General features: G+C 39.3%; 11 protein-coding genes across 26 annotated transcripts; 5 read left to right on the top strand and 6 right to left on the bottom strand.

Moving 5' to 3' along the window:
* Positions 1 to 11,457: 11,457 nt before the first annotated feature.
* Positions 11,458 to 22,317, bottom strand: os9 (OS9 endoplasmic reticulum lectin). 3 transcript variants are annotated; one of them, XM_085158754.1, is made up of 15 exons: positions 22,077 to 22,317; positions 21,536 to 21,718; positions 19,682 to 19,745; positions 19,509 to 19,585; positions 19,318 to 19,416; positions 18,013 to 18,214; positions 17,675 to 17,809; positions 17,411 to 17,526; positions 16,431 to 16,491; positions 16,236 to 16,315; positions 15,940 to 16,143; positions 15,612 to 15,813; positions 15,042 to 15,209; positions 14,567 to 14,676; positions 11,458 to 12,946 (listed from the first exon to the last, which is right to left on the bottom strand). In XM_085158754.1, exons 1-15 carry the CDS (start codon positions 22,227 to 22,229, stop codon positions 12,809 to 12,811), a joined length of 1,992 nt encoding a protein of 663 aa, XP_085014880.1. In that variant the 5' UTR covers positions 22,230 to 22,317; the 3' UTR covers positions 11,458 to 12,808. The 3 variants fall into 3 exon arrangements, with proteins under 3 accessions (XP_085014880.1, XP_085014883.1, XP_085014881.1); XM_085158757.1 differs by having other exon boundaries at positions 16,236 to 16,318; positions 22,077 to 22,281; XM_085158755.1 differs by lacking the exon at positions 15,042 to 15,209 and having other exon boundaries at positions 16,236 to 16,318; positions 22,077 to 22,308.
* A 774-nt stretch (positions 22,318 to 23,091) lies between these two features.
* b4galnt1b (beta-1,4-N-acetyl-galactosaminyl transferase 1b) lies at positions 23,092 to 33,453 on the top strand. 3 transcript variants are annotated; one of them, XM_085158768.1, is made up of 13 exons: positions 23,092 to 23,321; positions 25,602 to 25,703; positions 26,692 to 26,914; positions 26,992 to 27,168; positions 28,348 to 28,454; positions 28,699 to 28,736; positions 28,823 to 29,003; positions 31,019 to 31,111; positions 31,216 to 31,403; positions 31,483 to 31,623; positions 31,717 to 31,954; positions 32,958 to 33,046; positions 33,202 to 33,453. In XM_085158768.1, exons 3-13 carry the CDS (start codon positions 26,700 to 26,702, stop codon positions 33,259 to 33,261), a joined length of 1,527 nt encoding a protein of 508 aa, XP_085014894.1. In that variant the 5' UTR covers positions 23,092 to 23,321; positions 25,602 to 25,703; positions 26,692 to 26,699; the 3' UTR covers positions 33,262 to 33,453. The 3 variants fall into 3 exon arrangements, with proteins under 3 accessions (XP_085014894.1, XP_085014892.1, XP_085014893.1); XM_085158766.1 differs by having other exon boundaries at positions 23,094 to 23,321; positions 32,958 to 33,453; XM_085158767.1 differs by lacking the exon at positions 23,092 to 23,321 and adding an exon at positions 24,472 to 24,527 and having other exon boundaries at positions 32,958 to 33,453.
* A 3,629-nt stretch (positions 33,454 to 37,082) lies between these two features.
* On the bottom strand, positions 37,083 to 64,592 carry arhgef25b (Rho guanine nucleotide exchange factor (GEF) 25b). 4 transcript variants are annotated; one of them, XM_085158753.1, is made up of 17 exons: positions 64,409 to 64,592; positions 63,298 to 63,403; positions 50,877 to 51,199; positions 50,667 to 50,771; positions 46,470 to 46,591; positions 46,029 to 46,095; positions 45,773 to 45,876; positions 45,495 to 45,564; positions 44,749 to 44,838; positions 44,562 to 44,654; positions 43,820 to 43,870; positions 43,646 to 43,723; positions 43,352 to 43,543; positions 41,269 to 41,449; positions 40,973 to 41,178; positions 40,735 to 40,875; positions 37,083 to 39,108 (listed from the first exon to the last, which is right to left on the bottom strand). In XM_085158753.1, exons 1-17 carry the CDS (start codon positions 64,463 to 64,465, stop codon positions 39,007 to 39,009), a joined length of 2,088 nt encoding a protein of 695 aa, XP_085014879.1. In that variant the 5' UTR covers positions 64,466 to 64,592; the 3' UTR covers positions 37,083 to 39,006. The 4 variants fall into 4 exon arrangements, with proteins under 4 accessions (XP_085014879.1, XP_085014878.1, XP_085014877.1 ...); XM_085158752.1 differs by lacking the exons at positions 63,298 to 63,403; positions 64,409 to 64,592 and adding an exon at positions 60,143 to 60,562; XM_085158751.1 differs by lacking the exons at positions 63,298 to 63,403; positions 64,409 to 64,592 and adding an exon at positions 60,143 to 60,564 and having other exon boundaries at positions 43,352 to 43,723; positions 50,877 to 51,196.
* Positions 64,593 to 66,094: 1,502 nt separating this feature from the next.
* Positions 66,095 to 73,146, top strand: ankrd33ab (ankyrin repeat domain 33Ab). Its single transcript, XM_085158772.1, has 5 exons — positions 66,095 to 66,589; positions 67,314 to 67,620; positions 67,720 to 67,849; positions 68,696 to 68,836; positions 72,320 to 73,146. The coding sequence occupies exons 2-5, from the start codon at positions 67,360 to 67,362 to the stop codon at positions 73,144 to 73,146; spliced, it is 1,359 nt and encodes a 452-aa protein (XP_085014898.1). The 5' UTR covers positions 66,095 to 66,589; positions 67,314 to 67,359.
* A 1,835-nt stretch (positions 73,147 to 74,981) lies between these two features.
* Positions 74,982 to 84,841, top strand: LOC146518611 (activin receptor type-1B-like). 2 transcript variants are annotated; one of them, XM_085158769.1, is made up of 9 exons: positions 74,982 to 75,120; positions 77,496 to 77,741; positions 78,255 to 78,506; positions 78,617 to 78,847; positions 79,027 to 79,194; positions 80,885 to 81,041; positions 81,166 to 81,290; positions 81,418 to 81,548; positions 82,590 to 84,841. In XM_085158769.1, the coding sequence occupies exons 1-9, from the start codon at positions 75,054 to 75,056 to the stop codon at positions 82,713 to 82,715; spliced, it is 1,503 nt and encodes a 500-aa protein (XP_085014895.1). In that variant the 5' UTR covers positions 74,982 to 75,053; the 3' UTR covers positions 82,716 to 84,841. The 2 variants fall into 2 exon arrangements, with proteins under 2 accessions (XP_085014895.1, XP_085014896.1); XM_085158770.1 differs by lacking the exon at positions 74,982 to 75,120 and adding an exon at positions 75,248 to 75,343.
* A 273-nt stretch (positions 84,842 to 85,114) lies between these two features.
* Positions 85,115 to 92,227, bottom strand: prkag1 (protein kinase, AMP-activated, gamma 1 non-catalytic subunit). The gene is made up of 13 exons (XM_085158773.1): positions 92,085 to 92,227; positions 90,985 to 91,036; positions 90,802 to 90,902; positions 90,639 to 90,720; positions 90,495 to 90,553; positions 90,284 to 90,329; positions 90,142 to 90,196; positions 88,821 to 88,947; positions 88,463 to 88,628; positions 88,327 to 88,364; positions 88,023 to 88,169; positions 86,912 to 87,011; positions 85,115 to 86,801 (listed from the first exon to the last, which is right to left on the bottom strand). Exons 1-12 carry the CDS (start codon positions 92,091 to 92,093, stop codon positions 86,913 to 86,915), a joined length of 981 nt encoding a protein of 326 aa, XP_085014899.1. The 5' UTR covers positions 92,094 to 92,227; the 3' UTR covers positions 85,115 to 86,801; position 86,912.
* A 2,709-nt stretch (positions 92,228 to 94,936) lies between these two features.
* On the bottom strand, positions 94,937 to 99,954 carry rhebl1 (Ras homolog, mTORC1 binding like 1). The gene is made up of 8 exons (XM_085158776.1): positions 99,516 to 99,954; positions 98,044 to 98,115; positions 97,855 to 97,922; positions 97,662 to 97,744; positions 97,185 to 97,241; positions 97,025 to 97,072; positions 96,782 to 96,863; positions 94,937 to 96,678 (listed from the first exon to the last, which is right to left on the bottom strand). The coding sequence occupies exons 1-8, from the start codon at positions 99,565 to 99,567 to the stop codon at positions 96,586 to 96,588; spliced, it is 555 nt and encodes a 184-aa protein (XP_085014902.1). The 5' UTR covers positions 99,568 to 99,954; the 3' UTR covers positions 94,937 to 96,585.
* Positions 99,955 to 103,568: 3,614 nt separating this feature from the next.
* On the top strand, positions 103,569 to 109,397 carry LOC146518608 (zinc finger protein Eos-like). Of its 8 annotated transcripts, none has more exons than XM_085158763.1 (8): positions 103,569 to 103,703; positions 104,740 to 104,797; positions 104,896 to 105,000; positions 105,632 to 105,886; positions 106,135 to 106,302; positions 106,415 to 106,564; positions 106,775 to 106,906; positions 107,261 to 109,397. In XM_085158763.1, exons 2-8 carry the CDS (start codon positions 104,758 to 104,760, stop codon positions 108,145 to 108,147), a joined length of 1,737 nt encoding a protein of 578 aa, XP_085014889.1. In that variant the 5' UTR covers positions 103,569 to 103,703; positions 104,740 to 104,757; the 3' UTR covers positions 108,148 to 109,397. The 8 variants fall into 8 exon arrangements, with proteins under 8 accessions (XP_085014889.1, XP_085014885.1, XP_085014891.1 ...); XM_085158759.1 differs by having other exon boundaries at positions 104,893 to 105,000; XM_085158765.1 differs by lacking the exon at positions 103,569 to 103,703 and adding an exon at positions 103,735 to 104,106.
* A 2,482-nt stretch (positions 109,398 to 111,879) lies between these two features.
* Positions 111,880 to 113,495, bottom strand: LOC146518607 (small ribosomal subunit protein eS26). Its single transcript, XM_085158778.1, has 4 exons — positions 113,374 to 113,495; positions 112,379 to 112,556; positions 112,166 to 112,296; positions 111,880 to 111,972 (listed from the first exon to the last, which is right to left on the bottom strand). Exons 1-4 carry the CDS (start codon positions 113,476 to 113,478, stop codon positions 111,937 to 111,939), a joined length of 450 nt encoding a protein of 149 aa, XP_085014904.1. The 5' UTR covers positions 113,479 to 113,495; the 3' UTR covers positions 111,880 to 111,936.
* A 1,721-nt stretch (positions 113,496 to 115,216) lies between these two features.
* fkbp11 (FKBP prolyl isomerase 11) lies at positions 115,217 to 120,895 on the bottom strand. Its single transcript, XM_085158774.1, has 6 exons — positions 120,237 to 120,895; positions 120,085 to 120,147; positions 117,691 to 117,778; positions 117,535 to 117,568; positions 117,342 to 117,412; positions 115,217 to 115,469 (listed from the first exon to the last, which is right to left on the bottom strand). Exons 1-6 carry the CDS (start codon positions 120,363 to 120,365, stop codon positions 115,261 to 115,263), a joined length of 594 nt encoding a protein of 197 aa, XP_085014900.1. The 5' UTR covers positions 120,366 to 120,895; the 3' UTR covers positions 115,217 to 115,260.
* Positions 120,896 to 126,042: 5,147 nt separating this feature from the next.
* LOC146518605 (ADP-ribosylation factor 3) lies at positions 126,043 to 130,390 on the top strand. Its single transcript, XM_085158777.1, has 5 exons — positions 126,043 to 126,169; positions 127,723 to 127,967; positions 128,052 to 128,162; positions 128,259 to 128,383; positions 129,104 to 130,390. The coding sequence occupies exons 2-5, from the start codon at positions 127,820 to 127,822 to the stop codon at positions 129,263 to 129,265; spliced, it is 546 nt and encodes a 181-aa protein (XP_085014903.1). The 5' UTR covers positions 126,043 to 126,169; positions 127,723 to 127,819; the 3' UTR covers positions 129,266 to 130,390.
* The last annotated feature ends 2,139 nt before the right edge of the window (positions 130,391 to 132,529 follow it).

Raw genomic sequence — 132,529 nt, 5'->3', positions numbered from 1 at the left:
CAATTAAACACTTCCACTGGTCCTATAGGGATTCATTTAAGAAACACGGGGCACAGACAGAGGTTGTGGCACAGTCTGAAGCACTAATAAAATGACCGCTCACCCTAATTCAGAGATCACACTCTAATACTACTGCACACAATCCCACAAGAAACCCAACTGATCCCAGTGAGCAGACAGGCTGCCACCACGAAGCCCTAAAGATAGCAGGACCCAGAGATAAAAATCACTAACGAAATAGGCTAAAAATACCAAGAAAAGAAGAAGTTGCATGTTAAAAATACAAACAATTAAAAACACTGGTGGATAATAATCAATACTTGACAAAAAGGAGATAATTTTGCTTAGCTTTTCTAAAGCATACCTAGTACAGGAAGTGCAACAGGGTTTTGAATTGACCAAACCTCAACATATCCCTTATATAGAGGACTGTGTTGAATCAACTTCATTCATTAAGCAAGGAAAAGGCCTACCACTGTAATTCTCTGTCTATTGTGCACAGTGTCTGTCCTATATTTGTCAGCTGTTTTATTACAGCGATATGGCAGCCTCGCTTCTGTCAGTCTGCCCCAGGGCAGCTGTGGCTACAACTGTAGCTTACCTCCACCAGTGTGTGAATGTGAGAGTGACTGAATAGTGGCATTGTAAAGCGCTTTGGGTGCCTTGAAAAGTGCTATATAAATCCAATCCATTATTATTATTATTATTATTATTATTATTATTATTATTATTATTATTATTATTATTATTATTACAGGAATAATCAGGAAGATTACAAAAAATCAAAGATGCCAGATGATACATATTTTTTTGTTTTTTTAAGATTGTATGTTTCACTGCCAGCCCCTTTTCAGATTCCACTCTATAATCTTGGTTAACATAGAGAGGTTTCTTATTTCCAGCTAAAGTTACAGTGCAAACATATTCTTTAGAGCAGGAGTCTCAAACTTGCACATATTGATGTGAAGAAATGTAATACAATTCGGCCCTTGACGTTGCTTTTTTTTTTTTAGGGAGGATTTGTTTGTTGTTGAGAGCAACAAACAAATGAGCAAAGAGTACAAACATGTCAAATGACTGGCTGTGTTAGTTAAGTGAGAGTTATTTGTAAAGAAAACAGTTTTCACTAGCAGTCAAAAACTAATGTGTACACTTATATCTGCATTTTTATTTTGTTAAATACAAACAAAATTATAGCAGAAGTGCTGCCATATGTCTGGCCAGAAAGAGAGTATCAGTTAGTTTATTTGGTAGTTCAATGAAAGGCTTCAGTTAGTTAAGAGTGAGGAAAGAAAATTGCGTTCACGTTTGCGATTTTGTCTTGTTATACAATATTTGAAATTTAGAAAAAAAAAACACTACATTTTCGGAAATATTTGTGGGTGTTTTCTTGTTTGTTTCTTTTGCACTACTTGAACACTAAAGTGGCCCTCCAGTGAGATGACAGTGCCACCAGTGGCCCACAGCTCATTTGAGCTTGAGACCCCTGCTTTAGAGCATATTTGTCTCCCATCTATAACGTACATTCTCTGCACTATCATTAAGTAATTTTTACATGTTTGTCAGACATTAAAACCACAAGAAGTTTGGATTTCTCACCCAAAAAGTGGTTTTATTTATATCTAAACACACTATATATACACACATCTAGAAATAGTCTAGTGTATGTGAATCTCTTATGTCTGTTGCACACTTTTACTCGTGTCATTGTTGTTATCTTTAATTTTGCATATTTGATTTTGGTGTTGTCTGTGAAGGTTCTCAGTCATCCAGGTTATAGTAATCTAAGGAACTTGGAAAGAAAAGCATCTGGACTTTAAGTTTCTTGAAGATGTTTCACCTCTCATTTGAGAAACTTCTTCAGTTCTAAGAGGAACTGGTCGAGTCCCAGATTTTTAAGCCTTTTTGGGAGTGTCCCTAAGAGGGTCATTGACCCACTATTGATCGTCTCTCCAATTACATGAACCAAGGTGTGAAAACAGGTATAGGTCACTATCAGTCAAGGTTTCAGGTGTATACATTGTGAGACCTTGCCCCATCCTATCATGTGACTTACTGAGATAAAATGACCCAAAATGTGAGTGGGCGTTAAGACTTCTGAGAAGGGATCTCAAAACTGGATTATAGATAGCAGACAGTTGGTGTCATAGGCACAATGTGTTCACCCGTGAGAGTGTCACCTTGACTTCTGTGATTAGGCAGAGGATCAATACTGGGTCCTTGACCTTCCAAATAAGATTTTTGAAACAGTCCAGACGCTTTTCTTTATAAGTTTAGACATAACACCTGATTCGTCAATCCAGGTTTCTATCAATTTTTCATGCTGTACCACAGCGAGCAAAATAGAACTTTATGGCACTAGGATTTTTTTAAAACTTTATTCAACAAAAGATAAGACAAGATAAGACAAACGTTTGCTCTTTTTCATGTGGGACTAATAAAGTACGAGCTAAGAGCTGTAGCTACCTCAGTAGCACAAAGACATAAAATATATACTGTACAAAATCTTTTCAGAACTTGAACATTAAAGGAATGCAGATGTGCCAGCGTGAGCAAAAAAGAAAAAAGCGACTACTGAGGAAGTTTTTTTTTCCCCTTTTCCTCCTCATTTTGCATCAAGTACCTTTTTGAATATTTAATTGAGAGCAGAACAACAATATCTTAACTGCTTTATGATTAGAGGGAAATTTGATAGTGTCAGTAAAGTTATGGAATTCCATCATGAAAATGGGGGAAATGAGTTTTCTTGTGAATATGAAATTTGGTCCCAAAAAAAAAATGAAAAAAAAAATAGAATAGTAAAATAATGTATTTACCTTTTTTTGTTTATGACTGAGGCTTACCAGCAAGTGAGGATTGGTAACAGGAGGAGGAGACAAGTTCAACAAATAATATAAATAGATCACGTCAGACACTTGTGAACATGCATTCAAGTGTGAAGAGAACCCGGCACCAACCATACACAGCACGGAGGAACAGTTACCCAGAAGGCCATCCACCACCTTCAGCTCTCAGCCTGGACACACATCTTCCTGATTATTCCTGTAATAATAATAATAATAATAATAATAATAATGGATTGGATTTATACAGCGCTTTTCAAGGCACCCAAAGCGCTTTACAATGCCACTATTCATTCACTCTCGCATTCACAAACTGGTGGAGGCAAGCTACGGTTGTAGCCACAGCTGCCCTGGGGCAGACTGACAGAAGCGAGGCCAACACCAGTTGCATATGGTTACATCCAGTTACATATGCGCGCACGCACGCACGCACAGATCAAAACACCCAATTAGGGAATCAAACGTAGTTGCAGCGCAACCAGTGAGGCAATGTGCAAGGGCCGCAAACCCAAACAATACCAAAGAACAAACGAAGTAAAACTTAAAACTTGAAAGTTTATTACATTGATACATATATACCAACAAGACAGTGTACATCACTGTGACAACAGCGTTTGTTTTCATTCAAAGGCTTTATGGTTTTTCCTATAATACCTGGTGAGCCGGTCTCTAGTCAAAATGCCCGGGCTGATTTTTTGTCCCAGTCCAGCCCTGTTCCCAACCCAGCAGTAACAGGTGACACAACATGCCAGTTTAGGCGAACAACGCGATGCATAAATCTTCTATTGTACTGTGTTTGCCTAGGAGTGGTAAATTTCCCACCACAACGGCAAAAGGAGATGCCACAACAAAAGGCCTCTAAGTGGACAGCCAAGTTTGATTAAGCTGATAAAACATCTACAACTTTTGTGCAAACACACGCACTACGTAAATGAATGCACCCGTTCAAAGCAGCAGACCAAACAGAAAGCGACAACAGACGCTAGGAAATTCAGCGTCCTCATATACACAGCGCCCCTCCTGGCAATAGGTCAGCATGTTGAAAACAGGCATTGAGACCAGGCTTAAACCATCCTACTGCAACAGACAAGAAATAAATGTAAGTCTTGAATTTTAGAGAGGATATGAAAAGGAATGACATTACAAATACTTGTAAGGAACCTGAAAAATTGCAGAATATAGTTGACCTATAAAGTGTTGTTTGTTTGTTTTATTGTTTTATTCTCCCAGACAAAACTGAAGAGTAAATGATTAATTTCCTTGTAAATTTTATTTCCGACCTCCAAAGCCAAGGCAGCATAAATTAACCTGGAGATGCCCTCAGCCTTTCTGCCTTAGTCATTAAGACTCTGCCTCTCAGAGGTAGATCCCTTAATAGCCACTGATTGAAACGTTTTGGGAGGCTTTTTCTTTTTCAATTACAGGATGAAAGTTCTAACAGCAGCAATAAAGTTAGTAACAAATTCAAATTTATCTAGAGCTTGAAAAATAGTTGCACTCTATGCTATCAAATGGTTTGTAAAAATCTAAAAATAAAAGGAAGGGTAATCGAAGATATCCAAAATTAGCCTTATGTTATTTGTTATATGTTTGTTTTTCACAAAACCTGATTGTGTCTCATCAATAACTAAGTTTAAAATGGATCTTAATCTTTTTTTCTTTCTTTCTTTCTAGCAAGAATTGATGTTAGAATTTTAGAATCATTATTTATAAAACAAATAGGATGCCAATTGTCAATGATCAAAGATCCTTCTTTTTTGGTATTAGAGAAGTTAGACCCTGAGTTAAAGTTGTTATGAGAACTCAGTTTTGTAAACTTTCTATATAAACTTGCATTAGAAAGGGAACTAACTCATCAGAGAAGGATTTATAAAATTCAACCAAGAGGCCATCTGTTCCAGGAGATCTATTGATCTTCTGTGTGTTCTTATTTTATTTTTATTGTTCTAGTGTGCGTGTGTGTGTGTGTGGGGGGGGGGGGGGGGGGGGGGGTAAGGAGGGAGAGGGGCTAACTCTAAATCACAGGCCCTTCTCAACAGTTTTTGACCAATCAGATAGACGCACATTATCCTTATAAATATGTGTACTGCTAAGGTAGGGCATCCCTCTCCTGGGAGTTGACTACAGCAACTGCTGCTAACTGTAGTTTTCTAACTGAAGGGAGATCCATTCATCCATTATTCTTTGAGCAGCTTGAGGCAATATACTGTAGCTACATGTGCCTGAAACCTGGTTTATGTCAGATCATATTGTTGTTTACGAGAGTTTGATGCCGCCCAAACACTAGCGTTTAGGATTGTGCTTAAAAGCCTTTTCACATAAAATACAAGGGTAGCATCTCTTTACTTTTTATTTTTGGTTGTTTTGTGTTTTGACAAGTTCTTTCTTTGAAGACATGTTTTCAACCAAGATGTTGCATAAGTCTAAAAGGTTTACTTAAGTGAATTAGTTACAGTTAACTATTAATATTTATGTACCCATTAGTTTGTTGCCATTTGCCAGATTAGATAGACAGTTTTTTCTGTTTAATTAATATATCCAGCTGTGCAATGTTCAAACTACACATAAAACATGTGTCTGAAACTAGTGTAGAAAGAAGAATTTATTACATGTGTTCCTAGGTGTACCTAATAAACTGGCAACTGATTGTATTAATATTTGATATAACAGATATTATACGTTACTAAATGCATTTTAGGAAAATATTTTGATTGCATACTCCTCAATAGTGAGGTGACTGTTATGTTTTAAAAGGAAATTCCAGCTATCTAAATTTCTACAATGCAGCCAAAGATTTCACACAAGACCACAGTGAAGGCTGATGAACCTGTTCAGCTGTTATATGTGATCGGGCTAATTGTGTGACGCTTGTGGGTCTTTTTCTTTCTTTCTTTTGTTAAAGAGGACTTTGTTTAGTCAGCAAAGACTTTCTGGGAAGTCAGTCGGATGAAGAACAAGTTAGTCAAACTTGTTTTTTCTTGTCTGGAATGAAAAACGATCTTAATCAACCCACCCACAGCACATTGTTACCTTTCTGTGTAACGTGCTGCACACAGTTTTCTGCATCTTCCCACAGTGAAGTCATTAGCTTGTGCCTTGTAAATTGAGACTGTATGAGCCAGCCATTAGCTGCACACTTGACTTAGCACTGTGACATGAGCGTGAAGAGAGTGTTGATTCAGATGGCTGTTTTATTTTACCAAATCCATCTGTTGTAATGTGTTTGAGCTTCATTCAAGTCAGTGAATGTCTTTTTTGTTTTTTTAAGTTTCAAGAAGGTGGTGTTATTTTGAAATTCTTTGCCAGTCAGGCCTCATTTGAAGTTGGCACACTTTGCACATGTAAAAAATAAAATAAAATAAATAACAGCTATTTTGCTAGTTTCTAACCAGACATTAAACCTGTGGTAGATGTAGTAATCACCAAAGGTGAGACTAAATGCTGAAAGAAGAAGAAGGAATTTGGCACATATCTGCAGAGTGACTAAAGGTTTTCATGGAACGGTGGCCATTTTTTTTCTTTTTCTTTTTATGACCACATTTTCTTCAAGGTTAAAAATGTATGAGGTTGATATTTTCAAATATAACTTTGTGTTTACACTTGGTTTCTGTAGTATGTGCACGAACACATGCATGTTCACCAGAGCATGTTTTAAAAAAATGGGTTTTTCTTTTCTTAAAGGGAATGGTGTACAGTGCTATATTTATATTTGGAACGTATTTATGTTGGAATTGAAATCTTAATTGAGTCAATACACTTCAGTGTGGATATGAGTTCATTTTAATGTGTGAGCACACATGCTATAATCAGTGTGCAGGATTGTTTTTAGTGAAATGGTAATTTAATCACTATAAATAAAAGCATATTTTATTTTATATCTTGGTTTTGTTTACATGTATTTGCACAGAGCATTTTTCTCATCACAGCAGAGGAACATTCATGCAGGGTTACTATGACTGTGAATAATATTTGATGGGTGGGGGACAGTACAGTACAGTACAGTACAGTAGCCCTGAGGGTTTACAGCTTGATGATACGAGTATGTGTCATGTCTTCATTAAACAAACGTTCCATCCTGAAAAAAAGAAAACTTCTGTTAAGACATCTGTAAAACAAAAATTACGTTTCCTTTTTTTTTCTCCTCTCAAATGTGTAGGGTTTTTTTTTACATCAGCCTGCACGATCAGTAAATCTGCCTCCTCTCTTCTGTATATACCTCAGGGCATGCTGACTAGTCATACCCATTGCAAACAAAAGTAAAGTACCCTTATACTATCGGTAGAATGCAGCTAGACTATATGTTATATATTCAGCATGAACGTTATATATGTTTTTATGCCTTTACCCCCTCTAAAAAAAAACCTTGGGATGTCTCAGTTTGGCAGTAGCTGTTCTTAGTCACGAGTGGGGTTATGGCTCCACTGAGAGGGATTGGTTTACTGTTACTGTTTTAACACCTACAGTGCCTTGAAAAAGTTTCCATACCCCTTAAACTTTTACACATTATACACATACAGTGCTGTTCAAAACATTTTTTGAGCATGCAATTTATTGAAAATAATGCTTAACCTGAAACACATACATACATATACAGCTGATGAAATGTTTAGGACCACACCTCCAAAAAAAACCCCATAAACGCCCCCAAAACAAAAATCAAAATTCCAAACAAGAACAAGTAATGAGTAGCTCCACCATTATTGTTGATCACTTCAAAAATTCTTTGCAGCATGCTTGATGCAAGCGTTTCCACGAGGTGAGTGGGAACATTTCTTCAAGTGGTGAAGACAGCTGTACGAAGGGCATCTACTGTCTGGAATTGTTGTCCATTTTTGTAAACTTCCCTTGCCATCCATCCCAAAAGGTTCTCAATTTGATTTAGATAAAGAGAACACGCAGGATGGTCTAAAAGAGTTATTCTCCTAGAAAAAGTCCCATGTTCCATAAATCAAACACAGACAAAGTCCACCTTTCCAAATATTTATGAAGAAATGGCTGAGTGCTGCTGTTACTGCTGGTTAGAACAGCTGCCTCACAGCAAAAAGGTTCTGGGTTCAAATACACTATCTGGCCTTTGTGTGTGGGTTCTCTTTGGCTACTCTGGCTTCCTCCCACAGTCCAATGACATGCAATTACCGGGTTAGGTTAGCTGGTGATTCTAAATTCCCTATAGGTGTGAATATGAGTGCGAATAGTTCTCTGGCTCTGTGTTAGCCCTGCAACTTACTGCCCAGCATCTAGCTCTATGAGCTCAAACCTCTGCGTAACCCTCATTTAGATAAGAAGAAGAAAATGGGTGGATAAGTGAATTACCGACTCAATAACTGGAAAGATATAAACCTACAAAAACTGTGTGCTCGGAGCTTTATGGCATGGAGTGACATTTCTGAGCAGCTCATGCAGCTGTAATGTGTAGGTCTCCCATATTTTTGTGCATATAGTGTGTTTAGATATGACAGTCATTTGCCATCACGCCATTGCTGTTCACCTCAATAAGCAATTCAAAAAGCAAGTTAAAATGGATTAACATAGCCATGGAGTATTGTATTATTATACAACCCCACATTATTAATTTATTATAGTGCTGAAGTAGGTTCAGTAACCAATAAAAACCACTTGCCTCTTCTACAGGTGCAGATTCTAATGGTTGAGTTGGAGCACTGGGAGAACATGTACTCACAGATTGCACTTTATTTTTTTTAATAATGAACAGTGAACATTTTTCATGTGACCATTGTCATCCACAGGAGCTTATCCTTCCTAGCCTGGGACCTCTAGCACTTTGTACACTACTGAACTCCAAACATCTTCAATTTTATGATGGCTTCTAATCCCAACTGCTTTAAGGTAAACCAAATGACCTTCTTGCATGCTCAAAAGCATGACGTAGCCGAGTCTGATGTTCCAAATTCCAGTCATGGGTGCTACCAGCCACAGGCTCCTGAATCCTACCTAACAGAAAGTCAACAGGTAACTGGGGATCTTGCCCAAACATTAAAGGAAATGGTGACTTACCAGTCGACTGATGCACTGTGGTGTTATATGCAAAGATCACTTGTGGCTAATAACAAGCACAGTTCCTTTTCCTTGAGGTAGGGACAGTGCGTAGCAAATTGTGTAAAGTGTAATTAAATTGCAGTGTGACTCTTCTCAATACCATACATTTGGCAAAGTTGCCGAACCAAATTACTCTCAGAGTTTCTACCTTGATCGGAATGGATACGCCTGCAACACACCAAATCTGCAGAAACACTCCTTCACCAATACCTCTGTCACTGTTGATGCCCATTGATCATGGGTTGGGATGGCTTGGGTATATTTTGAAGACACATCTATTAACTAACTTTTCAGTCATGGCCTACTTCAAAGCCTAAAACTCCAACTTCATAGAGCAGTTATTATGCATGTTACTCTCTGTAGGCCTAATGTGATGGCTAGCAAATGCTGACAAAAGGTCAGCTCTTCCCGGCCTATTTTTGAGAGAGCACTTTGCCTGTTCTCAGATGATGATTCAATTTATTTATGTTTGTACATTTGGTTTCTGAATATTTGATTTGTAGATTCTCCCTTGTGTTAGACCACTGGAAGGAGGCCCTTTTTCAAACTGCTGTTTCTGTGGTATGGTTAACCACAAAGGATGGAGGACAGGTAAGGGACAAAGGAGAGGGAAGTGAAGAAAGTGACAGTAAAGGTATGTGACTCGTGCTGTAGGTGACGTCAGATGCCGGAGATTTGGAGAAGAGAAAGCAAATGGTAGCTTAGAATGGTGCAGTGAGCTCAAGGGGGCGGTATCAGGGGCAGGTGAGCCACAGGCGGTAGTGATTGTTTAATAACAGTCTTTCTTTCTGTTTGTCTATATAGTGACGGCAGAGTCGAGCGGGAGGGAGAGCTGGACCGGAACGGACTGTTTCCCGTGAATGCAGAACTGTCAATAAAACACAATACTCGTGAGCACAATCACCATGTGTGTCACATACTTTACAGTCCTTTTATACCAAATATACCAATCAACTGTCATATAATTAAACATATCTGCTTAATCATCTCCCACACCCTGGAGGACAGCAGGGAGAATTTAGATGGTCTCTAAGATTACATCAACCGGTGCTTTGAGGGTGTAGTTATGAAGAAGGCCCAGAGCGCGTCTTCCCCAGCGAGAACATCGCTTTCAATCGAGTCCATCGTATTGGGGCTAAGAGGACCTGGGCTGGGAGACCACGTCCTATTGTGGCCAAGTGATTGGGGCCTATTGACCTAAAGACCTATTGTGCCAGTATCCCAATGACTCTTTGGCTACGTTCACACTGCACGCGAAAGCGCATCAATTTTTTTTGACCCTATGGGACCCATATCCAATCATGGTATGACAGTGAGAACAGCACAAATCTGATATTTTCAAATCCAATCTGGGTCACTTTCGTATGTGGTATTGAATCCAATACATATCTGATGTTTTAGAAAGCGACTGCTGTTTGAATGGTCATGTCATATGAAATCCGTCTTTTACATCACTGACACAAGACAGATGGCAATTATCAGCGCCCGAGAAGACATCGTGAACGCTTTCTGGACATCCAGTGTAGATGTTAGTGAAACTGTTGGGAAGACAACGCTGGAGAAACGTGAACATTTTATTTGTACTGTATAATCTGCAGATTCTGACAGAAATCTGCAACGATCCTTTGAAGCACTGCTCCTCTCTAAAACAGCAATAATGATAATTATTAAGCCATATGTAAATAACAAAATAGCTTTACAACTTAAAGCAAAATTGGGAAATGTAAAGTTCGAAACAAGTCTTTATATTAAGCCATCAGTCAAACAATATTTTTTGGTCTGGATCTAAAGAGAGCACGTTGTGTGTAACGTGTTGCTTTGAGGGTTCGCACTAGAGCACGTTTGCTGTCACATTTTATTTGTAGTGTGAACAAGCAGACAAAAAAATTTGATTTGATCAAAAAATTGGAATTGAGCATTAAGACCTGCAGTGTGAACGTAGCCTTTCTTGTGTTTTTGAGAATATCGATTCTGTACTTGCAGTTGGGTAGCAAGTCTTTTAGCTGGGCAAGCTCTTCCTCCATAAGAAGAAGAAATTAAAGCACCACCTTATAATTCAGATGTCCATCCTGGATCTGCTGTTGTCTTGTTGTTACACCAAAATACACATACCAAACCAGCTGAATTGTCCCCGGAAGGGCAAAAGGAAAAGTACAAATGCAACTATCCTGTCAATAACACCAGAATGTGGCAGCGTGACTGAGGAAAAATGATGGAATAAGTACCAAATTCCAGGACTCAGGGAATAGGCAACAGCTGCTCCTTTTAACCAACCACTGATTAGATATCTAGTGGAGGGTCACACCAGCCCTCTACATGTCCTCTTTCACGACCTTCATCCTCATAATAGATGTTCTTTTTATCACCCAGTTGAAAAGGTCTCTTATGTTCTTTGATTTTGAGCATTTCAGAAAATTTTCCAGCCTTCTTGATGCATCTGTAGACACTTTAGAAACTTGATAGCATTAAATTCATTCTTGTCATTTTTTTAATTTCAACATTTGATTAGTTGTTTTGTACTATTTTACATCCAAAAACAACTTGTCCTTCCACAGTCTTCTCAGTCTCAATATTTTACTAGTCGCCAGGGTTGGCCCACTGATCACTTTAACAGTTATAGTATCGGACGGAAATTTGTTGATACAGTTGGCCTAGCATACAAGTAACCATACTAGTAAGGATTGTAACACTGAATGTATGAGATAATAAAAATACAAATGTCTCACATCTAACATTTGGCAGTTTTAATACACAATACAAACAACTGAAAAGAGGCAGCAGAATTGAATTTACAAGATATCCGAGATAACAGATGCAGACTTTTTAATACGAAAACACTATTGTGTCTGAAAAAAAAGAGTGTGTATGTGACTTACATCTCATATGAGATTATTTTTCATAACAGAATGCAGAGTCAGGATTTTTAAAACTCATTTACGCAGGTAACTCCGTCGCCACTTAATCTGTGCTATTTTACAATAAATCAAAAACATAATGACACAATAATTATGTACATGTTGACTTTCAAGTACCCACAAGCATTCACAAAATTTACAAATTCAGCCCTTTAAGTGCATGTTTGCATTAACGTGGTGCACTGAATCTGATTGACACTGTAGATTTATTTGATTTCCTTTGCCAAGTTGAGATATATTAAATCCAGTTCCTGTCAAAAACAAAAAGTATTCAAAATTTTTCTGTTCTCTTCTGAATTCACAGGACATTTGTGAAAAAACAAAACAAAACTATATATCAACTGCCAGTGTGTACAGACACTGAATCTGTTTACTTGTTTGTTTTCACCAAATGGATCAAATCAGAAAGCTTCGAGGATCAGTGGAAACTGGAATTTGAGGGTTTTTTCTTTTGTTTTCACCTTCTTTTTTTTTACTTTTCAGTAAAAAAAACCAAAACAAAACAAACAAACAAACAAACAACCAAAACAACCTGTGCAGACACTCATACAATCTGCTGAAGTAAACAGAATTCCCTTGTTGACTCACACTACGGATGTCTCTGTCAATGGCAACACAGAAGACAAACACAAGTAATAATTTAATTGAGGATAAACAGTGTGCTGCAGACGACGTCGGAACTAATTGTGAATATTTAGTAAAACTGAAAACAAAAACTGAATCCCGTCAAAAAGGGGAAAATGCATAACTTCAACTGCACAAGTACAGCTGATACATTGTGCAACATATAAACGTTGCCCCATTAAAGACACTTGCATTATTGCCTATTCAAGCCACATGAACACATTTTCTGAATGTGTAAACAGCACAGGTTTTAAGAGCAATGACCAAATCAAGTGGGCTTTCTCAAAATTATGACCAAACCTTAAGAGTCCTCCTCCCTGCTGCTCTCCATAGGAGTGCAACATCACATCAACGTCACTCTGAATGAGCTCATATATCCACGTCATCTGAATCAGAGGAGCTGGATGACTTTGACTCCTCCTGGGAATCTCCCCAAACAAATCTATAGTTGTTCTCCAACTCCTGCTGCCTTTTCTCCTCTTTATAAACCTCTTCAGTGCCTCCAGTCTGGTGGTGGTGGTGGTGGTGGTCGAGGGGGGGAGGGGGGGGGAGAGTAAAAACAGGAATGGGTTAAAAACTAAAACCACAAATCTAATCCACTGTGCTGCTAGAAGATTCATCAAATCTTGTGCTAACACTCAGCTGCCAATCAAAATTCAGCAAAGTGATGCCTACAGAGCAGGATGAAGTCCTCTCCTGTCTAATTTACCATGAAGATAATAAGAATAAGACCAAAAAAATGAAATTGCACATTTGAGAGTGTAGGATCTTCTGTTACATAAAGATGACACAGAAATCTGTACCATAAAGTTCAAACATGTAACCACAGTGCTCATGGAAGCTTATAAGAGCACCTTTCCTGAGCCCTCAGTCACACAGATCTAGAGACCAGTTGGCAACTATCTGGCAATAACCGGTCGCAAAGGAAACTGTACCTACCAACTTCCCTTACCAGCTGGCAGGTAGTTGCAGGCTGTCACTGGGTGAAATCGTCTGCAAAGAGGGTGCACCTTGTGTTTGCCTCAGTTAACATTCCAGGTAAAAGTTGTAAAAGTTACTGCTGCGAACAATAGCCGCAACTTTTGTTTTGATGGCAAACGCTCTACTTTTCCAGTTTGCATTGCACATTTCGCTTCTGCTTAGCGGAGTAGTTGGTGAATGTTTGTTAAAAAGTTGGTGTCTTCTATGCAAACAGCAGGTAACTGCAGCAACCTGTTGATTCCCAAAACAATTTTAAGGATATTTTTTCAGTGCAGCACTTTATCCCTCTTTGCAATCAATTTCATGCTCATAACTGCCAGCATCTTCCAACAACAGCATTCACCAGCTGATTATGAAATAGACGTGTTTCCCTAGCGACACAGGGTGTCACTGACCACTCTCTAGGTATGCATCAATGGCTTTTAACAGTGACAACCAGCAGTTGCCAACAGGTATACAGGCCTGTGTCACTGAAACCTAACCTAGTATGAGAATCAGTTTCTGTGGAAAGATGAAAATAAAGTAAAATAAAGTTGGTATGTTAGGAAGAAAAATAAACTAATTGAGTAACTAGCCAGCAGCTCTTAATAGTGATGGAAATAGTTGCTTTTGGGTAGTGTGGTGGGAAATTGCACACACTATACTGCAAAGACGGAGGGGGGACTGGAAGTCACTTAACATAAACAAATCTGTATTTAGAGTAAAGCCAGTAAAAGAAGCAGAAGTGAAAGCTGGCTCCACTTCAACATACACCAGGAAAAAGAGACGATGTGGCAATCATGAGGGTCTGCTGTGAAAGTGGCATTGACCTTTTCACCTGGTGACAAGGACATTTTGTTCCTCCTTGTCTTTAATACTGCGTCCACACATTCTGTTGAATTGTGCTTACTGACATCTCAACTGATGCCCCCAGCCTGAATAAACTTTAAATGTGTCATAACTATAATCCAACGAGCTTTTGGTTTCTGTAATTAATTTCTGTGAAAGCAGACAAACACACAAGAACACAATAGCACACTCTGTTCTTTCTTGCAGACAGGAAAACACTCAGCAAACTGTACAGCGCTTTCGTCAGATACAGTCCAAGCCTGCAAGCAACAGCTAGAAGCATTCAAAGGAACCCAATAGAAGTACTACTTCAGTTACCAGGAGATTAATGAGTAGCTCCCTGAAGGACTTTGTATCTTCCTCAGTCAGCCACTGATCACCTGCCTCTTCTGCATTTTTTCGTGTCAAGATCTTCACTTCGATTTTTCCTAACAACAAAGAAAAACAGATGGAAGACGAAAAGGGTTCAGCAGTTACGCCTAACACATCCAAATGGCGTAAGAACGAGTCAACAATGACAACGGGATGAATGACATGAATGACACAAACATATGAGTGGAAAAACACAGCACACACCTGGCTGAGATATGTTCTTTGATTAAGGTGAGCTTTAAACTTGCTTTTATTTTTTTTCCTTACATGAAAACATATTTTTCAAAATCTTCTCTTTTTAACTCATTAGACAGGTTTTTATTTTACATAGGATAAGAAGAGAAATACAGTGCTGTACACTGAAGATAACAGATGGAAGAGAGAAAAGGCCGTGAGTGTTTCGGGCACTCTCCCTTCATACCTTCGGCCTTCAGTCCTGCCTTCTCTAGCTGTTCTTTAACCACGTCCTTTATGTGCTGCCACTGCGGGTCTCCTTCGCCCACCTCCTGAACTTTCACCTCCCCATCAGGGTTGATACCCGTCTTATACTTAGTTATTTTGATCTTAACATGGTCGTCAGCTGCTTGGTCTAGGGTGACGAGACAAAAGAGGGACAAACAAGACAGTTCACCTCAAAACCCACCAGTAGGGCCACGAGATGAAGGAGGCAAGAGCCTCCCATAGCATTGTGTTATGAACATAGATTAAAATACTGTGTCTGATTTCAGAAATTTTAATTTAGATTTAGATTAATGCAATCAAAAGTCACCCACAGTGACATTAATGGCTGGAGAAGAAAGACTGCAACTGACCGAAAGTGATCTGATAACATAAATTCTCTGAATTCTTCAAATTCCATGTGTGGATCTTTTCTGAGATGGAAGATGTCGTAACACACATCTACTGCACAGACTGATGAATTATGAAGATGATTATACACAGAGGGTGTGGACATGCACATGACTACAAAAGGGTCAAACCCCCTGGTTACCTGGGTGCTTCGGAGCCAGGCTGGGGCTCCCCCTGGCTGGGTCGCTGGCTCTTTGGGCTCCGGACATTTTCTGCTCTGGATCCTGAACGTCTTTCTCCTCCAAATGATCGAGTAGCTTATCCAGCGTCGTCTCCAGTGTCTGTGTTGCCTGAGTGCGGTCAAACTCCCCTTTCAGACCCTCTGTCTCGAGTTCCTGTTGAGCCTACAACACAGATAGAGCCAAGCAACGCCTTAAGTTAGTATTTAGTTTGGTCTTTTCCTTGTTACGTATCTGTCTAATCCTATTTTAGGTATTTTAGGTATCAACTTTATATATATAGTCTTAAACCTCGTTTATGATGTTGTCAAACTCCTTCTGCATTTCCTCCTTTATCTCTTCAATTTTATCCGAAGGCACAGAGAGGTCAGCCATCTCATCCTCAAACTCCTGTAGCACGGGGTCCTCTTCATCTTTCTCCTCCTCGTCAAGTTTCTCCGTTACTCTGTTGTGTCGTGCTGTCTCTTCTCTACTTTTGGCTTGATCTTGTGCTTTCTAAAAATAAAAACAAAACAAAAGGATTGGAAAACCTATGCACTGCCAAGAGAAAAAAGGCATAAAAATCACTAACAACAGCAAATACTGACCTTCCTGTTACTCTCCTTAAGGTGCTGGACAAATTTCATCAGGTCTGCTGGGTCAGTGATGATTTTAAAGTTGAATTTTTCTACTAAAAAAGAAGAATATCAGAGAAGAAAAAGCTCCAGCTTGTATTTGCTTTGTTTTCTTTCTTTTTTTTTTAAATAAGCTGTGCACTAAAACAGCACTATCTTTCTCAGTACCTTCATCACCATCATCTATGATTTCATTGTCTGCATGTGAGGTATGGCCACCATCTGCTGCCTGTCAGAAAGGAAAAATCAGGTTAGAGGGAGGAAATGGTGACAGAAAGCATCCAACTGCCCCCTCTAGTGGTTTAAAAAAAAGCCAGATCGCACTGTCAAAAAATTCAGTATTATACGATATACACAGTACAACATTTAATAATAATCAAACGTGTAAGTAGAATGATAATCAGAAGGTGTCAAAAATGTACAGAAATAACATGTCATTGGACATTGCAGAGCCAATTACAAATGTATTTTTATGGCTACATTTCAATTTGAGTTACTCATTGTTGTGTGTTTCTACCAAGAAGACAGACTGTTGCATCCAGAATTGAATTCAAAATCCTGCTCCTCACATACAAGATCTTAAATAATCAGGCCCCTCTTCTGTGGAACCAGCTCACCAGTTTGGATTCGGGAGACAGACACTATCTCTACTTTCAAGATTAGGCTTAAAACTTTCCTCTTTGCTAAAGCATATAGTTAGGGCTGGACCAGGTGACCCTGAATCCTCCCTTAGTTATGCTGCAATAGACATAGGCTGCCGGGGGATTCCCATGATGCATTGAATTTTTCCTTTCCAGTCACCTTTCTCACTCACTATGTGTTAATAGACCTCTCTGCATTGAATCATATCTGTTATTAATCTCTGTCTCTCTTCCACAGCATGTCTTTATCCTGTTTTCCTTCTCCCACCCCAACCGGTCGCAGCAGATGGCCGCCCTCCCTCAGCCTAGTTCTGCAGGAGATTTCTTCCTGTTAAAAGGGAGTTTTTCCTTCCCACTGTGGCCAATGTGCTTGCTCATAGGAGGTCATATGTTTGTTGGGCTTTTCTCTGTATCTACTGTACAATATAAAGCGCCTTGAGGCGACTTTTGTTGTGATTTGGCGCTATATAAATAAAATTGAATTGAATTGAATTGCACCTGCTATACCTGATTCTCCTGTTGGAAAGTAGATGTTCTTGAACTTGCTGGCTTTGTCACTCCCTCCCAGAAGTCAGAGTCTTCTGCCTCATCTGACTCTCCATCTTTAGATACATCAGCAGGACCTGTTTCAAAACCAGAAATAGACACTCGTGTCAGAATCGGAATTAATACACACACGCCCATTATGGATGGATCGGCACTTTATTATTAGGTGCACTGACAAGTTACTACTGCGGGGTCGTTTGCCTCATAAGCATCAAAAAAACTCACCTTTTCTGCGACTGCTAGGCGATGTCTCCTCTGCTGTTACCTTTACTGCACCATCTCCTCCTTCATTACCAGCTAACATCTCATCAAGACTCCTCAATTCCTCCGAGATCTGCTCCACTTTACGCTTTGTGTCCGCTGGGAACGGAAACAGGATGATTGGCAGAGGAATCAACCACAAGACAAAGGAGAGAGCAAGCTTGAAGTTTGAAAGCCAAGTTAGCTTCTTAGCTGGTATTTTTATTAAAAAGACCACAATCTGTTTTAAAATGAGAAAAATAAAATTCAAGAGGCCTCCAAGATGCATTGCTTTGCCCTTCAATGTTTTTTTATTCACTCACAGACTTGTGCTTTGACGTAATCCATGTACTGTTGGGCACTTAGTGCTGGCTGGCACACAATGCCCTGAGGCTTGGCAGTGGATGGTGGCCGCAGGAATGGGTGCTGGCAGGTGCGACTGGTGTGAATCGTCAGCACATATCGACATGACTGAGGTTCATCTACTCGCGCAATGTAGTCACCTGAGCCTTCTTCACATACAAACTGGAAACAAAACAGAGCAAAAGTATGCAAACTACTTTGAGCTGAATTAAATGCCCAACTGTTTGGGCGCTGCTGAGCTGCAACATATTTGGTTCTTTTTTGTTTTTCTTTAGTGAGTTCCTAAGAGGATTCCAGAGTTATTGAGTTTCACTACAACATCTGTGTAATCAGAGAATCATCATCTTCTGATAAACTTAATCTCCTGTAGAAGGGCTAAAGAGTCGACTAAAGCCGTATCTCTAAACAAACAGCTGTATATGAATATCTGGGGACCGGAAAGCTTTCTGGATTTTATTTCTTTTCCTCTTTTAGTTCTTGTTCTAATAATCAGTCTCATCTGAGTGTGCAGTTAAGTCCCCATGTGAGCAAAGCACTTTCCTAAATGAATCTCAAAACCATTAGTTTTCAGATGGAAATGTATCTTTTAATTAGTTTGGGGGTTTAGGGTTGTTTAGCACTAAAAAACTGGCTGCTCCATGAGATTAAGACAGCTGACTAGGTGATGGGTTCCTTCATTCAATAAGGTCAAACAGGTTTACTTTTTGGACCCTGTAAAGTATCAGGATGAGCAAAATATTTCACATGCCAAACTTTGTGAAGTATTTTTAGCTCTTTTAAGTACGCAAAAAACATGCTGTCATAATCTGAACTAATGTCTAAGTCACAGTTTTAATTTTTCCAGAAAAACTAGCCAGCGTCTCCCACCTGACCTCCCTCAAAACTATTCAGAATTATTTCGACACAGAAGGAATCGCAAAGATGACTCTGGCATTAAAGTGGAGGTAAAAATGGAGACAGTTAAGATGCTATAACTTGTTTTGACTAGACTACACTACAACAAAGAACAATAATAATTTCTTTAAAAATTAAAACTCAGCTGAGTCTTTTAAGCAAAGCAAACATAAAACATATTCATGTTCAAAATGTCTGCTGCTTGGGATATATTTAAAAGTGAAAGGCTTGTAAATCTGCACAGGCATGCCCACACTTTTGCATATGAGTGTTTGGATTAGCAAGGAGAAAGTCAAAAATCAAAAAGAAAAAAAAAAGTGAAACACGCAAATCATCTCAAGCAGGATGTGTTCCAAATGTAAATATCTCACCCGGACTTCAGTCTCTCTGGGATTTCCATTTAGGTCACACTTAGAGCCATTTACATAGGTCTGGCTGTGGTACCGCTTTAGCCTGTGCTGTTTGGAGGCCTGAGAGTAAAAAACACAATGGATGCACCCACGATTGTTTGGTTCATATTGTACAGTCATGCAAATCAGCCACAACATAGAGGCAACTTTACCTTTGCTGTTTCATTGCTCCAATCAAATTCTGACCCATAATAACCCAAGAAGAGAATGTCCCCTTTGATCTCTGTGTCTAAGGACAAAAGAACAAAATTTGTCAAAAACAATAACTGAAAGCCTCTTGTAGGTTTAAAAAAAAAAAAAAAAAAAAACAGAAGTGGCCTCTCACCTTCAAGGTGGTATTGTCTGATATGCTGGCCATGGCAGAACTCGTAGGTCCACCAGTCCTTCGTCTGCAGGACAGGTATTTCTGTTAGACTTTGACACAGTGCCTAAGCCTGAAACGGTCCCACGCACATATTTGTATTAGGGCTGCCACAAACGATTATTTTGATAGTCGACTAGTCACCGATTATTTTTGCGATTAGTCGACTAATCAGATCATGCATCCATTGGACGTACAGCGTACATCTTATTGCACCAGCAGCATCTGCTCTTATATAACTATCATTAGCTTACAGCTTTAAGTGTTTAAGGTATGTGCTAACTAAAAATAAAGACAAGATGATAGTTTATTAAATTTTAATGAAATCTGCAGGTTGTTTCGGTGAAGTTTAATAAACTCCTTGCTATCTAAAATATAACAGGACACCGGAGCATATTCTCGAGCATCTCACACTTCTGATAATCAGCTGTCTGCTTGACATTTATTCAGCTGTGTAAAAACTATAACTTTAATCTCAGCCAAACCGATTTACTCAGGAACAAATAAAATACTAAAAAAAAAAGCCAAACAATAACATTTTTAAGTTATCTAAGTGACTTATATATGTTTAACCTGAGTAGCGAAAGACGGCGGTGGGTTTGAAAACGATTTGCCGGGAGTCCGGTGTTCTCACGGCTCTAGTGAGCCTTGCCCCCGGCTGGCTATCGAGCTAGCTGGGGGCAAGACTTACACTCTTAAATACTACTACTACTTATTCCTGCATCTTTTGTGATCTTACAAAGCTTCAAACAACGCGATGACTATTAAATCAATAGTCAACGATTTTGATAGTCGACATAATCGTGACAGCCCTATAAAAATTAGGCCTATTTTTCAGGAAGTCTTGTGGTTTAATCAGATGTAACTTTGAAAATCTAAGTCAGACTCCCATGTTGTTTTTAGAGAATATGCTCTTTTCTTCTGGCAGCCCTTCCAAACAAGTCATACTTGTTCAGTCTTTTTCTAACTGTACTGTTGTGAACTTTAACATTCTAACTGCGGCCTGTGGAGTTTGAGCTAGTCTCTTGGGTATTTTTCCAGTTTCTCTGAGGACTGCACAGGCTGACCTTGGGTTTTACTGGGACATCAACTCCTGGGAACATTGGCGGCTGTCTCAAATGTTGGGAAAAATTCTTACTGTAGAATGATGGAGTGCATTTTGAAGGCAATAGCTTTATAACTCATCAAGACTGATGGGCAGAAACAACTGATTCTTTGAGATCTTTGGTATTGTTTTTCCTAGTTGGTACTGTGCTAACACACCTGAATCCTCCAGAGCACATGATCAATTAATCAAGCACATTTGATTAACAGCACCAGGCTGTGACTTAACCTCTTTATGCCTATGGAAGCGGAAAGTGTGACAAACTTTCTTTGTCTCATGACTATACAAAAAACACATTGTAAGGAGATACATGGATAAGATGCACTGTGAGCAAGAAGATAGTGATAAAGTACTTGTGGGCTTTTGGGTAAACCTTAAATTAACACATAAGCTGAACAATTGAAAACACAGGTACATTAACAGATGTGTGTCTCTTAGATATACTGCTTTTGTACCCAGTCACTGATGCAGACAAGCAACCTTTAATCCAATGAATACTGAATCAAGAGCCTCCCAGTGTTGTTTTTGGCAAGCTTCTGGGGCATCCATGTGTGTCTTTAAAATAGTTTACTTAAACTGGCAAATATACACACGCTTTCGGTGTGTTTTGCTCTTGTGTTCTTATTGTTGTATTATTATTGTAGTCACACCACTGTGTAAACAGCTTAAGCATTTCACTGTTGGATTACACGGATAAGTAGTTAAGGACCAACCTTGAGTAGACATGGGGCATTGTGCATGGGCTTGAGCAGGTCTGGGATATCTGGCCCAGTGTAACCCTCCGAGTCAGGCTCAGTGGCGGGATCCTGATGAAAACGCACAGCCTGGGCTGGAAGTCGACACTCATAGAGCTGTTTGTACTTACTGGACACCATCATAACCTCCTCTGTCTTAGTCTACAAACGTAAGACAGACATGGAAAAGGGGGTGAATTTAATGTTGACACACATGTTCACACATTACCAACGCATCACGTGAATGCAAACAGATAAAAACATGGTTTGCGGCTTTACTTTTAACTAGTTATAGACCTGTGGCAATGAACATAACAGCTGTCACAGCATGCTGTGACGTACGTCACCTGAGAATTACTCGTCTTCATGTAACTCTGTAAGATTTATTTTAATATGTTTTGTGCTTTTATGAGATCAGGTCTCACGCTTTGTGAATTATTTGACACTATTAATAGTAAATAAATAACGCTAGCTCATATTTAAGCTAACAAGCTATATCCGTTAGCATTTCCTGACTCACCTGCCCCAGGATGACAGGATCGGGAAGAATCTGAATCCCATATTTCATGTCATTAAGCTCCTCCAAATTCAAGAAGCCCGGGACACAGAGGGGACATATCAACAAGAAAACGTACAGTCTCTTTAACAACCAAACCAAGGAAGCAGCCATCATTGACTCTCGCCTCTTACCCCTGTCTGACAGCAACAACACACAGAATGCCTGACATGGTAGTAGCGGATTGGTCGAGGTGAAAAGCCCTGCTTTGTCATTGGCCAATTTCCAAGTCAATCAAAGTTTTTCCCTAGTTCTGAGGTGCGTTTGGTTTTCATACCAGCGGAGAGTCAATGAACGGCGTGTTTGTGCTATATTTAGCACGTTAATGAATAACAGCGATAAAGGCCCACATCTCCGCTGTCACCGCCTGTCTTGCGATGAAATAGGCTCACATACGGTGTACATTTTAGGACATCGTCATGTACACCGTACTCACACTTAAGCACGAAGACAAGACGGGCTGTCGCATGGTAAAATTAAAATCACGAGTTTGGTGGGGGGGGTGTCTTCGTTTGTTTCATTTTGTTTTGGTGCAAAGCAGTCCCAAGTAACTGATTTTAAAGGTTTACAATAACAATTAGGTAAAATAATGACAAAACAATAAAATGATTCATATGATACCCAAAAAGTACACACCGAGCTGAGCGAAAAGTGCAGTCAAACTACTGGGTTTAAATATCCGGTGACGAAAAAATCAAGACAGTTCCTTGAAGAAAAAAAACATTCCTTAACAGAATACCAGAAAGGAGGGGAAGTACAGACGGTGAGATACTATAGAAGCTGAAATTAGCAGTACACATATTTATCGACTGTGTGCACAGACGCTCACACACACACCAATCTAAACATGTATGTAGACATAAATCTTATTGTTTGATCATAATTCTACTTTTTTTTTTCTTTTTTTTTTTGAGAAATCGTGCAGTTAGTTCAGTGTTATCATCTCCTCTATGTGTGTGTGCATGCTCAGCTGACTGACCGCTGATGAGCGGTGATATCGGTGCGCTCACTGCTGCGCTGCAGCCGCTGTCGCTGCAGGGGGAGCATCCGTCCAACAGCCTGCAGTGCTGCGATGCGCGGCAGCTCCTCTCTGCGCCTCTTCCCCCCGCATAATCGTTTTCAAGACCTCCGAGGAACAGATCCGTGAGAGAGGGGCGAGCTCTGTGCAGCAGGGAGGTGAAAGAGTCTGTAGTGTGCGTCTTAACTGAGGTGAGCTGTGGGGTTATTTGATTTTTTCTACAGTGGGGCGCTGCTTTAAAGGCCCGTGTCCCCGTCTTCGGCAGGGGATTTTTCTGGGGTTGTTATTTTTCAGCTCTGACTGAACGTTTGACAGCTTCTTTGATAGACAAAGAGGGGATAGGCATGAGATTTTTTTTTTAATTTTTGACATTAACATGGTGGTAAAATAACTAAATACACAGTATGTCTTTATTCTGGAGATGTTTTTCAGCATATTAGAAGTGCTGTTTAAAGATAATTTCGGATGCATGGGTTTTCTTGCGCTCTCACTCAGAATAAGGTGGGCTAATAGGCCTGTGTGTAGCCGGGTAGTTATATTCGCTACCTCGGATTTCTGTACACACATTCGCATTTTTTTTCCATATTTTCCTCATGTTTCACAATACGAAGGAAGGTGTGCTAATTTTGTGCTAATTATCCCAAATAGTCCGAAACATGCGAGCAAATCTTTGGTAGGGACCCATGGACTATATGCATGTCCATAGCATGTTCACCGCGGCACTCCCTACCATAGGCTCGTTTTTAGGTTAATTACAACAGCGTGCAGCACACAGCTATGTTCTGATTGGCTTAGATTATCTGTTATGTCTTAGGGCTGTTCCACTATCGCTGCTAATTATCATTCAGACGGGGAGATCAAATCTGGGAGGCCTGCAGTAATGCAAAACATTGTTTTGCATTACTGCAGGCATATCTTCACAGATATGCATCATGTCATGTTGTCTTACCTTACAATCTCTGTTGAAATACAGTACTGTGCAAAAAGTCGAGACCAACCCCTCATTTTTTATATTTTGATTCCAGGAAGCCAGATTTGTAATTATTTAAAAAGTAGACACCCTGAAGGTCTTAAACGTTTTTCTTTTAAAGTCGTTGGCTGCTTATTAGTTTCAGTCTGGTCCTTGTACCTGAGCAGTCTCACAGGAATGTTTTTGTTATTGCTGTTTTGTAAGCCACTGATCTATAAATAATTCAAACATAATCAGGGGATGACCTGTGTGGTGTCCACATTTAGTAAATAACTTGGCAAAGAACCAATTCTAAATTGTATTTTTTTTAACATAAAATTTGCTCCTATTTCATTTTCTTTTGGAAGGGTGGTGGTACAAGAAGGAAAACTGCAAGAAAACTCTGAGGTATAGCAGATTACCGATTACACAAGAACTAGACTGAAAGGTACGACAGTGAGTGGCCAAAGCCATCTGTAAGCCATCTTCTGATTTAGAGGAACATTGCTAGTTCTGATCCCATTAATCTTTCCCCTGTATTGATTTAGTTTTTCCCCTCCAGCCCTTTGTAAAATGTGGAGATACAGAAATTCTTTTATTGCTGCCATATAACCTACATCATTATAATTGCATTAATAACATTCTTTACAGCATTATTCCATTTAATAATTTTTCTCACAGTATTGATATTGCATTAAAGTTGTTTATTGAAGATGTTCATTTAAGGATCCTTTCATTATGTTAACTTTTATTACAGGTAGAGCCAGGAGTATTTCATACACATTGCATAATATTTGTGCTCATTTAGAGTTGTTGCATTAGTCTACAAGAAGGTCTTAAGCTTTGTGAAGCGCGAGTCTTCACAATCTATTGTGAAAAGGACTAAAGCATAGAAGGATAATTGCATGCATGCTTACAATACACATATAATCTAGGAATGTGTCAGGCCTGAGGCCTTAACTCATTTAGCTTCCAACTGCATTTTAGTCTACTTGGTAACAGATGACCGGAGTCGACAACCAACCCTCAGAGACCTTGAAGGCTTGAAGTTATTACCTTGTTTGGAAAGTTGTTATAGAAATGAGAAGTTCTATGTCTCTTTATAGCCATCTAAAATGTACCATTTACTGTAACTGACGTCTTTAACCTATTTTTACGCCATGGGGGGGCGGATACCTCACTGCTTTAAAAGTGTTCTCAACATGTATTTTTGTCAGAAGACATATGCTGATGTTTTCTCCTGGGTGTTAATAAACTCACCGTTTGATTGCACTTTTCTGGGGCCTCCGTGGTTTGTGACACTGCTCTACATTGATTGATTTCGCGACAAAAACTAATTTCCCCCGGCAGCTGTGGTACCAAGCAGTCACTTAATGAAACACTACATGGTCACTTACCTCATGATTATATAAGTTTATATACACTCCAGGTTTCTTAAGAGTACATTCTGTTATATTATTATTAGTTGTTATCCACTTTTTCAGTCTGTACTCCTTGAGTTGTGTTTTTTTGTTCTTTCCAGATGGAGAAGGCGCTTGCTCATTTCCACAAATGTTTACATGGTTTCTGGAGATGCAGGTGTCAACAGAGGTTTTCCTTTCAATGACTGGATAGAGGCAGTGAGGTAGATATTCCTATAAATACTTTTTAAACTGCTAGAAATGAAAGTCTGTCTGCTAAATGGTTACAGAATGTTTAATTTAATGTCTTGTCTCCTCCATTTGTGGCAGTGAATTTTGTGTCGGTATAATTAGATCATTGTAAGCAAGCCTACACACACACATACACACACACACACACACACACACACACACACACACACACACACACACACAGATACAAGAGACATAGAGTCTTGATTCCATCACTTCAAAGGTTTTCTACATTATTTCTAACACTAGACTTTTCCTACTCTGAACATAAACAAAGTCGTCATCATTAGATGTAAGCATTTATGTCTTTAACAAGAAGACTGGATTCCTACTATGTAGCTGTGTATAATATTTAAGTTCCCACAATATGAGCAATTCATTTACAAGAATACCATCTCACCCACACCCAAGTGCATGCAGAATCAGAAATGGAGTTTTTGTTTTTCACAGCTGGAGGAGAAAGAAGTAATTGTGTGCTGGCAAGTTTCTGAAAGGGGACACATCTGCATTCAGTTATATACAAGAAGAAGAATCGAGGAGAAAAAATATGGGAGGGGAATGAGGGATCGGAAGGCATTCATGATTTCATTATGCTGATCCTTTCGGCAGATATATAGATCTCTTTTAATGGCTCCACTGTGAGTGCAACCACAAAAATGCGAATAATTTTCCATCGATCTGTAGCTGTGGTGACGACTTAGAAATTCTTCTGAGACTATAATTAAACAACTGCAATTAAACAACTTCCTGTAGGCTGTTTTTGGGGTTGAGCTGAAGTGGAAGGGGTGGTGCAGAGGGATGACATAACCTTTTAACTTTAGCAAAACCTCACAAAGTTGTCACACAAAACAGAGACTGTTGATTTTGTTCCCATCACTTAAATCGCATTCCTGTTCGGAAATATCGTCAGAGTATAATTATAGAAACCAGAGTGTCATCCAGCATTCTAATCTCTGACAGGTTCCAGGATGCGGTCCATGAGGAAGACGGTGTTGCTAGTCATCTTGGTGTCTGTGGTGCTAGTACTGGCTCTCCTCCATTCGTGGCCCACTCGGGGTTATACCACAGTGGATGTTTGGCAGCGACCAGCGTTTATAGTAGAGAGGCATCTGGAAGAGAGGGTCCCTGAGTCAGACCATCGATTGAGCAATATTCCCTTCCATGTAAGGGATAATGTGGCGAGGTAAGTAATGCTATTTTGAACCAAAGCGGACAGACCTGAGCTTAAATCTGATCACACGTGTCTTATAATCTGTCCAGTTTGCTGGCACGTAATGGATGCATATGTGAGGGCGAAAGTGGGGGGGTAAACCTACCGTTCGCACAACTCTTGTTCCCGCGGGTGTCAGCTCACCCGCTGCATACTGCCTTCGAGGCTTCAGAGCTGGAGGAGATGAAGAGGAGACGGGCAAAAGAGTACAGCAGCTTTCAGACGAGGTAAGGAGTACTTAAGAGATGTTTCACATATTTTATCTGTGTGGCTAAAATATTATTATGTGGCCTGATGTGTTGTTTTATTTAAATTAAATAATGATGTAACAAAATGTGTTACTTGAAATAATCCATCTGTCTCAGTGCACGCTACAGGAAATTGTTTTTTAGACTTATCTATCTCTTACATGGAAAATCATCCACGATCTCACATCACTCTTGTCAAATCTGCTGACCTGCTTCGCTTTGTGGTTTGTTACTACGCAGTTTGAATGTACATGCATTAGAACATATATAAACACAGACCTTTCTTTTTGCTTGCTTCCGGTACACAACTGGCAGCCTTAAAACCTGCCCGCATCTCTGTGGATCGTGCAGGAGTTGTGCATTAGTAAGGCTACATAGACGGGTATTTTTGAAAACACAGCTTTTTCTATTTGTTCGGGCCTTTCGTCCACATGTAAAAGCGTTTTGGATCACTGAAAATAGAGGTTTTTTAAAAACTCAAGATTTGCGTTTACGTCTGTACAAAGAAAACAGAGATTTAGACACGCGGCGTCAAAGGTGAGCGCCTTTTTTGACGTCAAGCTGTGCGTCACGTTATTGTTTACATGAGATGAATTTGTACAATGGCAAGTATAGATAAAATACTGTTGCTTTTAATCTTACTATCTGCAGTTTTTACATGCTTACATACACACACACAGTTACTGTCCCTCCGTTTAGAAACACAGAGGCATCAGAGTGAACATCGACGCGGCTTCTACATTCAACACAGGCGCTGTCACAACCCAAATCCTGACGCCATTATTATGAATCACTCAGACTAATGTAAAATTTTCAGTTTCTTTATTGAATAAACTCTGGATGAGAGAGCCAGTGAGACAAAATCCACTGAATACTGACTTTAGCTATTAACATTTGAAATGATGAAGGCAATTAAAAAGTAACACAAAATTAGCCGCCTTTCCAGAAAAATGTAAACTTTTCAGAAGTACTGAAATTAATTCCTAATACAACAAAACTTGTTTTTATCAAAAGCTTTGCTCTCCAGTAAGAAACGTGAGGTCATTTTAATAATGTTATCCGCGTATAATAGTAATTGTGACTGTTGTTTGCGAAGAGCTTCCTGCCTTCTGCTTGCTGTGCTTGTTCATGTAAAAAAACAAAAACATTTCATTTCAGGTCAAAGACCCCTGCAGATCTACTCATTATTGCTGAGGCTAACAGCCCCTTGCAGTATCCGACACAGGGGGTGGAAGTACGACCCCTGAAAACAATCATCATCCCAGGTACGACTTCAGCGAGTGAGCAACTCAGATATTTATGAAAGTCTCATGTTTTTATCATTTGAAAGTAGTTAAAACTGGCCCCTAAACATTAAAAATTAACTTGAACTAGAGGTGGTTTATATACTGGATATTCTTTGTACCTACATATATTGTAAGGTCACCCCTCTGAAAGGCCTTATTTATCCAGCTGGTGCATACAGGAAATGGACTGAAAATCAATCAGTGTTTGTTTCTCTTTTTCCAGGCTTGGCCTTACATGACCTTCCCAGAGATAATTACTCAGTGAGTGCTCAGATGTGTCTGTCTTTAAATATTTTAGAGGCCTGCAGTCCTCTGAGCTTGACCGCTATTCTTTCCATCATTTGCAGATAAACATCACTGCCATGCTGGGAACTCTAAATGTGGCCGCGGAGGTAGACGAGGTGAAAATCAAAGGTGATGGCGAGATGCACATGACTCTTTCCAGCCGCCTGCTGCCGAACATGAACCGACAGCTGCAGTTCGTCACCTACACGAACACGCTGTTTCATCCCAGCACGGCAGACACAGGTGAGCCCTCGGAAACAATCCACGATCTTATCGGCTCTGGACTTTGTTCTTCTGTATTTTTCAACAAATTCCACAAAGGAGAAAGTAAAGATACAGAAAAAGAATTATCTCACACCCTAATTTGAGTCTGTGTTTAAATTTGATTGTTTTGTTTGTTTGTTTGTTTGCCATCATCACACCATCAGATATGGCTAACCTTCCCGAGTGTCTCCAGCCTTTATACTAAGCTACCTGTTTGCTCTCTGATGCTTCTGTCAGCAGCTTTGTCAGACTCTGTGTACCTTGCTTTTTTTTTTCCTTTTCAGTGGCCTCACACCTGCTCTTGTATGGTATTCCTGGCAAAGAAAATTATTTTCAGAGCTGTTTCTCTTGAGCTAAAATTGGGCAACTAATCAGGATTCAGTCTGATATCACAGCCTCTTTGTTCAGCACAAAATTAACAATAGTAAGCATGCACAAAACCTGAATGGCTGAAGGCATGTTTGCACTTGTCTTTCGACTTTCTGCCTGTATAGTATAACCCAGTTTCAAAACAGCTGGGGCACTTTTTAAAATGTAAATAAAAACTGAGTGCAATCGATTTTATTCACAGCAGAAGTTAGAAAATACATTGCGTCTTTATAATGAGATTATGGACCTTTTACAAAAAGGCTGATGAAGCTCTAAACAGCATTTTGTCTTCATGACAGAATCATGTCTGTCTTTAATGCACGCGCATCTGAGTGATGTAGGACATTAAATCAAATTTGCCTAACCACAAGTAGGAAAAGCTTTCAAAATCTTTCCGCTGAGGATGACAATGTATCTGAACACTTGAACATGACCATAGCTGGACTGGTGCATCAAACCCCATGTTCCTGTCTCACAAGAAAAAGTAAAACCCACAATGAAAAACTTTTAACAGCTTTTTGCCATTTCAACCAACAGAAACAAGACATTGCCTTGTCTTGTCCCTTGCAAAAAGAGATTCATCAAGGTTCTCTGAATCTTTCGATGATATTTTTTTACTGCAGATGACGAGATATTTAAAGTCTTCACAGTTTTACAGTGAGGAACACAATTCTTTCACAATCGGTAGACACTGTTTTATGCAGATTAGTGAACCTCTCCCCTTCTTTAGTTCTGAGAAAACTTTTTAAGATGCTTTTTTTTCCTTAAATGGTCCTCTAGCTATTTCTTTTAGTAACACTTACTTTTCCAGCATTTCCTGTCTCAATTGGGGACATGTTGCTTCCATCAAATTTAAACTGAACTAATATTTTCCTTAAAAGGGCCGTTTAAACACTGGATATGCTTTAATACAGTGATCCCCCAACCTCCAGTGTCAAACAATATTTTCACGAACTGGCCTTTAAGGTGTCGCGGATAAATACAACAAAGTAAAATGATATGACCAAGACAAAAACCGTGGTAATTTGTAAATATAATAATAAATGCAAATTCACTTTGTAATTGTGTAACTTTATTAGCATTTTCCTCCTGAAAATGTGCCAACAACATTGCGAGTGACATCCTCCTCTCTGCCCCTTAATGCTCGCTGGTCGCTATGGTAACGTTTAAATATTTCTTTCAAAATAAGACAAACAACTACAAAACTACAAAGACCCAGGGAAATTGAGTTAACAATAAAAATGCTGAAAACCATAAATTTCACACCTGAGCTTCAACTCTCGCGTCCCAGTACCGAACGACTCAGCCTGGGGGTTAATATCTGTTAATAACATCTGTGTTTACTTGTCATCCCAACCCTGTAGAGTTTTTATGAAGGGTAAATTAGCCGTAGGAACTAAAAGTGTTGGGTTTTGGTTTTTTTGTATTGTGTTTTTTTACTAGAATTGTCTATAAAATGCTGTAGAGTTTAGCATTTTAACTTGAGGGTTTTGTAAAAATTGGTTTTGTACAAAGACATGACATTGTTATGTCTACATGCTTTACGAGAACCAGATGAGAGTGAGGCATTCATAGTTTTATCTTAATGATACTCATGTTTTCTTTGGTGTCGGGGGGTCTTTTAGTGCAGCTTGAGACAGAGGGACATCAAGCTGTCTTCAGCATCAAGATCCGACATGGAACAACACCTAAACTGTACAACACTGGATCCAAAGGAGGTACAGCACCGGCATGTTAACGGTGTTTATAACTAAAGTCAGACGTCCTTTCTGAGTCAAACAGCACTTTCTAAAGTCCGTTTTCCTCCATCAACTCTCTGCAGAGTACAACATCAGCGCCCTCGTGACAATAGCCACAAAAACGTTCCTGCGTTACGATAAGCTTAGAGATCTTATCGACAGCATCAGAAGATACTACCCTACTGTTACCATAGTTATAGCTGATGACAGTGAAAATCCCCAAACCATCTCTGGGCCTTACATCGAACATTACATCATGCCCTTTGGAAAGGTAAGGACACACTGAAGTCTTCTCCCTGCTGTCACTGGTGATGCGATCTCAATCTAAACCTCAGCGTTGCGTCTCTTAGGGTTGGTTTGCCGGCCGAAACCTGGCCGTGTCCCAGGTGACCACGAAGTACGTACTGTGGGTGGATGATGACTTCATCTTCACAGCCAACACCAAGCTGGAGAAGCTTGTGGATGTTTTAGAAAGGACCACTCTGGATCTAGTGAGTAGCAGAAGAATTTTTTTTTCTTTTTCTCAGTTAATATTAAAGTTTTGGGGCTCTTGCAGAGACAATGTATCTATGTGTGTGAACTAGGTGGGCGGTGCAGTGCGGGAGGCCACGGGGTACACCGCCACCTACCGTCAAACCATCTCCATTGAGCCAGGAGAGGAAGATGGTGACTGTTTACACATGAGGAGAGGATTTCATCACGTCATTGAAGGCTTCCCCAACTGCGTTGTGACTGATGGGGTCATCAACTTCTTTTTAGCTCGCACAGACAAAGTCCAGCAGGTCGGCTTTGACCCACGCCTCACCAGGGTCGCTCATCTGGGTGAGTACAGGGCTTCCTTTCATATCAAAGGAGCAAATTTAGCATCATGCCATTTTTTATTTATTCAGTGTTTTGACTGCCAGATGCAAAAAGATGCCAAAATTGAAAAAAAAAATGTTAGTATTATTATTGTTATTATTATTGTTATTATTATTATTTACGCATTTGTACACAAGTCTTGAGCCACCAGTCTTTTTTTTTAATTGTCTTGGGAAATAGTTCTCCGGGCATTCAGAGGCTCTTTGAAAGTTTTTCTTTCTTTGAGTGTCCAGAAGCCGGGCCTCAACATTGTTGAAGCAGTGTGGGCTCAGAAAACAGAACAAAAGACAGCCAACACTCAGCTTTGAATGTCCTTTGAGAAGCCTGAAGAACTATTCCTGAAGGCTGCTTAAAGAAATTATAGAAAAGCTAAAGCTAAAGTGTTTAAGGAGAAAGGTGGTAAAACCAAATATTTACTTTCAAGCTTGTTAGAATTGTACAAACACTGTTTTTGATCACCTATTTCCCATTTGTTCTAGAAAAATATATAGAAATGAGGTGTAACTCAAGACTTTTGCACTTTATTGTATATTCATATTCATTGTTTTTCTATCCTCCTGCAGCACTGAGTCAATTTGTGTGCCATATAAAATTAATTTAATGTTTCCTTAATCATTTAAGAATAAAAGAGAGATGAATATCTCAGATTAAGGTATTGATAGCAACAATATCTTTGCAATTTAAGAAAAAAGATTCATATCTTATTTTACTTACTGAGACGATAACGTGTGCAAGATCATTTTTGCTAGCAAATTATGCTGTGACATTTTCTTATCAGCACACACCACCATGGAAGAGTCGCAGCTTGGCTTTAATTTACCTACATTAAACTGAATGAAATCTGATTTAAATGGAACATTTAGCTCACGCCACCTTCTCCTCATTTTCATACCTGCAATATTTCATCAATTAAAAGTGTTCCTGACCCACTGAGTGATGTTTACCCCCTCCCTTTTTTTTCTAGAGTTTTTCATCGATGGCCTCGGCTCTCTCCATGTGGGCTCTTGCGATGACGTCATTGTCAATCACGCGACCAAAATCAAACTACCCTGGGTAAGCCAGTCAGAGAGCGACAAGACCTACGCCAAGTTCCGTTACCCATCAGCCTCCTCTGATGCCACGCACACCAAAAACGGCCTCCTGTACTTCAAGAATCGGTTTCAGTGCTTAACTCATAATTAGCTTTCCCTCTCCTCTTTTTCTCGAAGGTTCCTCCGCTCTCCCCGAGTTGCCAAAGAAGTTCTCCTCCCCCACGCCCTGTCAGATAAGATTTTGGTTTGCCTTCTCTTGAGAACCTTGAAATAATTTTTCCAGCTTCAGCCTGTAGAGCAGTTTTAGCATGTTTTATCTGTCAGTGCACAGTTCTGCAGTGAGCTAAAAAGTCCTGTAGCATCTAGAAGCCCAACAGAAAAATTTAGGCTTCCTTTTTGGTGCAAAGACAGGAGAAAATGAGCTGCAGTGCCCAGTAACATTTCGAGTCATAAAGGGATCTTGCTCATACCCTGCACAGAGACCAGGCTTTGGGAGAACCGAACAGGTAGCAGCCAGTGTAACTTCATTGTCATGCTGTTCTGGGTAGATGTGCATGCATTCTCCTTCGATTTGCACTAGCCGAATATAGAATTGAGCTTGGAACAAGGTCTTTCTGTCAGTGACAACAAACCCTATCAGTTAAGTGACAGAGTTGCAGACTCGGAGCTCCAGTGTGACCTTCTTGCCAATGCCACATGAAGAACGTGTTCCAAGTCTTTTCATTTGTCGGGTTCTGGTACTGACTGGCCGTGCCAAAGGTCTGGATGCTGCTAGCTCTGGGGTGCTTTAATCTGTGTGTGCATTATGGTTTTACTGCCCATTACCCATAATCCTTTTGTGTCACCCATGGAGAGATAAGTCAGATCTGAGGAGGAGAACCTTTTGGTCCCAGTTCATCAGGTGTTACCTGGTTGCGGGAGCAGCTGTAATGTCATCTTCTGCTGTTTGTCTGTTTCCCCAACAAGCATCTGAGGAAAACGAGGCATTTGAGTGCTCACCACCGGATCTCTACATGTGGCCCAAAAGAAACATTGGTTGAACTAAAGTACTTGTTAAAGTACTTGTAAAATACTCACATCATTATGAAAAGAGGGTGGAGAAGGGGGGGATGAAGCAAGAATACAGAGTTTTTATACTGAAACTCCTCTTTGGAGCACTCCTGCATGTCAGAGACTCAAGTGGTGATGCTGTTCTTTTATACCATGGTCTTTAGAGGGCGCCCTTGTATCACTGTATTTGTTTCCTAAGCAAGTTTTTTAACTCTGTTTTGTTAGCAATAAGGTGCCAGAGATTTATCAACTGTTTTTTTTAATCCCCAAGAGAAATATCGACTTATTTGTAACTATTTTATTTATTAATTTATTAACAATTTGTTTGCCTTTTATTAGATAGAACAGTGAAGACAGACAAGTAAGCAGGGGGGTGTCGGGTCAGAAAGCAGCACATCGGAATCGAACCTGATCTGCTCTGAGCTACACCGGCATCTGTTTGTGACTTTTAATTCATTTCTATTTTTCACCAAAATGTGACGTTTGTTCTGTTGATGGAAGAAACTAACAGCAGTGTTCCTGCTGCTTGGTTTGTATGTAGTTGTGTACTGAAGAATTTGTCTCATATTTTAATTTGTAAGTGTTGACAGATGTAGTATTTTTTTTAACAGTGATGTTTATTGTGTAGACACAGAAATCATTTGTTGCCTGCTTCACCCACCCACCCCCACACCCAAAACAAAAACATATGAGTTGTTTGAGCATTATGAGAGTTTTTAAATTCATTTCAAATGTTATAAAAAATGTGTGTGGGGAAAAAAAAAAGAAATCTTGTGTTCAATGTTGTGATGTTGGTTCAAAGGATGAAGACGCTGACTTACAAAAGATTACAGTCGAGTAACCTTCAAGAACTTAATTTATAAGCACATCTTTTATGCTACTCAAGCGAATGAACATGATAGATGAGAGGCAAAAACTGTCAAATAATAGCAAGCACGGTTTATATTTGAGACCAAAAGCCTGCGTTTAAAACCAGGTTTTGAATTTAATGACTGAAGTTGTCTGAGAGTGTCGGAGCCTGGAAGCTGAAGGCTCTATCCCTGAGGGTCTGAAACTTGGAGAGAGGAATGTACAGCAACCACATGTCAACACAGGAGGAAGATTTCTAAGGTGGGGCTGGGGGGTGTAGAGCTGAAGGAGATCAGAGAGGTACTGAGGGCCATGAACATGAAGGAACATGCAGGTAAGGAGTCTTATATTTAGCTTCATATTGCTCGTGCCAGGTTGTGCCCTGTCTTGCTTTCAAAACAGCTTTAATTATTTGTGGCAAAGATTCAACAAGTTGTTAGAAACATTCCTCAGAGATTTTGGTCCACATCAGCGTCACACAGTTGCTGCAGATTTGTCTGCTGCACATCCATGATGAGAATCTGCCGTTCCACCACATCCCAAGTCTGGTCTATTAGATTGAGAGCTGGTGACTGTGGAGGCCATGTGAGTACAGGGAACTCATTGTCATGCTCAAGAAACCAGTCTGAGATAATTTGAGCTTTGTGACGTTGTGCATTATCATCGAAAGACCAGTTCGATGTGGTGATAAAGGGTTGGACATGGTCTGCAAGAGTACTCGGATAGGCTGTGGCATTTAAACAATTCTCTGTTGGTATTTAGGGACCCAATCTGTGCCAAGAAAATATCCTCTAAACCCTCACACCATCAGCAGCAGACTAAACTGTTTATTAAAGGCAGCATGGATCTGTGCTTTACTGCTTACCACCAGATTTTGATAGCAAAAGTTCAATTTAACCCTCGGTTTCCTGTTCTTAGTTGACAGGAGTGATCCTCTGTGTGGTATTCTGCTGCCGTAGCCCAGCTGCTTCAAGGTTCTGCTTCTTCACACCTTGGTTGTAACAAGTGGTTATTTAAGTTACTATCAGCTCAACGCAGTCTGGTCAGTTTCACCCAGAGAAACTGCATAATGGATGTTCCCTTAAAATGCCTCCAAGCACAAAAATAAAAAACAAAAACCTTCGTATTAATTACAAGGTTTCGTCTTCATTTTCAGTAGGAATATTAAGATGTTAAACGAGCAGACAAACATGTAAAAGATGAGGCAGTGTGAGTCTGTGCAGTGCAAATGAACAATTAGACCACTTTAGGATGTTGTGTGTCACGTAGTCAGATGACTGAAGGACAAATGGCCTCTGTGTGATGCAGAAATTTCAGGCAGTCTTTTGCTTGGAGTACTGAAATTTTTTATGTTCAGAAGTGTAGAGCAGGTGCCAGCAGCGCGAGTTTATGCCTTTTCATGATTTTGCTTACTGTATAAAAATTCGGTTTATATGTATGTGTATAAACCCAGCTGCAATTTTTAATATAAAAATATAATAATTAATTAGTTAGACCATATAATTAATCATAATATAAAATATTTGACTTGTAAACTGGTAAATTAAAGAGCTCACATTGTGGCTCACTCTTTAATTCATAATGATGAGCATTTCCCTCCACTAGAGGGTGCTAAGCACCATCGGGTTCCCTGCTTTGTAGACCAGAGATCAGATTGTGTGCAGCTTCGATGTTTCGTTTGGATTTTCTTTTTAAATAATCTTATAAAAACAAGACAAAACAACCTGATTATTACACATTTGGGAACATCAATCTTCTGGATAGCGACCAAAGGCATCCATTAAGTTTTACACTGCACATTATAATGAGGCTAGGAAGGGGTCCTCTGGCCTGTATTAGGAAAACTAATTCATGGAAAAGACAATAAATGACAGGAAATAGCTGCTGACTTACACTCTGCAGACTGTTGGTTTAAGATGGAAATAATTCATATTTCCCAGCAACTATGCTTTAATGGGTTATTTATATTTAAAATAGACGGGAAACATGGAAGGATAAATGAACTGACCTATCAGCCTTGAGACCTCATAGGCACAAGGGCCGAAGCAAATCTCAAGAACAAGTTACTCAATGGGACCAAATAACAAGAGACACACAACAGTCAGGAGATGCTAAAAGAAACACATGAAGTGAAAAACTAAAAATGATGATAACAAATATCTGAACAACTTCTTTAATTCCACGAGTGTATCAGGACAGCACAAGATTCACCGATATGATCCAACACAAAATTATTTACATTCAAGACGACAATGACAAATGAGCACCTCGGTTTTATCTGTGTTCCCTTTTTCCTCTCTCTGCTTGGTTATGACACGTGCTTTGTGTAAGTCCACAAATATGTTTAGTTCAGATAAGACTGACAATGGCAGGGTTAAAACAGGCCATCAGACAGAAAGCACAGCTATTCGCTAATCTCCAGGGACTGCAGGGATACACATAACTCGTGTGGATTGAGATCCTGGACTATAACTGGGATTTACAGTCACTTGGCAATTTCATGGATACAGTTATTTGAGGAGGGATTTAAGATCTCAGTTCTCTGTGGGAATAAAGTGGAATTGGTCCCCTGTGAAAATATTACGCATTATACAAAGATCCATCAAAGAATTTTCAAAGGAAAGAGGAAGAAATTAATACATAAACACCGTGAAGCACAGTCTCTGTGGTGACACAGATATATACACTTCATGTATGTATATATATATATATATATATATATATATATATATATATATATATATATATATATATATATATATGCCTGCATTTACACCAATCAGCCAAAACATTAAAATAACCTGCTTAGTGAAAAGATCTCTTTGGAGAAAGGGTGTCAAACATAAGGCCCGGGGGCCAGAATCTTCCTGACACAGACACCAATCTGGTCTACTGGAAAATGTGAAAGAGGGCGTAGTCTCGACTTTTAACTCTATTTTGGTATATTTAACAGCTTTTTCTGCTGATAAGGACCGCCCTCCTGGGCATTCATGCTACACTAAAGCATTAACAATTAGAAAAAAAACTGAATTTTTGTTTGCCCCCATTTCTGTTTACTCTTGAATATCTACTCTTAAAACATTTCTTGTTTGTTTGTTTTATAATGGGTCCACATTAAAAACAATAATAATGAAATAATTTAAAAAATGTGAATTAACAACAATGTTCTGTTTTATAATTACAGGACAGTCAAGGAAATGAGATACCAGAACTTTTTCTGTAATTTTACACATTTATTTCTTACAATTTAACCCCAAAGTCATCCTGATAAAATTAGTTCATGTCTTATGGCAACATTTTTTTTTTAATCAAGCCAAAAAACTGAGACAAAATTTTGAAATTGCACTTTTTTCTTATATTAAGATATCACAGGCATTAAATGTGTAGATACACCTAACCCACTTGAAATCAAAGTGGGCTGTATGTGCCCCCTCAATGTAAAATGAATTTGGCATCCCAGCTTTGGAGGCATGGATGCAGGTTCACTGAGTCTGTGGCAAACTTTGTGTTCTGTGGAATGGAGGGTGGAGCTTGGATGGGGCTTTCTCGTGCCTTCGTGCAGATCCTCAGTCAGAATGGGTAAAGTTTGGAGGCCAAGTCAACATATTTTACTTTACGTCCATACATACGTCCAGTTTTTGCAGTGCGTATTGTGCACTGTCCAGTTGGAAGAGGCTGCTGCCCTCAAGGAGTGCCTTCGCTAATAAGGTGGAAGAAACATTATTTAGATGGTCTCTGAATATCAGCGTAACATCCAGATGAATGGCAGCACCTAAGGCTTCGCAGCAGATTTTTGCATTGCAAGAGATGATCGGAATTGTTCATCTTGTTTTTAATGTTATAGCTGATTGGTAATGTATATGCAGATGCACTCAAATGAATACAGTCACACCAACATAACTTCACTAGAATAGTCCCCACATCATAAGCCTAAAGGAAATATGAGACAATATGTGAAAACAGAGACACGCAGACTCGGACAGCTTGTGTACATGAGTGGAACAAAGTGTCCTGGCAGTCAGACCTAGTCGAGGTACTCCAGCTCCAGAAGGGTAAACTGAGTTCATGTGACACTGCAGCACATTATTGCTCGCTCTCCTTGAGCTGATCCAAGTTATTTAGTTGATGCACTGAATAAGTCCCAGCGTCCTTAAATGTGATCGTCTGGAAACTGGCGGGCACACCCTGAGAGGAAATAGGCAATTTTTACACTGGCATTTGAAGTGAAGACACACTGCAGATTTTCAAAGGCTTCCTGTTAATCAGGTGATTGATTCTGGCATCAGTGTAATTCAGTACATTTGCAAAATAAGACTGAAAAGGCAAACTTTAAAAATAACACGGAGATAAAAGAATTGTGCTGTTAAGGCTGTAATATTAGCATTTGCAGAATAAAGTGATTTGTTTTCACCACTTGAGGTAAATTTGAGGTAATTTAAACAAAAATTGTTAAATTATTTAATACAGTATGCACAACAAAAACTATAAACATACATTTTAAAAATAGAAACTTTAATCAATTAAAGTAATACTAGAAGTAAATAAGGCTATGCTTGCATAATAAAAAGCCAGGAAACCCTGCTCAAGTAGAACTCAAAGTAAGCAAGAATAAATAGGGTTTTTTTAGTCATTAGGTAAATCATATGTGAAAAGGTCACCGATTATGAAGGCCCTGTCACCTCTACTTTTTTAGCCTGGATCTAGTAGAATAGGGCTGCAAAAGTTACGTGCAATTACTTCATCAGTAATGAAAAATGAACCTGTACTCAGTGACTTTCTTTACATAAATGTAATTAAGAAGCTGTTGCATAAAAATGGCACGTAGTCAGGAATCATGCATGACATGTGTGACAAAGGCTGTGTGAAAAGGTAGATAGGAAACTTTTCTTTTCTTGTGCATTTAAAGCACAATAGAAACACAGCTGATCCAAAACACAAAGAGCAAGCCAAGAGGACAAGAACAACTTTGTGGAATCAGGCCAGATCAGCACGCCTAATAAGTATTGTGATCAAACTGCTTCCTCCTCTTGGTGGAAGTCTGAATGAATGAGATAAAAGAGCAGGTCAACGGGTTTTCCATAAACTGGCTGCAGGTTAGGTCAACCAGGTTTGTAAATCCATGCAGTAACAACAACAGGATATTTTCACAAAGGCATACAGAGAGTCATTTCCCATCACCATCAATGATCGCCACAACAAACAGCCTCAGTCCACGCACACAGACGAGCTCCACAGAGCTGATCTACATCACTTTCTTTTATTTAGAAATGCTGACTGCATTGAATTATATCACATTCTGCAACCGACTGCAACTAGTGTTGACTAAATGGCTGCCCAGAGCTTGATGGTTGTGCACATTCACGATCCCTTTGATGACAGGGCAATTGTCCAGACGACCTGATTGGAGGCAATCTTTCTGCAAACAGTTGCAGTCTGACTTGGACTGACTGCAATCACTCTTAGAGATATTGTTGAAATTTTGCAAAAAAAAAACCCTGCTAATTTATAAATGCAGACAGATTTGTGACATTTTGCCATCAGTCTGAATGAGTCTTTGACCAATGACCACAGCTCAAAGGGACCCGACTCAATTGGCTGCCTGCAAATGTAATCGTTAAATGTAAATTTCTACCTATACAGATAGTTTAGGTTCAAATAGACACTTTAAAATGTTCACTGATGACACCAGTGCATAACTATAGACCGTAAACAACTTTTACCGTATTTTCTTTCAGGAAGAATAAATTATCAGCATGGCAGATGCCTCATCTGTTAAATAACTGAGGTCAGTCAGCTTTGTGTATAATTTACCTGCAGGCTGTGATAGCTGCAGGGAGCCAGGCCATTGGATGTGCCACAGTCATGTCTCACCTCTGAGCACAGACTGAGCTGCATGGGGGAGGAAAGTGAGGGGTGAGCTGCACGAAGTGTTACCATGCAAGGGTTAGACACCTTAAAGAGACAAAGAAGTCAAAGTTAAATTGTGAGAAAAATACAGATGCATGTTTGTGCATAAATATGATGGTAAGCACTGCTGTTTCACATGCACCGTTTGCGATGCCGGGCTGTGCTGGGATGAATGCATAGAGGGCAAGGAGGTGTTATAAGACAGCAAGCAGGGCTGCTGACGCCTGTCCACGGATGCTGAAGAGTGAGGCCACAGGCCAGATGCTGGTGTAGACGGAGACTTCGTGTTCCTGCCCAGGCTGTTTGACTTACTTTCCCTCCGTTGGTATTCTATCGGAGATTGAAGAGCTGCAGCAGACAGGAAGATATGTTGCATTATTCAGACAGACCAAACTCTTAAATCAACAGTCATATAGAAGAAAGACTGAGCTCCGGTACCATTAGGAAGTTCCCTCTGAGTCTCTAATATCTGGACCACATCACTGTGCCAAGCCTGCTGTATATCCGGAGATGATGCCTGCATGATGAAGCGCGTCACACTGCCGTCAGTGCCTCGGGAAGTCAGGACCAGACAGCATGGATCTTCTTCAGAGTGCTCCTCCACACCAAGGCAGCTTACCTGCAAAACACAACATGCTCATTTTCAGTGTTGGGTAAGTTACTTTAAAATAGTAACTTAGTTACATTACTAGTTACTTCTATCAAAAGTAACTCAGTTACTTCAAGTTACTCGTTACTTTCAAAGTAACTAGTTACTAGGGAAAGTAACTTTGGTTTTACTCAGAATTCTCTTGTTAATGTGTTGCTTCCATAACTTTGCCAGTCTTCTAGCTTGCTTACTTGCCACAAGTGCACTGTGCCACCTACCAATAGAAAGGAAAAGATAATGTGCATATTTCACGAGAGAAATCCCACGCCTGGACCGTCATTGACCGCTGCCATGATTCTAGCCTACATCACAGCGTCATGTGCGCCTTTTACATCCAACACAAAAATTGCAGTCGTGGTGCTTTGATTGTACTCAGAATTCGGAAATTCTGCCTTCTGAAATAGGAAAGATGTAGGCAACACCAGACTGCAGATGAGCTGCATACAGGGCTGGATGGGGACAAAAAATCGGCCCGGGCATTTTGACTAGAGACTGGCCCACCATTATAGGAAAAACCAGAAAGCCTTGAATGAAAACAAACGCTGTTCTGACAGTGATGTTCACTGTTTTGATGGTATATATGGCATCAATCTATCAATCGTTTGTTGTAAGATTCAGATAATATATTATTAAAAGCTAGACATTTTAAAATGAGAATAAGAAAGAAAAGTATTTCTTTGTGCCCACCTCTCCCTGTTAATGCCCTACCTGGCCCCCCTGGCAAAACTTTGCTAGATCCGCACCTGCACAGTTACCAGCTGTCAGCTACCTAAAAAGGATCCTGGGGTTATTTGTCTCTCAGAAACAGTTCATAACTTCCCTTCAACTCATTCATGTCACCTAAAAGGTAAACCTATTTCTCCATCACCTGTTCAGCTCTGATGATTCAGTAAGGACATCTCCTGGTTTCATCTTCATGTTTCCCTTTCACCAGATAACCAAACCCACATCATGACCAGCAGCTATTTTGCAGCTGTGGCTCCAGCAAACATCAGCTGATACTAGAAATTAATATTAAATAAGTTCTAACAACAGCTGATCAAGCTTAAACGTGCTGCTGTTGTTTAACGCGACATCGGCTGGTTTCCTCTTTCTGGCGCAAAGTGGGCGATAACCAAACAAGAGAGCCGATCAGCTGATCATTGATCAGTTTTCATGATTGAAGTAGAAACGGGAGAGGGAGGGGGGAGAATGAAAGAAGAAGAGGCAGCTGTGCAGCAAAGACACAGAATAAATCCAGCTTTGTGCCTTTTTCATTTTAGCTGAATTACGGGACAAACTGTTCCTTTTCACCTCAATAAGAAACGCGTAATATTTTCTCTGGAATACCAGACGGGACGGTTGGCAACTCTAATAACTTATGAACAAAATAAGTTCAACATTAACTTCATAGCACCCACCCAGCTGTATAGAAACTCCGTCATGCTAGCTAGTACGCAGTATGGAAAAAGTCAGAATAACGAAAATAAACTCCACCTAAACTTGGTTTATATCTGACCCAGATAGACTGCAGGTCATAACTTCTTACCTGAAGTTCAGTTCATACTTGGACCGGCGGCTGCCTCGGGTCTCTTTTCCTCCTGCCTCCCCTTTTCCCTCCTCCACCTGCTGCCTCCCCACTTGCTAATGTTACTGAATCTGTGGAAGCTCCGCGATAGCCACCACACGAAGTAACGAGTAACGACCCTATCTAAATCCCAGTAACGACTAACGCGTTCCTGATTTTGGCATAATAACTAGTTACCGTGCTCGTTACCACAATAATAACGTAGTTACTGTAACGCGTTACTTAATAACGCGTTAGTTCCCAACACTGCTCATTTTGAACATTAACAAAAGCACTCAACACTCAGCACTCAAATATAATCTCACCTTGATGCTGTTTTTAAAGGTGTACCCCGGCAAAGGGAAACCCTTTTTCTTATCAATTGGCTCACTGAAGATGACCAGCTGCTCAAACAGGAAGACCCGCCTCTCCCTCGCTTTGGACAGGAAGCCACTTTCCTGCTCGCTGACGGAGAAGGTATCCTGCTGGAGCAGCTTCCCCTGAGCCGTGATTTTCCCCTGAGCAGTACATATATCATATACCATTGTCAAAGAACACAAGTCATCCCGGATATGCGTCTTATTTTTTAAGAACACATTAAAAAACGGCTGGGATCTTACCTCAAAACCTTGGAGCCTTCCCACATTCATCATATCATTACATCGTTTTGGCACAAAACACATAACCTCCACTGCTCTCTGAGTCAGATGGATAGCAGTGAAAACATCATTTTAGTGTGCGATTGAAATGATAAAGCATTTTATTGGAGTTTCCATTTCATAATGAGCTCGTACCTGCAGCTTCTCCACATCCTTCCCAGCTTTGCTGTAATACTTCAAGAAGTCCTGAAGGTGCCAGTCAATAAGAGATTTATTTTAATTTTCATAAAATAAACTGAAACAACTTGAATAGAAAAATGTAACATAAAGTAAGGAAATAAGGACTTATAATGGTTCAGTATAATAAAAACCTCCTTGTGACTAGGATCCAAATCAGTGGCTGAATTGAATTTTTCATATTTGGCACCGGTTGCAAAAAACTGGATGACAGCTGTTTGCAACCAGTTGCCGAACCTTTTGCATTCACTTTGCACAGGTCACCTGGACCTGTGCAAAGTGAATGCACAGGTCACCTGGATTGAAGGAAACTGTCTCAAAATAATCTTAATCTCCCTCTGCAACCACTCTCAGACAGATTGGAGAAGGTTTTTAAATAGCTGCCCTCTAATTTATAAAAGCAAATGGATTTTCAATAAGTTGCAATCAGCATGAGCCTGAGTAAAACTCGTTCGCAAGACATCTTTCTGCAATAGAGAACTTGCCTCAACTGGTTACCCGCTAGTTGTATGCAAGGTTGCTGAGCACCTACTCACAATTTTCAGTTGTGAATGTTTTAATTTAAGTAAATTAACCCATTTACTATTTAATATTTTGATCATTTTGATGTTTCCTGAATCAAACAAATGACAGATTATTTTAATATTAACATGTAGCAGGTGCCATGCAAGTGAATAGGTCATCTTTTTAAGTAGCAAACCTTCAGCAGTAGCTGATACTTCATGATCCTCTGAACAGGTTTGATAAGCAGGTCATTGAGCTGCAGCCTGTGACCGAGCTGTTGTCTGAGGTCCTGTCAGAAGACAAAGATGGAAAGAAATGTGAAAAACAAGGTTTTTTTAGGCTGAAAAAGTCATCTCTGGGGACAGAGACCGTTGGGCTCTTACCTCAAAGTATGTCTCGATGTATTCAGAGACAATGTGCTCGGACTTGGGTTTGTTCTGACAGTAAACCACATACATGTGAAGACGCCGCTCCTGGAAGTGGAAGAGGAATAATGGAAATTATTACAAATAAGTGTGGAGCAATGGGCAGGGTAAGAATTACACCTTAGTATCCAAAGCTGAATTAGACATGCTGCAGTAACCTAAAGAAATAAAGATGTTTGGTCCGAAAATCAAATCAAAACTATGAGTTTATTCTGTTTATATTCTTGCTGTAGCACAGCAATACGGATGCTCGACTGTAAAGTGCCAATAATCGTTTTCCACACCCTTCCAGTTTCTCCACATTTTGATGTTTTACATCAAAACACAAAATAAAAGTTGCTTTCTTTGTGTTTAATGTTGCCGTTTGCATGAAATCTGTTTTCACTTTGACATCAAATGATCATCAAATCTTCTGAAGTTTAGAGTAAAAACAACAAAAAAAACTTTTAATAGAGCTCAGAGAGGTGTAGATTCAGCTCCTTTTTACAAACAGCAGGGTCTCAGTGGAAGCGTCTTCGACACTAATTGCTGCCTGTTATTTACCAGCTGCACCTGCAGTCAGCTGATCTACAAAAAGAAAACACATCTGCACAGCAGCAGGCCGAGGCATTACACCACTGGGGGCTGTGATGACTAAATGTTCAGCCAAATGTTCAGACTGAGAAAAAAAAGGACACTAGTCTCTCACTGATCTTTAGGCTCACATGTTTGATGAAGAGCCGGGCCAGGCTGTCTGGATCACCCACACATTTCTCCAGCTCTCCCAGGAAATAACTGTGTGACACAAAGCACAGAAGGTCAGGCAAAAGCAGCCAACCAGCCAAACACACACACATGTACTCAGAAGCAGGAAACAAACAGCAGCAGGGGGTATGACACATGCTCAACAGTTATGAAACATGAGAAGTTTGGGGGGGAAACTTGTTAAACATAAGAGATGTTCATATTCAGAGGAACTCAGGGGGGAGACATTCTGACTCACTCCTTATGCCAGTCATAGATCTGGTGGATATTTCCAAACACAATCCTGTCCTTTCCTCTCAAGTCCTCAGGAACGCCCTGATTACCCATGGTGGCCATGTAACCCTGTATAAACACAAACATGTATCGAAGTTGCTTATTTCTATACGGGAAATAAACTCCTTTGCTTTTGGTACAAATTAAGGAATGTCAGGTGTTTCTTATATAAATTATAAATTATATAAACTAATAAGTAGATCATTTGAGGTGAGGCATACCTGCACTATAAGTCCAAGATCTTCAACATATAGCCTTTCTGTCTCTATCAGCTCTGTTAGTACGTATCTGAAAGACAAACATTAAAAAGACAGGACTACTGTATTAGAAGCATTTGCAAGTTTTGAGAGTTCAACGAGATGCTTGATGATGATCTCGGGGCACTGTGCGAAATATCAATCACAGTTAGTCACAGTTCTCTCAGCATAAAGGCATGAAACAAGGGCAAACACATAGCCTTTATCTATAAAAGGGAAAAATGATAAAAGAGCAGGGGGATCATTCCACAATTTGGGGGAAATAATTGAAATTGGACGATTGCCCGTGATTTTCAGAGGGGTTTTTGGGACTGCCAGGAGCAGCTGGTCCATGGACCTCAGCAATCCTGAGGGGATAAAGAAGTTAAAGAAGTTACAGTCATTGGTATAATGCTTTAGACTTACATGCTCTTCTCTAAAGCAATGTTTCTCTCTTCTTCACTGTCCACTGTACCAGAACACTGGCTGGTTGAGTCATCGGTTACAGTACAGCTGTCCTCCCGTTGCAGAGTGTTGATGCTTTGACTCTAAAACACAAAAGGAAAACATTACATCTTTTGGCATTTCTGTAACGTACAGTATTACATTCAATCAGAGAGGTCAGTTGGTTAAAGTGCTTTGAATGACTGTGAAATAAAGAGTAGAAAAGTAACTCTAGGTACTTTTATTCAAGTAGTATTGTAGATACAGCTGTATTTTAATCTGCATGCTAGTTAAAAATTCTGGATACTTCTTCCCCCACTGCAGCACAGTGCTGTAGAGCAATCCATCCACACACACTAAAATCATTAGGCTTCATGTACGGCACATCCAGTCAGTAATCGCCGTGGGAAACACATCAGTGGGGCAATTTTGAGTAACCTGAGAATAATAAGCACATTTTCTGTGCTGCTGAGGAGAGTGTTGGGCAGACAGCAAGGTTAATAATGAGCAGTTTGTCAAGTCATATACTGTAACTGAGAGCCTGCTAACTGAAAAATGCACAGAAAGCTGTTAAGTAACAAACATCACTCTTCACCTAAAAGCACTGTAATCAAATGTGAATTTAACTGGAATCCTAATTTTTATCTTTTGCCTCGGTGAACAAGAGCCTATTGCAGAATCAGAACATGTTGTCAAGTAGATCAAATGTACATTTTATATTTGGAGAATGATTCAAATGTGTGGAGCTCAACTGGTTTGCAGGGATGCTCTGTTCTGCAATGACTTGCTGTTGTGCTGTCAGATAACTGGTGATGCACTGAGATCAGGGAGCAGCTCAGCGGCTTCTCCAGCAAACAGTTTAATTTTCTAATTTATTCAAATTACTGAAAGAAAAAGCAGCAAGTACCAGTAGCATGTGTACAAAGCGCTACTACTTTAGACAATGTATTACACAACATCCCAACTTTCCATACTATCCTGGCCTGATTCACCTGACAGTGTCCAGACTTTTTGCGTGCAAACAAATTTATGAAGCTGCTCATACATGCTGGTGATTAGTGGTTGTTACTAGTCTCTGCGCCAGGCTAACTGCCTTTTGGATGTTTGTTATACTGACCATACAAACCATGTATCCAATATATTTTCCAAACTATTAAACTACTCTTTTAAAGGGACAGTAAGACTGTTTATAGTAACCCAGGCAGCAGCAGAGTAAACAGTTAATAACTGAAAATAAATATGAAGCTACAGGTATCTAAGCAATGACATTTTTCTGCAGGGCCATGAGTCAAAAAAGGCTAAAAGTGAGAGCAATCATTTATTAAGAAAAACAATGTGCTTTATGAGTTAAATGATTATTTTAATCATTTAAAAATTCCTTTTATCACCTTTGCAAAGCTTACAAAACTTTACTCTGTCATCTTTGGAGAAGTGTCCAACATCCACAGACCTCTTTCTCACCTTGCCTTTGAGGCTCTTCTTCTAATTTTGGCATGCACTCGGCCCTCAGCCCTAACCCTGTTAAAGGCTGTTTTCTTTACTTAATTACTTCCAGATGCGATCAACAAAAACCCACAGGATTCAATCTACTCCACTCCCTCTCAAAGATTACTCAGTACAGTGTAGGGTTTCTGAGAAATATTGTCGGTGCTTTTATATATTTATTTGTGTGTGAGCATGCACATGAAAAATGCAGCAAAATTGAGTCATAATGCACAAAGGTCAGGTGGTGTATATGAATAGGAGTGCTTTTATATGGGCAGGATGTAGATGGAGACATGTGCAGTGTAAGTGTAATTATGCTTTAAGTTATTCATTATCTGCTACCAGCTCTGCATTACATTATCAGAAGATTTAATAACAAGAGACACTCCATGGAAGATCTGTGGGAAAGTGCAGAGGACTTTACTGTTTTTTGTGTTTTTAAAATATATTCTTAACCAACAAATTGCCCAATTAATTGTTTAATTCACAAATCAAACATTTGCCTTAAAATCTGTCTAATAAAATGTTTTTTATGGCCCAGAAGAGGCAGTGGAGTTTCTATTGATTTGATTTTGCATGATAGAGCTTTAAACTGAATCCATCCATGGCAAGGCAGATTGTGTTCACAGACAATGTTTTCTGGAAGTGTTCCTGACCCATGCAGTAATTTCCATGACAGAATCATGTCTATCTTATCATATAGTACACACAATACTGATTTGTCCCGTGACCCTTTGATGATATTATGGACTGTAGACGATGACATATTTTATCTCTTTACAATAAGTCTTTACAATTTTACATTGAGGAACATTATTCTGAAATTGTTCCACACTTTTTTGCAAATTGGTGACCCACTGCGTCTTTAAGATGCTCTTTTTATACCCAGCTATGTTACAGGTCTGTTGATGCTTAATCTAGGTAGTTTTTTTGGTTTGCTTGTTTTTTTCTTTTGATTGTCAAATTGCAGTCAGAGAGTCAAATTACTTCAATTAGTAACATACACTGAGGGAAAAAATGTATAATAAACGAAGGGCTCTTGGAGTGTGCATATGAGTGTGTGTTTCTCAAGAATCTTTCATCTGGTCTTCCTAACACTTGGCAGGTGTACTCCTGTTGTTCAGTTCGCATATTCTGGCTAAAAGCTGTTTTCTGTTAGGCTTTCTCAACAGTCTGACACACAGCCTGAGAGCAGGAAAGAGAGGCACATGCGGAGTCTCTAACAGAGGAGAACCATTACTTTAAGAACTTACATTTTAATCAGGGAGCTAACATAAGATAAATCTGAATGATACTCTATAGAGCTATGTCTAGCCCCCCACTACAGACTGGTGGCATGTCAAGGGTGTATTCCAGCTTTTAATTGAATTTCAATTCAACTTTTATATAGTGCCAAATCACAACAACAGTTGCTTCAAGGCGTTGCATATTGTAAGGTAAACACCCTACAGTAATACAAAGAAATAAGAGAAAACCCCAACAATCATATGACCCCCTAGCACTTTGGCGACAGTGGGAAGGAAAAACTCCCTTCTAACAGGAAGAAACCTCCGGCAGAACCAGGCTGAGAAAGGGGCAGCCATCTGATGCAAATGGCTGGCGTGAGTAAATGATGATAGGACAAAGACATGCTGTGGAAAAGAGCCAGAGATTAATAATAACAAAAAAAAAAATAGATGAAGAGAGGTGTATAAACATAGTGAGTGAAAAAGGTGACTGAAGAAGACTCAATGCATCATGGGAATCCCCCAGCAGCCTAGACCTATTGCAGCATAACTAAGGAAGGATTCAGGGTCACTGGATCCAGCCCTAACTATATATTTTATTAAAAAATTTAAAATCACCAAATATTGGTTGGAATACAAAGCTCTTCATGCACACATGTATGTTTGTGGGTGAAGTCAATTATACCTCTAATGTAGTCATTTAATGTGTTCTGTTGTGGATCAATGTTCAGTCCTTAACTGCCCACAAGTGACACAGATCATTTAGATGACGATGATGGGCTGATAACTCATGGAATAATAAATGAATTAGTATTGTCATGTTTTGGCATTCCTGCTGTGCTTACTGTGTGAGTTATTTCCTGTTTTATTTTGTTATCCTTGGTTACGACCTCTCAGTTGTACTTCCAACCTTTGTTCTGTTTTTTTCTGGACAACCTGCATTCAATTAGTCAGTCAGTCCCCTGAGAATATATGCCATCAGCTGTCCACGTTTCACTTACCAGACTGGCTTGTCTGGATAATAGTCAAGCTTTTGTGTGCATGTTTGTTCCTAGATTTCTCAGTGTATCACTTTTGGGATTTTTTTCCTTTTTTCTGCCCATTTCAGGATTTTTTTCTTGGATTTTGAGTTTTCCCTGTGTCTTGTGTGTCCTATGTTTGGGTCTTGCTTCTTCTGAGAACCATCATAACTACCCTTTAAAGTATTTATTGCACAAATACACAACAAAATAGTTAGTTGTTTTTTTCTTCATGTGCATCAATGTACCAGGTTGTATTCACAGCATGCAAAAGAAACATTTACTGCCTGTGTATGATATGGATGAATTTTAAATGTGTGCTTCTAGCAGAGTTACTTTTATGACTTCTATGAGACCTATTTATGGTGTTTAACTGCTGAGATAGAAAGCGGCTTTGAATCCGTTGCATTTATGGGTGTGTAAAGACAGGTTAGGGGTAACATCATTACTAGACTCTGTGCGTCTCTGCCTTGCAGGAGGTCCGATAAGTAGCTCGGAGAAGCTGGATGTAAAGGAGAATGAGCTGCTGGATTCAACAGGCCATCTTTCCACTCCTGGCAACAAAAATAAACTGTAATTAGGAATAAACATATCATTATACTAATATAGCATATCTCAGTACCGTAAATGAAGTTTATATGTCTGTCTTAAATACTCACTGTGTCTCCAGAGGTGAGGATGGTGTAGTTATTGTGCACTTCCATAGGCCTTTGCTGAGTTTCAGTGTAGGAAAGGATCAACATTGGTTGCCTCCCATCTGACCCAAACATCTGCTTCTCGCCTTTCCCCGCTCCACTTCTGGCATCAGAGCTCAGCTTGCGGACGGGATTGGTAAGCCATTTCTTCAGAGTGGTGACAGGGTGCCGTGAGCCTCCAGACGAGGAGTGCGAGCAGGGACTGGAGCCGCCTGAGGCCTGGTGAGGTACAGAGCCCACTGAGGGAGTGATACTGCCATCACTGCCTGCCACAGAGTACGACTCTGCTGCAAAAAGAGCAAGAAAGAGGGGGGGGGGGGGGGGGGGGGGGGTGAGAGAGAGAGAGAGAGAACAGGAATAAAGTCCAGGAGCTAATTGCAGGGTATATCCTCATAGGTCAAATGTTGCAGACAGAATTCTGCACAAAAATGTTCAATTTCCTGTCTTTAGCCCACACTGTAACTTCAGTAGCTGCAGCTACTGTACCTACGGGCACTAAATCATTTTAAATCCCAGAGCTGGTCTGTTCTCACAAGGAAAGACTAAATAAATTCAACTGGAAATGTTATAGTAAAAGTTGACTTGCGTGCATTTGTTGTGCAAATTCACAGGAAAATGTAGTTAAAGCAATACTTTTGTAAAATAATAATATTTTTTTAAAAAGATCTCTCCTATTTTAACATTCTTCTACTCAACACTAAATAATTTGAAATATTTGGTTATGCATCAAAGAAAATACAAACCCAGCACCAGAAAAAGGTTGGAGCACTGTGTAAAATGTCAAATAAAAGTAAGCTGCCAAACCATGGATACTATCAGAAGCTTTTGATGGTCATGCTCTCTTCTGTTTCATGTTTTCCAAGCAGAATTTCAAATTTTGATTTGTCTAACCACAGAACAGTTTCCACCTGGTAGCCTCAGGCAAATTTAAGCGAAAAGCCAGCAATGTTCCCAGATCATATTCACATGTGACGTCTTCTTTGCATCACAGAGCTTTAATCTGCATTTGTGGATGGCACAGTGATTTGTGGAAGTGTTCCTGAGCCCGTGCAGTGATTTCCATGACAGAATCATGCCTGTTTTTAAAGCAGTGCTGCCCAAGAACAAAATACACAACATCCAATACTGATTTTCTGCCTTGTCTCTTGCACACAAAGATTTCTCCAAACCCTCTGAATCTTTTAATGATATTACGTACTGTAGATGATGAGCTATTCAAAGCCTTCACAGTTTACATTGAGGAGCATTATTTTGAAATTGTTCATCAATTTGTAGATGCAGTTTTTTGCAGATTGGTGAACCTCTGCCCATCTTTACTTCCGAGGAACTCTGCCTCTCTAAGATGCTCTTGTTACACCCAGTCCCAAAACTGATCTGTTGCCAGTTGTTGTGAGCTGTTTGAGGACCACTAACTTTTCCAGCCTTTTGTTGCTCCTGTCCCAACTTCTTTAAGATGCGCTGCTTCCATCAAATTCGAAAATTTTTTTTATTGTGAATAAAATATCCACTTATGAGATTTACAAATGATTGCATTTTTTTTTTCAAATTTGGGGAATTGGGGTTGTAGTAGTGTAGTAGTATTCACATCATTTAGTTTAAAAAGTAGGTATAAAAAGTTAAAGTTGGCATTATGAAGCAAATTAACCTGTTTATATATCGTGTTATATTATTTATTGTTAGTTAAATATTTTCATGGAAAACTAATGTTTTAGCTTGTCATTGTGGAGCATTTTCTTTAAAAAAAACCAACAAAATAAAGTGGCTAGTGGCTCACTAGAGAGTAAAAGCAAGATAGCCAGTACGTCATCAGTTTAATATGCTTACCACAGTTAAATGCAGGATACAGCATTTTCCTCTGAAATGTACAACTATGTCAGAACTCTTCTGGTAAATATAGCTAGCATGTTCATAGGATCAAACCTTTCTGATAACACAAATTAAAGCATTTTAAAATAGTCACAACTGAGATCATCATGTTTGCACTGAATGTTGTTAGTCAGCAGCTCAGCCTGGACCAGTACCAGAGATGACACCGTTTAACACCACAGCTGGATCTTGTTTCCAGCTTTAAGTCTCTCCACTGTGGAAACTGATATCGAATCGTGAACCACATGGTTTTAATCAAGAGCTGCAACCTTAAAATTTCACTCTGTTTTGCTGATCGTAGCAAAATGAAATCTTTCAGGAGCCCCATTTTGTCATTTTGGACTCTTCCCAGAAGCCACTCTTCCCTGTCAGCACATTTATGTAAGCTGTAATCATAATAACAAGCTTTCTAGAAGCCAGTGGAAAACTGGGTCAGCCATTTGCCAAAACTGCCTGATGCAGCCATTAAACAAGACACCATACTGACAATAAAATACTAAATCATGTGGGATTTTTTTTTCCTGTTCCATTTTAACTCCTTTTATTTTAAAAAGACTGGAAAAAAAACTGTTCCCTGTGTACAAAAGCAGACAAATATTAAATGCACTATTCATGATATTTGCACGATTAGTGATACCGACTGATGCTTTCAGCCGGCATGAAGATATCCTACAAAACAAAACAATACATTTAATGGAGGCTGCATTCAAGTAAGATTATATACTAAAACAATTGTCTGCTGCTTTATTCATGCAGTGAATAACACGAGCCGATTTCTGTAACGGGATGATTTAGACAGAGGGGAGGTGTTTGTGTCTGTTTAGAGTTTGGGATTGTTGACACGTTGAGAGATGAACTTGTCAACAGCTTGCTTATATTCTAAATGAACATGCTGACCAAAAATAATGGAAGAGTCTGGAAACGTAAAAGAAATAACGGTGAATCCAAAACAAGATGAATTTAGAGGATGAAGGACACAGAAAATAGATGCATTAGAAGGTGAGAACAAGAAGTAAAACAGCTAGAAGACATTATCCAGTACTAACGATTAGGTTTATAACGTTCTTCTCTTTATGTTAAAAACAAACAAATAAACTGTGGAACAGCAGTAAGCAAGCAAGGTTCAAATCTGACTGACGCTTGCATATTTTCACTGTGCCTTCATGGGTTGGATGCTTTTCTGTGTCCCTTTCTCATCAGTACTGTCACAAATGTCAACCCTGTCTGGGTGTACCATGCATGTTGCCCACTGTCAGCTGGAAACTACTAAGATGACAAGTTAGGATAACGAATGCATATATTAGTTCTCTGGACCACAACAGAGTCACATCACTGGTAAGTGCTACAGCCAAAATCACGCACAGTATAAAATTATGTTTTTTTTCAGTTAATTTTTTATATTTTCAAAGCAGATGTTTCAATCAGTTAAGTGACTGCAGCATCTTTATCAGCATCTCAACAACTATGTGATCCAAATAAGTACAGAACAAATTCAAACGAGTCACTACAAACAACCCCGAGCAGAGACTGCCATCTGGTCTCCCTTTTTTAAAAATTAAAAAAAAAAAAACAACTATCAAGGTTAGGTCATTCATGAATGCTGTCAACCACCCCAACATCTGTTAAAATGAGGTATGTACAAATCACTCCTCATTTTTCTGCAAATACACTAACATTTACCCTGAAATGACTCTTAGTAGTCATAGTGGCTTCTCTGACATCCAGATCAGCGCTGAGCTGAGCAACTCAGCCGGTCATGTTTGTTTGAAATTGTTATGTAAGGTGTCATTTTCCAACAGAGCAACAGCTGGACCATCATCAGGACTTAAGGGAGTGTTGGAAGTGCATGCAAGGATGCATGCTGCTAATGCATCCACACATTCAAACATTACAGACATAAGATTTTTATTTTAAATACATAGTTTTATATTCTGCAACCCTGTTGATTTAAACTGCAACATTAGCAACTATTTTCAGGTGGTTTCACAACACAAATGCTCAACGACATACAGATCCATGGATAGATTAGAGTTTGGAAGAGGATAATTTTCTCTGCATCCATGCCCAGATGGAAGAAGATGACAGTAAATGAGACCAAAACATTAAGGAGGGGTCACTCACTCCAACAGTAATCCTTTCTGGTGCACTGATCTCTGCCAGCATATTTTACTACAGTATGGAGTTTGATATGTGAGGGCAGAAACTGACTCACTGAACTGGAGTAGACCATCTGGGTAGTTGTGGATTATTTCTAAAGCTTCAAGTGAGTCAGCAAACCTTACCCCAGTTGGAATCACATCCAGAGTCATTCATAGTCAGTTATCAAGGAAAATGAGGCCTCTTGACCTTTTTTGAGCATTTAACTTGCTACTTTGATATTTTTTCCACTTTAAAGAAGTGTAGGTCCTCCCATTCTCTAGTTTTATAGTTAGTCTCCTGACCAGTGTCAGCACTGACCACATTTCCTTGATGTGTGCACAGAAAGAATAACTGAATAACTTTTGCAACTGAGTGTTCAAATAACTCAATTAAATATTTTTGAAGTAGTACCACATCTGGCTCACAGTGAGTGACAGCAATCGGTACGTATTATCTAATTCTAATTTTCTAATGCTTTAAAAGTTATGTTAAACATTTTGCAACATAACTGAATGCTTACAGTTAAAGTTACAGTTTACATCATAAAGTATTATCCATCCAGGAAATTAAATTGATTGTATAATTTGATAGAAAATCTCTCTTAATAATCAGATGCCAACATGCGGTTTCATTTACTTCATTTATTTCAGTGTTTTCATCTCATTAAGCGTCATGTGAGGCAGCTGATTATTCATCTGTGGGTCACATTATCTTCCTGCTGATGGAAGAAATGATGATCACTGCAGTCTCAGTTTATACTTCTTCTGTCATTAAAAATACAAATCAAGCAAGGTGTATGTTTTCTGTGTACACCCACAGAAGTATATATCCAGTGCAATACACACACAGAGGAATATGTCTGTTTATATGCCAATGAGTATTTTTACTCCTTAACCACAAAGAGGACTTATCATGTAGGCATGAAGTTATAATTATTCCAGTAAAATGGATTTAAACAGGCTCTGATCAAGACCTACCTGTGCATAAAATACACACCTGTTTAGACATGAGCCGCAACTTAAAGCCCTGTTTATTTAATGGCATATCATAAAGACCTCATAGTACCATATTATACAAACTGATCACTTTGCTCTCAGACTGCTGGTTTACTTGTGGTTCCTAGAGTTTCTAAAAGTTGATGGGAGCTGGAGCCTTCAGCGATCAGGGCCCTCTCCTGTGGAACAAGCTCCCAGTTTGGATTCAGGAAACAGACATCCAGGAAACAGGATCAGGTGACCATAGGCCATCCTTTAGTTATCCTGCTCTTATAGGCTCAGACTGCTGCAGGTCCTCTTAGCACTTCTTCTCCACTCACCATTTTTCCCTCCCTATGTGTTAATACACCACTGCAGCGAGTCACTACATGCATTTTTTCCCCCACAAGGTTTGTTTTGTCCTGTCTCCCTCTGCTCTCTCTCTGTTGTTCTCTTTCCTGTCACCCCTCCAACCAACCACAGCAAACAGCTGCCCCTCCCTGAGTCTGCCAGAAGTCTCTTAAAAGGGAGATGTTCCTTCCCACTGTCACTTGCTCATAAAGGGTGGTCTGATTGTTGGTAACACTGTAGGGTCTTTGCCTTACAGTAAAAAGCACCTCATGGATTGCTACAAAAATAAACTGGAATTGAACTGAATGTTGAATTACATTAATTTTACATGAGTGTAAATGAATTCTGTGTGGGAAGTTCACTACAATATCAAACCATGAAAGATCCACAGTGGAACAAAACAGTGTGTCAACAGCACATACACAACTTCCTGCATAAAGTCTTACAGCAAGATATTAACTTATTTTACACATGAAGTACAGTAAGTGATGATTTAAGACACAGACTATGGGTTCTCCTCAGTGCTTGCATTACCTAAGAATAAAAAAATAACTTTGAACTAACCCTCTTTTACTCATACTGGTTACTTACACACACTGTTCCTGCTAACGTCTATTGCTAAATACACGAGCTACTCAGTGATCAGTTTCTCCTGCTGCGGCTGTGCTAAAATACCCTCACAGCCTACGCCATCTTGCCTCATTGTAGGTAAGGTTAAGGACAGAGCTTAGAGTGAAAAGATAAAAAGTAAGCATCACATTGACCACTGAGCACATGCCAGAAGCACACATTATTGTTTGCATCGTGTAGCTAATGGTTCCCAACAAACACTGATGTAGAAATAGATCACTACCGTGTTTCCTGTTCCATAATTTTAGGGCATTGTTTGTGTAAAATATGCACTATAAATAAAACTGCTTTGTCTTCGAGAAGACTGAATCCTTCCCTTGCTGCAGGTACAGCCCTGTTTAACTTCATGCTGTGATGTAAATCTGGTTAAAATCAGACATTTAGTTCAGCAGGAAACATACCATTACCCAAAAAGTGTAAGATGGCTAAGTGAGTGTGTAAACTCCTGTATATGGAGGTGATCTGTGAAACTAGACACTTTCATGCTTGTTACTCATCGGGTTTACTTCTACACATGCTGGCAAGGATGATGTCACACACACTGGCTAATTGGCTATTAATCAAGGCAGTTTCTGCACCACAGTGAAAGAATGTCTGGTGACACATCGAAAACTGTAGATTTCCAAGCAAGTTACCCAAAAATACTTTAACTGGAAGTGTTTCTCTGTCTTTATAAATAGCACTTGGACATTGTGCCAAATGAAATGAGCAATCAGTGAGTAGGATCAGAGTGAAGGAGAAGAAGGAGGTCTTGTAAAACAAAGGAGAAATCTCCATACCAAACAAGATAAACACTATAAAATGAGAAGAAGAAAAAAGAAATACTGAATAAATAAAAGGCATGAGCAAAAAGATGTTAAAAAGCAGTTAGTGTTTTAGTGTCATCTATGACTGATCCACAAATAGAAAACAGATATTTTTAGAAATGTCTGGGGGTGGGGGGTGGGGGGAATCACATCACTAAGAAGATGAGTATCCCAAAGGAAACCAGGAGGTGAGAAAGCGAGGCAACGCAACACTGCTTTCATTTTCACATTTTACATGCCTGTTTGCAGGGTCTGCCACAGCAGCACAGCTCAGTGCGGAGAGCTGCCCTGTAATCACTTCCTGAAACAACTGGAACAACAGAGGATTTAAGGGTTGCAGTTGTGGGACATGGCTCTGTGTCTATGCATGTGCCTTTGTGTGTGCAAGTCTTAATATGTGTGTATTTACAGCCGCATTAGCTATGAGGCAGTGTCACAGTATTAGGGAAATGATTTTTTCTACATAGAACAGCACTCAAAATTGCATCCAACATGAGAAACAACCAGATGAGAATTTTTACTAACATAATGCTTTTAGTATTTAAAGTTTGTGGCACACAAAACCAAAAGTGAAAAAATCTTTTCTAGCCATGGCTATGGACATATCCATCTAATCTCAGTAAACTAAACCTTAATCAAACAAATAAGGAAATCCAGTGTTTTGGATGGATGTACCATCCAGTTGTTCAGTGTGCAAGGTTAATGTTGCAAATGTTCCAATGATGCAAAGGGCCATATTTTAACACAAACCACAATGCTTTCTTAAATCTAACTAAGTCACCTTCATCCCCAAATCAAACCATGGACTAGTAAATGACATAGTGGGGGTATTCTGAGAACATGGCCCTGATCCAGGAGCTCACACCTCACACCACAGCAAGACTGGGCCCAGCAGACGTCATTTACTAACAGTGCACTCAGACAATATTTAAGACAAAATTTAAACAGCTGTTATTAGCAGCAGTAGTAATCGTAGTAGTTATAGTGGTAGTAGTTTTAAAGACTTCATAAATATACTAGGACAGCCAGACCTTGATCATTTGTTCATACGCATGGTCACAGTATGAAAAACTGGATAAGATATGCCCTGAGATCCTCGAGCATCTCGATGTATCTGCTGAAATAGTGCCAATGGTTAGCAGACTGAAGAGGTGGTCCCCCTTTATAAGCGAGGGTACTGCAGAGTATGTTCCAGCTTCAGGGGATCATAGTCCTCAGCCTACATAGGAAGGTTTTTACCATGTTACTGGATAGAGGAGTCTGTTAACTGAACCTTTGAGTCAGAATGTTTAAAGTTTACATGTATGGTGTGGATTTGTAGAAGGCATATCTCTGTGCTATTTGGTCCATGAATAACTGTTGTCCGAGCTTGGTCCAGATTCCCAGGATTAAGACTAGCTCCTTTCCTCAGAGATTCTGTTCATAATTTGTATGGACATGACATTTTAGGGGCAAAGGGTTTAGCCTATGGTCATGTTAGCTTCACTGACCAATGACCTCCAGCTCACACTGGGGTGTATGTACTGTCTGTGTGAAGAGGCTGGGATGGGAATTAGGACTTCCAAGACAGACGGCATGGTTCTCAGTTAGAATGAGTTGCTACCCCCAGTGGAGGAGTTAAAGTATCTTGTGGTCACAAGTGAGGGAATCGTTGTGGTGAAGAGACAGCTGAGTGTGAAGTGAAAGCTGCTTATTAACTGATTGATCTACAGTCCTACCCTGACCTTTGGATAACAAACTGTTGGTAGTCACCAAAAGAATAAGACGGTGGATACAAGCAGCAGAAATGAGTATCCTTCGAAGAGCATCTGGGCTCTTCCAAGGTCAGGAGATAGCTTAGGAACTCAATCATTCTGGAGGAGCTCAGCTCAATCAAAATGAGCCAGTTAAGGTGGTTTGGGCATCTGGCTAGGGTGCCTCCTAGGGAGATGTTTCAGGTTCCACCCCAGGGTGGACCCAGGACACGCTAACGAGATTATGTCTCTCAACTGATTTTGGAATGTCTCAGTATCCCAAAAGCAGGTAACATTCAGATCATTTTTTTTGAAAAACATTTTTCTTGGCAGTTTACCTCCATCCATAGGATTAACACATTAGTGTTCATATAAATCTTCTAACAGGTGAAGTCGAGAGAAGAGATTTTTGGTTGAAAAGTCTGCATAACTTTTCACCTGAAACTTTCCTGTTTCCTGTTTTCCCTTACAATGAAATGGAAAATATTAAAAATTACCCGAAACCGAACAGATGAAAGATACATGCAAATAATGAAAAGATTAAAAATCAAAAGTAAAAGAGGAAGGATAGATGGTCTTTATTATATTGTATAACTGAATAAAAGCTCTTACTTTGCAGTGAAACTACAGAGTCTGAATGCATCTCCTCATATTACAAAATATGAACACTGCAACATCTTGCAGACACCGCAACAACAGATGAATAAACCTGCAGTAAAACTTCTACGTACCTCTGGCTTTGACAAAGCAGCAGCCACATTCACTGAGTAGTTTTCTAAACAGGTGCTGACACCCACACCCTCGGTGATGGTGACTCCCTCTCATGGTGATGCACTTCTGCCGGTCCATTCAACACCATCAGAAATAGGCATAGTGCTGAGCACACACGCACACACAGAAGCACATGCACACATGCACACACACTATTTCTGTGGTAATCCCCACAGGAGAGAGGAAAAGTGTACACAGAGCTTCACAGCCATATTCCAAATTCGAGCAACAACACCTGATGGGGGAAAAAAAACTCCACCACTATCCCATGATTTGATGGCAAATCGCAGGAAAACCAGAGAGGCTGTTGAGGGCTTCGGCTTACGAGCCTCTCTGCGCTGGGAGATAGTGGGCAAAGATTAGAGGGACCAAAAGTAAGTGAGGGAGCGACAGAGGGGCAGGGAAGGGGAAGGGGAGGGGCCCTGATGAGGGAGGGATGGTAGCTGCGATGCTGCTGCACCAGCATCTGTTTTCCAGTCCCTCCTCTCATCCTCTCCCCTCCCCTCCTGATCCACTCTCGCTTCACACCTCCTTCATCAGCTTCTATTATCAGTGTTTGCTCTCTGCTTACCATTAGCAGGCATGAATAACAACGAGCAAGAACTTTTCCACTGAACAGGCAAACAGTCATTTTCATTAGGCAATGCCTGCCTGTTGACTGTTCCACGTTTGGTCTGGGCTGGGTTAGCAAGAAAGAAAGTACACTATAAATCATGTTTTTCAAAGGAAGAAGTCTTTATTTGAATAATTGTGATGTTGACAACTATCCATCCATCCATTCGCTTCCACTTATCCTTTTCAGGGTCACGGGGGGCGCTGGAGCCTATCCCAGCTGTCATAGGGCGAAAGGCGGGGTACACCCTGGACAGGTCGCCAGTCTGTCGCAGGGCCAACACACAGGGACAGACAACCATTCACACTCACATTCATTCGCACATTCACACCTAGTGACAATTTGGATTATCCAATTAACCTATCCCCACAAGCTGCATGTCTTTGGACGGTGGGAGGAAGCCGGAGTACCCGGAGAGAACCCACGCAAACACAGGGAGAACATGCAAACTCCACACAGAAAGACCCCAGCCTGATGTTGGAATTGAACTCAGGACCTTCTTGCTGTGCGGCAACAGTGCTAACCACCGTGCCACTGTGCTGCCAATGTTGACAACTATTTGCTACAAATTTGTTACAAATTAATCTCAGGTGTTCCCCACTTCCAGATTAGAGGAACTATTCTACTTCTACTATTCAACAGCACTTGACTCCAAAGGTTGCAGACCGTGGACTCTTAGTTAAAACAAATGTGCAATGCCCGCTGCCCAGTTTCCTTACCACCATGCACTCAGCTAAAGTAATAAAAGCTGAGAACACATTGTGTGCCATCACAACCTACTAAGAGTCAACAAGCTGCAGATATGGAAACACATCAACGACCCACATTTGTGTATTTCAGGAGTAGAGGGGAAAAAGTGAGAAAGTGTGAAAAGAAATACCGCATGCAGTCATAATTTTGTTTAAAGTCTATAAAATAAAAGCACCCCCAGTTACTCAAATGGGCCCGCACTCTCAGCTTAATCTACGATTTATGTTTTCAAAACTTTTAACTAAACCATTCTCTCAAATCAGTATGACAGCCTACTCTTCCCCGCTCGCCACCCGTCGATACCAAAGCACTGCTGTGGAAAAGTCTACATGTGGAAATATCCTGCACACAGCCCACCGAGGTAGCTAGATGGAGGCAGACCAATTTAATCTCAAAGCCAAGATTAAGTATTCTTGACGAGATGATCTTACAAGCACAGCTGTCCGTGCTCGCAGCAGTGACTCAAGAAGATTTACGGGTAAACTCGTATGATCCCAAATGTGGACAAAGTCAATGAAGAAGGGGGAGAAAAAAGGAATAGAAGAATTTGATACAGCTTCATTTTTTTACTATATGCAAACTGCACAGTTTCACACACACATGCAAACCAACATTCACACATGACCAGTGCAAATGATGACATCTCAGTCCACAGAGGGGGAAATTACGGCTGCAAAAATGTCAAAATGCTCTTGTTCTGCCGGCCGTCGAGTTAAGCTTTTAAAAACTCTGCTGAGACGATGATCCCTCTGAGCTGAACTGCACTGATCCTGCCACAATTTAGGATTACAGTCCATGCCTGCATGTGTATGTCAGCTTGCGCATGCCTAATCAGTCAATAACTAATCACCAGAATAACATAATGTGGGGTTGCATTCGGTGTTTATTTTGGTGTGTCATATCTAACTCTTGTGCTTGCGTTGCTTTTCTGCCAAACAGCTCCCCACTATGGGTGATGTAAGAGTTGCACCCAGCAGCAAACAGAGGCTGTGTGCAAATCACTCCCTACTCACTTTATAGCAAGTATTGACTATATAGAGATTTTATAGCACTTTCACTACACCTGAATTCAAAGTATCCCACAATTCCTCGTTAAATGCCGTGTACAACCAGGGGTCACTCCCCAACCCCTGTATAGTATCATGGATGAAAAATGGCAGACAGATGAGAGGAAAGAGAGGAGCACATGACACTACTAACTTTGTGTATTAATAATAATATGTTCTGTGTTTAATACAATGCTGTGTGTCAGTATTTATGTCATTATTTAACCTTTTTTCTTTTGCCACCTTCTGACTATGTAACAGCAATGGTGCATTTAATAGTGCAGAGAAAATTATTCATAGAACTCAGTAAATATGGAGCAGGGAGTCATGCATGAGTGAATGATTATCACTGGTCCAAACTGTGAACCTATCTTGAGCCAAAACAAGTTGTATTTGGTGCCGAAATCTAACCAGCAAGTAAACTTTAAAGTAAAAAGCAAGTGAAGGTGAAATGAACCAGTCAGTAAAAACTAAGTAAAACATGCTGCAACCTGCTTTCCTGGCTGATAAACTCTGAGTTACTCCAGACTCTGCAGCACTTTAAAAGAGGACCTTTATCACTAGGTGTACAGTAATGATGCAGGTGGTGGATTGTGAAACAACAGTGCAGGATAGCATGTGTTTAATATGGAAAACTAGTGAGATTTGTCAACCAGGTGGCATGACATCCTGGGATACGAATCGATGCATACACTCACTGCGGTACCTTTGCAACCTGCAGTCTCACGTGACTTCCCGGCCCACTTCACCCGAGTCCTGATGTCCCGGCTATGACCATGCAACAACATTTTCTCCCTGCTGGTGTCTGAAATCTTATACATGGAAAAGACAAGCGAGTGATCAGTGAAGGGAATTGGATTTGTGTTTTAATACATATATATATATCTCTGATAGATTAGGGGGGTAGGTAGATCCTAACAGACAGAGCTAATTATACCAGGCTAACACTCTGTTTCACCTCTCCTCCACCCCCTGTCTCTCTTATTTTTGCTTCAGTTTAAGTGGGTTCTTATCTTATCTGTGGAATTTCTCTTAAAGAACAAAAACAATCAGGTGAGTGGATAGTATCACAGCCTGGGGGTCAATGATGTTCACTCAAGTTAAGCCAGGGTAATTGAATCTTAATAGTCAGCTTCTAGCCTACAAAACAAAAATGCAGAATGCAACTAGATTTGCTGATCACCACCCCAACAAGTCTTACCGCATGACATGTGAGAAAGATCTGCAGCTTATTTCATTTGAATTGATTTTTTTAAGGAAACCACACTGCTCTGCATGTTGTTGTCTTTGCATTTATGAGAAATTCGAACATATGGCCATAAAAACAGCAAGAAGCACGTGTCTGCATGTTGGCTAAATGACTAAGGCTCAGGATTTGGTTTTCCATAACAGATGACAAATTAAATTAAACTGAAATGAGCCCTATTTTAGGACAAAATAGTAATAATAATTTTAAAAATAATGTTAATCTGTTTGCACTCATATTAACAAGAATGGAATCACTTTTAATGGATTTTGGAAGAAATTACATTTATGTGATTCTTTGCATAAGAAATCTAAAGACTACATGGCAAAGAGAACTAGATGTGAAAACAAAAAATATATAATTTGAATCAAATAATAGTTGCACAGTTTTTGAAAAATCACTTATTTTCCTGTATTCAGATGTCTTCTTGTGTTATGTAATTCAACATCCATTATACTGGATAATATTTGACACAAATTAATACCTAATTAAACATTTGTTCAAAAATATGCTGAAATATACATAAGATTTTATATGAGACCATTTCCTTTTATGTCACACAGGTACTCACTTTATCAAGCTTGTATTCCAGAAGTTCTTCATTCCTCCCTTTTGCCAAAGTCTTCATTTTTCTTCCTCTTGAGCTTCTCCTATCATTGCATCATCTTTCTTCACTTGGTGCTGTACTCTTTCCCCTCATTAAATCATCCGTGCGCCAAGTTTTGGACTTTAATCAAAGGTAGAAAACAAGTTAAGCTTAGGCTTCAGAGAAACATCTGACTCATCCTGCCTGACAAAAAGACAAAAGCAGACAGCTTAAACTTTGCAGCGGGTCTCCTGTGGGCAGATGAGGACAGCTGGTCAATTTCAGTGGGATTTCTCCTTAGGCCGCTCTGGATTAGAGAAGATCAAGCCATCCAGACAGGTCCTGCCATGTCCAGCAGATTCCTTGGGCTAATTTCAGACTGTTACTGCATTCCCAGAACAAAAAAAATACTCAGAATAGTTTATTAATTATTATTATTATTATTATTATGATAAAGAAACACAGACTTACTGCCTTTTCTTTTAAACCAGATTTGATTTAACACTTTAATTCCAGTTTGTGCTCTGAGGTAATTCCTGGAATGTAAACAATCCACAGATTTAAATCATGCCAATGAAGTTTGTATATCCCACACACTTCTACAACAGATGTAGGATGTCATCACTTTCACTCTGCTGTGACCAACCAAAAAGACTGAGTGTGAGTCCCCATCCTGAGGTACATTTGAGAAATACCATCCCTGAACTGCAGCTGTTTGGGAATTTCTTTGTTTTGGAGTCTGTCCCATCTATTCCGAGCACACTGGTCATGTCTAATGGGATTTGACTTTCTGCTAGTTAGTCTTAACAACTTAATTAGATTCCTTGGATTAAAGCAGCTTACTGTTAACATTTTATACTCGTAAATGAATTAAAGATGTCCACCAATACAAATAATCTTGAAGACTGAAAAAAAGTTTATATGGTAGAAGCTACTTATTTCCAGAATTTTATAAGGTGGTCAAAAAGAAGACTGTATTACTGTAAGCTACATCGACCTCTAGGTGACCCTGTAGAGATTGCTCTTTTTCTTCTCCTTCATAATTTGAAATATGAAGGAGAAGAAAGCTATAATCTTTTATTTCACAGAAACATTATGAAGGGTTATATTTGTTTGTCCACAGCTACTCGTGCACATGTTTATCTTCATTCTTATGACCGATCAGGGGGTAAAGCAGCTCATCTACTAATGGGAAGGTTGGTGGTTCAATCCCTCGCTGCTCCAGACTGCATACCAAATATGTTTGGGAAACATACCGAACCCCAAGTTGCTTCCAATGCAGTCATTCAAGTGTGAATGTGAGACAGAAAGTACTTAGGCATAGAAAATGGGTGAATGAGTCATGCTGTATAAAGTGTTCTTCTACTCAAGTAGAGTAGAAGAACCAGTCCATTTACCATGTAAAATGTGTGATTTTAATATGTCGATGTCTGTCTCAGTTTTTTTTGTACACAGGTCTCTTGTGAAAAAGAGATTTCAATCTCAGTGAGACTTTGTGTTTAAATAAATACTTCAATAATAATAATAACAACTGCATGGATAAATAGTTAAAAAATGTCCTCAAAATTCAGAATTGTATGGCTGGATATTAGTCTAAACCTGCTACTTTGTAGCTTAGCATAAGGCCTTTTTAAACTGTTTAAGAGCAGTCCACTGCAACAGAGGGGTCGGAGCGTCAATCTGCATACTCATAAATCGGCAGTAAAAGTTGTAAAAGCTATTTTATTAAACAAGGGTATTATTTAGGAAAAGTAAAAATTTAGATGTGCAGCTGAGGTGCTTTTTGAGGTTTGCATCAATGCTAGCAGTGGAACTTGAATAATTTGTAGAAGGAGAAAACTTAGTTCATCCAGCTAAGACATATTTAGCTTTTAACTGCTATTAAAAGATGAAGAGAGCAACAGGTAATCCCCTCTATAAAGCTGTTACAAGTGGGATGAGCTAAGCATAGGAGATGAGCACACAGTGCCTCAGTGAAGACTCAACGAAGACTCCTCCTCTTAGTTTTATGTCACGATGACAACATGTGGGATGGAAATCGGTAAAGTATCTCTGTTCACAGGCCTGGGAGGAAACGGCTCCTCTGCAAACACAGCAGAAGGGCTGAAATCAGAAGTCATTTAGCACGAGTCACAGATAAATGCTGACAGGTTCATGCTACTTATGGTAAGTGGATGTATTTTCTGTTCATGTCTATGAGTGTCTCATAGTTTAACAGTCATGGTATTATTATTCATTACATAATTATGAATGACAGTCAATGCAGCAGATGCGCCTCTGAATTTTTATTTCTTTACTTCTGTTTTATGAACTGTGGCTTCACAGTTATGTACTGATATAAAATACTTGAGAAGTCTATACTCAGCGAATAAAAAAATGTACAGTTCAGCCATAACAGGTCATGGCTGTACCATCAAAACATCTGTCAGTGATGTTCTTTATAGATAGATCTTTAAATCATATATTTGCAGTTTTGATTTCAGCGTAAAAAACTGTAAACTTAACTTTTTGCTCTGTGAAGTAAAAATTATACAAGTCAAAAAGCAGAAGTGATGACTTTCAATACCTATGTTGGCTTCAGATTGAAGCAAGCAGGTTCACATGTGACCAAGATTACTCTGAGGTGGGTTGTTCCTCATTTAGCCGTGTTGTGTGTTCAGCAGGGCATTTAGATTCTTATCCAGTTAACAGTGAGGCAGCGCTGAGCTCGGACTCATGTCACACTTAATCTGTCACCAAGATATATAGCATATTATGATGAAACAACAGCTTTATGCTTAGAATAAGAGGACAGATTTTAAAACAATAGCTTGCTTTCCAGGAAGCCAAAAAACATGCATCTGACCGGTAGTTTCTGCCTGACCAGTTTCTGTTTTTGATATTGTTTTAGATGTAGACAAAGGCATTTGGGCCCATTTCACCTGTTCTTCTGGAAGATGGCCACTGCAGCGGAGGACCACCACCTGGGATCAGGCCCTAACGATAGCAAAGTGTCTCCATCCGGGAGAGAGTCAGACTCAGATAGCATTCTTTCGGATGACTCGGTGCTTCCAGACTACACGCCAGAGATAAGAAATGGGAGTTCAGCATCAACACTGTATCAAGCGTGCGCCCGTAATGAACCGGTCTCTCTGCAGACAGTGCTTGAGAGGGGGGTCACAAAAGAAGAGGTGATGGAGCTGGACATCAATGGCTGGGTGAGAGTCTCATCCATAATGAACTCATGATTTCTATGACTTGCAGTGAGCAACATATTGCAACATCGCTGATCTTAACTGTTGACTTCAAACCAACAGAATGGTTTAATGGTGGCGTGCTGTAAAGGTTTCCAAGAGATCGTACATGGACTTCATACCTGTCCATATATTGACATAAATCACCAGGACAATGAAGGCAACACAGCGCTGATGATTGCATCCCAAGCAGGTATGTTTTACCAACTTATTACAACTGGGGTGCTCAAGAAAAAGTTAATTTGATGCAAGTGACATGTTTGCTATAAAATCTGTTTCAGTAAAGGTGGGGATCGGTTCCCCACTCACTCTGACTGCATGGACAAACAGTTCAGGAAAGAGATAACTAAATGCATTCCTTAAATGCTGGTTAAAGCTTTATCAAGCAAAAAAGAAGCCATGTAAATGGACTAAAGCTCATTCAAAATGAACTGAGACAAAGTAGAAAATGGTCAGACATATCAAAAAATTTGACATTCTTTTTGGAAAACATGGACAACAGCTGTGTCCTTCCAACTGACCATCCAACATCTAAATCTTTCATCAGCTGAAAACATCTGGAACAACATGAAATTAAAAATATGTCAAAGGAGATCCAGGACTGTTGAGCAGCTAGAATCCTGTATTAGACAAGAACAGGAAAACAGTCTTCTCCCAAAAGTCCAGCAAGTGGTCTCCCCAGTTTCCAGATGTTTACGGACTGTTGTTCAAAGAAGCGGGGATGCTAGACAGTGGCAAACTGTACCAACTGAGAGTTATTGGTGCCAGTAATCTCAAAGTGAGCTAATATTTTTGTATTTATGTTTTTGTTTGAACCTTTGATATGGTTTGTGTGTTCTATTGTGAACAAAATCTGGGTTTATTAGGTTTGTAATTATTCCATTTTGTTTTTATATTTTACACAGATTCCTGAGAACTTTTTTGGGATTGGGATTGCAAATAGCTTGAGCTTGATTTAATCTGAGATTTAACCAGTTGCAAATATGCACTCAACTCGTGTTTTCTGACGCACTGTTGTATAAATTCTGTGTTTTTACAGGTCACATCATGACAGTGACGTATCTCATGAACTATTATCCTGGAATAGACACAGAAATAAGGGATTGTAGAGGTTTCACAGCTCTCATCAAAGCTGCAATGACTGGCCGCACTGACGTTGTGGCAGCCCTTGTTATGGCTGGTATGTATGAGTATAGTGCAAAAACACACTTTATTTCACTGGATCATTACCTATACATTTCAGCTACTGGTATAAAAACAAAGGTATGGTATATTCTCTGTTTCTTAATGCTTTGGGAAATAGCAAATATGAATAAATATCCATCATTAATTGAGATTAGACTCTTAAAAAAACAACAACAGATTAGTCACTTACACATATGAGCTACTCAGCTAGCTCTTTTTGCTACAATTCAAACTATACTGACGTTCCATTAAACTAACTTTTTACAGTGTTGAACATACAAAAGCTACCCCCAACTGATATCACTGGATCGTTTCTGAAACTCTAACATCAGCTCTTTAACTCTGTCTTTCACTGCTCTAAATATAGACTAAGAGCACTGCTAGAAAAGCCTGGAGAAATAGTTTGTTGCTTTATAAGAAAGCCCTCCGCAAAGCAAGAACAGCTTACTACTCATCACTGATTGAAGAAAATAAGAACAACCCCAGGTTTCTCTTCAGCACTGTAGCCAGGCTGACAAAAAGTCAGAGCTCTTTTGAGCCAACCATCCCTTTAACGTTAACTAGTGATGACTTCATGAACTTCTTCACAAATAAAATTTTTATCATTAGAGAAAAAATTACCAATAATCATCCCACAGATGTAATATTATCTACAGCTACTCTTAGTTTCATTGATGTTAAGTTAGACTCTTTTTCTCCAATTGATCTTTCTGAGTTAACTTCAATAATTACTTCCTCCAAACCATCAACGTGTCTTTTAGACCCCATTCCTACAAAACTGCTCAAAGAAGTCCTGCCATTGATTAATTCTTCGATCTTATATATGATCAACCTATCTCTAATAATCGGCTATGTACCACAGGCCTTCAAGGTGGCTGCAGTTAAACCTTTACTCAAAAAGTCATCTCTAGACCCAGCAGTCTTAGCTAATTATAGGCCAATCTCCAACCTTCCTTTCATATCAAAAATCCTTGAAAGAGTAGTTGTCAAACAGCTAACAGATCATCTGCAGAGGAATGGTTTATTTGAAGAGTTTCAGTCAGGTTTCAGAGTTCATCACAGCACAGAAACAGCTTTAGTGAAGGTTACAAATGATCTTCTTATGGCCTCTGACAGTGGACTCATCTCTGTGCTTGTCCTTCTTGACCTTAGTGCAGCATTCGATACTGTTGACCATAATATCCTATTAGAGCGATTAGAACATGCTGTAGGTATTACAGGTATTGCACTGCAGTGGTTTGTATCATATCTATCTAATAGACTCCAATTTGTGCATGTAAATGGAGAGTCCTCTTCACACACTGAGGTTAATTATGGAGTTCCACAGGGTTCAGTGCTAGGACCAATTCTGTTTACATTATACATGCTTCCCCTAGGCAGCATCATTAGAAGACATAGCATACATTTTCACTGCTATGCAGATGACACCCAGCTCTATCTGTCCATGAAGCCAGATAACACACACCAATTAGTTAAACTGCAGGAATGTCTTAAAGACATAAAGACTTGGATGGCCACTAACTTTCTGCTTCTTAACTCAGATAAAACTGAGGTCATTGTACTCGGCGCTGAAAAGCTTAGAAATATGGTATCTAACCAGATTCTTACTCTGGATGGCATTACCTTGGCCTCCAGTAACACTGTGAGGAACCTTGGAGTCATTTTTGACCAGGATATGTCCTTCAACGCACATATTAAACAAATATGTAAGACTGCGTTCTTCCATTTGCGCAACATCTCTAAAATTAGAAATATCCTGTCTCAGAGTGACGCTGAAAAACTAGTTCATGCATTTATTACTTCCAGGCTGGACTACTGCAATTCATTATTATCAGGATGTCCAAAAAACTCACTGAAAAGCCTTCAGTTAATCCAAAATGCTGCAGCAAGAGTACTGACAGGGACTAGAAAGAGAGAGCATATTTCTCCTGTTTTGGCTTCCCTTCATTGGCTTCCTAAATCCAGAATTGAATTCAAAATCCTGCTCCTCACATACAAGGTCTTAAATAATCAGGCCCCATCTTATCTTAATGACCTTGTAGTACCATATCACCCTATTAGAGCACTTCGCTCTCGCTCTGCAGGCCTACTTGTTGTTCCTAGAGTATTTAAAAGTAGAATGGGAGGGAGAGCCTTCAGTTTTCAGGCCCCTCTTCTGTGGAACCAGCTTCCAGTTTGGATTCGGGAGACAGACACTATCTCTAATTTTAAGATTAGGCTTAAAACTTTCCTTTTTGCTAAAGCATATAGTTAGGGCTGGACCAGGTGACCCTGAATCCTCCCTTAGTTATGCTGCAATAGATGTAGGCTGCCGGGGGATTCCCATGATGCATTGAGTTTTTCCTTTCCAGTCACCTTTCTCACTCACTATGTGTTAACAGACCTCTCTGTATTGAATCGTATCTGTTATTAATCTCTGTCTCTCTTCCACAGCATGTCTTTTATCCTGTCTTCCTTCTCTCACCCCAACCGGTCGCAGCAGATGGCCGCCCCTCCCTGAGCCTGGTTCTGCCGGAGGTTTCTTCCTGTTAAAAGGGAGTTTTTCCTTCCCACTGTCGCCAAAGTGCTTGCTCATAGGGGGTCATATGATTGTTGGGCTTTTCTCTGTATCTATGAAGCGCCTTGAGGCGACATTTGTTGTGATTTGGCGCTATATAAATAAAATTGAATTGAATTGAATAGTGAGAACGGCTGACCGCATGGTTTATCTGACCATATTTGAACCCGGCTAACTCTGCGCATATGTCAACGTGTCGGTGACGTGAGACTGGTTTAAAGGATCACTCTGAGGACATTATCACATCTTAACAGATACTGACTCGGTAATCTTTACCTTACTAGACTTGCGGGCTGGTCACAGATTAGCCGTTTCCTTATTTTTGGACTGCACGTTTCCATCTCTGCCAGGAGTAACACTTAGTCCAACATTAATATCTTACAATAAACTGCCCTCATAATGAAATCCATAAAGATGGATTTCTGAAGCAGACTGTGGGAAAGTCAGCTGAACTTTACAAACCCCTGCCGGCTTTATTCTACCAAAAATTTAAGTTAGTAAAACAAATAAAACATTAGTAAACAGGCATTGGCACACAAGTCATTTTCACATTTCACAGTATGACAACCACAGTTGTAGATAATTTTAACTGTGCAAAACAGCTCAGGGCTATGCTGTTACTTAGTTATCTACAAACTGTGAGACAGCAACACGTTTATTGCAAGCCACCATGCGCCTCATGAACCTCGAGAACTCAGGTTTGGCATCAAGTCTGACGTGTGTAGGCTGTATGCGATAAAATTTACTAAAAAGTATCAATACATTATACCGTGGACGCAAGTCAAACACTTTGATGTTTAACATTTTTTGTAGGGCAGCCCAAAACAGCACTTTAACAAGTTATTAATATGAACTTATTATTAATGAGTTATTATTAATCAGTTCTTGTGTTTGTTTTTTCCTCCTGGTATTTCTTTTCAGGGGCTGACATACATGCAGTAGATTCCACCAGAGGAAGATGTGCTCGGGACTGGGCCTTTAAGACAAGTCGCTACGAGACCTTGCACCGTCTCCGTCGCCTCAATATGCGTCCAAGAGCTGAGCAGTTCTGTGAGGGTTATGTCCCTGAGTGGCCTGAGCTCAAGGAGAGAGTAGCCAAGGCTGTATCTCAGAAAACTCCCAGGGAAAAAATTGCCCAGCAGATCAAAGACACCTTTGGATTCAGATTACCTCGTGAACCCGAGGACAACGGGGTGTTGGACCACATGGTGCGCATGACCACCAGTGTCTACAGTCCTCTAATTTCAACTGGATGTCGCCCACTCTGCCCCACGAGCCCTCCAGAGATTGGCAAGAAGCGTCTGGCCGTGCAAGAGCTGGTCAGCAAACATACAAAAAAGGACCTTGAGGAAAGCTCAGTGTGCCACAGTAATGGCTCAGTGTCGCACATTATCCCCACAATCCACTCTGCAGAGTCGATTGCTACGACATGCTGTGCCGACACCGAGCGGCGAGGCAGTATGCTCTCCGCCAAAGCTGCCACAACTTTTATTTCCCGGAGTATGGGGAGGCGGAACAGCGTGTTCCCCTCTGGCTGCATCCCAAAGATCAATGTGGACAGGCCAACAGAAGCAACGCCAAAGAAAGAAAAGAAGAAGAAGAGGGAAAAGGGCTATCTGGAACCACCCAAGTGGAAGTACAAGGAGATCAAGGATGAGAAAAAAAAGGACAAGAAGAAGGCTGAAAAAGAAAAGGAAGAAAAGGAGAAAAAGAAGAAAGAAAAGGACAGCAAGAAGGCCAAAAAATAAGGTTTAAAAAAAGAAAGGGCTGTACAAAATATCCTTTGTGAGAAAAGTGAGTGTCTTTTCAACTCAGGGCTTAAAATGTTCAAACCAAAGAGCATTCAAGTGAATACTAAACTTAAATCTGAAAGGGAGTGACAGAGGAAGAGAACTGTAAAGACTCTTCAGGGAAGGTTTGAAGCATCTACGCTAAAAGCAGTACCTATATTTGGAGTTAATGTGAAAAATAAGTCTATTATTCTATTAGGGATTAAAAGACTTTAAAGAGCTTCTTTAAAAAAAAAAAAAAGAATATGGCTGCTGCACAAAATCCATATTTACTGGCTCATTCTTACTGGTGCTAAACCATCCATAATGTCTACCTCATTATTCAAATAAATCAGACCTGCATCCATTTATAACATGAGATGTAAACCTAGAAGCATATATGCTACAGCTAATTTGTATTATTAAGTAGTATGTATAATATTTATACATAAGAAGAGTTTATGGATGAAAACATGAACTGTAAATACTGTATAGTGTTTAGACAACAAGCATCAAAACTCAGGATCTGTTTAATCCTCTAGGTTTATTGCCACTTTGTGATATTGCCAATAATGTTCATGTAATCTTTGAATACCGTGCACACAGTCGTGAAAAAGAAAGTTTGCACATGACTCCGTACAGTTATGTAAAAAATCAAGTACACCCTTACTGAAGGGTAGCCGATCAAATGCACTTGATTAACTGATCATCAGCATGTGTGAGTTTCTGTACAGATGCGGAAGTTTTGGCAGTTTGCTGATCTGGACCATTCAGGTGTCTGTAAACACAATGCCACAGTCTTCCCAGGAGAGGATGTCCCAGGAGATTCAGCCCTAGGTCAGAGCGTGCAATCCTCAAAATAAGCTGCAAAAAAACCCCTCCAAGAGCTACATCTGAGACTCTACAGGCCTCAGCTAGCATCTTAAATGTTAAAATTAATTAGAGAACAATTAGAAAAGTGAGGCTTGTTTGCTTATCTTTGCAAAAGTTGCATTTGAACAGACCACAAGACTTTTGGAACATAGATCCTTTGGACAAATTAGAGCAAAGAGGAGATGTCTGGTGGCGCCACATTTGGCAAAAAACAAACACAGCATATCTGCACAAACACCTCATACCAACTGTCTAGCACGGTGGTGAGGCCATCTGCGAAAGCTTGGCTGAAACTGGGTCATGCATCAGTACAACAATCTCAAACTCAGCAGCAAATCTGCAAACGCATGTCTGAAAAAGAAAAAGAATCAACGTGTTGCAATGACCCAGTCAAAGGTCGGACCTTATAACCTGACTTAAATGTTGTGGGAGAACCATAAATTAATACCTGCAAACCTCAATAAAATGAGGCATTGCTTGAAAGAAGAGTGGACTGTTAAGATGTGAAATACTGATAAAGTCCTAATGCAAAAGACTGCAAAAGACTGGGTCAAATCATTGCTGCTAAAGGTGGCTCTTTATGCAGGACTTCATAGAGTCCGGTGAAAACTTCCTTTTTCACATGACTGTAGATGGATTTCAGCTGTTTGAAATTATAAAAATAAATGAATAAATAAAGGACAGTGAAGATTTATTAGTAGATTTGTTGGGTCTTAAAAGCACAGTGGTTAGTAATTTTATATCAACCCATTTGTAAATATAGCAATTTATAAATATTGTACCAGAGTATTGAAGGCACAGGATGTAACTGCGCAGTCTGCGTGTCTCCATTAAACATCTATCTATAGTTAATCTATAGATAGATAGATGTTACCTCCTCGCTGTCTGCGTGTGTCACTGCCTGCTGCTGGTGGAGCCTCTACACTACTTGCGCTGTCTCACTGTCTACATGACGGCTCACCAGATCCTTGGTTAACAACGTGTTAATGCGATGAACCTGGAATGCATTGATTATGGCTGACCTACGGATGTCACTCGCTGTCCTGGTTGTTCACACTGTCCTATACACAGCCTGCCAGGGTGAGTAACTTACTGTTTGTTTTGTCTGAGGACTGTCGCTACCGCTGTGGAGCCGACGCTCCGCGAAGTTAGCTGCTAGCTAGCGCTAAACTAACCATCATTAACCAGAAAAAACAGGTCAAACCTCCTGCTGTCGATACGGGGAGCCTTTCACTGCATGTTTATAAATCATGTTATGTTATCTGTCTATCTATGTTATCTCGTCCACGTCGAGGTTTGTTAGGTGAGTCTGATACAGCAGGTAAAACAGGAGCTCAGGTAGCAGTCTGTTTATACTGAGAGCTACCTTAAACACCAAATCCTGTATGCGTCCTTTAAAACCATCCAGGTATCAGGCACCTTTGAGTCTTAAAAATGGCTTAAAATGTTGATGTAGAATCGATTTAAGGAAATTACTCGTGGGTAGAAGTGATGCGTTGATGAAACTCTGCTAATCTTCTAGCTACAAAGGTAGTAATGTGTGCATTATAGCCTCTTGGAGTAATGCTGGACAGTAGGGATTAAATCATGATCATGGGAGCGATTTTGCAATTACTTTATATGGCGCTATTGATGATGTGTATCATAATATGATATAGCCCAACTGGCATTTAATTGTCCTTAGATGAGATGGTCACATGGGGCATGTCTGCTTTGGTTTTATTTAGTGCATTCATCTGAAAATGCTGCTTCACGATGAAGTCTGATGTTCATAATATATTTTTATCTTTCTACATATTTCCCTCACATATTGTGTTTCTGCAAAAGTTTATTTTTGATTTATTAGTTTTTATTATATTGAAATGCTCTAGACAGCAAACTAATGCTTATTAAATTGATGTTATTACATTAGAAAATAGTTCCAAAAACTTGGCGGACATTTTTTCTTGTTTTTTCTTTGACTCGTTGAAAGCTTTCAGTGTGGTTGAAAACAGGAAAATTAAAGTGAACAAAGTCGGTCGCTCAGCCTGCCAAATTCCTGTGCTGATATGAAGGCTTGTGTCACTAAAAAAAGCAAAGTAGCATGCTTTCATTGTAAATTACTTTACCCACTTAAAAAGTTTTACAGGTAGCCATCTTTGCTTTTGCATTTCTATTTTTTTTTTTTTTTTTTTTTTGTCAGACACGGTAGCTCTGTGCCGCTTGACATCTTTGGGGTTTCAAACACAACAATGTATATTAAAATTGTGACATTTCTAGCTTTGGAAAACCTGAAATGTCAGTCTTGTTTCATGTTTAGTCAGCGTTTATCTTCCTTTTTTCTTCTGTGGTTCTTCTATTTCTTGCAACCAGTATGTGTGGGCATCGTGTGAGTCAGCACTACAAAATACATTGTAGCCCATTATATTTCCCCCTTTATCTCCTGGATGTGTGGCTTTCTTGTTGTTGTTGTTTTTTAACAATCCCATCTGGCACACAGGCTGTTGAAAGGTCATTTTCCCACTGAGAATTCCCTGGCAGCTCTTTGAGAATAACTGGAATGCCACATCCCATTCTTGCCTAAATAGCATTACTCCATTTCAGAGGAACCCAGTCTCTTGGTTGCCTAATTATACTAAGTGAGTTATTAAAAAAAAGAAAAAACACTCTCCTGCACCTAATGCAATGACTGCACTTTTAACACTTCCTCTACTTCATATTTTTAGCACTTTGCATTGAGATATTTAGTTATGCGGTATATTTTGGTTCGCCATCCTTGGCAGGAAGTAGCCTTAAACAGATCCCCCCACAAACCAGTAAGAAGCCAAAAAGGGAAATGGCTGCATGTTAAAGAACGAAGCTGATCGTTTAAAAATATTTAGGCTTTATTTATGGCTTTATAAGTTGTAGTAGATAGTAAAGCTGTATGCCAAATTACCAATACCAATACCAGTTCTTCACAGGTGTACTACATGTACCAAATCATCAAAACACTTCATCACTTTAAGCTCACAGGAAATATAACCACACAGTAACATGTGCTGTCAATCAAACTGCAGCTTTAAAAAGGTGAAAAACAGACCTTTTTTGAAGGATTTAAAGTAGTATGTATGTTTCTGAGATTTTTCTGAAGCTGCCTCACCACCCTCGCAAAGCACATTTCCATCATGCAATGTATTGTAGGAGAAGAGTGTGCTTGGAAAATAAACCTTATTTACAGGGCACAGTACCTCCTTTGAGGTGTTTTAATGTCTCCTGACATACAAAAACCAGCCTACAATCCTCACATAGTTGTGTGAGGTTTTGGGACACAGCGGTAAGTCTTCAGGCTGTTGCTGCCCCCTGCTGTGTATTATAGGAGCTGTAAAATTCTCTGTAACTCTTCAGTACTTAAACAGTTTTGTGCCAGCGGATCACAGTTCGCTTGACTTCATGCAAGCTAATGGTCTTGCAAATGTTTTGCTATGTCTCTGCAGCTCTGTGGTGTAACTGCACCACTCCTCTGTGTAAGAAGTCTGACTTCCAGTGTGAGACCGATGGGGCCTGCAGGGCTTCCACCATCTTCAGCAATGGAAAACAGCAGCACAGCCGCGGCTGTATCCCACAGGAAGATCTCGTGCCCCCTGGAAAACCGATCTACTGCCTCGGTGTAGAAGGCTACCTATACACGCAGTGCTGCTACACCGACTACTGCAACAGCATTGACCTCAAAGTACCCACTGGTGAGATTCATATTTAGTTACCTGTACTGTTTATATCACCAATGTCCGTGAAAGTCTGCTGTGCTAAATTAAAATTACATAGTGTTAAATGTCCTGCCTGTTCAGTGATCCCTCCAAAGAAATCCACATAATATTCCACATTGGGAATCACCAGTAAAATTTAAATCAAAGCTGTGGGAAGTAGGGGGACAGGTTCTAGTCAGCTGTTTGCATATAGCCTTATTGTATTTCTTGACTGTCTTAAAAGACTTTGTAGTTGCAATGAATGCAACTCATTTGCTCACATGCGTCTCTACAGGGGTTTAATTATTCTGGTGTCTTGGAGTTAAAATATAGTGTGTATATTTTTCCCAGCTGTGCGGATGAGTTCACTGAAGTTTTGGCTGTTTACAAAACAAAACAGAATAATTTGGATATTTTAAAGAAAATGAGCCTTTACAGGATTAATTTGCAATTAATCTAATTCAGTATTTTTGTGATGCTTTTTCTTCCATTCCATTGTGACTCCATCAGAAATTGGGCGAGGCTACGGCCCGGGTGGGACATGGAGGCTCGTGGAACTGGTTGCTGTGATCGCAGGGCCGCTGTTCCTGCTGTGTCTACTGCTGTTGGTGAGTGCGTTCATATATCATTATCACCGGAGGGGCTACAACCACAGGCAAAGGCTGGAGGTGGAGGATCCGTCCTGTGACCATCTCTACCTGGCCAAAGACAGATCCCTGGAGGACCTCCTTTGCAATCTATCCACGTCTGGTTCAGGCTCTGGTCAGTACACAGTTTGGTGGTGGAACTGCAGCCTGACAGTCATGTTGTGGATCTTCATCAGCTGGTATCTAGTAATCTTTTTCTATTGTCTTTTTTTTTTTTCTGGGCAGGTCTCCCTCTCTTTGTCCAGCGGACTGTAGCCAGAACAATCGTCCTGCAGGAGATCATTGGTAAGGGGCGTTTTGGGGAGGTGTGGCGAGGACGCTGGAGGGGTGGTGACGTGGCTGTGAAGATTTTCTCATCCAGGGAAGAGCGTTCCTGGTTCCGTGAGGCTGAAATCTACCAGACCATCATGCTTCGCCATGAAAACATCCTGGGCTTTATAGCTGCTGACAACAAAGGTGCAACCCAGTTATATGCAATATTTAATTTATTTAGTCAAAGAAAGCACAGTTCATCTTTTCAGCAGTTTACAAGACCTTATTATGCATTTTTGTTTCACTGTGCTGTATAATAACTAGTTATCCTAAAGTAAAATGATAATTTCTCGAGTATCTTCATTTGTATGTCTCTCCCTTAGACAACGGGACGTGGACTCAGCTGTGGTTGGTGTCAGATTACCACGAGTACGGCTCTCTGTTTGACTACCTAAACCGCTACTCCGTCACTACCGAGGAAACGATCAAACTGGCACTATCAGCTGCGAACGGCCTCGCACATCTGCACATGGAGATTCTTGGAACGCAAGGTAGTGTTTGTTATTCTATTGTGTAATCATGTTGATTCTATTTATGTGTCCTAGATTACACTTTCAATAAATATGCAGTTTTTTTCATATGTTTCACGTACTACATGTAAACTTCTGCCTTGAGTAAATAGCCTTCCTTGTTCTTCTGTATTGTGGCTGTGTTTGGAGTCTTTGTCATCAGATAATCAAGACACCTCCCTGATAGTATTGTTTTAGATAAAGAGTCTCTTTCCTGTACAGCCACAGTCACAGTAATGACGCAGTAACACAGAGGCAGGTCAAGTCTACTTTCTCATTTATACTCTCCAGCCAGGCATACCTGTTCAGGTGTTCCATATCTCCATATCTAATTAGCCAATTACATGGCTCGACTACATGCATTTAGGCATGTAGACATGCTGAAGTTCAAAGCCTTTTAACATGGCATGTTCAGATGGGCTGGTCTGAGTATTTCAGAAACTGCTGACCTGCTGGGGATTTCCCACACAAACATCTCTAGAGTTTACAAAGAATGGTGTGAAAAAAGAGAAACAATCCAGTGAGCAAGACATTTGGAAGAAAATGTCTGATTGATGCTAGAGGACCGAGGAGAATGGCCAGACTGTATTACATGTATTACAGCCAATGTGTGCAACTTTCAATGCACAACGCGTCAAACATTAAAGCAGGTGAACTACAGCAGTAAAAGACCACACAGGGTGCCACTCCCATCAAATAAGAACAGGAAACTGAGGCCACATTACACACTGGCTCAACAAAATTGCACAATAGAAAAACAGGAGATTAATTTCATGAATGTGCAGCAACTGTGTGATCATGTGATCTGTCATATCGGTATGGACAAACATTTCTGAGGAGTGTTTTACTGCACCTTGTTGAATCTGTCACACAAAGAATTAAGGAAGTTCTGAAAGCAAAAGGGCCAACCCAGGATTAGGAAGGTGTACCTAATAATTTGTCTAGTAAATGTATTCATGTAGAAACTACTGGCAGTTCAAAACATCAATTTACTGACTTGTGTTTAAACTGACATGCTATAATTCAGTTTCATAATCCAGTGAATTTAAGCATTGCTTGTGTGCACCTCCCTTACACTCTGTGCGTTTCTGCGTTTTTAAAAAGTGCTTTGATCAACACCTTTTATCACTTCCACAGTAGTTTTAACTTTGCCTCCCCCACCCACAGACAGGAAAAAGGCATCAGGCGTTGACAGCTGAACTTTTCCGTTTTTTGCAAGACTCTGACGTGACTGGCTTGAGTCAACAGACTATGTCACAACCTGATATTTAAATGTTACTCACAGCGATTGTGCACTGACAAAGGCGACTGTGATATTTTGTAATGTTTTGCATATTTTGGTTAATCAAAGAACAATTTTTTTTTTTTGTTGAATGGGCGTGTAAGCCATGTTAAGTTACAAAACGGCTGCTTTTCAGTGATTTATGTTCCATTTTTTTTTAAGGCTTGGTCTCACCTATACTTATCTTTGAACATTTTTCTCTGTTGAGTCTGCTTGATCATAAATTGTTGCAAAAATGGAGGAGTAATTCTATTTCTCGTAATCAAACTGTAGTAAATAAAAGTTTAAAAAATGGTACTTGCACGAACACGCTCTATTTTCATGTTGACATAACAATTAGGTGTAGAAGAAAGTATTAACAAGTGACCGTTTTCCTTCATGTCATGATAGGAAAGCCAGGCATCGCCCATAGAGACTTGAAGTCCAAGAACATCCTGGTGAAGAAGAACTGCACCTGTGCCATTGCCGACCTGGGCTTGGCTGTCCGTCACGACTCTGCCACGGATACGATCGACATCGCGCCCAATCAGAGAGTGGGAACTAACAGGTCTTTCTCACCTGCTGACTTAACGCTGACCATCGTTTCTCACAGATATCTTCTGACATCTTTCCCAGAATATCCCTTTATCCTTTACACCAGCACAAACCAGGACTGTGTTTATGTTCCCCAGGTACATGGCCCCAGAGGTTCTCGATGAGACCATAAACACGAGACACTTCGAATCATTCAAATGTGCTGACATCTACGCTTTAGGCCTGGTCTACTGGGAAATTGCACGCCGCTGTAACAGTGGAGGTTGGACTCTCTTTGTTTTCTCTTCGGATACTTGAACTGCCTTGTTTGTTGTTGTTTGTTTTTTTTCCTCTCATTGGATATGCCAGAGACGGCACTGATCTGACCTCACGCTATTCTGTGTTATCAGGTATCCATCAAGAATACCAGCTGCCCTACTATGATCTGGTACCGTCTGACCCGTCCATAGAGGAGATGAGAAAAGTGGTGTGTGACCAAAAGCTTCGACCCAATATTCCAAATTGGTGGCAGAATTACGAGGTATGAAAATTAAGTTAAAATCGAACTAAATTCTGCACTTACATCAGAAAGATCTTACTTTTGCAGTTTGGGCCTTTATTTATATTTCTAATTCTTCATCTTAAACTAACAGTGTAACTTCCTCTTAGGTTCTTTGCTTGTGGTGTTTCTGAACTACACTCTTGGCTTTGTTACAGCTAGGACAACACATAATAGAGTTCATTCATTTCCAAGATTTACTAGTTTGTGAGTCTTTTAGTAATTTCTGTGCAGCTCCATGTGTAGCGTGATAAAGCATAGTTTCCCCCACCAGAGAGCAATGATTACTTTAGTTTGTTAGACTGAGGCCACACCTCTTTATCTTTAAAAACACATATTTGTGAAAGAGGTAGGAGATCTCGCTCACTAAATTCCAGTGTGGTACTGTAACAGGATGCTAACAGTCAATTCATGAAATCAGCTGTAAGTGGTATCATAGCAAAGTGGATGCATTTAGGAACTACAGCAGCTCAGCCACAGAGTGGCAGACCATGTAAAGTTACAGAGCAGGGTCACCAAGAGCTCTTCAGCAGAAAAACTGTGCACTAGGGGCTTCGTGGCATTGGTTTCCATGGCTAAGCAGTACGTGTGGAGGCACTCTGGTATTTTTGTTTGCATACATTGCAAATCTTGATCACAGTTCCCAAAAAATCCACATTTGTTGAGGTTTTTTTTTTTTTTTTAAGCCAATCATGGAAACTTTTTAAGTTTAAATTATATTTTTCACAATGATCTTATGTTTTTGTTTCAGTTTGTTATATATATTTCCGTATTGCCTTTTCCGTAATGTGTACAGATCATTGGTGATCTGCATTCATGCTGAATCTGATAGCCCAAACTACAAAAATAAGACCCAGAATGAAATAAACCGGGTTATTATTAAAACTGCTTTTCTACATAAAAGAAAAGTAGCGCTCAAATGCTGTTCATAGAGTGTCTGAACTACTTTGTGTCATCACCACCATTATTTATATTGCAATACAAGCTCTTAAGCCTTACTGGTGTTTTCCTTGTGCTTATCAGGCCTTGCGGATCATGGGTAAAATCATGAGGGAGTGTTGGTATGCTAACGGAGCTGCACGCCTGACGGCCTTGCGCATAAAAAAGACGCTGTCCCAGCTCAGCATTCAGGAGGACATTAAAATCTGAGCATGTGTGAGACAGCAGAGCACTGAGAAAGAGCACTGAAGAGGAACCGGCCCCTCCATCCAGACTGAGAGGAAGAGGTCGGGCCTTCTAAAGAGATGGCACAATGAAAAGTGGCACTTTGTAAAATTTTACCGCACAGACACTTCTGTCAGGTTTGAAACCACTTTATTTCTGACAAACCCTACCTCGCTTTACCCAGCCAAAACATACAGGAACACCTTCCCTGTCTCACCTTCCCAGCTCCCGCTGCCAAACCTCGCCCTCTTTCCTCACCCTGTACGCTGCACTAACAGTTTCCTGAATTTCTTGTGTATGCAGTGATTAACAGCACATGTACTTACATTTTAAAAATCAGCTGCTGGTGTTTTATTGTTTCAAAGTGTGTTGACAGTAATTATTAGTTAGTAAACAGCATTTGCTTGTTTTGTCTTAGCAGAAGAGCATTAACTCATTTATACTGATTCTGTTATATCAGTAATTGAATACTGTGCGGGAGCTTGTGGGCTATCTGTGTAGGTTAATTCCTGCCATACCTGCAGCATTCAAAGGAAGATTTTATTGATACCAGTGTCATAGAGATCAGGACTCCTGGTAACCGTTCAGCCCAGGAGAAATGAGGCCTGCACAGTTTTTACTGTTTCATTCTCTCTGAGTCTGAACACAGTGCAGAAACAAATAGAAAAGGACTGTGGGGGACTCCTTTGGGAGTTTGTTATGAGATTGAAATGATTGCTAATAGGAACAGATAAGCTGTGAGTAATATTTACATTTCCTGATTCCTGACATATTGCATTGCTTAGAAATCCTTTAGCACAAATAATTTACCTGATTTTAGTCTGTTCACATTTAGAAAAGTACATATTTAGGAATTATTAAACATCACTAGGATGGAGGGCAGCAGCTACTGCTGACTTTGATCTTCATTAGCTTCAGACCACTCACGTAAAATACAACAAGATGCATGCAGATCCATGTGTTGTATGTTAGTATCATAGTCTCCCTCAGATAAGCTTGTATACACAACATTCAGATATTACACTGCCCCTTCAGTGCAGTCCAGAATCCATGTTTAAGCTCATATTTTATACTCTTACAGCATGTCAGAGGGTTTTTTTTTCCCCTCAGGGCACTTTCCTCCTGATCAAGTATATTTACTGCACTGCACATACACTAGCCTTTTAAGGTGATACTTCAGTTTAGGTCTGAGTGTGTTTTTAGATGACTTTTTTAGTCTTTTTTTTTTTTTTTTTTTGTAAAGACAAATATTTACCAAATTACTTTGTGACCTGTGAAGTAACATCATTGTAGTTGTCAGGTGACCTGCTTATAGTACTTTATTACTGCCAAGCAGTATAAGTTAAATTCCTATTTCTCTCTGTGCCCCCCTACTCCCACCATGCTATACCTCCTTAATGTGCATATTTTGCCTTATGTATATCACTTCACTCTTAACATTGTCAGAAATCACTGCATTTTTTATGTATTCAGGAAAAATGTGCACTTTGTCTTGAGCTGTATGCAGATTCTGCAGGTACTGTTTGCATGTATTCGTGTGAAGTCTGACAGACCAATTGTGCACTACTACTGACCTCGCTGCATTAACACCAACCTTTTCTCAGAATCATCTCCGGCCACGGCCTCCATTGTTTAAAATCACGCCACTGAAAACGAGAATGTTTACACAAATCATGCCAGTCAGATGACCTACCTTTCTGACTGAAAATTGTAAAGATAATTGTGCTTTTCTTTAATCTCTGGGAGAAAGAAGTGTTGAAACTAAATACTGCTGAAATGCCTTCGTGTTAGCTCACATTTTTTTTCCAACCTGTGTTGTTTTTTAAAAAAGACCGGGGAGCTCTACTGAATGTGAAGCATATTTATACTTTCTTTGTTTGCCTTACAATTTAAAAGTGAATATTGCGTTCAGTGTTTTTAATACTTCGGTGTCTGTATCCCTTTGAAGGAACGCTGGAGTGAGAGTCAAAACAAAACAAATAATAAAAAAATATATATAGGTATTATATTACATGTTGTAAAACTCTCCGTTTATGTTATTGAAATTATTCTACTGTTACAATTATCATGTAACATTCAACACAAACGTAATAAATGCAGTCATTTTCCTATGTGGTGTCCTATTTCATTCTCTTCACCCTCCCCACTCAAAGAAATATTTTTATACTCAAAGGGGGTCGAGGATTGTATTCATGTGAGAACCTGCATTTTGATCCTGCAATTCTTCCCAACTTAACATTGTTTTTCAGCTCATTGCTTCAGTCTGGTTCCATTTAAGAAAGGGTTAACAGGAAGTACAAAAGCCACAGTGCCAACCAGCTAGATATTAATGTCAAATATATTCATCAGTAATTAGCCACTGAAAAAAATTAAATAAATACAAACACTCTTAAAGAACCTTTATTGCTCATTGTTTAAATTATAATATCACTGTAGATTAGTACAAAAACTGTGCAGTTACATAGTTATACACAATCCATTTCACATATCCTAAAACAGAAAGTGTGACATGTTCCTCACTTTATCTTCTTTAGAAAATAGAAAACGCTGGTATGTAGTGATTTTGATAAAGTCAGTCCTCTAAACGCAAAAAAACCATAAAAACTACATAAACCTATAACAGCCGATGTTCTGACACAGTAAATAAATCACATCAACACAACACAGAGAGAACAAAGAAAACAAAAGTAGAATAACTGAAAGTAATGGTCAAATTAACAAAGTAGGACTGATTTTTAACAGAATGAGATTTTGGAGCACTGAAGCCATAAGCAGATCCCTTTACGACTAATAATGACACCAGAACCGGCACCGGGGGGGGGGGGGGGTCTCTTGAGTGAAGTATAGAATCCATTACACATGCAGTTATAAGACAACACACTAAAATGGCAAAATAACACCTATAAATATCCGGAGACAAGCACTCAAAGAGGATACAGCACAGTTAATGTTTGTCTTCAACAGCAAATTCATTTTAGACTTCACTCTAAGTGCTCTTCCAGGTTTGCCTGTGGCTGTTTGGCTACACAACAGATTGAACTCTGAGGCCTTGGATTCTTTATAGAAACCTCATTCAGGTGTTTTGGGGGAAAACTTATCAGGCCAAATAATGGTTCATTCTTAACTGAAAGGTACTGAGTGGCTGTAGAATATTGTATCCACTGCATGATGCTGATACTCGAGTAGAAAGGGCAGTCTAAGGCTGCACACCTCCACCAAAGCTTTCATTCAGATAATTTTTTTTTAATCAAAATGAGTTTGAAAGGTTAGTGATTTTTATGTTGGCCCCAGTTTTATATATCAAGTACAGGGGAACGGGTCACAAAACCTCCTTGGTGGAGGTAACTATTCAATAAGTCTTTGCAAATTGGAAGGGTGAAGTGGTTCAAACTGAATATGGTAGTTTGTATGTATGTATTTTACCAGCATTTATATAATCAAGTTAACTGAATGAGGAGTAATATCAATAACATCATACTACTACTTAAACAGAGAACAAGGCTCAGAAAAGGCTCTGAAGTGTTAAGAGAGTGCTGATCAATCCAAGCGGCACAGTTCAAAATCACCCTATTGGCAGGCTTTGTGTGTGTAGATTTCAGCTTTAGATCAGAAGAAAAGTGATGCCAGCAAAAGGCAAAACAGGAAAATCAGTTTTCCTGTAAGGTTACAGACTATTTTGTTATTGGACACAACTAACTGTCCTATATGTTGCTGGGTATTCCTGAGCAGCTACAGCTCCCCTCCAGAGGATTCTTGTGCTTCTGCATCTTTCTTGGTTTTCCAGTGACTCAAAATTTGGCTCAATTTACAGGAGGTTCTGTATAAGCTGTAGTACCAAAAAAATATTTTTATATGGTTTAAAATTCACAATCTTTTGGTTTCTGTAGACAAATAGAATTATTCATGGGTAAATTACAAAAAAAACAAAAAACAAACAAAAATTATTGATAGAACTTCCATTTGCTGTCATAATTCCCCTCTTACAGGCTTGGTTATCTCCTCTCCTATGCTCCGGTGTCACCTTTAAAATGTGCAGCCTTTCACTTTTTGAGTAACTTTTCCAATTTGTCCCTGTAGGCAGAAAAATCAAATAGTCACTTCAAGTTTATGTTCAGTGAATCCCCCTTATATATATAAAAAAAAATAAAAATAGGTAGGCTTCAGTACAGAATTGTACGTACTCTATTCTCTATCTGTAAGCACTAAGGCTTGGAGGATATCCGAAAGGGAGACGATTCCCTTCACCACCTCGTGCTCATCCACTACCACCAGCCTGTGCACCTGCAGGGAACACAAGAACATTGTTAGTGTTACACTTACCTCAGCAAGGTACAATTTTTACCTATGGAACGTGGGGAGAAACTAGTGTAAGAAAAACTGTACACAGACAGCAGCTTTGATAGCAGAAGTAACAATTAGTTGTTTTTTTTTTTTTTAATATGATTTCAAATTATGTTTTGAAACAATTATGACAAGAGGTGTGCACACAAATACCACACAAAAAGGCGCCGGCATGGATTCAAATGCAGGATGTTCTTGCTGTGAGGCAAACGGGGGTGTGCTATTATTTATTATGGTGCTGATTTTTTTAATGTATACTTAGTTCTTTAACTGAGTAGTTTGGAATAAATCACAAATTTAACAATACCTATTTTGTCCATCTACATGGCCTTGCTGCAAACCCTCAGTTTATCCTCTTTTTGAAACAATGTAGTAATATGGTAATTAGACATGTGGTAATACTGATTATAATCCTAATCCTCATTCATCTCATAGTGGGTACAGCCTCTGAATTTCTCCTCTGCCTGAAACAAACAGCTTTAGCATCTTTCCCTTTAAGGCCACCCTCTCTTTAGCCAGCCTTCTCCTGATTTGCTGCACCTCTCAAACAGAATGTTTGAACAGCAGGAGGGTGAGGCTTCTATAGTCACAGGCAGAGCTGTGTGCCTACAATGACTATCACAGGGATATCACCTCTCACTGAAATCATACAGACCTAACAATGGGGTGGGGGGGGACTCTGAAACAGAGTATGAGAGAATACTTTTACCTAAACTGGCCTCAATATTTTAAACTTTTATATTATATAGATGGAAAGAGAACATAAGGAAAGGCATAATAAGTCCCCTTTTAATGAATATTTAATTTTTCCTACAGATGCAGTGACAAAACACTGAAAGTTAAAGCTCAAAATCTGCTACTCAGATTATGCATGATAAGGATCTTAAATAGTGGATGATTGACGCATGCAGTAGATAATGTGAACAAATAATATGTACATCCTCTTCTCACCTCAGCCTCCACCAGTCTGTTGATAATGGCCTCGAGGGTGTCATGCCTGTTGCATGTCAGCACTCCTTCAAAGTACTGTGAGCGGTGCTGCAAGGCTTTGGTCACCGTCACATCCAGGTTGTTGTACGTCTTCTCTGCTGCTAGATTCTGTAAAAAGACATGCTCTTATATGACGCTTCTAATGCATTGTTCATGATTTACTGTCATCATAAGAGTGCATTTATGGTGTCACAGACAGCACAATGTGCCCTGTCAGATGGTGGTGAGACACCTAAACAGCATGCAGTGAGTGCTTATAACTTACTATAACATCAAATTTTGAGTAAATGTCCACCACTCGACCTGCGAGACAGACACAGCACAATGGAGCATAAAATTCAAGATTTCTGAGATGGTTAATGGAAAACCAACAGGGGCATCATTTCAGTCAGTCCTCATACCTTTGTCATCAACAACAGGGAGCGCTGACACTCTCTGCTCAACAAAAATACCCAGAGCTGTGTAGAGCGGTGTGTCTGCACGGACCACTGCTATGTTCTTGAAAGTCCCGATATTCAGTTCTTCTAAAGTTTGCCTCAAGAACGAGGGTTTTGGCATCTCTGCTATCTGAAAACATAACAAGCATTTTAGATAACTGAATAAAAACTGTAAGGAAATGGGTGTTTTAGTTAAGGAAATGAGATATTCCCAGACTACTTAACTGCAGACTCTTCTCTATTCAAAACAAAAATGAAGATGGCAGATGATTTAAAGTACTTAATGCAGCTCCAGTGTGGTGAGGAGCCCCAGGGGACTTACAAAAAGCTTCAAGAACTTGAGAATCCTCTTGTGTGTGAGAATATAGAGCGTGTTCCCCGTCAGTGGGTCAATTACAGGCAATCTGTGAATCTTGTTCTTCAGCAGAGATGACACAGCATCATACAAACTGTAACACAGAAAGTAAGTTAATAAAGTTATTTAGTCTGCTAAATGAGACAGAAAACGACTGAATAAAACATTATGAAGAGACACATTGATGAGCAACTTTATTAGTTATACCTGTTCAGCTGCTCATTAATGCAACTATCTAGTCAGCCAATCACATGGCAGCAGCTCAATGCATGTAGACTGATTTTACTCTGAACACTGCATGTTTGTTAGCATTTCAGAAACTGGTTATCTAATGGTATTTTCCTGCACAGACATATCTAGGGTTTTTTAATCATTTAAAAAAAAAGAAACAACACTGAAAAGTGAAAAAATGCCTCAGTGATGCCAGAGGTCAGAGGAGAATGGCCAGACTGCCTCAAGCTGATAGGAAGTTAAGAGTAACTCAAACAAACACTTTTTGCATACCAACCAAGGTATGCAGAAGAAAATCCCTGAACACACAACACACTGAAGCTTAAAGCAGAAAACAGTGAAAACATCTGGAGCATCAAGAGATGAAAAATATAACAAAGATCAGCTAGAATCCAATATCAGACAAGAATGAGACAACATTCCTCTTCTAAAAGTCCAGCAGCTTGTCTCCTCTGTTTCCAAACTGTTGTGAAAATGAGAGGCAATGATGCAACAATGCTGTTATTTAGCCCTTTAAACCGCCAATCATGTGTTTTATTGTGAATCTCAGCCCATCACCACTGGCCCTATTTTTTGTTGTTGTCGTTTTTTTGGGGGGGTGAAGGGGGGGGTGGTTACTTTATTTTTTAGTTATTTGATTTGTATGTGAGTGTTGTGTTTATATGATTATTTGTGCAAAATGTGAATACAAAGAAGAAAAGACACACTTTTTCAAAAAAAAAAGAAAAAAAAGAAAAGAGGACGCTACACATAGCTAAATATGGCCGTGTCCCAACATTTGGGATGCATTGTTGACATCAAATTCAAAATTATTGTGGGTGGGTTTGCCATGTTTGGCAAACATGCATTTCATTCGTTTTTGTTTAGATTTCAACACAGGATCCCAAGGTTTGGGGCAATCGAGGCTGTATACTCTAGCCTTTCCTAATTTCTCAATAGTATAGCTATGCAAAGTGATTCTGGTCAACAAACTAACATCCAAAGGGACTTTTCAGAGTTTAATATTATAGTGCAAATAAGCATTCACAAACTTAAAATAGCACATTCTGTTACTTACCTTGCATTAGGAGATATGCTAACCAGGGGCTTGAAAGAGTCTTGAAGGTACACCTCTATTGGAAATAAGAAAAGACAAATATGAATTTTCCCTTTAAGATGTTACAAGTACATTATGTTACATATTAATAAAGGATTTTCACCTCTCCAGGTTTCAATTTTGTGCTCTTCCAACTCGTATATCTGAACCTGAAAATTTACAATAAGTGAATGGAGGGATCAAGTAATGCAGAAACGAAGAAAAAGTGCATGTTTGACCAAAAATAAGGTAAAATATACATAACTAAAACAACCTTGGATGGAGTTTAAGTTTGAGATTTAATTGGTTACATCTATTCAGTGTCTACATCTTACCAATGGAGATTTGTAATAGCGATGAAGAATGTTAATGAAGTCTGTGATGGTTAGCATACCTGCAGAGCAGAAACAGTCCATTATTATTAAAAAAATATATATATACTTTTTAGTGCAACAGAGCCAAATGAAAGTTACTCTTACCAACAAAACACTGCTTCTTGCTATCCCATAAAGGCGCAGCTCGCACCCCATTAGAAACAAGAGCAAAAAATGCCTTTTTCACCTGAGGATGAATTGCACAACAGATTAAAGCTATACTAGATCATGAAAAATATATGTATTTAATTTAGGGCTTTTGTTTTACCTGAAGTGATGTATCAAACACAACTAATTTGGAGCTGGTGGGCACAAGGTCATAACAACGATGAGACTTCATAAACCTGGTGTACACATTGTGTTCTGGATCTACAGGAATGAGAATCAGCTGTCACTATTTTCTAAAAATAACTGTTTCCCAGCATGACAGACTGTGTTGCAAGCCCCTTACCTTCAATAACTGGGTCCTTCTTGCTCTCAAGATCATCAATAGTTACTGGAATCTGAAAGATAACGTTTATATCACCAAATGAAGTGATATTTTTTGGTTGCGTTCTATCTATTATATAACACCAATATTGCTCTGACACTACAACACTTTATTTTATACATTTTAATATTTACATTTTTTGGGGCACAAGAGAGATACATCCATACAAAGCATTTCTAGAAATAACCTGATATTTCTAGAAGTGGTTATTTCTAGAAACATGGTTGTGTTTATGTAAAGTTTCGCAACCTGATATATTGGATAAGATGTGGGAATGTCTGTTTTTGACATGCACGGCAAAGTCAGATCTGAAGTTTATTGTTTGTTTTAAATAAGTTTATCGTAGCTGATGTCGGAAAAAAAGTTTAAAGACCGTGAGAAGTACAGCCCAAGGAGTCCTCTGATAAACATGTATTCACTGGAAGTGTCGCTGACAGGTCAGCTGTTTCCAGAGGAGTCATGAAAACCACGAAAATGTGAACCGTTTCATTGTTTATGACTTGACTCTGAGACTTGGGTAACTGTACTTTAACACCGAGCCATAGACTGCACTTAAGCAGCTGGCTAAACATCAAACAGTATAACTTTGCAGTCAAATAAGATCCTCTGTAATTAGTGAGATAATTTAGTGATTTCTAGGTGTCAAAAAAAGACTCGGTTACTCTGACAAGTAACGAAACTTTGGAAAATAAATAAATAAATACTATAACAGAAAGGTTAGCGGAGTATTAGCTAGCCTGTCAGTCAGTTGACATTACTGAGCCTGTCGAGGTGACTTTCTATTTACCATAAGGCTCTTAAGCTGCGTCATTATGTCGTGTATTGTTACATTTTTACTGGTAATTGTGACAGGTACCGGGACTGATAATTATATCCGTTTTCCTGACAACTGACTAAGCGCAATAATAAGCGGGTTGGCCCCAACAACCACTCCACCAAGAATTTGCTCGCAAGCTAGCTTGTACCGTTAGCATGCTTCAAAAAGTCGGGTAAGTTCATTTGGTTTAAATGTGAGAAAGCTGGGTGGAAAACCTCTCTGTATATACAAGCTACTAACTTACACACTCCATGTTCCATTCGCTGATTCGCTTCTCTGTAGCCGGTTTCGTGTGCAGCTCTCCAAACCGCGAAGGTCTTCCGCTAACTAACAACGATCAGCATGAATGGTTGTGTTGTCTCTGCCGTAATTGCCGTAATATTGCCGCACTCCAGGGATGTCATTTTAGCTCTGAAGCAGGTAGCACTCAGGAGTAAAGAATTTGTGGTTTGTTTTATTATTGTGTAAATAAAAAAGCGTTCAGGAGTCCCGTGGAATATTACTTTTAAAGAAAACTGAAAAATTATTTAGACTATTTAGAGTTACTCTGTTGTCTTGGAATTCTTGCATGCTACATAAAGTTTGGTTGAACAAAAAAAAGTTAACGCTTAAGAAAATCTTCTCTAGTGCTTTTTGGCTCAGACAACTTCTTAATACCCTCCCCCCCCCAAAAAAAATGGTTTTGGTTGATAAGGTATATTCAGGTATATACAGTAATGTGTGGGACTCAGCCACTATTGAGCAGTATGAAGATGGGAAATTGGGAAAATTGGGAAATATTGAAAAAACTGGCTGAGAAAATACTGGGCATGAGTCTTTTCAGTTTCAGTTTCAGAGCAGAATAATTAGAAGCAGCATAACCTCTAACATATAACAATAATACTATATAATAAAAGAAGAAAGTACACTATACACGTCACAATCATCTCTCTCTCTCACACACACACACACACACAATCATATACAGGGTGGGCCATTTATATGGATACACCGTAATAAAATGGAAATGGTTGGTGATATTAAAGTCCTGTTTGTGGCACATTAGAATATGCGAGGGGGCAAACTCCTCAAGATGGGTGGTGACCATGGTGGCCATTTAGAAGTCGGCAATCTTGGATACAACTTTTGTTTTTTCAATAGGAAGAGGGCCATGTGACACATCAAACTTATTGGTAATGTCACAAGAAAAACAATGGTGTGCTTGGTTTCATCCAGTATCCGTAGTTTCAGGTGCTCGTATCTTCACACCATAGACAATTGCCTTCAGATGACCCCAAAGATAAAAGTCTAAGGGGGTCAGATCGGGACACCTTGGGGGCCATTCAACTGGCCCACGACGACCAATCCACTTTCCAGGAAACTGTTCATCTAGGAATGCTCGGACCTGGCACCCATAATGTGGTGGTGCACCATCTTCTGGAAAAACTCAGGGAACGTGCCAGCTTCAGTGCATAAAGAGGGAAACACATGTAGCAATTTCAAATATCCAGTGGCCTTGAGGTTTCCATGGATGAAGAATGGACCCACTATCGTTGTACCCCATATATCACACTGCGTTCAACAGATATCAACACAATTTCGATCCGCTCCTCACGTGTTAACCTCTTCGACATGTCAATGGCTGTGAACAAAGAGAAACTTGTAAATAACTCATGAAAGAATAAAGTTACGTTGAAACCAAGCACACCATTGTTTTTCTTGTGACATTACCGATAAGTTTGATGTGTCACATGGCCCTCTTCCTATTGAAAAAACAAAAGTTGTGTCCAAGATGGCCGACTTCTAAATGGCCACCATGGTCACCACCCATCTTGAGGAGTTTGCCCCCTCACATATACTAAAGTGCCACAAACAGGACTTTAATATCACCAACCATTCCCATTTTATTACGGTGTATCTTTATATATTAGTGTGTGTATGTATATGTTTCATTGTGTAGAGGTTGAATGTTAGTAGGAGTGGAGATGGAGTCTTGGAGTCCAGACTGGTTGGAAATTACTGCACATTATGATTTATCAGTCCCCACTGTGTGCTTGTGTATGTACACATGTGGTCTGCTACTAGAGTCTAACAGCAGCTGAAAGGAAATACAGATAATACAGATGGTATTTCATTGTGCAATGCACAATTTTACATCAGATAACTGTTTTGCAGACCAGTAGAAGCATCTCCCATTATGAATATTATCAGAAACAATACCACCAGTATCTCTTTTATAAGGCAAAAACATTGTGACTTAATTGCAGTTTTTGGAAAAATACAATTTTGGTTTGACTCAAATATAATGCCAGTACTAACTACCAGTACCATTTATTTTCAAATAATATAAATATGGCTATTTTACAGGACACTGAAAACTCAAATCACACCTCTAAATTTCTAAAAAAAAAAAATTAAAAAAACCCCCAAAAAAACCCTTTACTACACTGAACTCAATAAATTTCCTTACTTCCTTCTCTTTGTATTTTCCACAGTGAATTACCTGTTCTTCCTTATTAATAGCTGAACTTTTATCTGGTGAGACTTCTGCACTGTATCCGCATCATCTGTATCACATAAACAAAGAACTACACACAACTTAAATCCCATAGCTTTATTATTATTTGTGATTTTTTTTTTAAAGAAAGTATGTCAATATGAATATTTAACATGATTTCAAAACTGAAAAAGAACCCCTTTTTATGCATTTAGTTTAAGTAGCTTTGGGAATCACTATAGAACAAAAAAAACCGCAATTTGAATCATCTGCTAACAGCAAAAAATTTTTATGACATATATCACCAATATAATCAATATTCACAATATAAGGATGCTCTAATATATTGGTATCTGCATATAATTGTCCTATTGACCGTCATCGGCCTGTTAAATAATACTAGATGGACTGATGTCAGCAGTTATAGTTTCTCTATTGAGTAACATCAAATTTGAATGGGTAGAGTACTCAAATCTTGTAGTAAAGGGCAATAAAAACTTAACATTTTTAAAAATATAAAAAAAAAATTCTTGTACAAAAAGCAGATTTAATAAAACTAATTTCACAAGCTAAGTTCCAAAAAGGAAGGGGGGGGGGGAGCAAAATCATCAGACACATCAGATGAGTAACAGATTTATTTATATACAAAACTGTTTACAGCAAGATTTCTGAATCAACATTGACCCATAGGGAAATATTGGTGTTCAGGTGTACGACACCTACACCCAAGGTGTCAAGTTAACAGAAGGGGCAAAAAATACTTTTATGAGCACCTTGAGTCATGAAAGGAAGCAGATGAGGGAGTTTGAACAACAGTAAGGCACAAGACACAGCAACACCAGCTTCTGTTCAACCATCGTCATCAATTTGCAGCTATTCATTCAGCACAGCACTTGATAAAAAGTTACAATTAACCACTAAAGGTACAACATCGGGATTATGGGGAGAAGCTCCACAGTTTGTCACGTATTCATAAGGCTACAGATTCTATGAGGAAAAACAAACAAACAAAAAACATCATCATCATTAAGGACCTCAAGTATCTGACTGCAACCATGCAAGTCCACAGTTTGAATTCAGTGGACTGCATACCATACTGACTTGGCTTTATCGAACCCACAGGAACCATCAAATCAAAACCACCAGATCAAAAAAGATAATGATAATAAATTCTAAGCTAACTCAGGCATTTTGCCACTTAACCTTACACAATGATAAAAAGTATTTTAAAAAAAAAAAAACCCTCAATGTTCATAATTAACAATGCACATATATGCATAAACTCTACTTAGGATATTTAAGAGAGCAAAACTGCATCACTCAAGAGATAACCAATGATACCAAAAACCAATTTCTAAGATTACATTTTTATTTTTTTTATTTTTTTTAAAAAGGCCATAAGTGGTAAATAGCAAAGATCTACTCAAATCTATCCTAAATCTCTCTGAGTGCTGTCCATAACATCTTTATTACAGTTAATCAGAAATTAAAATGTAGAAACAATGACAGTCTGTTTATCAGAACCTAAGATGTGAGTTGTCAAATATTTGAATATATAACAGACTTCTCTTGTCATAAAGACACAGCCCCACAGTTCATTAGTGAAAGGTACCTGAAGATGAGGAGAAAAGTTATTACAGTGAGGACTGTGAAACCACAGTGGGATATCTAATGTACAATGTCAGTATAGGCTATCCAAGGAAACCCACCATTTGTAAGAAACAATGACACTTTAACACCACATTTAAAGCAATGTGAACTGCGACTCTGCATTGATGCCAAAAAAGACCAGCTGAAGAAATACACCAGTCCTCGGAAAGACCATTAACCAGCCAATCACTGGAGAGTAATAAGGCATATGCCAGTGATTTCTCAAAGATTAGGGGGGAAATGATGCAATCAACATGAAGCAACAAATCTGAATGTCTAATTTTGTTTTCCGAGGATTTTGTTCAACTCAAAACAGAAAAAAAAAGAAAAAAAATCAAGATTATGCCCAGACGTAGCTTACATTTCAATATTGGAAGGTGGTGTTCATCGAAGATGCTGCTTTGTTTAAAACAGAGTTTAATCCTTGTCTTAGAAACTTCTGTCTCAGTTTCTCAACTGTCTGAGCAGTTGCTTTGCTATGTAAATTAATCTAACATCACAATGGAGCAGAAAAGTTCCACCGCTGTGTCTTGGTGTCGGTGAGGTCACGATTGGCAAGCTGGTGAAGTTGTGCCTCCTGTCTTCAGTAAGTTAGCTTACTGATGTGTTGGATACACTTTCACATCACAATGCACTTCTTCTCCTCTGGGGGAGCATTGCCATCAGCTTTCTCCATCTCCAAAATGATCCGCTTGAAAACCTCCACAGCAGTCTGCATCGCAAGAATGTTGCCATTAGAGTGTTAATGTTCTCAGAAATTAATGTGGACTCAGCTAGCATTCAGAGTTAGCATTCAATAAGATATTTCTCACTACCTCGTTTTCCTTGGCAGAGGACTCCATGAATGCAGCACCCCAGGAATCAGCAAGTTTTTTTCCCTCCTCTGGCTTGATAACCCTGAAAGAAAAAAAACCCAAAAACAAACAAACAAAAATACATACATAAATATTAGATTGTTTTTTTTTTTTACTTTTACTGCTAAAAAAAACAAAAAGGTGCCATTGGTACAGTTACCATTCTACTAAGACATATTTTACACTTTCCGAAATCTGGATTACCTTTCCATATGGAGATCTTTTTTGTTCCCTACAAGAACAGTTGGGACCCTAAAAAGACAAAAGCCTGAATGTATTAAACATAACTTAAAGAAAAAAAAAGAAAAGGGAACAAAAAGACAACATAGAAAATATTGAAATTTAAAGAACCAGCTAAACTTACTGAATCTTCCCAACCATGTCTAGCAGTTTATCATGTAGAACCTGCACAACTTCAAAACTGAACAGAAAGATATTTCAGCATGTGAGACACTGATCAGACAGTAGAGTTAACATACATCCTATGTATCTATAATTTATCATGATAAACATTTTGTACAAAAAAAAAAACCCTAAAACAAACAAAAACTACAGCCTGGAAAATTATAATAAAGTGGATTTGATTGAAAAACACTTTATGACAGTAAGAAAAAAGAGAATATAACATGACTGCAAAAAATAAGGGTAAAAAAAAAAAAGAGACTACACTTGTGTTTTCTGATTAGTGTATTATCAGCTTCCCTCGGAGGCTATATCTGAAAATATGTCAAATCACAGTGTTGGCATAATTTTCTAGAAACATAAAGCATGGCAGTTGTAGTAAAAAGAGTCTGGAAACCTGTGCTAGTGTATCCAAAATTAGTCCCAATCATCAACTCACCTCTTCATGGAAGTCACTGAATAGACAAGGACATAGCCATGGATGTCCATTGAGTGGGATTGTGGAAAAATTGAGTACTCATCCTACAGACAAGAGCAAATAAGACATCTGAGCACATGTTATGACATGGGCAAATTATCGACTGAAAAACAAAAGCTCTGTGTTAGTTTACATATTAACATAAACTACTTACTTGTCCAGCTGTATCAACTAGCTGAAGATTGAAGTCTTGACCATTCACACTGACCATTTTGTTAAAGGCTTTGTTAAAGGAAAGAAAGGTGAACTAGTTTTACAATTCACTATATGCAATCAAACAGGAAAAAATGTCTTTGTTGTAACACTGTACAAAAAAAAACAAAAAAAACAATGACAAACTTACTGTTTTCAATGGTGGGGTCATAGGAATCAACAAACTGCCCTTCCACAAACTGTATTGTAAGGGATGACTTTCCTGAGCATGAAAAAAATAAAATAAAAACATAAACAAACATTATGCAGTTAGATACAATTATTCTGAGACATGATTTAAACAGCTTGTGCTTGTTGTTGATTTCTTGATCGTTTTAAGCCTTTATACTGTAGATAAGTAATTTTAACGCACTACAAATCCTACAAATTCTCTAACCTGGTCAGGAATTTAAGATGTATTGCCACAGTAAATGTTTCACATAGTTATTTTAAGGTCCAATTATAGTCCCCCTGTGGTGTCTAGATAAGCTAACATGTTTTAAAAGGTAGGTAATGAAAGCAAAGGATGGCTGGCAAAAGGTGGAGGACTGTTCTTCTGATAGGCAACTCCAGGCTGAATTTAGAATTATAATTTATCTAAGTAATGATGTGATAAATTTTCACAGTGACAAAAAAAACCCCTAATATTTCTCTGCAAAACACCTGCACATATTATAGTACAGTTTCTGAATCAGAACTGTAGATTATTTAATTATGGACATACAGAAAGAGAAACGTTTTTAAGTGCTATTTCAAAAGAACACCGTTTTAAAGGAAGTACTGTACTGTAGTCGTAAATCTTAAAGATACCAACAATTAAGTAAAATTACATGTACATTTCTTTAAATACCAGAAATGTTACTTTTTTTAAAAAAAAATTCTAATTAGGTAATTAGATTTAGTTTTCAGTTAGTGGGTTTGTTCATTTCAGTTTGGTTTTTATTATTTTAGTTTCATTTTTAGTTTCTGTGACAAATACTGATATTTCTCTGTAAAACACATGCACCTATTACTATACCGATGCTGATTCAAAACTGTCGTTGATTTATTTGTAGACTTTTAGAAAGAAACTTTCTTTCAAGAGTTTTGTTTTGTTTTTTAAAACACCACATTTTAAAGTACACACTTTACACTCTCCTTTTTAATATAGACGCCGACACTTGTGTAAACAAAAAGTCACTAGGCCACAAATATAGGTGAACAACAAATTATGGCGCTTCATTAGTCACACAATGAGGTTTCATAATTTAAACTAATTTAAATAATACAATAAGAGGTTTATTCTTGTTGCAGATTGAGGTTCTTAAAATCTGGACGTTATGATTGACCTGCTAAACTAGAGGTTTGGAGCACACATTACTTGGCACTCCACCAGAGTATCCCCGGCTAAGTTTATTTTCACCGGTCACCTTTCATCTAGAAACGTGTGGATACAACTGTACAGCAACACTGGTTGACTTGAAGGTGCTTTAGTAGTTAATGTAGCAGAGAGAAAAAGAGCCCTGAGAAACAAAGGTAAGCTAGCGTTACTGTTGTACTTCGGATACGCTCACAAGGAAAACAAAGCCAGGACGTTAGCCTGTTACCCAAGCTAGCTGTGCAAGAGCTCGAACCTGTACTCACCTACAGACCGGTAACCTATAACGGCGATCTTTCTGTATTTCGGTTGAGGCATTGTAGTGAAAAACGGTGTTGAGTAGGTCTTTGAAATATGTAGTACGCCACCTATATTTACTATCTAAGCAAACTTTTATCGCCACATTCGTCTCGCGTCACGTGACAACAACAAACTTTTTCGAGCCGCCGCTCGAGTTCTCCGCTGGGCCTCAAACTGGAACTGCAGAGTTTAGCTACCGTAAATACAGCTTATAGTCGTATAAAACTAAGCCCCTTCCTTCATCCAGTACATCATCGATTCTGGTGGGTATTCTGAAAGGATGTAACTGTCGTTTCAACCCAAAGTGGAAACGGGGAGGGGGGGAGAAAAAAAGCTGGTTCAACGCGGTCGCTGCTATCTGCAAGTCAAACTGACGGAAACTGTCATTGTGTAAGCACACCGTCGTAAAATCAGCCCACACGTCAGAGCGGCACGGGCCGTTTGCACAGCAGAGGTCACTCTTTGTACGTCCCAGCGTGTGCGTGACCACCATACTTACTTTTTTTAGACTTTTCCAGACCGACCTTCAATGCACAGTACCCGGAGAAATGTCAGATAAAGCAGTGTTGATTTTCCAAGTTTCAGTGCAGACATGATTTTTTAGACTTAGGGGGCATTCTACAATTGGGGGACAATTTACTTAAAAAAATAATAAGCAATAAATCAAAGGTAAACGTTTTATGAGATATATTATTTGTTCTGTGCTATGCAATTTTAAAGGTAGTGTGTGGAGAGAGATTTGTAAGTAATTTTGGACCCGCTGAAGTCTAAAAGAAATTACTGTATCTCTGGTAAATACATACTCAGGACTGTTTAATAATATTTCAGATGTTTTTAATAAATGTTTGTAATGTTTGTTTTATATGTATAGTACCAGAGTTGCATATCTGTGCTAGTTTTAGCGTTTTCTTGGAAAAAGATGTCAGCTGCAGAATTTGATGTAGTGTGAAAGTCGAGAATGAATGTAGTTATTTGGGTAACAGGTTAAAATGACACTCAGAAAAGATTGGGAAAAATACAAAATATGTCAAAGAGGACTGACTTTTAGTCTAGCTGTGGTATTAGCACATGTCAACTCCTTTATGTCATGTTGCTTACTTTTTTGTCTCTTCCTTTTCCAGGCCAAGTAGGTTTCAGGACGTTGATTGCACACACGCTGTGGGAAACAATTTGCAGAATATAATTGTTGTTCTTTAAAATATGTTGATGTTGAATAAATGGTTTAAAAAAATATAAGGGACATATATGGATGAACAGAAATTGTGGATTTATATCTTATTTTAACTGTTATATTTGACATGGTTACCAAGAAGTTGGGATGAGAGAGGAGGAGTTATAGGTTTGGACTATTTAATTCGTTTTTAGGGAGGGGTTTTTTTAAACTTTTTTTTTTTTTTTAATTTTGATTCTTAATTCAGTTTAGTTTCAGTTAGTTTCATAGCAGGTTTGACCATTTGAGTTTAGTTTTTGTTGTTTGAAAATGTTCAGATTTTTTATTTATTTATTTAGTTAGTCAGTTTCAGTCTTTGTAAGTATTGTTTGGAGGGCATATGTGAGACGCACAATTTAGGAAAACTAGTATAACGTTCAGTCTTGTAGAAATCCAAGGTCTCAATAAACACATCCACCAAAGTGTCATCATAAGGAAGATTGTTTCCACCACTAATTAATTTTTTTTCCCTGTAAGTTGATCAATCTATCTAACGTGAAATTTGGAGATAATAACTTGACATTTTTCCACTTACTTCTTTTTGTTGTCGTTTTTCTTCAGTGGCAGAAACAAGCCTTAATATCACCACACAAGTTGCAATAACAAATTTTACCAAACCAACAAACACTAAAACAACATTTCCTCTAAATGTTTTATTTCCTTTTGGTTTTTTCACAAAATAATTTCAGTTACTTTTCATTTTTTAAATCTTTTTAAAATGCATTTCATCAGCTTATAATGTATTTATTCAAAATATGAATCTCAAAGATAACCGCTAAAGGATATCATTTTAATACACTGGAGAAAACCACACAATTTACCTTTTGTTAACACAGTAGAGTATGTGGTAGGAAGAGAAAAGTACCCAGCTCTGATCCACAGCAGTAGTGGGAAAAGTATTATGATTCCTTGCTGCGTACAATTATCTGTATATTAATGTAAAACACATTTAAAAACAGTCTGATGGGAAGAGGAATCACTCATTGCTGGATCAGTGACTAAAACCTTTGCCCAGGTCTTTAAAACCTGGATGAGCACCACCAGGAAAATGTGCAAAAAAATTAGTGCCAGTGCCAGCTGCCACAAACATATATAATAAAACTGAAATAAAAAGAAACGTGTATTTAATTATTTATTTAGGCTGGGTGTTCAGCTGAAGTCATAATCATGTTTTAAAAAAACGTATTCTCTAACAGTGAAGATGCATATCTCAGAATTTAGTTATTTCGTTTAAGACAAGACACCACACACATAGACAAGGACTGGGAATTGATGGTATGAACCATCAGGAGCTGTAAAGAAATCTCTCTCCAGAAGAATGCAGTCCTAGGAGCAGTAAGCATACTGCATAGAACCCACAGGCTTGGGATCTTAGCATCTGGTGTATGTTAACACAATGCCATAATCTTCCCAGGAGTGGATGTGCTAGCAAATTCACGCCAAGGTCAAACCATGCAGTGCTCAGAAAAAATGCAAAAAAAAACCCAAAACCTAAGACTCACATCTTGGACTCCATATTCCTCAGTTAGCATGTAAATGATAAAGTTCATGACAGTACAATTAGAAAATGACTGAACAAGTATGACTTGTTTTTAAAGGGTTGCCATGAGAAACAATCTTCTCTCTTAAAAGAATATAGCAGCACAGCTAAGGTTTGCAAGGTTACTTTTGAAGAAACCATGAGGCTAAACCATGAGGGATCATATCTATTAGAGCTATTTTGTTTTATTTTGTAACTTTGTAAAGTATTATATTATTTTAGTTTAATTTAGTTTAGTTAGTTAATTATTGATCTCACTGTCTTGGAGCAACTGTGGCCACATAATTTCCTCAAGGACTGATAAGGTATTCTGATTCTGAATGCAAAATACCACAGCTGGAGAAAACCAAACACAACATTTCAGCACAAACACCTCATACAAACTGTAAGGCACAGTGGTGGAGTGGTGTTAATTTGGGTTTATTTTGCAGCCACAGGACCTGTGTACCTTGCAGTCACTGAATCAACCATTAACCTCCTCTGTACAGCAAAGTATTCTAGTCAAATGTGAGGCCATCTGTCCGACAGCTAAACCTTGACCAAAGCTGGATCATTCAGCAGATCAACGATCTCAAGCACAGCAGCAAATCGAATGGCTGAAAAAGAAAAGACTCAAATTGCAGCTATGCCTCTTGAATTACCTAGTCAAAGTCCAACTTTATTGAAATGCAGCAGCAGACATTTAAGCTGTGCATAAATGAACGCCTGCAAAGCTCAGTGAACTGAAACAACGCTGTAAAGAAGAGTGGGCCCAAATTTCTCCACAATGATGTCACACAAAAGTCTCACAAAAACAATTACTTCAAGTGACTGGTGCTAAAAGATGGCTATGAAAGCTATTGAATGATGGGGTGTGCTTAGTGCTTAGTTTTTTACACAGCACTGCAGAGTCATGTAAAGACTTTCTTTTTCACATGACTATAGTGAACCAATTTCTTTAATAGACAATAGTTAGCCTAATTTGTGATTTGTAAAGGACTGCTACTATCTATCTATCTATCTATCTATCTATCTATCTATCTATCTATCTATCTATCTATCTATCTATCTATCTATCTATCATACCTTTTTGATAAAAATCTTTTCTTACACGTAAATAACACAAATAAAGTTTAACAAAGAAATCTTGGGCTATTTGTAACTAAAAGTGGTTGTGTTGAAAATATTTTTAATTTAATATTTAACATAAATTATTACAAATTAATTTGCACGCTTGCTTTATGAGCCGGGTGATAGTTGTGTAATTAACCAGAGCTCTGGGAAACGGGTAGCTGTTGCTACGTTGGAGATGTAACCCGGAAATTATTTGAAGCTGGAGGTAAACCCTGCCGGGAGATGCTGCTGTCATAATCAAACAGATGAAAATACGGAATAAGCTCACTGAAACGGCCCTTACAGGGAAAGGTAATTTAGTAGTTACTGGACAACTGGGCAGCTTTAAAACTACTGCTTATGTGGTGTTGTTTTATACAAGTCAGCTTTAAAGCTGTTAGGGGAGCAGGCCAACAGCTAGCGGGCTAGCTGTAGCATTGTGGCTGGCTGTGGGTGCCATAGCAACCGTTTAGGAAACACTGGCAGTAGTGGCTAGCTCGTTAGGCTAGCGTTGGTTTGTTATGCTAGCGTTAAACACGACGCCGAGGAGTGTCCAAGTCAGCCCTAGTTAATTATTGTCACAAGTCAGCGCTATCTACTCGCATCGCCGCGCATGTTACTTAATTCCAACTTTGCTCCGTGCTTTCTAGCAAGCTGTCGGTGATGGCACACCGCCGTAACGTTAAAGTGTTAAGTTTAGCTAACTTGGCCAACGGTAATTTCCATCACATGCAGTAGGCTAACGTTAGCCGCCAAGGCCGTAAACTTAGGTTACCTCAACGCCACCGTTATGTAAACGTTTGCACCGTTTTTTGTCGTTTATTTTCTCAATTTCCGATTTAATCTTTCTCATGTTAGATTACCGCAACTTTAAGTCACTTTAGCAGCGTTGTCATGGCTCACCTCAATTGTTAGGGAGTCTTATCTGGGGTTGGTAAGGTTAGGTACGATGCTGAGATTAGCTGCTAGTTAATTATTTTTCTTGCACGATTAATCTTATTGATAGCAACAGACACGGATTTTATTTTATTTTTTAAATTGTTGTTGTTATAAATGAATGGCCGTTCTTGCACCGCAACAACAAATTAACGGTAGTACGTCTTAGTTAGAAAATTAAATGTAAGCGTTTATTTAGTTTTTTATCCCTTTGTTAATTGAAAGGGGTGTAGTCTAACGTGCTGTTTACAATCTAAGCCACACCACAATTACTTGATTTCAGAAAATGTCACGTTCCGACATCAACCTGCAATAATTCATGTTTTCTGCTAAAGAATTAAGCGATTGTAGACAAATGGTTAGGTTTGTGTGCGTGAAAGAGAATTTATGTTTGTCACAAATGTCATTTCAGTATTCAGTCTGAACTAGTATGGATGTTGATGACTGCAATGGACGGTCTTACATATCAGGTGCAGCTCTGATTTATTTAGTCACCCATATATACTAAATTAGGCATTTTTTTTTTTTTTAATGATATATCTTATTTTGGTTCTTTTGTTGGCAGCAGGTAGTGGAGACTCTTCATTGGAAAGAGAGTTTTCTGGAGCTCTTGGAGGTCCAACAGTGAGCACCCCAAACAGCAAGGAAAACTCTCCCAGTCGCTCCCTCAGTGGTCAGTGAGAATTTATAGCATCTTTATTAGTTCCATCTATATGAAGCTTTTTATTCTCTCAGTGTGATTGTCAAATTTGTCATATTTTCTAATCTAGATAAATATTTTTATAATCTTCTTCTCATAATCAGATTATGTTTATACATTAATAATATGAATTTTAAATTAACTTACTGGAGCAGCACTACTCACCCTACAGTGCTGGGAAAAGTATTTTACAGCATTGTGAACTACATCCCATGATTTCCCACTTACATGCTTCAGATCACCGAACAAAATTTAAATATAATCCAAGCAAATACATTATATAACATATATAACTGCAATCAAGCATTTGTGATAACTAGCAGTGACTCTTTCACATTGCTGTGGAGGAATTTTGGCTCACACATCTTTGGAGAATTGTTTTCAAATTGTTTTGAAAACACTGTTGGGTTTTCAAACATAAATGACCTGTTTAAGCTCATGCCAAAGCATCTCAATCTGATTTAAGTCCGGATACTGACTAGGCCACTCCAAAATCTTTATTTATTTATTTATTTTTAATTTTTAGCCAGTCTGAAGTAGGCTTGCTGGTGTGTTTCCGATTATTGTTTTGCTGCATAACACAAATGCGCTTGCACTTCTGTAGCCAACTCCATTAAAGTGGAGTTGTATAGTGATGAAGACCCAGGTCGGAGTACTGAAGATGAGCGAGGAGAGCGGGTAGAGGAAGGAGGTCCAGAGCAAGGTTCTGAGGCTGTCACAAGCTATAGAGAGCTCACCAATTCTGAAACTATGCCAAGTGGAGCCACCAGACTGCCAAATGGAAAGCTCAAGTGTGACATCTGTGGAATGATCTGCATTGGGCCTAATGTGCTTATGGTGCACAAACGCAGCCACACAGGTGATCAGTCAGTTGAGTTTGGATAAATATAGAGATGGTATCTTTGCTTGTTATTAATGAAACTAGGTCAGATGAGGGGGAAAAAAAAACATCTTGGAATTTTATAGAAAATCAGCATTGTATACAATTGATGTACTATATTGACTTAAAAAAAACCCTTTGTTGAGGTATAGTTGCAACTAACTCAAATTTTTTGAAATAGAAATTATGCTTAAGAGGTTGAGTTACCAAGTTTAAGTTTTCTACAGGTGAGCGACCATTTCAGTGTAATCAGTGTGGCGCGTCCTTCACTCAAAAGGGAAACCTACTCCGCCACATCAAGCTGCACTCAGGGGAGAAGCCCTTTAAATGTCCCTTCTGCAGCTATGCCTGTCGAAGACGGGATGCACTTACCGGCCATCTTCGCACTCATGCAGGTAGGACAGATTCAAGCCCGGTAGGTGTTTGTGTGTTTTTTGCTTCAGTTTTTTTTTTCCATTGTAGTGTACAATAACAGTGAAAATGCTGTATTTCCACTTGTTTTACCAGTGTCTTCTCCAACTGTTGGGAAGCCATATAAGTGCAGCTATTGTGGCCGTAGTTACAAGCAGCAAAGCACTCTGGAGGAGCACCGTGAGCGCTGTCATAGCTATTTACAGAGTCTGGATTCCCAGCAGCCAACCAGTGCACCAAATTCAGGTATGTGTTCATAGATATAACTTGCACAGTATGGTGTTAAAGAAATACCAGCCTCCTAAAGGGAGTGTAGTAGCATCTAATGTAGACATGTAGTTTGCCAGCTTAGCAAGTTAACGCTTAGAACCCACTTTATCCAAACCGGAATTTAGGCAAACACAAATAGAAAATCCTAAAATAAAAGTAATAATAGTTTGTTTATACTCTGTACAGGAGAGGAAATGAGAGAGCTAGAGTTTATACCAGATCCTCTACTGCAGCCATCCTCAGACAAGATGGCATTTATCGATCGGCTCGCCAACAGCATCACCAAACGCAAGAGATCCACGCCACAAAAATTTGTAGGTGAGCATTTGGTCTCAGTGTGGACGGTTTCAGGAAACTCAGAAAGCAATAATCATTACTTGAATTGGAATACAGCATGAAGTAAGACAGAAATCTTTTGTTGTGCTTATATTACCAGCCGCTATAATTTTAGATATTCAGTTAGCACACAGTATTTATTTGGTTAGGAAAGGTCTGAAAGCTGCTCTCAGTATAGTAATCTAACTGAAAAAAGAAACACACAAAGAAAAAACTAAGTTTTGAGCATCTTGTAAAATTAGGAAAATAACCAGCATCATCGTAAAATAGAGAATGTATCCAAAATGCTGACTGTCATTGTACTGTATTATAAAGTCATGTCTTTCTGTGTTGCAGGGCAGAAGCACATACGCCTCAACCTTGCAGATACACCTTACGAGCTCACTGCTAGTTTGGATAAAGATGGAGACATGCACCCAGTGGACCTTGATGCCCCACACTTTCCTGGTCTGGGAGGAGAATATGTAGGTGTTGCAGGTACTGGAAGAGGAGGGGTATCAGACACACTCAGACCCTTGCACCTTCCCACCAGTCACTCTTCAAGTTTATCGGAACTCAGGCCGATTCACAGCTCCAGTCATGCTCCTGTTCCCCTTGGGCCAAGGTTAGACTGCACAGGGGCAGGAGCTGGTCTGGGAGCTGTGGGTGTTGGGAGCAGGGAGGCAGCAGAGGGTCACGAAGACCTGCCTCCGGGTCGAAATCACGCCCCTTCTCCTAGCAATGGCTGCCAGGATTCTACGGACACAGAAAGCATGGCAGATGAGCCTTACAACAGCTGTGCTCCGACTCCGACTTTGTACAGTAACAACGGCCATCACCTCCTCCACTCTAACAACCATAACCCAGCACCTCCACCCATCGCACACCACAGGAGTCGGGGCAGACACAGCCCCAGTCATGCCAAAGACCGGGAGGTGGAAAGAGAGGATGGAGGCCATTCTGCTCTCCCTCCTCCCACACATGCTCCAACACCGAGCTCACCTACGGCACCCTCTTCTACCTCCAAGGAGACTTTTCGGGTTGTAGACGGGGAGGGGCGAGCTGTGCGTTCTTTCCGCTGCGAGCACTGCCGCGTGCTTTTCCTGGACCATGTTATGTTTACAATCCACATGGGTTGCCATGGTTTTCGGCAGCCTTTTGAGTGCAACATCTGTGGCCATCGCAGCCAGGATCGCTATGAATTTTCTTCGCACATTGTCCGTGGAGAGCACATCTTTGACTGAGAATAAAAGGACAGCCTGTGCTGCCCTTAATTTTTTTTTTTTTTTAACACTGAGAATGGGAACTGGTTGAGTTTGGTCTGCACAAAAGCGAAAGGCATCTGTGATGGTGTGAAACTGATGTTCCTAACGACACCGACACAGTTGGCATTAGTGGAAAGCTCGTGTATATGTTTAATGAATTAGAGTAGTAGTTGCTTTCTGTCCACTTTTAACAACAAATCTATATTAAATTATTAAAGTAGATGAAGAGCCAACACTTTTTCATCCACAGATGTGCCTTGCTCTAAAATTCAGAATTTTAGCTCTGCTGCACACATTATTGTAGACAAATCTGACTTTTGTTGCTGAAATCTTTCACCCCTTGCACACTTTAGCAGAGATGAAAGAAAATGCTAAATATAAAGTTTGTAGGCTTGCAATCCCTACAGAATTTTTTTGACACCTTCTAAAAGCACTTTTTCCAATTAAATGATTCTCAAACAGACTTTAGGTTCGGCCAGGTTTTTTCCTAGCCCGGGGTTGATTCTGTACAAGTTTTATAATGCAAAGTAAAGTGCAGACCAAACTTAAAAACCAAGTCCAAGTCCTGTAGACTTTAATGTTTGAGGGGTTGTCATTGGAATAGAAATGCACTTTGGTTTCAGTGGGAATGGAGTGAACAGAGTGTGTGTGTGTGTCTGAGAGAAAGGAAAGCTGCAAGATTGTGTGTGATTGTTTTTGAAAGTAAATTTAAAACGTAAAATGGAAAATGAAGGCCTTTATTCCTGTGAGTGAATGCTGTGTTGGAAGTGTATGAATTGTTTTCCTTTTCTATGACTGCTTTTGTTGCACTGATACCTGCCAGAATACAATGACTATATTAAACTATTTTATAGAATACATTAATGACCTGCACATTTCTCTGAAAATGTGAGGAAAAACAGGTGGAATGTTTTTCTCACTAGGAACAGGATTCGAGCATCACTGCCACAACTTGAGAGATTACCGAAGGAGGTTAAGGTGTTTGTTTTCTCCCCGTACAAAAACTCCCTCATACTGCAAACCAACAATAATAATCAACAAATCTGCTTATGCTGTATTTAAACATGATTTTGGTGTTGCGTCATTGTCCCGTGCCTTTCTACACGTTTCTGACCAGACTGAAGGATGTGAGATATAAAATCATTTCTGTCTTGTAGTTTGACTGTAGCTTTTTAATCTAACAGAAGTCTGGCTCCCCCCACCACCCCCAACAGTTTTATCAGCAAAGATCAATTCTGATGCCTGAGCAATGTTGATGATGATGAAATGTGCATGGCTTTTGAAACATGTTGCTATGACATGGGTGTGCAGTAAATCAGTAGCACTTCACTACCGTCCTCATGGGTTAGAAACAAAGACTTTTATTTACATTTTTTCCTGTTAGGACATTTTAAACCAGTCGCTTGAGTTACAATAGAACGAAATGGGAGTCTTTCATATCGCTTGGGATTTTTATATATATATATATATATATATATATATATATATATATATATATATATATATATATATATATATATATATATATATATATATATATATATATATATATGAAAGGAAAAAAATATCCTGTCTTGGTCATTTGTGTGGAAATGAAATGTGAAGAGAAATGTGTCAGCTTTTGGTTCTATTTATTTTCATGTTAAAACAGCGGAGATGGTTGTTGTAATCAGTCTCTGTGAGTAATTAGTTTAACACAAGCACAATACGTTTATTGTTGAGAAGGATGCTTTGAATTCTAAATTGCAGACTTGTGCACAAAAATTAAAACTTCATTGATGTTGATTGTAGCTAGGGTTTCTTTTCACATCCTCAACAACAACAAAGATCAATCTGGGACACGGTGACAGATTTACCAAAGATACACAGAAATTTGCAAAGAAGACTGGAAAAACAGTGACTCTAGTCAAATTCATCAACTAACTTGATCCCATTGTTTGTTTGTTTTAGTTCAGACAGTGTCTTATTGAGTAAAGTTTCCCTTGTAGTGATAACTGGTATTTCCTATTTTCATAATAGATGCCCAAGAAATATTACATCCTGTAGAACCTTCACAGTCAGATCTAAGCATATTTTGGGTCATGTCAGTGTTTGTGAATACTGAACTTTATCTTGACTTATATTTAAACAGCTTTCTGGATGTTTTGTTCTACAAAGAGAAATAAAACAGTAGTAATCATTTTTAAACTGTTTTTAAGATCAGCAGTACCGTGGTTCTCTATAAGCACCAAATAATTTCCCCAATGCTGAGCCAAAGAACCACTGTTTCCTACTGTTAAGCACTTTTCCCTACTACAGTGGCAAAAAAATGAAAACATAAAGTAAATAATATATTTGTACATAAAGTATAAGTTACAAGAAAACCCCAAGGTGTTCTTGTTCTTTTAATAACGCTGTTATTAAAGCCTTGATATATTCAAATGTTCTTCTCTTTGCAGAAGATCTTTGAAAATACATGACATAATGTTCAGCTTGTTTCATTTGATGGTGGATTAATTGTTACAAGTGGATCTACATTTGTTTGGTTATTGTTTCAGTCCTTTATTGTCAAAGCGCAGTAAGGTGATCTGGTTGCCACTCTAGTAACACAACCTAAACACATTTTAAAATTTTGTTTCTCATCAGGTTACTTTAATATTCTAATCATCTTGCCTTAATTTGTGAGCAGACTGTTAAATTAAGTTGGGACTGATGTTAGTTTGCAAATCAGAATCTGAAAGTTTCTTGGGAGTCTAAAAATCTACAAAACATTTGCAGTAACACCAAAGCTAGCAGTGTCACTTCATATCATCTTACACTATGTATATTCTCATTTAGGCCCACGTGACTTTTCTCCAGTTGGTGTGACGTGCGTGAATTGGGTTGTTGCTGCTGTGCCTTCAGCTGGAGGTCTTAAATGTGTTTTATGTCTAAACGGTTCAAATTTTCAGTGTGAAACTTTATGCTGTGTTAGTGCAAGAGGCTCCATGTTTTGAGTATACCTCAACACACCACTCAGTGACCCTGCCCAAAACCAGTCTTTTTTACCAACAATCCATTAAATACTAATTCATCAAAAGGACTTGGGTAATGCTACTTATTAGCCAAAGAAAAATACTGAAATAACTTAATATTTGATGTATCCAGTTTTGTTGACCTTCAGTGAAATATTGTACAAAAACATTCAAAGTAAAAAGGTTTTACTCTATTCAATGGTTCAGTTCTTTGACAGAATTTGGATATTTAAGTAACAAGTTCTGCATTATTAGTAGAGCAAATTCACCATCAATTCACGTGTGCTACAATGGTAATGTGCTTTTAAACCTGATGCATGTGGTACCAATGCTGTTTGCTCCTCAGCTTACACCCAGCCACCTTTATGTTTTAATCTTAAAGACAACCAAATAAACAGTCTACTCCAGTTTTAGCCTATACTTACAAAAATAAACTCCAGCTTTGTGGTATTCCGTGTTTTTAAACTTTCCTTGTTGAACTTTGTTCTTTTCAGTTTTTCTAACCTGCATTTCCCTGCTCTCCAAGTGGTCTGATATCGCTTTAAGTAACCGCAGAGCGTTTTTAAATGTATCATATGTAATTTTGCATTTGCATAATTTGATCTTAAGCTACTGTTAGTTTTGTACTGTAAAAAAAGTTATTCCAAATAAAATATTTGAGCAGTTTGTCTTTCCTACGAGTAAACATCGTTCAATTAATGAGCTTCACACGTTCATGTTTTTGTGAAGATTTCTCCATTTATTTGTCAGGTTTACAGCATTTTCAATTTCTGCTTTACACGGGCTTTGGAGGAGCTCTTGGTGCACCAGCCTGTAAAAGAGAAACATTCTTAGATTAAACAGGTGTAACCACGGATGGAACTTTGCTCAAGTTATACTTTTGTGTTCCTGTTATTAGTAGTGAGATTATCTACCTAATTAAGGTGCTATACAAAAATAATTCTAAACACTTATTAATGGAGCTACACAACAGGAGGTAAGAACTGTGTTTAAATAGTACTTACAGCAGGCCTGAACCTGGGTGGTGGGGTGCGGTCTTTCCTGGCCTCACAGGAGCGGTTCCTCACCACCTTGCTGTGGATGGCACAGCTGACACAGTAGTGCAGCTTCACATAGAGCTTGGGCAGAATATATGCTGCAGAGTGGACAAAGGTACAGATGAGTCAAATCATCTGTATGAAAAGGGGGTTTTATGAAATTAAGTACAATACACTCACAGTCAAAGACGCTGGCCTCTGAGATGTCTCTCACGGCTGCCGCCTCCACGATATTCCTGATCACAAACTTCTTGATGGCCTTGTCCTTGGGGACACAACGGGCACAGTTGGTGCAGCGGATGGGCTGCACATGCCCACGGCCCTTCTTAGCACGACCGTTGTTCCTCCTCTTCTTGGTCTGCCAAAATACAATAATCAGGGTTACCAACGACAAAGTAAACCTGAGTAAAATGTTAAAACAGAAGACTACATTAGGCAGTCTCAAAAATTCAGCTGTGTTAAGGTGGAAACAATTAACAATCACAAGAATATATCTGCTTTCCCCTAGAAATCCCACATCAGCACTGGTTTCAAACCTTTTCACCACCACCCAGCCACACCAGTTAATAACACTGGCCACAAAGCAGTCGCTTGAAACTGACAGTCTAGTCTGAATGAGATCTTTGTTATATTAAAAACAGCAGCTCCCTGACGATTTCTCAGATTATTACTTGACGTGATGCACGTGCAATCTAGTTCCACACACGTATGAACTAATGCCATCAATCACGAGACATTTAATCATCATTGAGTTTTGTACAATCATATATCAATCTATCACTCTTACACGGTACGACTGACTCAAGTCACGGTAGGGGCTTACTGAAAAACACATTTTTAACCATGAACTGTTATATTTTATTGGTTGCTTTGTCAATCGCTGTGATGTGGCTTTTCTTTTTAGCCGCATCTGTTAGCTATGTTACAGCCCAAACCTGCACCGTCGTTATTGCTAGCACACGGAACACATGCACAAAATGGCTAGCGTGCTAACGGCTAGCATTAGGCCCAAACTCATTTTTAATCTTCCAGGATGACAGTTAATATCAACTCTCAGTTTTGTGACTTACACGTGGGATTAAAATACCCAAAGAAATGTAATTATGTGCCACTAGTCGACTAAAACATAGGTTTATTCTGTTTTCATGATTCGGCCATCAGTGAAACACACTCACCATGTTGCACGGGAAGCTGGAAAGAGGGCCGGAAGAGGTTGCACCGTGAGAAGTAGTGCGGATGCTCCGCCCTCTAAATGTTACGAACAAAACGACGAAGTCCATTGATGTCTTGCTTTATTTTTTAATATTTGCAAAAGAAATGTGGCTATTGTGCACTAGGCTGAAACAAAAGCAAAAATATAGATTTTTATGGGAAATAACAAAAACAACAACATTAAATTCGCGGAGGGATATCAAAACGCGCATAAAATTCCACGCGTCTCCCGAGTGAGCGGAGTTAACAGTTAAGGCAATGCTGGAACGGGAAAGGCGGTGTCATCGGCCTAACCGGTTGTTAAAACAAGCTCACCTGCGACTAAAGCCAGTTAAAAACTGGATTTGTCTAGCTAAACAACAGGTTCTAATTGTTATTGAAATGAGAGTCAAATAAATGAATCACATTATCTCTCTATATATACATATGTATGAATATATAAAACTTGGGGTTCACAGCAAAATGGCCTTTAAGTTCACTATATAAATATCAGTATGGATAATAACACCAGTACCTGAAGATATTTTCTTAATCTGACAGCAGAATTGTATTAAATTCCTATATTACATTATTATTATTATATTGTATTGTATTATTATACTGGCACACTCTTTCTTTTCCAGGAAACAGTGTTTAACTAGACCAAAATGGGCTGTGTAGTTGCAATAAAGCTACATGACATTATGAGTCACTGTACCTAAAGGACAGTGTAGTGCTCAAAAGAAAAGCAGGGAAAATGCTAATAATACCACATTAGAATAATTTTCCATGACTGTATTCAGATTGAGGTCCACATGACTCTTTTTACAACTTGATCTTGGGGTTTCATGTGAGTTATCTTCAAAAAGGAAAAATGGTCCAAATTTATTTATGGACTTATTAGGTGATGATCAGTACCGCAGAGAATATCTCCTAGTGGCACACCACAATTTGGCTTTTAATTAATGTGTCTTTATACATAAGCCTATTCAGTGGACATCTTTGAAGCTTCCTGTCCTTTCTCTGTACACAAATGAGCAGGTCCTTACAAAAGAGGCCTAAATTTAAAAAAAAAAGGTGGTTTAAACTCGCTGTTGTTACATGAGGATGTGAAGCAGGTGCTTCTAAACAGTCCCTTTATGCTTCTTCTGGTGAAATAACTTAACAAAATAACATAACAAATTATGGTTTTTTTTGTAATAAATAAACATCTAAAAGTTTGCTGTTCCATTGGTTTACAGCTTACCAGTTGCCCAAATTAGTATTGCTATAAAGTAAATGTGATCTTTCTTTTCAGTGACTGAACTGTAGGCTTACAAATCTATTAGGAAATTTATCAGGATTATGACAGCCAACACCCTGGATGATGATATGATGTGTGTCCACTAGACACTAATATTTGACCTGTGAGTCTTTGCTGTTGAACTTCAAAATTAAAATACCTTTCTTATTAATCCTACCCACACACTCCAGTTTTCTATTTCACTGTATTCGCTGTTCTCTGCTCTCTCAATTGCTCCCAAGATGATTTCCACCTGTCAGATCAACACAGGGCAGTGCTTCTGTATGTATGTTTGAAGCTGGCATGCTGTATGGACTACATATACATTTGATTTGAGATCTGAATACAGTGTGAGCCTAACCTCCTAGAAACAGCCTGTTCAGATACAAGCACTGTCAGTTTCAGGTTCTTCACCTGTAATTTTCTGTTTGTCCTGAGAGGTCACTTAACACATAACAGCCTTTAAAGTCTTGGCATACTACCAATGAACAAGGACCTACTCTAAATCCATCTCATCTCAATTCAACACAAACATAAAGAACAAGTTCAATTAAAAAAACATTTATTTAAATAGTTCAGTGATTTGTCCTTATTTCTTCTTGCTCTTCTTATCCTTGGCCTTCTTTTTGCTAGCCTTCTGGGCACTGGCCTTTTTGTAGAGGTAAAGTCCCACCAAGCCCAGCAGAGTGGGCACCAGGGCCAAACACACCAGGGGGAACACATCGTTGACCATCCTCTGCCACTGCGTCTGCTGTGAGAGTGAAATCACCTCCACCTCGAACTCCAGAGCAGCATTACCTAGGACAGATCCATATCACAGTCATTATTCTGCAAAAATCTCTTAAAGGTTATATCTGTTGTTTATGATTATATGTTACATGAGTCAGAAAATAAAGGGGAAAACATATAAAAGTTAACTGGAGAAACAAAAACAATGCAATGAAATGCTTCCACGCAACGCAGTGCCTCTCTGCATATATTTTCAGAAATGAACTCGGAAGAATCAAATCAGGACACATCAGAAGATATCGTTTCCCCCATGTAGCAGAAAGGCTTAGACAGGGGGTGCAGCTCATCCTCAGGGCATGATCAGACTCTCTCAGGCAAGGCAAGTTTATTTACATAGCACAATTCAACAACAAGGTGATTCAAAGTGCTTTACAGAGACATTAAAAAACAAAAACAAATAAAAAGCATGATTTAAAATTGATTAAAAAAAAAAAAACAGGTAAAATCAGAACAGTAGATAAAATCAGTAGTTAAAATGTAAGTTTTGAAATTTAAGCTTAAAAGTGTGGATTTGGTTTTTTATTCAAATGCAGCTGAGAATAGGTGAGTCTTCAACCTGGATTTAAATAAACTGAGTGTTTCAGCTGATCTGAGGCTTTCTGGGAGTTTGTTTCAGATATACGGAGCATAAAAGCTGAATGCAGCTTCTCCGTGTCTGGTTCTGACTCTGGGAACTGATAAAAAACCGGATCCAGATGACCTGAGGGATCTGGAAGGTTCATACTGGGTCAGGAGGTCACTGATGTATTTTGGTCCTAAACCATTCAGAGCTTTATAGACCAGCATCAGAACTTTAAAGTCTATCCTCTGACGGACAGGCAGCCAGTGTAAAGACCTCAGAGCTGGACTGATGTGGTCCACTTTTTTGGTCTTAGTGAGGACTCGAGCAGCAGAGTTCTGAATGAGCTGTAGTTGTCTGACTGATTTTTTAGGTAGACCTGTAAAGATGTCAAGCCTACTAAAGATGAATGCATGGACTAGTTTTTCCAGGTCCTGTTGAGACATCAGATCTTTTATTCTTGATATATTCTTGAGGTGATAGTAAGCTGAAAGAAAAGCCACGAGTGATCGCCTTTATCTTATGGTAAAACACTTCTACTGTGATGATGAAGGCCTTCAGTTACTAAATCTCACTGAAACAGACCACCGATGGTCAGTTCATGAGTTATGGCATTCACAAATTTAGCTGCCCAACAGTGTGACGACTATACCCCATCAGCCTATTATGGCTGATGGGTAATAAAAGTACATCTTAGAAACCTGGTATTCAGATGTGTGGTGGAACAGCAGCTTACTAAGATGCCTCCTATACTTTTTTCCTTTAATTTGTCAAGTGTTTATCTACATATATTTTACTGGACAAATGATCTCTTTTTATGGTGTTTTGATGATGGTGCCAGAGAGTGTGGGCACGTCGCTGCAGAAATGTGATTCCTGTAAATCATTAATTCTTTAATCAAACTTTGTATGACCTGTCATCTTGTAGTCATAACTATGTATAAACTTTTTACTTTTTAATACGGGTCAGTATATATTTCATGTTTAAATACTGTATTTTGTATTTATATTTCTGTCAGAAGTTTTTGCATCACGTGAGGGAGTATTGTCTTAATTTTGTTATGCTTGCATAATTATAATAAAGACTCTTGAATCTCCGTCATGGAAACAGTTGCTTTTGCTGTTTTGTCATTCATCTGTCATCCACTCAACATTTTTTTTAGTAGATCACCTAAAGCTTTAGGCCTGGAACAGACTTCGCTGGATTTGACACCCATAGGGCTTTCCAAATTTGCCTTTATATTATATATACATATGGAAATATGATATTGATTTTATATTTGTCACGCTGCCATGCGCTGTAGGATATTTCTAGTCTAGTACCTGGAATTGTTGGAGGGTAACCTTTCTTTCCATATGCGAGGTGAGAGGGAATAGTGGCTTTGATTTTCTGCCTGAATGAGAGAACAGAAACATACAGGAAGCATTCCTCAGATTCACTTCAAAACTATCCACTTTGGTATTTCTGATTTGTGACGGCATGCATCGTGAATTAACTGGTTTGCTATTCACTTACCCTTCACAGATGCCAATCAAGCTTTGCTCCAGACCTGATGTGAAATTTGTACAGAGACGTTCGATCGGTATAAAAAGCACGCCCACCACTAATTATGTAATATAAGCTAATCAGTCTGACAGAGCTGCTCTTAAGGATTGTCATTTGTTAACTTACCAGCGATGACTGTCCTCTTCCCCAGCTCGACAACAAGAGGATCCCGGGATAGAGATGTGTCAATCACCTTTCCATCCATCAGTTTACCCTGAAAACATTCAACAGGAGGAGTGAGGTGGTGCTGAGAATTTTTAAAAAATGCTGAGAGATTTCAGTGGGTGCATATTTTACAGTGGCGGGTTTGAGTTTAAAGAAGTGTGAAAAAGTGTGAGACACTGGCTTTTTAACCACAAAACACATTTATAGCTTTAAAGATAAATACAAGAAGTCATTCAAAATTTGCAGAAAACCTGAAGTATATATATATATATATATATATATATATATATATATATATATATATATATATATATATATATATATATATATATATATATATATATATAGGTGTGTGTGTGTGTGTGTGTGTGTGTGTGTGTGTGTGTGTGTGTGTGAGAGAGAGAGAGTTATTGATGCAATAAGAAGACAAACTCACTTGGTGAGTTTCTCAGACGTGGATTAAGTCTATGCCAACCCTGAAAAGATTTATAATTAACTTCTCTATTGCAAAAAGTTCTTCGTCTAGCACTCGTCTTAATTCATGTCTGGGAAAATAAGCCACAGCGCTTACACCTTTAAAGGAAGGTCCTGACAGTTTTGTAATTCACTGTCTTGCTAAGAGTTAGATGAAAAGACTGATTGCCAGGCATGTCTGTGGTTGGATTATCTTGGCACTAAGACGGGAACCAGGAGGGAGCTAATGGAACAAAATCTGCCTTCCAGTTTTCTACACATCCACAACCCATCACTTACAGATGTTACAAGCAAATTTTGTTACTTCTGACAAAACAAACTAGCTCTTATTTCTGTTTCCAGCTAAGCAAAGCTACTGTAGCTCCAGCTGGTTATCTAATAAATATATAAAGCTTTTATGCAACTTTCTGCAAAAAACCCCACCATATATCAGTTTTTATAATATAAATGTTGGAAAAGGAATGACCAAATATGAGTCAGATATGACCAAAATATTTCCCTTCAGCAGATTCTTTGAACACACTTTCATTTAAGCAATCCTGTGCCATCTGTGTCACTTGAGTCCACAAAGAGCTAAATCATGAAGCGTTAATTAACAATTAAAAAGCACTCAGAGTCTAATTGAACCTTTAATGAATGTCTTTTTAACACCAGGTGAACTAGAGAGGTGCAAAAAAATGTAAGTTTAAAGATTCATAACAAATAAACATGTTTTTCATCTGCCTAAACTGAGTACTTAGGGTGTAACAGCGTAGCAAATGTTTTATTCTCTATTCAAATTGTCTAATTTCTTGTTGTATACAGTTTTATTTTTATGGGTATAACAGTGATGCTTACAGTTTCTAGTTTTTGTGATTTTATTATTTGTCTTTTTCGACGTTTATTGTGAATTGTTGCCACCTTTGAAGCACAAGATTTTTTTTAAAGTTCTATATAAATAATATTTTTTCTTATTATCTGTATTTTTTATTATCTATTCATCCATTTCTTCCACTTATCTAATTCAAGATGGCAGGGAGGGCTGAACGCACCTTGGATAGGTTGGCAGTCTATCACAGAGCTAATACAGAGAGACAGATGACCATTCACATTCACACCTAGGGGCCAGTTTAAAGTCACCACTTGACCAACTGCTGTGTTGGAGGAGCAGAGGACAGTGATCTCAGAGATAGAAGTAATGGGATTTTGATAAACTGACACAAAGTCAAGACCATGTAAAGTTTGTTGCAGCCATGTGTCCCACTGCGGATGTTATGCATCAGCACTGGTAGCATTAATTAACACGTTTGCCTGTGGACTGTGGGAGGAAGTATGAGTACATAGAGAGAAAATGCAAATGCCGCACACACTGGATGTGAACCCAGAATTCCCTGTGAGGCATCAGCAAACTAACTAATTTTTATATTAATTATTACTCCAGATGAAAAAAAGAATTGCAGCAGTTAAATTTGGACTTCTGGGTTGTAATGGCAAAATTATGTACTTTAAAAAGCCGATTTTACATATTTTTAGCCACTTGAAATCTATATAATTAATCAGTAAGTTTCTATATTCAGGTTGAGTGGCAAAACTACGAGCTGTGGTCTTGGTACTGCTACTGCTGACGTGTTGCACCGCCCCATCGTTACACAGTAAAATCAGAGTGGATCTCAACATAAAACCACATTTAAAGCACACAGTGAAGCACTAGCTGACGATCAGAGCCGTTCAGTTCGCGGCAAAGCCTTTGTTTTATTCACGTGTGTACGAAAATGCACAAACACAGCGCAGGTCCACATGGTTCACGCAGACGGTGCCACATAGACAAGAACCGCGCACGCACTCAGCTTCTCTCCTTGCAAATCTCAGTGAAGCGATACACATCAGCAGCCGTGGACTCACCGTGTAGTGGATCTGCAGCGTGTCTCCCATTCTGGAAAGCATGGAGCAAGTTTCGGGTTTCACCTTTGGTCAGAAGAGTTAGCTGTTAACACTCATGCATCTTTGTGGCTGCAGTTGTGTTAGAGCTGCTGCTATTGCATTGTAATACTCACCAAGGTCTCCACCTGCAGCTCCTCGGGGGCGTCATCGTGGTCTACCTGCGCGAGTCCACAGGTGAAGACTGCGAGAAGGAGCAGAAAGATGCCCGTCCTCATTGTAAACTTCTGGGAAAGAGATGCCATCCGACAACAACAACTTCCGTGTAGGAGTCTTCTCCACTCATCAGCAGAGCGAAAGAGAGTGAGAGAGCCGTGCCCGTCGACCTCTGCGTCCAAAGTGGCTCAGCGCCAGGTAATGCTGATGTGTTGTAACACTGTAGCGATAAGCCCTGCTGCTGGACGAAGTCCCAACACCTGGGTCCTCCAAAAGAGCCCGCCTCAAACATTCCGCATGCATCCCATCAGGCTGCCGTGGGTGTCAAGCGGAAACTCTGCAGAGGCGCTGGGGGGCGGTGCTGCGCAGCTTCTGCACGGCTCTCCTCCTTCACTGTGTGGCTGCTCCATGCTGGAGAAAGTCGGCGTGCTGAGGAGCAAACACCCCTCCGCTACAGACGCCACGTCGATGCTAGTCTCCCTATGCCCTCCGGTTTAGACTGCAGGAAACGTAAGGGTGATGGGTAGTACCCAGCTTTAGTCCGGAAGTGATGTAAAATAATGTATCGTATTAGAAATATTCTAGAAAGTCTTTGTTTTGTTGTTTTTCTGAAGAACAGCATTATATTTGATTTCTCAACCAATGGTCAACTGATCATCAGTTTTCTTTTTTTCTAAGATGCCCCGCTCTTAAAGGTACAGTGAGTAATTTTTAGGTTATTTAATAGAAAAGAAATTAATGTTGTAGTCATAAACACACACTGATGTGTGTAATTACGTCTTCCAGAAAATTGAAATTACACATGGGAGCGGGAACTGGGTTGTGATGTTGCTTTGCCATCTTGAATACAAGATGGACATCCATGTTCTGCTTAATATTTTACATATGTGGCTAAAGACCGGCCATGTACTAGTTCATTCTGTTCATCTGGACGTAGCGTTTTTAGTGGGAGAAGAAGTGTTAGGTCATTCATCCAAGTGACTCCTTCAGTATCAGCTGACTGCACATTTCCCCAACCTTATAAACAATACATTTACATATTGAATGAAACTAGCAACACTAACGAACAATGGGCTGTGAAGTCAGTTTCTTGATCAATAATATCCATATTGTCATGACCATTGCATTGATCAGTGACCACTGACAAATGGCTATGAGTACCGTTCAGAAAGTTGGGGAATGGCTGCAATCACAACACTGTAAGATGGTGAAATATCTACCCTCAGGCCCCCTCCTCCATTCAGAAATGGTCTTTCCCTTTTCACGTGGCCTCCTTGACTCCCCACTCAAACCAGCATTCCTCCCTGTCCAGGATGTGTACATCCTCATCACTGAGTGTCTACTGGCCTGTAGGTGTAAATAGACTGCGGAGTTTTGGCCTGACGAGTTAGCTCTTGTGTGTTGTGCCATCCGCTTAGCCAGAGGTTGTTTGGTTTTTCCCATGTATAAATCGTGGCAACCCTCGTGGCACTTAACAGCTTACACTATATTACTCTGTTTGTCCTGGGGGACCCGATCCTTGGGGTGGACCAGTTTTTGGCACAGCTTGTTTTGGGGTTTGAAAACCACAGAGATGCTGTGTTTAGAAAAAATGCGTCTCAACTGTTTCAATACTCCTGACACATTAGCGAAAACCCTGCCAGCAGCCTCATCCATATGAACAGAGTCACCTTTGTAATTTAAAGATCATAAATTGATATTTCAAGCTACATATAACCATTTAACATTTGTACATGTGTTTTTTCACAATCTCTTTTTTATTGTGTCTCCCCTCCCTCATCTCCACCACCTCTCCTCCTCAAGCCTCATTTCCTGAAAATATGTACGAACATGCTTGTCAGCAGCTGACATGTGACCCCACCCTCTAAGGACAGCTGACAACGAGCCGACCAAACAACAGCAATAGTTGCATATAAGATAAAATTATGCCGACTAATGTTAGACTCAAGTGTCCTAAGAATCACACTTTCCTTCCGATAAACAGTTTTATTACATTCTCACATTGTATGAGAGTTTATTTGGTGTTTCAGAGTCCAACAATGTTATCTCCACTTCAAAGTAAGTTTCACTAACGCTGGCTAACAGCAGCTAACAGCAACACTTTCTGACAAAAAAAAAAAAAGTGTTAAAATAATATCCTTAACAATTCACCTCGGTATCACTGTCATCAGACAGAAATGAGCTTTACTGACTCATCAATCATGTTAAACGTCTTTCATAAAGTTTTACAGCCTCCTCCAGCGTAAATAGACGTGGACGCTTTTCACCCAGCGTATTGACTGCTGAGGTAAACAGCAGGCTGGCAATATACAGTCACCAGAATTATTTGTAGTACAGCACCTAGTGTAGCTACCATTATGCACTTGAAGGAGGGGCAAGAAAACCAAAATTATTTGACTGCAGTCTACTGACATCCACTGGTGAGATTTTACACACTGTAACTTTAAAGGGGACAGAAAATCACGTGCAGTAAAATACAAATGAATGAATAGACAAATATCCAGAAATGTTGTACTGCGCTGTGAGACATAATTACATCTTTAACGTAAAGAAAATGTGAAATGGTATAAATTCAGGTACAACTGGTCAAAACATCCAACATTTTAATTATGTCAGTCTCTCTGTGCCACCCCATATAGTCATAGTCATGCATGCCAAATTGATTATTTGTATCGCAAATCTGTTGTGTTTCATTTCATTAGTATTTTTATGTCTTCCTTAAGTGCTGCCAGTTCTCAAAGCAAATTTTAAAGAAATGGCCTTCAATCTATACACATTTAATTCAGGTTCTCTGCAAGTACACTGTCCCAGATTGCAGTATTTGTGCCACATGCTCATGTGTTAGACAAAGGATAGTTTTGCGTGCAGAGGAGTTAATTATAGTATTTAGCTCTGGTGTTAACTAAAACAAACATCTAGTCTTGCTTGCTATGTGATTCTTGTGACACCGCATGCCGGGATGAAGCACCATGTGGCTTAGTCATATCCAGAGACCAAAATCTAATTATTTGACTGTGAACTACAATGGTGGTGAAAATGTTCTGATTTGCCATTATGCGTCGTGGTACTACATGATAAATCAGGTTGATTTATGCTAAACTACTTCCTCTCGTTTATGCAGTCCACAATGATCATTTGCCATGTTACTGTTACGCAACAAATGCTTTACTTTGTTCCCCATCTGTGCAGGGAAGTATTGCACAAGTGTTACTAAGTTCTGAAAAACAATTTCAACCATTTCCTGAAAACCAAGTAATTTTGCACATAACAGAAGTTTTATGTAACATTGTGTCGGGCACAGTGGCACTTGGATTTCTTTCATTTACAGTTGCACCCATGCTGAAGCTGATGGTGATTGACTCATTCAAAATAATTGAAGTAAATCTGTAGCTTTTAGTTGTCTCTGGGTGAACCTGCTGAGCTGGTTTAAGAAGTTGTTTTCTCAGCACTTGTTATTGTGACTGTTGTGTGAACCTGTCCTAAAAATGCTCTAGCTCCATTAAAACAATTGCATGTGCTACATTACATGTTTAATTTTTTGCTTGCGCATTAGTGTAATGCAACGGATTATTCACAATTTCAGTGTTGTCATAAACAAGAATACTTCTATGTGTTATGTAGTACCATCAGGGAGCAGTCTGATTGGTCACAAATTCTTTCTACAGTATGTCCATGACTTTCAGCACACAGCCTGTTATAAAAAGTTGTCTTCATGAAAAAGAACCATGAGTTCTGCAACAGACAGTCCCAACATCATGAACTCAGTCTGGTCTCAACAACACAACGGTGGAGGCCCATAAACATACTATAAACTTCATTCATTCATGCAAACTTTTTATCGAATTCTACTGATCATTGAACTCCCAAAGTCAGCAGAAAATGCCACATGTCTGCTTAATCAACCACACTGGCTGCCTGTATCACAACAAATTAACTATGAAATACTCATGATAACATTTAAAGCTCTTCATAGTCTCTGCCCTGCATATTTTACTGATCTCCACCAGTCTTGCACTCCTCCCCCACTCCCTGTTGTCTCTAGGTGCTAGGTTTTCCTCTTATGCTACAACAAAACTTTCAAACTCTACTGTTCAGGAACTGATATGTTTTTGTCGTACTTTGCAAAATCAAGATAAACTAAAATAGTAAGAAGAAAACATTTACTTAACCCCAATCAACATTGTTTTAATTGAGTTAAAAACAGGTTTGTTATTTCAGTAAAGATTATACATCTATAGTTTATGTAATTGAATGCATTTATGCTTAATAGGATCTCCACAAACTAAACCACTTTAAAAGAGTATTCCCTGAACTGGGGCAATGGTGGGTTTTGTGGCATCTGGGAAATGTTTAGAAATTCCCATGTGTTACAGCACACTGTGATGTGGGTGTCTGAGAAACTGGGCAGCTGATAGGCCCTCGAGGCACTGGTGATAAAATGAAGAGCATAGGTGTAATTAATAACACTGACGAAGCCTCTTTTCTGTATATTTTACCTCAGTGAGGAACAACACTGAGACCCTAAAAATGTTAAACCTAAACTGACTGTGACTGCTGTTGGTGTTAGTGCAGTTTTCCTGCTCTGACATGTCAGATTTTTGCATTTAATCCTAATAAGGACCCCAACTTTTGGACTTTTTCATACATGGAGCAGCTGGTTGTTTTTCCATGGTGTGCAGTGTAAATTTATGTCTCATTCATGTTTCAGACTATTTACATGACTTAAGATTTCAAAGATCCAAAAGATTGCCCATTGATTTAAAAGCACTGCATATCTATACAGTTGTTTTTCCATAAACTGGCTCATTTAAATGAGTGACCTCATTTAACCAACTCAACCAAGCATGAAGTAAGGTAGAACGCTATGTGTAATAAGGATTCTTATTTTATTTCACCCCCTGCAAAACACTGGAAGCTCCAAGCAGCTCCTTAAGAAGCATGTTACAGTGTGTGCATACGTGTGTGTGTGTGTGTGTGTGAGAGAGAGAGAGAGAGAGAGAGAGAGAGAAGGGGAGTGTCAATGAGTGCTTGTCATGAAACACTTGAAAATGAGGGTGAGAGACTGCAAAAACTCCCCCCACTGAGAGCCAGAGGTGGACAGGGAGACACACAGGAGACCCTGGCTGTCCACAGCCCTCTCAATAATGCTCAAGACCCAAGGTTTTTATTGTTTCTAAAATATATCTTATTCACTTTTTCTTTCTGACCCCTGTACTGTTGTAACAAGTGAATTTCCCCAGTGTGGCATTAATAAAGTCTGTATCTATCTGTTTTCACTCCTCACTTCCTTTTTTTTTTTTTTAAATCCTCTTTACTTCCTTTACTTCTTTGTCATTTAGCTGTTTGTATTGGTTTTGTTGTTAGTTTTAACCTTTTTAATTATTAAAGGCTGTTTGCCAGGGGCAAGATTTCAGTAGTTTAGAATAGATAACCCATTAAAGAATTTACTGAATCGAGATCTCAGTCATAGACATCTCAAAGCCTCATGATTAAGGTTCAGACAACCCATTTGCTAAAGAGTAAAATAAAGGACAGCTTCCCTATACATTTTTAAATGTTTATTAGTGTTGAGTAGCTTGCTCAGCATCCTTTCACAGAGTTCCCGTTTTTTGTGTTTCAGTCTAGTTTCTATTTTTATTTCAGTTAACCAAAATGCTAACTAAAATTCACGGTTCGCTCTTTTACGTGACGTTTTAGTTAACTATAATAATCTTACAGACAACCTGGTTTTGTTTTTAAAAGAAAAGAAAAACAGAGAGAAGAGTCTTTACAACCTTTTGGTCGTATTGTACTGTTGAAGTGACACCTGCTCTCGCGAGATCCCGCTTGCTGCTGAGTCGCTTCTCTCGGAAAGTGTCGTGAGACGTTGATAGTAGAGGACTGCTCGGCTAAGGTAAGTGAGGATACTGGCTCCACCATCAGCACGACAAAAATCCACGTAGTTCCCGGCAGGTGATGAAACTGTAGTGGAGCAGATGTCTGTCCGGTGGGGGATGTATTAGGCTAGTTGTTACCCGGATACTCCGTCCGGGTAACAGCGAGTGACGGCTCGCTAGCAGCCGGATGCCCGCTGAGGTGATGAGCGGACGGATGGATGAATGGGGCGGATCAGCACGCTAGCTACCGTCACGTCTAATTGATTCCGCGATTGAAACAAACTAGACTGATAAATGGAGTTATTATAGAAGCGATAATTCGGGGGGAAAGGCGCGACTTTGTGCGATAACTAAGCTTGGGTAAAGACGAGAGATTTTACAGGAGCCCCGTGTAAGGGTTACCTAACGTAGCATTCCGGGCTAACCTGAGTCACTGGCAGCTGAAGGAATTCTATCAGACCGGCACATCGCGGCCCTTCGCCCACCTAAGATCACCATTTAATGAAATATGCCGTGTTTGAACCTGCGGTAGCTGGATGAGGAGATGAGCTGGTGTCAGAAACAGCAGCAGGGTGCCGATCGTGTTCAGCACCATGGACAGGGCTGCAGGAAGTCCTCATTTACTTATATTTTCTAGTCTTAAATTTCACCTTACTGAGCCTGTTTACTCGCTTTCTAAATAGCTGTCAGCATAGGACTGTTTAATTACTGCACTTACAACATATTAAAAACTAGGCATTGGACAGCTCTTGTCCACATTAAAAATAAACATACAATCAACAGTGTTTGAGTACCTTTTATAGTTTCATTTGATTTGTTCGTCTTTGGCTTGTGTGACCTTACTCGAATACTTAGGTGGAGTGTGCAGAGCATATTTTGCAGCCTTAGAAAAGAAATCCCACCTGTGTTGAGTATTTTTAGTTATTTTTGCCCCTTGAGTTGTCATTTGACTATTTCTACTTGCTGTGTCCACCCTGAAAGAAATATCCTTCCTCTTGCTGCTTTCCCTGAGGTTGTCCCTCCTTTCCCCTTCGTGATGTACAGATTTTACACTCACTTTTTTAAAAATCATTATTTGTGCCTGATATGACTCGGTGTAAAAGTAATCTAAAGGGAGAATTTTAGTCATTTGTCCCTGCTTATGACCAGATGGCTTTGTTATAGATGTGTTCAAGCCACGCTCTGTAATATAGGACATTTTTCATGTGCTTTAAGGGCTTGGCGCCATTACAGGCTAACATTTGAAGGAGAAAAAAGCATCAGAAAGGGTCTGAACAGATTGTGCTGAAGCCTGGAGTCATGGCATCTCCATCACCCGCTCTGTGATAATGACTGTGGGCGAGTAACACAGCTTTGCACCTGTCTTGCTGCGTGCATGTAGAAGTGAGATTTCTCTGGCTTGATTTTGTCATTTTAGCGTTTGAGAGGTGAGAGGAGGAGTGAGCCAGAGTATTTACTGGATTGTAATTTAACAGATTTGACAGTTTGGCTCGTTAATCATTCTGTCTCATTCCAGCATGTTAATAATTAAGACCAGCATGATTGCTTCTCAATGTCTGTTTCTTTTCAGCCCTCCTAAAAAAAAAAATCAATCCCCGCTGGACAACTGACACTTTGCAGAAAGGCCTCAAGCACTTAAACTGACGTTTAGGAACATCGTCTGAATCATGGGGAACATTTTTGGGAATTTGCTGAAGAGCCTCATAGGGAAGAAAGAGATGAGGATCTTGATGGTGGGGCTTGATGCTGCTGGAAAAACAACGATCCTCTATAAGCTCAAACTGGGGGAAATAGTCACTACAATCCCAACAATCGGTATGTGGAACCAGCTTTCTACTCGCGTCAGCCAACAGTGGATATGATGTTTTGCTTCACGCACTGTGTGGCCTCTTATTTCAGGGTTTAACGTGGAGACAGTGGAATACAAGAACATCAGCTTCACTGTGTGGGACGTGGGTGGGCAGGACAAGATCCGTCCTCTCTGGAGACACTACTTTCAAAACACGCAGGGTGAGTGAAGCTAATCAGAGGGTCACAGCGACGTAAGCGCTTTTCTCTTCTTCTAATGCAAATGGTTTATTTTGTTTCTTACACTTGCCGCTGCAGGTCTAATCTTTGTGGTGGACAGTAATGACAGAGAGCGTGTGAACGAAGCGCGAGAGGAGCTGATGAGGATGCTGGCTGAGGACGAGCTGAGGGATGCCGTGCTCCTCGTGTTTGCTAATAAACAGGCAAGAGAATCTAGTGTTATGTATATTCATACACATAGCAGGCTCATAGCAGAGGGTGAGCCCCTAAATACCAGCTTCCTTATCTGTGTAATTTTAAAGCAGTTCTGGAAATTAGATGGCATTAAATTATAGTGTGAGTTGTAATCATTACCAGGGTAGTAAAAAGGTAGTAAAACAGTCATTGTGACATGAACTTATGGTTAATCACAGATGTTACTAGTCACATTAGTGAGGTCAGTGATATTTAGGTGCAGACTTATAATTAACATCATGTGATATTTCACATCGAGAAGGGTTTTCACAGGAGTATTAGGGAGCAGTTACTTTCTAAGCTCTAATATTAGAGAGTAGTCTTAAGACTATCTATTGAAGCAGGAATATTATAGAGCAGTTTAGAGATTAGTTACTCTGTAATAATACTATTATTATATGTTATAATACTATTGTTATGCTCTGTTAAAGAGCTCTAATATTCCTGTGTTTTCACAGGACTACTCTTAGACTCTACTACAGAAAAGTTACTCTCTAATACTCCTATGAAAGAAGAAGACTTAGAGAATAACTACTAATACTACTCTCTAAAGCTCCTGTGAAAACACTGGAGTATTGCAAAGTAGTAATAATAATACTCCAGTCAAAATAAAACATGCAGAAAATTCATCCACACAGAGATGGAAAGCGCAATTTTCTCTCTTCACTGACCCGTCTGCTCTTTGACAGGACTTACCAAACGCCATGAATGCCGCAGAGATCACAGACAAGTTGGGCTTGCACTCTCTGCGTCATCGCAACTGGTACATCCAGGCCACCTGCGCCACCAGCGGCGATGGCCTCTACGAGGGCCTCGATTGGCTGGCCAATCAACTCAAGAACAAGAAGTAAGAAGAAAACTGGAAGAAAGCATCCAGCGACCACACCCATACCTACTTTTTATTTCTTTTTAGGGATGAGGGTGCGGGTTGAGCACCGAGGTTTTTGATTGATAAAAGATTCTGGGTCTTGGGTGGGGGCGGCGGGGTGTCAGATTTAGATTTTTGGTCTGGTCCTTCTGGTTTTCTGTGGTTATAAAAAAAACCACATTCTCATGTTCGTATCTAACCACTCACTCACAGACACACACACAGAGACACACATGCACACTAACAATAAGCAATCACAGCAGGCACTTGCTTTTCCTCCGTCCACCTCTTGTCCACCAATCGTCTTTAGGTATATAATGTACTGTATGTTAGTCTCTAGGTGCTGTGTCGAGTCACATGGGACTCCAGCAACGAGTCCAATCTGACTTTGTTGATATATGTTTTCCGTTGTCAGTGGTCCATGAAAGGAACTCCACGTCCTGTTTTTTCTTCTTCTTGTTTTTGTTGTTTTTTATGTCTTTTCCTACAAAGTTCCAGAGCCATGTTTGAGAACAGTCACATCTGGCAGATTCATGTCACAATAACTAATATGATTGCTTTGCGTGTACTTGAACTCCGCAGCCTAGACAGTATTATCCCAAGCAGCTCTCTGACGTCTTTTGATATCTGTGCCATGTTTCTACTCCCCGTGTGGCAACCTAAAGCGTCGAAGCCGCCCTTTTTAGATATTTTAAAACGCACAACACTCTTTCTCAGTTGCCTCACCTGCATGCATCCTGCCACCACTGTTGAGTACTTCTCCATCCAGAGAACCGCATAGATGTTAATTGTATGTTTTCTCCCCTCAACCTGTTCTCGCGCCGTTTACAGTAGGATGCACAAAACTATCTGAAATCACCACTTTTAGTGCAGTTGGTGGCAACATTTGCTCAGAACAACAACAACAAAAAAAAAAGCCAACAAAAAAAGCGACTAGTCAGCTTTACGGTCTTTTTAGATGTGAAAACAGCATATAGCACATTAACTCAGCACAGATGGCCTGTGCTGCTTGTCTGTACGAGTACTCGAACTGCGTCAGGTTGCTCTTGCTTGTGTGGATTTTTTTTTTTTTTTAATTTTTTAATTTTTTGTGTCTAATTTGCATACCGGGGGGGGGACGGGGGGATTGGGGACGGGGACGATGCTGTAACTGATAACTCCGTATTACTGAATGTGAATATTGTTGATGAATCTATAAGTGGCTGTAATGATGTTTATCTGACATGCCATCATTTCAGTGATGTATCTGCATAAGTCATGCAAAACGAAGCAGGGTAACCGGATTAGTATGTCGATGTTGTAGTTTGCAGAAATTCACAAACAACCAACTTTCCGAACAGCAGACGGGATTGCGGCGTCGCCACTGATACCAGCAGAATCCGCAGACTCCTGTCAATGAAACGATTCCTTAGTGCCACACATGGGTACTGCTGCCACTCATATACCAGTCACAGTGCAACACGCTGTGCATCCGCCCTACCAACTTATCAGCACATATCCAACATCTGTTGTAACCATGAGTTAGATCCTTTGGTTTTCGTGGCCTTATATTCCGATTGATTTTCAGAGTTTGGTTTCATACTTACCAGTAAAGAATGATTTATTCCTTATTGCCCTCTAACGGCAGGTTTCGCACCACAGCTCACTATGGTAAGGCAAAGATTTCGTCGTATAATGTGTTTTTTTGATTTTTGCCCGTATACTTGATTCATATTTGGTGGTAGATTTCTTCAGTTCTCTTTGGGGTTTAAAGAAACTTTGATGTAGACTGTGTCTGTGAAACAATCAGTGCAGAGAAAAAAAAGATTCTGATGATTCATTCTGTACCGTTATAGTTACACAAGTAGATTTAAAAAAATGTTGAAGACCATGTTTCAATGCTGAATGCATGGAGACATCTGTATGTGATGTAAGAAACCAAAATCCTGCTGTATTACGAATAAACCCATTTTCTGAATGATCTGTCTCATCAACTGGGAGCGGGAACTGATAGGCTTCATTGCCACATACGTACAGCTTCTTCTTCTTCTTCTTCTTTTGGCTGCTTACACAGCACCATTTCACCCTGGCATTTTCCTTTGTCACACCAACTCTTCTCCACATCCCTGAATCTTAGCTGTCTTTGTTTTTCTTCTCTGGCAGCTTCATAGTCAACATGCTTTGTCCAGTACATCCACAATCCCCGTCTCTGACTTTGTTTCCAAGCTGCTCAACCTGACCTGTCCCTCTGATGCTCCAATCCTGTTCATTATGGTCACTCCTAGTAAAAATCTTATCATCTTCAACTCAACTTTCAGTCCTTTTCTCAGTAAACCATACATGGCAGCAGGTCTCACTACCACCTTGTAAGCTACTTTCTCTCTTGCTGCTATTCTTCTGTCACAAATCACCCCTGACAGTCGTCTCCAGCCTACTCCACCCTGCCTGCACTCTCTTCTTGTTCTGCACTCACCTGTCTTGTGCACTGTCATTTATCTTGGATTGTTGACCACAGGTATTTCAACTCCTCCACCTCACTACACTTCACTGTTACACCTGCCTCTATGTCCACGTGACAAATGTCTTGCTGTGACAGGCTCCAACCAGGAGAGGACACTGTTCCACAATGATATCTGTTTGGTCAAAGAGGTCCCAAAGCATTAATCAAATTCATTAAAAAAATTAAAGGTTTATTTGTCCTCTGAGATACCCCTGCTAAACAACATGCAGTAGCTGACATGATTTTAATTGTTCAACTCTGGCAACTCAGCAAGATCGGTTCAATCTTATCCAAAAGAAATAGAGATGGTCATAAGTGCGTTCATTTCCTCTAAATCAGACTATTGCTACTCTTTAAACACATGCTTGAGCCAGCAAGAGCTACTTAGATTAACGCTTGTCAAGTGTGCTGCAGCTGGACTCCTCAGAAATAGATATATGTGCATAACTCATACATCACAAAACATATGGAATAATTCCTAAATCTGCAATGAAAGGGGAAATATACTGTCATGTGAAAAAGGAAGTACAAAAACAAAGTGCACCTCATGAGTCCACCGTTTGTAGAGCCACCTTCAGCAGCCATAAGTTGAAGTAACTGTTTTCTGTAATCAGGCTCTCGTTTTGTCGTAGAGGAATTTCAGCCCACTCTTCTTCTTTTTTTAAATTTAAATTTTCAGTCCATTGAGGTTTGCAGGCATTCATTTATGCACAGTGTTGTAAATAATCACCTTTCAGCACATTCACTTGACCAGATGCACCTTGTTTC

This window comes from Neolamprologus multifasciatus, chromosome 5 (assembly GCF_963576455.1).
Source record: "Neolamprologus multifasciatus chromosome 5, fNeoMul1.2, whole genome shotgun sequence".
Lineage (NCBI taxonomy): Eukaryota > Metazoa > Chordata > Actinopteri > Cichliformes > Cichlidae > Neolamprologus > Neolamprologus multifasciatus.
The sequence above is the reverse complement of the archived record's forward strand: the minus strand, read 5'-3'. Positions and strand labels throughout refer to the sequence as shown.

Excerpts from the sequence above, each read along its gene's own strand:
- fkbp11 (XM_085158774.1), bottom strand. The coding sequence starts at position 120,365 with ATGGCATCTCTTTCCCAGAAGTTTACAATGAGGACGGGCATCTTTCTG. Across the intron at positions 117,779-120,084 it reads CGCTGCAGATCCACTACACG|GGTAAACTGATGGATGGAAA; the intron begins GTGAGTCCACGG and ends GAATGTTTTCAG. Across the intron at positions 117,569-117,690 it reads GAAGAGGACAGTCATCGCTG|GTCTGGAGCAAAGCTTGATT; the intron begins GTAAGTTAACAA and ends ATTTCACATCAG.
- LOC146518611 (XM_085158769.1), top strand. The coding sequence starts at position 75,054 with ATGGCTGACCTACGGATGTCACTCGCTGTCCTGGTTGTTCACACTGTC. Across the intron at positions 78,848-79,026 it reads TATAGCTGCTGACAACAAAG|ACAACGGGACGTGGACTCAG; the intron begins GTGCAACCCAGT and ends TCTCTCCCTTAG. Across the intron at positions 81,549-82,589 it reads ATTGGTGGCAGAATTACGAG|GCCTTGCGGATCATGGGTAA; the intron begins GTATGAAAATTA and ends TGTGCTTATCAG.
- prkag1 (XM_085158773.1), bottom strand. Across the intron at positions 90,721-90,801 it reads TGTTTGATACATCACTTCAG|GTGAAAAAGGCATTTTTTGC; the intron begins GTAAAACAAAAG and ends ATTCATCCTCAG. Across the intron at positions 88,948-90,141 it reads AGCATATCTCCTAATGCAAG|TTTGTATGATGCTGTGTCAT; the intron begins GTAAGTAACAGA and ends TCTGTGTTACAG.
- rhebl1 (XM_085158776.1), bottom strand. The coding sequence starts at position 99,567 with ATGCCTCAACCGAAATACAGAAAGATCGCCGTTATAGGTTACCGGTCT. Across the intron at positions 96,864-97,024 it reads AAAGATCTCCATATGGAAAG|GGTTATCAAGCCAGAGGAGG; the intron begins GTAATCCAGATT and ends TTTTTCTTTCAG. Across the intron at positions 96,679-96,781 it reads CCTCTGCCAAGGAAAACGAG|ACTGCTGTGGAGGTTTTCAA; the intron begins GTAGTGAGAAAT and ends CTTGCGATGCAG.
- arhgef25b (XM_085158750.1), bottom strand. The coding sequence starts at position 60,260 with ATGGACCGGCAGAAGTGCATCACCATGAGAGGGAGTCACCATCACCGA. Across the intron at positions 51,200-60,142 it reads CTGCTTTGTCAAAGCCAGAG|CAGAGTCGTACTCTGTGGCA; the intron begins GTACGTAGAAGT and ends CTCTTTTTGCAG. Across the intron at positions 40,876-40,972 it reads ACAGCCCGGCATCGCAAACG|GTGTCTAACCCTTGCATGGT; the intron begins GTGCATGTGAAA and ends TGTCTCTTTAAG.
- os9 (XM_085158757.1), bottom strand. The coding sequence starts at position 22,229 with ATGATGGCTGCTTCCTTGGTTTGGTTGTTAAAGAGACTGTACGTTTTC. Across the intron at positions 21,719-22,076 it reads ATCCTGTCATCCTGGGGCAG|ACTAAGACAGAGGAGGTTAT; the intron begins GTGAGTCAGGAA and ends TTACGTTTGTAG. Across the intron at positions 19,417-19,508 it reads GGAGCAATGAAACAGCAAAG|GCCTCCAAACAGCACAGGCT; the intron begins GTAAAGTTGCCT and ends TTTTACTCTCAG.
- LOC146518605 (XM_085158777.1), top strand. The coding sequence starts at position 127,820 with ATGGGGAACATTTTTGGGAATTTGCTGAAGAGCCTCATAGGGAAGAAA. Across the intron at positions 127,968-128,051 it reads CACTACAATCCCAACAATCG|GGTTTAACGTGGAGACAGTG; the intron begins GTATGTGGAACC and ends CTCTTATTTCAG. Across the intron at positions 128,163-128,258 it reads CTACTTTCAAAACACGCAGG|GTCTAATCTTTGTGGTGGAC; the intron begins GTGAGTGAAGCT and ends TTGCCGCTGCAG.
- ankrd33ab (XM_085158772.1), top strand. The coding sequence starts at position 67,360 with ATGGCCACTGCAGCGGAGGACCACCACCTGGGATCAGGCCCTAACGAT. Across the intron at positions 67,850-68,695 it reads GATGATTGCATCCCAAGCAG|GTCACATCATGACAGTGACG; the intron begins GTATGTTTTACC and ends GTGTTTTTACAG. Across the intron at positions 68,837-72,319 it reads GGCAGCCCTTGTTATGGCTG|GGGCTGACATACATGCAGTA; the intron begins GTATGTATGAGT and ends ATTTCTTTTCAG.
- LOC146518608 (XM_085158759.1), top strand. The coding sequence starts at position 104,758 with ATGGATGTTGATGACTGCAATGGACGGTCTTACATATCAG. Across the intron at positions 105,001-105,631 it reads TCCCAGTCGCTCCCTCAGTG|CCAACTCCATTAAAGTGGAG; the intron begins GTCAGTGAGAAT and ends GCACTTCTGTAG. Across the intron at positions 106,907-107,260 it reads CACGCCACAAAAATTTGTAG|GGCAGAAGCACATACGCCTC; the intron begins GTGAGCATTTGG and ends TCTGTGTTGCAG.
- LOC146518607 (XM_085158778.1), bottom strand. The coding sequence starts at position 113,478 with ATGGACTTCGTCGTTTTGTTCGTAACATTTAGAGGGCGGAGCATCCGC. Across the intron at positions 112,557-113,373 it reads CCAGCTTCCCGTGCAACATG|ACCAAGAAGAGGAGGAACAA; the intron begins GTGAGTGTGTTT and ends GTATTTTGGCAG. Across the intron at positions 112,297-112,378 it reads AGAGGCCAGCGTCTTTGACT|CATATATTCTGCCCAAGCTC; the intron begins GTGAGTGTATTG and ends TCCACTCTGCAG.
- b4galnt1b (XM_085158766.1), top strand. The coding sequence starts at position 26,700 with ATGCGGTCCATGAGGAAGACGGTGTTGCTAGTCATCTTGGTGTCTGTG. Across the intron at positions 28,455-28,698 it reads GAAAACAATCATCATCCCAG|GCTTGGCCTTACATGACCTT; the intron begins GTACGACTTCAG and ends CTCTTTTTCCAG. Across the intron at positions 31,955-32,957 it reads CACCAGGGTCGCTCATCTGG|AGTTTTTCATCGATGGCCTC; the intron begins GTGAGTACAGGG and ends TTTTTTTTCTAG.